At 41.3% G+C, this 144,179-nt stretch overlaps 1 protein-coding gene across 2 annotated transcripts; it reads left to right on the forward strand.

The window, feature by feature from the left end:
* Positions 1-2,032: 2,032 nt before the first annotated feature.
* On the forward strand, positions 2,033-71,587 carry PCSK1 (proprotein convertase subtilisin/kexin type 1). Of its 2 annotated transcripts, none has more exons than XM_075932104.2 (14): positions 2,033-2,166; positions 38,176-38,280; positions 41,055-41,165; positions 43,648-43,794; positions 44,897-44,973; positions 47,097-47,185; positions 50,214-50,386; positions 53,204-53,416; positions 58,598-58,698; positions 61,138-61,371; positions 62,952-63,109; positions 65,181-65,314; positions 67,108-67,269; positions 68,403-71,570. In XM_075932104.2, exons 3-14 carry the CDS (start codon positions 41,142-41,144, stop codon positions 68,766-68,768), a joined length of 1,878 nt encoding a protein of 625 aa, XP_075788219.2. In that variant the 5' UTR covers positions 2,033-2,166; positions 38,176-38,280; positions 41,055-41,141; the 3' UTR covers positions 68,769-71,570. The 2 variants fall into 2 exon arrangements, with proteins under 2 accessions (XP_075788219.2, XP_075788218.2); XM_075932103.2 differs by lacking the exon at positions 2,033-2,166 and adding an exon at positions 36,370-36,758 and having other exon boundaries at positions 68,403-71,587.
* The last annotated feature ends 72,592 nt before the right edge of the window (positions 71,588-144,179 follow it).

Genomic DNA, 144,179 nt, shown 5'->3' on the forward strand with positions numbered 1-144,179 from the left:
TACGGAAAAGGGTGCCAGTGTAGACAAAGCCATTGTGTTTGGTGTTGTGCAGACCATATGGTAAGAGACAGCCTCTATGCTGCAGAGCTTAAAATCAAGACAGACTAAGGCTAGGAAAAAAGAAGTATTACTATCGCCATTTGATAAATGGGGGACTGAGGCACAGAAAGATGAAGTTCATTGCTAAAGGTCACATATACTATGTCTACACAGCAACAGTATTTAGAAATAACAAGCTTTATTTTGAAATAATAGTCCACATCTATACAGCTGGCAGTTATTTCAACATAATGTCGAAATACTGTCAAGCTGGAGGACGACTTGCTCTGACTCCTGTAATCCTCATTTTGTGAGAAGTAAGTGAAGTCAGAGGAAGAGTGTTCTATTTTGAAATAAGTGCTGTGTAGACAGCACCAAAACTCGAAAGAAGCTATTTCTAGAGAGGCTACGCAATTGACGTAGCTCAGTTTGTGTAACTTATTTCAAGTTAAGCCCTGCTGTATAGATGCGCCGATATATATATAGTAAGCATGTGATAGAGTGGGACTCAAAAAGTTCCTGAATCCTCTCTGGTGTCTGAACCCCAAGATCATCCTTCCTCTCTGAGAAGAATAAACTCTATTTTCAAACAGCTTGCAAAGCCCAGTGGAGATAGAACATTTGTATTCTGGAAATATCCTGAAGATGTTTTAGTAGTTTCCATGGTGGTCTCTCTCAATAACTCCTATAGTCAGGCAGTGTGTGTGTCCTTTGGCACATTCAATTTATTCAATGTATTCAGACACTATATTCTGAATACTAAGTGTCATCCTCTCTTCAGTGAAAGTAATTTATTTTGAATATATTGTTTAACAATTAGGGTTATATGTAAATCTTACACTTTCATGTACATTTCTAGTAAACTATTCTGTTTTTTAATAACCTTGTACGAGACAATGAGCAATGAGCCATCTGGCCTGACTAGTGCTACTCTGAAGACAGACAATGAGGGTGAAAAATGCAGTGCTGTCCTCAACTAGATATTTAATTTCTTGCCCTAATGCATGGAGATGTGCCACGTACTCCCTGCCTCCCCAGCTGCCCTCAAATCTTGAATATTCATTTGTGTAAGAAACAGACTTTTCTCCAAGTGAAAGTCAATTTCAAATCTCCACATACTAGATCAAACTATTTCAGCCATCAACAAAAGGAACAAATATTACCAGATTATCCTCTCACACTGATATAAATCAAAACTGAATCCATTAAAGTCAGCAGAGTTGCAGTGGTATAAAAAACATAAGAATCAGGCCAATAATTTTTAGTAAGTACCTTGGTCTCTCTTGCCTTGATCTTTATATTATTCCACACCTAATGCAATCCTAAAATCATTCACTTCAGCTTGATCTGATATATAATTCTCAACCCACCACATTCACTTAGCCTTTCTCCAAATCCCACTCTGATCTTGTCATCCTTGCACTGGCAAAATGCCCACTGATTTCATAGGGAGTTCTATTTGAGTGAAGATAATGGGTGAAATCCTGGCCCCATGAAAGACCAAACTCCAATTGACTTCAATAGGGCTAGGATTCCATCCTCAATGTGGCCACAGTTCCTCTCCTCCATTTTTTATGAAGATTCAGAAATAGTTGGACATTGGTGCTAACAAATATTAAGTATTTAATATGAAGACTCTCTTTTTTAATCAGAAAACCAGAGTAACTGCAACAGTCAGAATCTGTTATGCTAGGAACAGTCATCTATCATGTTAGCATAAAGGATTTTATGAGATGTCTCTAGTTTACTGATGGGAATCTTGCAAAATGAGCATCTTCTGTGCACAGAATTAATTAGACAATCCAAGTCAGCCTGCTGGATCAAGCGAAAGGTTACAAATACCAAACCTTGATTGCAGGGAGGGAGAGGTACAGGGAATCAACTTCAGGGCTGACTTTTATTAGGGAAAGGAGTGAGCCAGCTTTAATTAGTAGAAAAGAGATGAAAAAAATTACTTCTTGATCAAAATGAGTTGATGCTGCTCCCCCAGGAACAATGTAGGGAAAAAACATGTTACATGGAACAGCTGAAAGTCATAAATCAGATATTTAGGGTAAAACCCTAGTCCCACTGAAGTCAGTAGCTATTTTCCATTGATTCCAGTAGATCCAGGATTTCACTCAAAAGGTAAAATACTCTTTTAATAGTAAAGATAACAGTTGTTAGTTTCTAAAAAAAAAAAATTCAGGTTGGGATGGCACTTTATTAGAACAAAATATAAGACTATTTTTATATATAAGCTACAAATAAGAAACAGAGGGCTACTGCAGACTATGAAGGAGTCATAATAATATTTAAAATCATAATACTCGATTTTCTGTCTTAAAGCTGATCCATGGCATGAAATGCTATGGAGTCACTGAGATACGAAGTGTAAACCTGGAGAATTTGTGGTTGTGTAGCATGGCTATCAGAAAGAATACATTTCAGGTTAGAGGGTTGTCTGTAAGCAAGAATAGGTTTTTCTCGGAAGGCCGCTGAGAGTGAGGGATCATTTTCCAAGATGGGTTGTAGATTGTGTATAATGCGTTGGAGGGGTCTGAGTTGTGGACCATAGGTAACAACAAGAGGAGTTCTGTTATTTTCTCTTTTGGGTCTGTCTTGAAGTAGTTCATGTCTGGGTATTTTTTTGGCTTCGTCAATTTGTTTTTTCACTTCCTCAGGTAGGTATTTCAGTTTTAGGAATGCTCTGTAAAGATCCTGTAGGTGATTGTCTCTGTCTGTGGGGTCGGAGCACATCCGGTTGTATTGTAGGGCGTGGCTGTATACAATTGATTGAAAAATGTCTGGGGTGGAAGCTGGATCATCCCAAAGAGATACTTGAAGTCACCTGGAAACAAAAGCACTGTGACTGAAGAGAGGGGAAGAAGAACTGCTGGACCCAAGCTAAAAAGGTATTTGGCCTGTGAAGGCCCCTACCAAAATAATATGTAGGGTGATAATATTATTATTTGCAAGCATTTGTTTTAGTGAATCTAGCTTAACCTGTGTCCTTTCTATTTTTTTTCTTAGCAACCTGCTTTGTTCTGTGTGCTGCCTCTTTAATCACTCAAAATACACCTCTTCGTAGTTAATAAACATAATTCTGGTTAATCATATTTTATGTAATTTCTAATGGGGGAGCTGTGTGTATCTTATTGTACATAGCGGAAGGAAGGAATTTTTCTATAACTTTGGGTTTGTGCCCCAAGGGGGGGGGGGCAGGTGAAAGTCTGGGTGCTATAGTAAATCCCTCAAGCTGAATCATCCCAGAGATGATCTCAGTGTCTGTATCAACAGCTGGCTGTGGCTTGCCTGTGTACTTTGCTGGTGGAGGCTTGAGAGGGCCCAAGCTTACTGAGGCTACATCTAGACTACAGGCTCCTTGCACAAGAAGCTTTTATGGGAAGAGATCTTCTTCAAAAACATCTTGCACAAGAGCACGTCCACACTGCAAAAGCACATTGAAAAAGCAATGCACTTCTGAGAGAGTGTCCAGACTGCATGGACATGCTCTCGAAAGTAAGCTTTGACTGCTATGCACAGAATGGCCACCAGGGCACCTGTGCTTTTCCTCTTTCCTCTTTTTGCAGAAAAAAACCCCTCTTCCCTGTCCTTACATGCCCCTTTCACAAAAAGGCATTCTTCCTCATACAATGAGGCATACCTACACTGGAAAAATCCCTCTGTTCTTCTGATTTTTTTAAAACATTTATTTTGCACAAAAACATGGAGGTGTGGATGCTCTGTGAGGTTTTTCTGGAAAAAAAACCCTGCCATTTTTCTGACAAAAACTCTGCACTATAGACAGCCTGAGAAGACAGACTCAGTGGTATCTTAAGCACCTCCATTAGCATCCCAGGGCTCCCAAACAGTCACATTGACACCTGTGGCTTAGCCCATAAGGCTGCAGGACATGGCCAGTTTCTCCTATGACAAATAGTGTTATCCCAGACAGTGTAAGCGCAGTCCGTTATTTTAAACAGTTTATGAATTATTTTGTTCTACCACATGTGTGAGGACTATCAAAGCTACTCTAAAACCTAAAAGAATAGGTGGTGGGGGTGATTGCCCTTAATCAGCCACTTGTAACCAAACCATAAGGGCATCCCCTCCTGGAGAGGTATGGAAGTACTAGTTCAGACTAGATACTCCGTAGACCAACAGACAAAGAGGACTTTTGGATAAGATTTTAACCTGGCTCAGAGCCAAAATGTTTGAAGGACTTACCTATTGGCTGCGTCTAGACTGGTAAGTTTTTCCGCAAAAGCAATTGCTTTTGTGGAAAAACTTGCCAGCTGTCTACACTGGCTGCTTGAATTTGCACAAGAACACTGACTATCTAATGTAAGATTGTCAGTGTTCTTGCGCAAATACTATGCTGCTCCCATTCGGGGAAAAGCCCTCTTGTGCAAATGTATTTGCGCAAGAGGGCCAGTGTAGACAGCTAAAAACTGTTTTGTGCAAAAAGCCCCGATGGCAAAAATGGCGATCGGGGCTTTCTTGTGCAAAACCGTGTCTAGATTGGCATGGACGCTTTTCCACAAAAAGTGCTTTGGTACAGATGCTTTTGCACAAATCTAGACTCTCTTTTCCGCAAATGCTTTTAACAGAAAAACTTTTCCATTTAAAGCATTTGCGGAAAATCATGCCAGTCTAGACGCAGCCATTAAGTGCTATTAAGACTGATGTGTTATCTCTGAGTATGTGTATAGGAATTAGTATTGGTTTGATATTTTTGTGTAATTCTTAAGAATGAATCTTTGCTTAAGAGCTCCGTGGTGACTTTTGTAATTGTAGGCTGCCAACAGTGTATTTGCCAACAAAGAGAAAGCAAAGCCCAGGTGCTTTATTCAATCTAGCTTGTTGAGGACATTGGGCAGTTCCCTGTATACACTGCAACCTGGAAAAACCCTGATCAGAAGGGAGTAAGCTTCAAGTCTCTGCCCAAGAGAATTGATAGCTAAAAGCCTTGAAGTAGGTGCCTTTGGTGGACAATGGCAGTGTTATCCTGAAAATGTGACCCTTCCTAACACATGAGTGTTCTGAGGTGAAATGTTAAGTATTGTGCATTGGGTTGTACATATAGCTCTTGTTGTTATAGTAACTGAGTAGGCCACTGGGGTCAGCCCAGCTAGTCTGGGCTTCTGCTAGTGAGTTCTGTGCTATGCAATAAAATGGACACTTGCAACTACTCAAGCATTTCCACTGATTTCTTCCTATACTGTGAAACTCCCCACAACATAACATTAAGTGTTGGATAAATATTGGATGAAGTACTCTGAACTCTGAGCAGCTGACAGTTTTCTAGAAGTTACTAACACATAGCACTAACTGTTGTATTTTTCTCAAACTTTACGAGCGTCATCACTAGTTACAAAAGCTAGTAGACTGTCTGGAGCGGAAGCCTTTATTGAAAATGCCAAGGGGAGCTCAGAGCTCTGTATGTTCTGTCTTAAGGTCACAGGAGAATGTAAGTTGAATTTTTCATGACAGTCTGGTGTCACAGGAAAAATGAGACCAAAAAAAAAAGGAAGAGAGAGCTTTCCTTCTCTAAAAGAAAGTTCAAATAGCAAAGTGTCATCAGAAAGTCCTGCCTGGCATACTGCAGAAGCAAATACAGTGTTCCCCTTGCTTTCCCAAAAAGTGCAAGCAAAAAAGAAGGTAAAGTTTTCAGTAGAACTTAAGACTAACAATCTTGTTTAAATGGAAGGTCTGAAAATAAACAATCCTAAATGTTTTGGCATAAGAAACTGGGCTAGTGGGTTTTTTTTGGTGGGTTTTTTGTTGTTGTTGTTGTTCTTTCTCTCCAACAAATTAACATCAGTGTTATGTTCTTTCACAGATAAAGTGTAAGAATTTAATCTTGATTATCGTTTCAATCAAAGGCAACCAAGAAGGCACAGATAAAAAATCTTCAGAAGAGAGCACAGTGTGTCTGACACATTCTGTAATATTAGCCATTTTGAAATAATCCACAAGGAATGCCTGTTTAGGAATGACCTTTATTGTTAGTGGTGCATTACACAGAAAATAACCTCAGGGTAATGCAGCTACAAAGAGGCTGCAGGAGCCTGCAAACTCAGTAGAACCAGTATGATTCCTTAACATCAATGGAAACCACATGTGTTTGTGGAGCATAATTCCATGATAATTTCTGCAGGGCCAACAAAAGAGGCATGTGTGATGCTGATCAATGGCTCTATTTGCCCAGACACCTGGTACTGTAACTATGAAGCTATGGTAGTTGCCACGGGAAGTGGGTGGTGTGTGAGCTTTAGCAGCCTGCCCATGGGCTATGAAGGAAGACTTTGGCACCTCTGCTACTTCCTGCATAGTTCTATTACTTGGAGAGAGACCAATAATTTGGTATTTGCGTAAGTGCCAGAATTTAGCCCTAAGAATAACACCGTAAAGAAAGCTACCATTAAGAAGGCTTGCCTTATCTAGAAATGTACAAGCTTTGGTGATCACATACAGCTCTTTAAATAACATGCCATATATTTAAAGGTAATGAGCCAAATTCCCTTTTCAGTGGCACAGGTGCAATTCTTAGGGGTTTTTTTTGTCCTTGTTCTTCAACATATTTTTCCCTAATAAGTTTTAAGTGGTAGATTTACTCCATTTTCATTTTTCCTGCTGGGATGATGTGAATATGCTTTGCTTAAGGAGACTGATGAGAGTTGAGTCACCCTACCTCTTACACACATGCTGGACAATAGGTGTTGGCTCTTTTTTGCACTCTTTAAAGAAGTTTTCCCGGGATCACAAAAATTAGAGATGGGAAAAGTCTATAACTTAAATAAAAATAAACATGGATTTTGCATTTAATAAAATTTAACATTAATATTTGCAAGGTGTTTTGGAGCAAAAGGGAGCTAGCAGAGTGCTAACTATTGATGACTGTTATGTATTGTTAAATCATTTACTCCAGGTTCACCTTTCCAATTTGCATTGCCTTATAATGTATTTTAAGCAAAGGGAAAAATTAACAACAGGAAATTATTTGAAACCAAATCTCGGGGATACAATGCACTCTTCAGAAACAACTTATACCAACATCTGAAGAGAGCATGAGTCTGGGTCTCGAGTTCTGCTTTGTATTCCCCACTCTGCCACAGGGTGACTTGGGGACACCGATCCTTGTGTCTGTTTCCCCATATAGCAAAATGGGGTTAATGATATTGACCTCCTTTGTAGAGAGCTTAAAGAAATGCTGGGGGAAAATGCTATATAAGAGCAAGGTATTAGGAATAAATAATAATCATATCTCAGAACATATCGAAACACTAGAATGTTCTTCAAAATATTATATTTTTCTTTTCATTATTTTATTTATCCTAGTAAATCCAAATCATTTCCCTTACTTTCTTTATCCAAAACTTAGGCCCTGTTTTCACAAAACACTTGAGTAGGCACTTAGACCCTAATTCTGTAAAGGCACATAAGTGCCACCATTTTCTTATTTTGTGGAATATTCAGGTAAGTGGATATTATTTCTCAGGGAAATAAAGAATAAATACATGGTGCCTTGTAATAGCCAAATAACATACCTCCCCCTCCCTACCCACATACAGACAGGTTCTGTATCCTTCAGATACGCAGAAGTCTCCTTCAAAAGAGAAGGAATGTGGAGAAGGCCCTGAAGTCTGAAAGTTATGAATAGTTTTACTTAAAAAAAAAAAGTTAGTTCAACTTTGCTCCCTTTAATTCTTCTTCTGAAGAAGAAATTAGACTCTATCATACATTCTTTATCCAGGAAAAGCTCCCAGTGACTTTGGTAGGAATTTTGCATTGGTAAAGGCTGCAAGACTAAACCTAGTCTTACAGAAATATAGAATACAGTTATCCATACAATTTTAGATGCATTGCACAGGAGATCTGAAGTAAGTTATTCAGAGCAGGAGGAAAATGTTCCATAGAATAAGTTTGTGTCTAATAATGAATTAGGACTGTCTATACACCTCTATATTCTTCACAACTTTTGAAGTGTTGTACTTTATTGATGAATAACAGGTTCATGGCATAATAGCATTGTTTTTTCTAATGCAAACCCTGAAGATTGTCCAACTAGCTTCAAAAGTTTGAAGGGAAGTCTTTTGTTTTATTTATGCAATGCTGTGAGATTTCTTCTAATTATTATACTTGGGGTTGGGGGATTTTTTTTTGCGGGGGGGAGGTAATAACGTTGGTATTTTGGGGGGGTGGGGTGGGGTGTTTTTTTTTTTGTTTTTGTTTTTTTGCACAAGTCAGAGGATAGACAGAAACCTAGGGCCAGGGCTGGACATTGACAACCTGCTGTATGCAAAGTCAATCTAACTCTAATCTCAAAATCAGCTTGGAAAAATAATCATTTTAATGATAAAGCTTTTCTCTTCACATCCTCCCAGAAGCGCTCTGGAAGCCACAGAGCATTACAACATAATTAAAATTCAATGAAAACATGAACATCCTCCCGTCATCTCTCGCCATCCTCATTAACATTTCAAATGAATGAAACCAATTGAAGAGATTCACTATAAAAAAGGGAGAAAAACATAAAAGAAAAGAGGATAATTAATGCATGGCTGATAGTGGGGAAAAATCCCCTGAAAATAAAAAGTCTGAAGGTGTTCTTTGTTACTGGAAGGGGATAGACTGAAGTAAATATCAAAGGGGAGTGCATCTCACTCATTATGCAAAGAAGTTGACTTAAAATGTAACAGATTCCTAAAATGGAATGATCTTGAGTGTACATACTAATGGGCAAAATGTATGGTGAAAGTCTCAAATAGACCATAAGCTTACATTAAAAAATAACAGCACTAACCTTCTGTCAGGAACTTATTAGGGTATGTCTACATTGCATTGTTTTTGGAAAAACGTCACTTACATCCGCACTGCAATCATGTTCTATTGAAAGAACAGAGGGGGTTTTCGGACATTGGTAAACCACTTTCTATGAGGAAGAAGTCTTTTTCTGAAAGAGCTCTTTTGGAAAAAGGCATGTGTGGATGGGGAAGAGGGAGTTATTTCAAAAGAAGAGGGGAAAAGCACAGGTGCCCTAGTGGCCACTCTGTCCATAGTAATCACAGCTTAAATGCAAGAGAGAGTCCATTCAGTATAGATGCTATTTTTCAAGAAAGCAGATTGCTTTTTCGATGCGCTTTGGTAGTGTGGATGCTCTCTTCTGGAAGAAGTTTTTCCAGAAGATATCTTCTGGAAAAGCTTCTTCCAAAAGAAGCCTGCAGTCTAGACATAGCCTTAGAAGCCAATGCAAGGAATACAGAGACTGAAGTATTATCATTCCAATCAATGAACAAATATTCTACTGCATTTGATATTATGAGCATATCACAGATAAAGAAGATCTCACTGCACAACTACAAAACTTTACATATTAAGCATGGCTTTCCCTGAAAGGTAATTAATTGTCTGTCTGTTATGATATCAGGATCATGAACCTCACTCATTGCCTCTTAATACATCTCTTCATTTTGGGGGGAAATGAAATAAAAGGCTAGCTTCATGTCAAGATAACCTCTATTCCAGAGGAAGAATCTCTGCACATCTCCAAAATTTGTAGTGTAAGGAATTTGGGCTGAATAGATAACACTGTGACTAGTTATACTATACACCTTATGATAGCCCCTTTCTGCTCCAAACTCTTGAGTGAAAAGAGAATCCCTGCTAGCTGCAGTAATTGTAAGATTTATATCTAGCACTTAATGACCCTTAGAGGTTCCAGTTCAGAAGATTACAGGTACTGAATGCTATAGGATCTGTTCATTGGAATTTTGGACCCTAAATGTGCAAGGAAAGTCTACATTTTTGTCACTCATGCAACCATATGGACTTTGAGGAGCAGTGTCCAGACAGATTTGCCTGTAGGAAAAAAATAAGCTGGAGGAGTAGCCATTCAGTGCCCTTGGAGATCTGCAAGGAGGTGGAATTGGACCTACCTAGAAGCAGAGGAAGGAAGGCCACTGCCTGAATGGACAGCAACAGTAAGGCTGGGGGGGGGGGGGTGGTTACAACAATCATATTGTGAGACTATCACCAACATGCTCCTTCAGCTGCACAGAGAAGCTCATACAGTTCTCCTCTCTCCCTTCCTTTTTTTAAAATGAGTAGAGCAAGCAATGGAGACCATGGAACTGAATTCTTGCATGATCATTTGAATTATCTCTGACACTTTGCCCTGTTGATGGGGTAGTTCAAAGCCTTCTCCTTCTCCTACCTTCTGTTGCAGAGAAAAATCTCAAAGAAATGTGTGGCCTTTGAATGTTATTTCTCTCCTCACGAAGCTGTTTTCAGCTATTTCTCATTTCTCTGTTCTTAGATCTCTCCTTTGTTGTGAAACATTCTCTAGGAACTGTTTATTCCAATAATAAAATTAATTGCTTGGTGGTTCTGGGTTCAGCTGTTTATTTTTACCCTCTCGCTTCACTCTTGGTTAAGTAGGTGCCATATGCACTGTGATAGTGCAAACAAATATGTGTTCCTGTGGGTGTGCACTTACTCACTCTGTTATGCACTGGTGTCTATTTGGGAATTTCCATTCACTCAGTGCTCATGCTGCCTCTAAAATAACTTTTAGAAATAAAGCTTATGAATTAATCATTGTTTAATTCTAATGAAAGCTGAGCTGTGCTAGATCCACTCTATCACCTGCTACCTATTTCTGTCATGGGCATTAAGACTGCTATATATAAAAGGTTGTTTTTTTTTCACAAGTACAGGGAAGGAATTTTCACTTTGAAGAAATAAACCTGCTTTTTGCAAGGAGAGACTGGTATGGTAGCAGCAAGTATATCTGTCTGAGACAATCTGAATTTTGTTTGTGTGTGTGTGATGCTCTTACAGAGATGTACATCAAAACCAATATCTCATTACAAAGCGCATGAATATATGTAGTTCCAGTTCTGTTGCTAAATGTCAGCTATCAAAAGCCTTCGTAACAGCCCTCTTATGCTCTTCCCACCAGAAGAAGAATGGTCCTGCGATTACTATGCTAGACAGAGATCTGGGCTAAAGACCTACTTCTACTACAGACTTTCCTGTAAGATCCGAGCCCTGTGAATGGATCTTCAAAGGTGCATATGTGGTGCAGCATAGGGGAGATGCTTGAAGAATTGGAAGGGACCTAAGGAAATACTGAAGGGACAGAGGAAAGAGGGGTATCAATAACTGTGGGCATGTCTATTCTAGAAAATTATTTCAAAATAACTAAATTTGAAATGACTCCTGAAATAACTATTTTGAAATAAGCTTATTCCCTGAAGGAAGTAGGAGTGCAGATTTTGAAATAACCAGCTCATTCTTCTTCAAGTGATTGCTCATGTGCATTCCAATTTGGGTGTGTATGTGCAGCATGCACGTGCCATCAGAAGTTTTTCCCTCTGCAGTACCCTTAGGGCCAGCAGGGGAGCCCCCTGGAGTGGCGCTGGTATATCAGCCCATATATACCCCTGCTGGCCCCCTCACCCACTCAGTTCCTTCTTACCGCCGTGACGGTCATTGGAACAACCCTCAGCTCCTCATAGTGATCGTTGTCTTCTGCATTGTTCTTCTCGTTCTTTCAATTAGTCTCCAGCTAAGTAGCTGCTAATTAAGTTAAAGATGCGTTCTTGTTTTCTGTTTAGTTACTCCCGCTGTAGAGCGCCATGCACCCACAGCACGGCATGCCTGAGCAACAGTGTCGGAGGCCTACACCCTGTGGCAATCCCCATTCATCGTGTCTAATGTGTCTGGGGGAGGCTCATCTTACAGAAGCCTGCAAGATCTGTAAGGCCTTCAAACCCCGTACTAAGTGTGAGAGGGAATTGCGCCTCAAAATCCTGCTAATGGAGGCAGCTCTCAGGCTAGCATCGGCATCGGACCCAGCACTAGCATCGGTGCGGGACAGTTTTGCACACCGCACATCTCTGGCACCACAAAGGTCCTGGCACCGGTCCCAGTCTCCGGCACCTCAGAAAAAGAGGAGACCTAACAGGGGCCGGTCCCTGTCCAGATATGCGCTCTCCAGCAGGGCACACGGTGCCGACGAGTCTGGAGCCCAGGCCTTCCAGATTGGGTGGACCTTCCTCCCAGAGCAGGGAGATCAGTCCCATGGAGGACTTCCCTAAGCCCTCCATGCCAGAGGCCTTAGAGGCAGCAAGGGTCCTCATTGACTCCTCTTCCTCTCCTCCTCCCACTCTGGCACCCCCTAAGCGGCACGGGTAGAATCGGCACTGGCTCCCTTCTAGGGCATCTGAAAGTCCAGTGCAGGAGGTTGAAGGCCACCGGCCACCCCTACCAACCCCAGCAGCACCGCTCTCGGCAGCTGCCACGGGGACATCCTTACTCTCACTGCCACTCCAGGACATGGCACTGGACTTGTCGAGATACCACCGTGAGGCACCACTACCAGTCTAGGGGACCCTGGCACCTACCTCTGCGTGGGATGCCCGTGCCGCCATGCCACCACCTCCTCCTCGGCACCACGAGAATCCGGAATCCATGACCAGATAGGCGATAGCTTCATTGTCTTCACCTCGGTCTGCCTCGAAATATTTGTCCAACTCCGAGGCAGAATCCACCTGGCCCTCAAGGGGTTCCCGGTCCCATTCACGGCGCCGCGCCTGCTCTCGGCACCATTCCCGGCACCTCAGCCGTCCTCACCTAGTTCCAGTGCCAATGTTGCAGCAAATGTCGCCCCCACAACCTCCGGGCCAGTGGCCGTTCTGGACACCTTGGGCATACCACCAAAGCCAGGGCATAGATCCACCCAGGCCAGGTTCCGTCTCCTCAGGCCCACGAGCTCCTCCTTTGGCGACACTTCTAGCTAAGTCCTCTACTTCAGGCCAGTAGCTACCTCCTGGTCAGTTATCTCCAGGTCCCGGGGGGAGCGCGGCTCCATTGAGCCAACCTCCCCGTTCCTCGTTCCTAGGTTCCTCGCACTTGTACGCCCCTGTGGGAGAGGTCCAGAAGGGATCGTCGTCCTCTTCTCCAGATGAGGCCTTAAGTGATTCCATACCACCCCTACCCTCCATGGATGCTAAGGCCCACCAGGACCTTTTCCGTGCTTGGCCCAAAGTCTGGGGGTCCAGGCGGAGAAGGTGTTTGAAGACTCGGACCCTACAGTAGACATCCTACACTCCAATGCTGCCTCGAGACTGGCTCTTCTGGTTAATAAAACTGTAGCCAAAATTTCTAAGGCCCTGTGGCAAACCCTTGCATCGATCCCCCCGACTGATAAGTGAGCCGAAAGGAGATACTTTGTTCTCTAAGGGTATGTCTACACTACCACCCTAGTTCGAACTAGGGTGGTAATGTAGGCAACCGGAGTTGCAAATGAAGCCCGGGATTTGAATTTCCCGGGCTTCATTTGCATAAAGCCGGGCGACGCCATTTTTAAATGTCCGCTAGTGCGGACTCCATGCCGCGCGGCTACACGCGGCACGGACTAGGTAGTTCGGACTAGGCTTCCTAGTCCGAACTACCGTTACTCCTTGTTACACTAGCGGACATTTAAAAATGGAGGCGCCTGGCTTTATGCAAATGAAGCCCGGGAAATTCAAATCCCGGGCTTCATTTGCAACTCCGGTTGCCTACATTACCACCCTAGTTCGAACTAGGGTGGTAGTGTAGACATACCCTAAGAGGGCAACGACCACCTGTTTTTCTCACCCTCCCCTGGGCTCCCTGATGGTACAAGCCATCAACCACAGAGAAAGACAAGGCCAACCCGTTGCCACCCCTAAGAACACAGAGACCAAGAAGACTGACCTGTTAGGCAGGAAAGTCTATGCAGCCGGGGGTATCCAGTACCGCACCACCAATCGGCAGGTCCTCTTGTCACGTTACACCTATAATACCTGGGCATCCATGGACAAGTTCATGGACCTGTTCCCCAGGGACTCCCACTCAGAGTTTAAGGCTCTCCACGAGGAGGGGAGAGTGATCTCCAGAGCAGCGCTTCAGGCTGCTCTCAACGTAGCAGATGGTGCTGCCCGGGTGATAGCCACAGGTATGGTCCTACACCATGGTGCCGGGTTCTGGGGTTCCCCCAGAGCTCTGAAACGCCCTCCAAAACCTCCTGTTTGAGGGCCCTTCCCTCTTCTCTGAATAGACTGATCAGAGGCTCCATGGCCTCAAAGATACACACACTACCTTAAAATCCTTGGTCATGTACACTCCTGCTACTCAGAGGCGCACTTTCACAAATAGGAATGTTCCTAGAGTGCCCCCTCAGGCCCCACATTCTGACTTTTCCCATTGTAGGAGCAGGAGTGGTAATGGCAGGAACAACAAGCACCAACCGCGCCTGGCTCCTGGCTCCTGGCAACAACCTGGGGCCCCCCAACAAACCTATGCGCCCCCATCAGGGTTTTGACGGAACCCCCGAGGGCTTCTTACCAGTCTCTCCACTAACTTTCCAGGACCATTTATCCCACTTCCTCCAAGCCTGGTGATCTGTTACGTCGGACTGATGGGTGCAGGAAATAGTGGAAAGGGGTTACGTAATCCCTTTCCACTCATCCCCTCCTTCCCAACCCTCTACCCTGTCCCTTTTCAGGGACCCCTCTCATGAGCCTCTGCTTCAAGAGGAGGTCCAACATCCCCTTACGATAGGGATGGTAGGACATGTTCCCCCCGAGTTTTGGGGGAGGGGGTTCTATTCCTGTTACTTTCTGGTCCCAAAGGGGGCCTCCATCCCAGCCTGGACCTCAGAGCCCTCAACTCCTTCATTGTCAAAGCAAAATTCAAAATGGTAACATTGACGTCCATAATCCCCTCATTAGCCCCTGGAGACCAGTACGCTGCCCTTGACTTAAAAGATGCTTGCTTCCACATTTCAATTGTCTCCCACCACCACAGGTTCCTCCAGTTTACTGTGGGCCCGGATCACTACCAATTCACGGCCCTCCCCTTCGGTATTTCCATGTCCCCTTGGGTCTTCACCAAATACATGGCGGTGGTGGCTGCTGTGATCAGGAAAAGGGGCGTCCAGGTTTTCCCCTACCTAGACAACTGGCTCCTGAGGTGGAACTCGGAGGCGCAGGTGAGAACCCACATCACCATAGTCCACACGCTCTTCAATGACTTAGGCCTCCTGCTAACCCTGGATAAATCAACTCGAACTCCCACCCCAATAATAGAGTTTGTGGGCACCAACCTGGACTCTGTCACCAAGATCCTCTCTACCCACCTCCTGGTTTTGCACAATAGAGACGGCAGTCAGACTGCTCCAGAATTTCCCAGTGACCACTGGCCGGGCTTGCATGCGCGTCCTGAGCCTCATGGCCACCTGCACTTATGTAGTGCAGCACACCAGACTGCGCATGTGCCCGCTACAGATGTGGCTATCAAGAGTCCACAACCCAGCCATCTGCTGTTCGGACAGAGTGGTGATGGTTCCTGCTCCCGTCCTCCATGCATTGGACTGGTGGACACATCAAGCAGAGGTTTGCGTGGAGGTCCCATTCTCCAGTCCAGTGCCGTCCACTTGCCTTGTCATGGACGCGTCGGACACCGGCTAGGGAGCCCATTTAGGAGACCTACTGACACAAGGTATGTTGTCTGCAGATGAGATCTCCCTGCATATCAACATCAGGGAGCTCTGGGCAGTCCGACTGGCTTGTGTGGTTTTCTTTCCCCCATCTCAGGGGCAGGTCTGTCCTCATCCTGTCAGACAACACGACAGTGGTTGCGAATATAAACAAGCAGGGTGGGGCCCGTTCTCCTCGCCTGTGCTTGGAAGAAATTTGCCTGTGGGACCTCTGCATCGGGGTGTATATCCACCCAATGGCCTCATACCTCCGGTGTTCCCAAAATGTCCTGGTGGACAGGCTGAGCAGATCCTTTGCGGGACATGAATGGTCCTTGAAGTGGGAGGTAGCTCAATCTATCTTCCGTGAGTGGGGGGGGGGGAGGTTTCCCCATCTAGACCTATTCGCCACTGGGCAGAACAAGAAGTGCCCTCGGTTTTGCTCTCTCATGGGGCAGGGATAGGGTTCTGTAACCCGTTGCCCTTGTGGCCACCTCGAGTTCGGGTGGCCCACATCCTGAACAGAGGACCGGCCTCCTGGCCTTCCGCCCGATCGCGGTTTCCGGCCGACCGTGTGGGGGTGTCGGAGCCTGTGCTGGCCCGCGGGCGCCGGGAAGGGGGCTCGGGCCCTCCCTCACTCCGAGCCTCGACCCAGGGCCCTAAGACGGGGACGCTAGTCCCTAGTCAGTGGAGGGGGCTAAGTTCCCCCAAACCCTCCACTCGCGGGGTACACGGCCCCGCCCTGGGTCGCTTCTTCCCGGCCAGATCCCCGTCACGTTCCCCAGCGAGGAGACAGACTCACCCGGAGTCCCTTCCCCCGGTGGGGCATCTGCCGCCGAGGTTCACGCGTCTCCCGTGGGCCTCCCGGTGAGCCAGGGTGCTTCCCCCTTTCTGCCCACGGCTGGTCTCCTTTTGAATGGCCCGCTCCCCTACTGACGCCGGGGCCGGCGTGGTCCCGTGACTCCAGGCCCTGCCCCTCCCAGCGTCCTCCCCGTCGCCTCCCGTGACGTCATCGGCAGGCGCCGGGTGAACCAGCGGGCCGACGGCTGTCCCGGCCGTGGATGCTGCTCCTGGGTTCCCCGTCTCAGTGCGGGGCGGCGCGGACAACGTGCCTGCCCCGTCACAGGTTCCCTGGGAGAAGCTCTCCTCCTCCCTTGGCCGCAGGACCTGCTGTATGCCTTCCCGCCATTCCCACTAATTCACAGGGTCCTTCTCAGAGTGCGGGAATTCAGGGTGTCCCTGATTCTAATCGCCCCCAGATGGCCCAGGCAACACTGGTTCACAACCCTCCTCAACCTATCATGCAAGAGAACCATGACCCTCCTGCTGCTTCCAGACCTGATATCTCAGGACTCGGCCAGGCTCTGCCACCGGAACCTGCACTCGCTGCACTTGACAGCATGGAAGCTCCATGGTTGATGGCTGAGGAGCTTCAGTGCTGAGAACAGGTTCAGGAAGTCCTGCTGGGTAGCAGAAAGCCCTCCACTAGGACCACGTACCTCGCTAAGTGGAGGCGGTTCTGCATCTGGGCTTCCCAGAAGGGGATGCACCCAAGGCGGGCTATAATCCCCCTGGTCCTGGATTACCTGTTGGATCTCAGGCTCCAAGACCTCACTTCCTCCTCCATCAAGGTTCACTTGGTAGCTATCGCGGCCTTCCACCCGAGGGAAGTGAGGAAAACCCTGTTTGCTAACCCAATGGTCAACAGGTTTCTGAAAGGGTTGGACAGGCTCTACCCACATGTCCGCCAGCCCATCCCCCAGTGGGACCTAAAGCTCGTCCTTTCGAAACTTATAGGACCCCCATTTGAACCGTTAGCGACATGTTCCCTCCTATACCTATCTTATAAGGTGTCTCTCCTGGTAGCACTCACCTCTCCCAGGTGAGTATCCAAACTCAGAGCGCTTACCTTGGATCCCCCCTACACAGTGTTTTTCAAGGACAAGGTTAGGCTCCACCCCCATCCTGCTTTTCTGCCCAAGGTGGTGTCTTCTTTCTACACCTCCCAGGATGTTTTCCTGCCAGTCTTTTACCCCAAGCTGCACGCATCTGGGAAAGAACAGGCTTTACACACTTTGGGTGTGCATAGGGCATTAGTGTTTTATTTAGACAGGACAAAACCATTCAGGAAGTCACCAACTCTTTATGGTCATCGCTGAACGGGCGAGGGGCCAACCTATGTCCTCTTAGCGCATCGCCTCCTGGATAACTGCTTGCATGAAGGAGTGCTATGCCCTGGTGGGGGGTACAAGCCCCACCCCTTCGAGCGCACTCCACAAGAGCCATGGCAGTCTTCACCACTTTCATGGCACAGGCTCCCATCTTGGACATATGCAGAGCTGCTACATGGTCCTCTGTCCATACCTTTTCCAATCACTATGCGCTAACACATCAAGCCAGGGAAGACGCTGCCCTAGTCAGGGCAGTCCTCCACTCCTCTGTAGCTTCAACATCCGGCCCTCCTCCACAGGTTCTGCTTTGGAGTTACCTAAATTGGAATTCACATGAGCAGGGCTCGACAAATACATTTATCTACTTGCCTATGGCAAGTAGATTTCAGCCGATCGCCCTGTTCACCGGTGGTCCGCGCATGCGCAGTGCGGGTCTCACGCATGCACGGTGCGGGGCTGGTGAGTGGTTTTCACCATGATCATCGAGCCCTGCACACGAGCAATCACTCGAAGAAGAAAGAAAAGTTACTTACCTCATAACTGTGATTCTTTGAGATGTGTTGCTCATGTCCATCCCAAACCCCACCTGCCGCCCTCAGTAAGAAGGAACTGAGTGGGTGAGAGGGCCAGCAGGGATATATATGGGCCAGTATACCAGTGTCACTCTAGGGGGCTCCTCTGCTGGCCCTAAGGGTACTGCTGAGGGAAAAACTTCTGACGGTGCATGCACGCTGTGCGTACACACCTAAATTGGAATGGACATGAGCAACACATCTCAAAGAATCACAATTACGAAGTAAGTAACCATTCTTTATTTCAAAATAATGGGCTTGGTAGCGTGGATGCGCCGCTTATTATTTTGATTTGAAGGGGGTTATTTCAAAATAATTCCCAGCGTACTGGGAGGGAAGAAGGAGCTGAACAGCAAGAGAGGAACAGAGCTCCACATGCCAATTTAAATCAAAATATCAGGTTTCAGCAAGATCCGACCAAAATTCCTAGTTTGACTGAGAAGTGGGGAGATTAAGTTACTACTCGGAAGTCATAATCTGCTCAGCTCAAAATCCCATAAAGGACCTTCTCATTTTGTTGCCCAATCTCTTAGTTTTGTGAGATCTTTTGGAAGTTCTTCATAGTCTGTTTTGGTCTTAACTATCTTGAGCAATTTAGTATCGTCTGCAAACTTTCTGGAAATGTAAGTACACCATGTCCACTGGATCTCCCTTGTCCACATGTTTGTTGACCCCTTCAAAAAACTCTAATTAGTAAAACATGATTTCCCTTTACAGAAACCACGTTGACTTTTGCCCAACAAATTATGTTCTTCTATGTGTCTGACAATTTTATTCTTTACTATTGTTTCAATTAATTTGCCTAGTACTGACCTTAGACTTACCGATCTGTAATTGCTGGGATTGCCTCTAGAGATCTTTTTAAACATTGGCATTACATTAGCTATCTTCCAGTCATTAGGTACAGAAGCTGATTTAAAGGACAGGTTATAAACCATAGTTAATAGTTCTGCAATTTTACATTTGAGTTCTTTCAGAACTCTTGGGTGAATGTCATTTGGTCCTGGTGACTTGTTACTGTTAAGTTTATCAATTTGCTCTAAAACCTCCTCTAATGATACTTCAATCTGTGGCAATTCCTCAGATTTGTCACCTACAAAGGACGGGTCAGGTTTGGGAATCTTCCTAACATCCTCAGCCGTGAAGACTGAAGCAAAGAATTCATTTAGTTTCTCTGCAATGACTTTATCGTCTTTAAGTGCTCCTTTTGTATCTCGATCATCCAGGGGCCCCACTGTTTGTTTAGCAGACTTCCTACTTTTGATGTACTTAAACATTTTACTACCTTTTGAGTTTTTGGTGAGCTGTTCTTCAAACTCCTTTCTGGCTTTTCTTATTATATTTTTACACTTAATTTGGCAGTGTTTATGCTCCTTTCTATTTACCTCACTAGGATTTGACTTCCACTTTTTAAAAGATGCCTCTCTCACTGCTTCTTTTACATGGTTACTGAGCCACAGTGGCTCTTTTTTAGTTCTTTTACTGTGTCTTTTAATTTGGGGTATACATTTAAGTTGGGCCTCTATTATAGTGTCTTTGGAAAGTATCCATGCAGCTTGCAAGGATTTCACTCTAGTCACTGAACCTTTTAATTTCTGTTTTTAACTAACCCCCTCGTTTTTGCATAGTTCCCCTTTCTGAAATTAAATGCCACGGTGTTGGGTTGCTGAGGTGTTCTTCCCACCACAGGGATGTTAAATGTTGTTATATTATGGTCACTATTTCCAAGCGGTCCTGTTATAGTTACCTCTTTGACCAGATCCTGCACTCCACTCAGAACTAAATCGAGAATTGCCTCTCTCCCTGTGGGTTCCTGTACCAGCTCCAAGAAGCAGTCATTTAAGGTATCAAGAAATTTTGTCTCAGGCACCAGACGTGGCTCTAGAAATTGTACCACAATTTGGCAAGGATTTTGAGTGTACATATAAGTGTAGCTCTTTCAGCGTCTACATATCTAATTTTATCTCTTCTATTGCCCATACTTTACATTCAGATTTTGTGGAGTTGCTTTATATACAGATGGCATTATAAAACAATGGAATCTGTTCTAAAGGCGCACCGATTACTTAAAGGTTCTGAGACTGTCCAAATGCCAACATCTGAGATTTTTAAATATCAAGACTTTAATCTTCTTTTTCTAATGATGTCGACAAAGGTTTTTTGGGTGAGTGCCAAGTACTATTAATATCACAAAAAATAATCACCTTTTCCTCTTGGTGCACATCTACCTGCTGCCTCTCTAACTTCAGATTTACTGCTGCTGTTCCTGCTAAATGCAGGGCCTAGAGATGAGAATACACAGGAGCTCTTAATACCTGAACAAGAAAATGTCATCCCCGCTTTAAAGCATAAGACATAAATGTGACTTCATCAACAGGGAAACTTACTAGTCACAAAATGCTGTCAAAAGTACTTGGTAAACAAAATGAAAAACAGAAAAAAAATTGCTATAACCTCTTGCTTGTATTGTGGTTCTTGAAAAAGTAATTGGCACATTTTTAGATGGCAATGTGATTTTGAAGATAATTTCCTTTTAGGTGACCACTAAGGAGCTTTACAAAAGATGATTCCTAAGTGGAAGTAGTTTTCCATTAAAGATACAGTAAAATTGTATTGATTATGACTGAAGATAGTTTGAGATACTCTGTTAAGACTGGAGGTTGCCTGTACAGTTTTCATACAAACGACACTGCCATTTATGAGAGACAAGCTTTCAAGCTTGCTCAGAGCTCTGTGCAAGCTTGAAAGCTTGTCTCTCACTAACAGAAGTTGGTCCACTAAAAGGCATTACATCACTTACCTCATCCTTTTAATATCACAGGACCAATGTGGCTCCAACACTGCATATTCCTACTCATATTATATATGCAGGATATAAGTGCAGGGAAATAGAGGAATGAATGTGGAATGCAATATATTGGAAATAATGGAAATGGTAGTGAGCTAGATTTCTATATTCACATTTTAGCAGGGAAAAATCTTGGGAAAAAAAAGAGGGAAGGGGGGGAAGCAAAATGTCCACAGTGATTCAGAGATGAGCTGATATGGCCTGACTTATATATTGATTTTTGTTTCTGCTTAGCAACATGACTTCATAGTGATTATATAAAAATACAAAGGAAACTGAAAGCTGAGGTGTTGCTTTTCTGTCAAAAACATCAAAAATTATTCATGGAAATGTAATTGAATTGGTCTTTGGACGTTCTGATATTAAAATGCAAAACTATTTGATCAGTGGAAGCTAAATGTGAGGGCTTCCTTGTTTCTGAATTAGGCTTCAGTCTTTAATTTAACTAAATAAATCTGTGTATGGAGTCCTGTTCAAACATATCACAGACAGCAAACATTCTCTTTTTGTTGAACAAAATGCAAAAGAGATAGTGGGTGGAAATCAGCCTAGAAAAAACACACTGTCCATAATAGCCTATTGCAGATAGGAGAGAGTTAATTAAAGAGCTGTAATATTTTCAAGGAAAGGGGGATATTTTCATTGGTGTATTTCCAGATACTGCAGCAACATTATTAGAAATGTATCCTCTGAAAGGGGCTCTAGGGATAGTTTAATAAATGTGGCTATTGTGGGAAGAATACCGAAAAGATTATTCACAAACATTGATTTCAAACTTCAGACAAATGTGCCTTTGTTTTATTTATCCTTTTGTATTTGCTTTCCATGCATACTGTAGTTGAATAATTTCCCTGGAAGGCTTGATTTTGCTAGTAGCTGAATATTAGCATCCAGGAAGGGGTAAAGTGCCTTCAACTTCCATTAGAACAAGAGACTGATCCTGTAGAAAACTGTGTTCCATTTTGTTCGCTTCTTAGGGTCAGGCCCCAGAGAACTGTGCTCTGCTTTTGATGGTTTACCTCAATCTTAGCTATATAGCATCTTTCTTGTCTTCTCTGGATCTTTGCCATGCTGATAGCTAGAGACACTGCAGCATTTCATATGATGGGAGAGAATAAAATCGAGGCTTATTTAGCATGAAAAAGATGAGTTATAAGGGTGCTGAGATACTGTATTTAATATGAAAAGGAAACTGATCATTCCCTTTTCATGCTACCCCATAATGCAGTTTCAGAATGAGTCATGCAGTGACATTTAAAGCAGGCATGTTTAAAAGTAATAAAGGGCTATATTTTTTTTCACACATCCTGTAATCACCTTGTGGGATTTATTACCAAAGACAGTCATGGAGACAAATGCTAGGAGCCACACTGTGGCCTATTACACTTGCTCCTTTTAGTCTGCCCATCCTCCACCATTTTGACCCACTCACCAAAGTCCCTTCAAAAGCGAATAAGAGGTGAAATAGCCATTCCTCATTATTTTGTCCAGTTATGCCAAACTTTGAACATACCAATTAATTTCTAATTCCATTCTCCTTTGTTTTCAAGTATTGATCTTATAATGGTGTTTGAATGGCATCAGCAGAAATTCTTGTTTAGACCACTTCTGGTTTTTTGTCTTTAACTGTTGCTGACTTAAACCAGAATTGCTCAGGTCCTTAATTCAATTTATTTTTGTTTTTTTGAAAATGAAATTAAAATGTACATGCTTCATTTAAATCATTGCTCTGGGGGTGTGGCTGGGAATGAGGGGGTCGGTATGCAGGCTTCCCCAGGGAGAGAGAACTTCCCCAGTTCCCTCACACAACAGCAACTTTAGGCCAACTGAGAAGTGCCTCTCTATGGATGCTGCAACTCAAGTGAGCACAGCCAGGGGAGGGGTACATGGTCCTGGCTGGGGCAAGGCCAGCAGGTTCGTCTGTCCACTGTACTCCCCAGTCAGTGAGAACTGCAGCAAACTATGCGCTTTCCCCTTGCTTTTTGACAAAGGGGGAATAGCCAGAAATGTCCCCATATGAATTATAGGGAAAGAGATTCAGCCTCACCTACCCTCCTTAAAGGACATGTGGGAAGCTCTAGGTTGGGGCAGTCCCAGTGGGGACATGCCCCTAGCCAGTCCCTTTCACCTGCCTGGTGATTCTCTCTCTCTCTCTCTTTTTTTTTTTCTTTTCTGTATGCGTTTTATGAGAAGCATTTCCCTAAGACAGCCAAATCCTTACCTTGCTTTAAATTATGACAAGAGGAAGCTGTATACTGAATTTCGTCATCCTTGCTCTTATCTTTTAGGAGGAGTTCTTGAACAAAAAGATTTTATGTAACTTTTTTTTTTTTGTCACATGGGACAATTTAGAGCATAGGTCTCTGTATAGCATTTGTCTAGTGTAGTGGGCACCTGTTCCCTGACTGGACACTGCTTCAATAAAAATGTTAAGTTATAATTAAATAGTGGAGACACAAACTACTTACCACAGGATTCTGGAAATTTCTGGCTTCCCCATTTTACAGTACTGAGCGATTGAATGGTTGCATTATGTTTTTTTCCTATTGAAGTATCAGTTATAGGACAGCCTGGGAGCCAAGTGCCAGACTGCATGGACTGCTATGGAAAAATTCTGTAGTGTTATTACTGTATATTGGGAACAAAAAAAGTTTAGTTTGAAAAAGTAATTTTCTTTGATTATCACACAACAAACCAGCCACAGTAAAAATACTTCCTATTTAAATGCATCACCAGCAGTGCTCATTGAAGTGTCATCTATTGTGTGTATCTGGCAAATATCTAATCAGTAAATCTGGTTGTCATGAATAGCTTTCTTAGAACTATAATTGGTTTACCAATGCTGACACCTCATCTCAAGAAGTGTTTAAAATCTGTGTTCTAAAACTCAATTATGTTTTAGTAGCTCAAACAGCTGGATCTTAATTTTCAAGCTGGATCTTAATCATTAATTATAAATCAGCATTTGACTCTTTAGATTAAAGTATACACATACTCATTGAAGGTATCAGAACCTAGGCTATATGTTGCTAAGTATTATTTTACAATACAATTTGGATAATACTGTATATGGAGATGGAAATACCAATCTGTGGAGGAGTGAAATTCACAGGCTGGCCTTGGCTAACCTTGCACAGGTTTAGCTATACCAGTGTAAACTCCTGAGTGAAGTAAACTCTTCTTTCAGTTTACTGTGGCTTATTTCAGTTTGTTGATCAGAACCAGGTTTCTAATAAACAACACCAAAATAAGCTCAGTTTAAAAATCACCATTTGACTCTCTACATAGGCTGTTAATCTGGTTCAAATAAATCTGTTTAAATTCACATCTTTTAAATAATGTATCCACAATTAAGCTAATGCAAACCGACACATGAGCAAATTCTCAGACACACTGAAATGGAACCACCGAAATGGTTCATGATAAAAGCTTAGCTAGATGGAAAACACAGCAACTTCCTAGAAAATAGAAGTGAAAGATATTTAACCTTTTCTCCATCCTCTGAATGAGGAAAACTATATGTCATAACCTGAAGGGTGTCTGGATAAGTTAACAATGGTTGCTGTAGGTGACTGGGTATTACTGTGTAGGGACTGGAGTACAGCAAAACTACCATGTGGCAGTGCTGTAGTAAAAAACAATCTGCATAAGAGAACTCATGCATCATCACCTGTATCTGTCCAGATCTAATAGATTTGCATTAGAGCCAGTGGAAATATATTTACACATTTTTTTTCATGGAACATTTTTCAAATTGAAAACTATGGCAAAAAAATTTCATTTTATGCAAAACTGTCATTGATTATTTAAATTGAAGCCATCCTTGAAATGATTAATGACTTTTGTTCACTTAAAGCCAGGCAACTTTGTTAATTTTTTTCATTTTCTTTCACTTTTCTCTCAAAGTGAAATGGCTTTCCAGTTGTTTCTTCTTCCTTCCTTTTCTCTCTTCCATGACACATCCTTTAAGTGGAGGTTAAGAAGATCTTACTACTAATTTTTATGGCTGGAAAGCAATATATAAGAAGTGTTTGTACAAAAATTGTCCTTTTTTTAAAAGAGAACTTTTTCATGAAGCTTTTTAAAGAAGCTTTTTGCTAGATTTTAATTGGTATTTAATCTATGTTTAAATGTTTATAAAATAATTTTCCATCTATAATTGTATTAAAACTTTAATAATTTCATAAATTGTCATACAAACAGTATGACTTGTTAATTAAAAATATTATTTATCACAAAATAGTAAAATAAAATGGGTTAATTTCAAATCCTGTGAAACGGAAACAATTCACAGTAGATTTTTCACATTTTCCTATTTTTTTAACAGGCTCTGTTGTTAATATTAATCACAAGAACAGCAAGTGAACCTTCTGCATGCCACCTTTTGGCTTTGTTCTTTCCTCATTAAAAAAAGCCACTGTTCGTCAATTCCCTCTGTGTTTTACATAGTCCTGCCTGTGCATTTTCCATGCCTTTTGGTTGAATTAACTTCAAATGCTAAGTAAACAAAAGTCTACAGGTTGCTAAGAATGGAAAGATTAAGGTTGTTCACCAACTGCTTCCTGCTTGTATACATTGTAGGCCGTGGGTAATGTGTGGTGTCATTAGGCCTGTATTCAATTGCATGTGTGGCTGGGAGGGCATGTTTGTGTTTCATTTATTCAGATACTGTAAGACATCCTCAGTGTTCGTTTGCAGGAGAACTGAAAATGTGTCATGCGCTATTACACAAGCAAATGTAATGCCTCAAAATAAACATGCACTATTAGTTTTCAGGCAGTAATTGAAGTAAAAACAGGTGTTTCCTATATTCTGTGTGATTGCCTACACATATGGCTTCTTTTATATTATTCTTCAATTGCTTTGTAGTGTTAGTTCTAGCCAAAAAGAAATAGTACTGATTACAAAGAGTGGGGTTTAACAGTGTACTTTGGTATACAGCCAAATTAAATCTAAGCAGGATAGTCCTTTTAATATTTAAATAATTAAACTAACTGAGCCACTGCACAAAACTCTTGAGCCACCAAATTGTTTTTTTGTCACTGTAGTTGTTTGATTTCTTGATGTTTTGACTTGGCAAATTTAGACTAAATGTAACAGCTGTTATGAAGTATCCTCTATTCATGCTCCAGAATCAATAAAAAATACTATGGACACCAATGGCCATTTTAAATATTCCAGTGGAAAATTTAGTTTTTCTTTTAAGTCATTTAGCTCTTCTAAGATATCATACTTGCTTTGTAGCATCAGTGACATGAATCTCAGTGCTTATAGTGAGATGGTGGTAGTATTAATAACATACGCTTGTTAGAACACTTATTTTACAATAAATCTCATAGAATTGGAAGGAACCTTGAGAGATCATCAGATCCAGTCCCCTGCACTCATGGCAGAACCAAACAACATCTAGGCCATCCCCAAAAAATATTTGTCTAACCTGCTCTTAAAAATCTCCAATGATGGAGATTCCGTAACCTTCCTCAGCAATTTATTCCTATGATTAACCACCCTGACACTTGTTAGGAAGTATTTCCTAATGTCCAACCTAAACCTTCCCTTCTGCAATTTAAGCCCATTGCTTCTTGTCCTATCATCAGAGGTTAAGGAGAATAACTTTTCTCTCCTCCTACTTGTCATAACCAATGAAACAGTTATTATGTCCCCTCTGGGTCTCCTCTCTTCCAGACTAAATAACCCCACTTCTTTCAATCTTCCCTCAAAGGTCATGTTTTCTAGACCTTTAATATTTTTGTTGCTCTTCTTCAGACTTTCCCCAGTTTTTTTCACATCTTTCCAGCACTGACACCCAGAACTGGACACAATACTCCAGTTGAGGCCTAATCAGCACAGAGTAGAGCAGAAGAACTAAGTCTCATGTCTTGATTATCACACTCCTGTGAATGCATCCCAGAATGATGTTTGATGTATTTTTCTTTTTTCAGCAGTGTCACATTGTTGGCTTGTATTTAGCTTGTGGTTCATTATGTCCCCTAGATTCCTTTCTGTAGTATTCCTTCCTAGATAGTCACTTTCTATTTTTTTATATGTGAAACTGATTGATTGCTCTTTCCTAAAGGGAGTACTTTGCATTTGTCCTTTATTGAATTTAATCTTATTTATCTCTGACCATTTCTCCAGTTTGTCCAGATCATTTTGAATTATGGTCCTATCCTCCAAAGCACTTGCAACCTCTCCCATCTGCAAACTTTTTATAAATGCATTCTCTGTGCTATTATCTAAATTATTGAGGAAGACATTGAACAGTACTGGTCCCAAAACTGATCCATGTGGAGCCTTCAACTCATTATGCCCTTCCACCATGATTGTGGACCATTGCTAACTACTCTCTGGGAATGGTTATCCAACCAGTTATGCACTCATTTTAGAGTAGATCCCTCTCGATTGTATTTCTCTAACTTTATTAATTTGTCCTCTGGTTTAAGACATTCAGACATGATAATGTAGAAAAGAAGAACTAGAGATTCAGGGAGGAGCATGCACAGGGCACCGATCAGTTGATTCACAGTGAACTAGAAATGCTGTGAGGGAGAGGGAGGAGTAGGTAAATGCAAGACCTCCAGCTCATGAGAAGCACGGGGAGAAGGGGAAGAACGGGGTGCATGTATAACCGTGATGGGCTGCATGTGGCTCATGAGCCACAGTTCACTCACCACTGGTTTAGTATCCTGTAATCGTTACCTTTGGTGGCAGATAGGCTGATACTGATAGGTGTTTGTAGGGTTTTGAATGTCCCAGACACATCATTTGTGGCAGGTTTCTGATCGGTGTTTTTGAACGAGATTTTGAATAGAAACATTTATGGATCAAATTTGCTGCTAGCACAAATAGATAAAATTCCATGAATATCAATGGAGTTGAGCCCCATGACACTAGCAATGAATTTGTCCCTCTGTCTATAGTGGGCGTAACCAATTGAAGTGAGCATATTAAGAGAGAATAAAGCGCATCAATATATCAAATACATTACTGTGCTCAGTGTTGTTCCAGTGTTGAGATCCCACAGAAGCCCCATGCAGCACATAAGAAAGTGATTTAAATGGTTCACAGGAGGCTTTACTCAGGCTTCTTTTGCAAAGGGACAAATTTCAGCCTTAATAATGGATGTACTTTTCTGAGATTTTGCACTTGAAGTTAAACTCAAGCCAGTAGTGTGTATTAATTAGTTTATTTTATTTTCCATACTTTTATGGATCATCTGGTTTTAAACTATGCCTTCTTTGTAATTTGGCAACCTTCATTTCTTTTTTTCAGTGGCAGACCTACAACCGATGACACTTTTTTCATTCACTGATTTTTTTTTTTTTAAATTTTCTGCCTCTTCAGAAAATAAAAACAGGAGTACATATATGTGATATCAAGTCACAGATGTATACACCAGTGCTATGGGAGCAATTTGAAAATCTGGTCGTTTGAAAGACTGGAAATTGAGCTTGCAGAGAAGGGGGGAGGAGGAATGTGGTTCTTCCAGATTTGGGAATGGAGTGCTGTGTCATCTGTAAGATATACATAAAAGGTGTATTTTCTCACTCTTAAGATTTTATACGAAAAATTCAATATAAAAAAAAGATAGCTGGCTGATCTATGTTCACACAATCTGGAATTAGTATTTCACCTTGGCAGCTTAAAATATTTCTGTTTTCTCAAGTAGTCATGGTGATGACATGCTCTCCATTATAACATTCTTCAAGTGCAAAACATAAATCAATTCTTATATGTGAGACCGTTTAACAAATAAACAGGGCCTGCTTCTGAGTGGTGCTAAGCACCTGTGAATCCCAGTGAAATCAATGAAGATTGTAGGTGTTTAGGTCCTGTCATAATCAGAACTATTATATAATTATTGACACTAGCCAGTTCAAAATATTCAACACTCAGTGCTTCTGTTAGAATACAATGTCTTCATTTTCCTGGCCTGCTACCTAAAGGGGCTTTTTGTTGCATTGCTAGCTTTGCACTGGACAGACCTTAAGAACATAAGAACGGCCATACTGGGTCAGACCAAAGGTCCATCTAGCCCAGTATCCTGTCTCCCGACAGTGGCCAGCACCAGGTGCCCCAGAGAGGGTGGACCGAAGACAATGATCAAGCGATTTGTCTCCTACCATCCCTCTCCAGCCTCTGACAAACAGAGGCCAAGGACACCATTTTATCCCCTGGCTAATAGCCTTTTATGGACCTAACCTCCATGAATTTATCCAGCTTCTCTTTAAACTCTATTTTAGTCCTAGCCTTCACAGCCTCCTCTGGCAAGGAGTTCCACAGGTTGACAACACGCTGTGTGAAGAAGAACTTCCTTTTATTAGTTTTAAACCTGCTACCCATTAATTTCATTTGGTGTCCTCTAGTTCTTCTATTATGGGAACTAATAAATAACTTTTCTTTATCAGCCCTCTCCACACCACTCATGATTTTATAGACCTCTATCATATCCCCCCCCCCCCAGTCTCCTCTTTTCTAAACTGAAAAGTCCCAGTCTCTTTAGCCTCTCCTCATATGGGACCCGTTCCAAACCCGTAATCATTTTAGTTGCCCTTTTCTGAACCCTTTCCAAGGCCAAAATACCTTTCTTAATTGTAGTAATCACACAAAGCAGTGCATTAGACTACTTGATAAATATTTGTCCTTTCCTTTTTATCAACACGACAGCCTTTTACTCATATTGCTTTTTGGCTCCTACTCCCCCTCCTTCCTGAATGCAATTTAGGATGTGTTTGTCACTACACATTTGAACAGTTCAACAGAGACAGCTTCTGCGTGTGAGTGGTTAAGTCAAAGCTGCATAAAGGTGCTCCTGATTCGTATTACAGCATCTCAATTGCAGGCTGGTTTCAAAATGTAGACTCCAGTGAAGATTGGAAGATAAAGCTGCTGTTTCATATTGTTTCCTTAATTCTGTTGTATCTCAAGCATTCATAATGTATATGGGAGACTTGTTGCATTTTTTGACCTGAGTGCTGGTCCAATTTTGGGGCCCAGGCATGTTCCAGGCAGCAGCAGAAACTGAGTGAGTTTGATATTCTCTTTGATGCAGTCTTTATTCATTTTTAATAAATAAAATGTCCTGCTTCTCTAAATGCAGGAAGAACTAAGAACAAAAGGAGCAATTTCTTCGTTTACAGCCTCTTAACCCCCGACCCAAAAACGCTCTCACTAGCTCTTAGCAGGATCTCATGGTGCTCACAAACCACTGCTTGGCATTCTTGCTTTTTGCCTTTCTTTGTCTCTCTTTCTTGTCCATTCTCAATTTGTGTGTTCTCTTACAGTCACTCAAAGGTGCTTGGTCACAATACCCAGTGAAACTCCCTGCTCACATGATGCTAATTTCTGGACAGACTCTATCAGGCCTTGTTTTAGGTGTAGTCCCTTAATTGCCTTGCTTAACTATTTTAAAAGAGTGCTGCATTTACACACAAGTTTGAACAAAGTTTTAATTCATTCCATAAAAGAGTGCCAGTATGTGCCGACACCAGGATTTTCCCAGGTGGTCTGTTTTTATGGACATCTTTTCTATAAATGCAGAAATATACATTCAAATATGTGGTCAGTGCTGAAACTCTGACCTACAGTCTTTAAAGGGTTATTTGCATGGACAAGGGGGGGGAGGGAGGGTTAAACTCTGGTCCCACTTAAGTCAGTGAGTTTTCTCATGAGTAACACCGGGAAAGGATGTCACACACTGGATGAAATGACTATTGTAGTATTATATTTACCTGAGTATCTTGGAGTAATTTACCAAACATTAATGAAATATTTCTCAAAACGTCTGTACAAGATAAGCATTTACACATAGGAAAATGAAATCACAAAGAAATGAAGTGATTTACTCAGGAGGTTCGAATCAGAACTCGGACAAAAGTCTAGGGTCTCCTGACCAGGGGCTTGACTTTATTATTTTTATACTGGTGTTATGATGCTATACTTTTGACTTGCAGTGTTGCTCCTGATTTATACCACTTTGAGGATAAAATCAGGGCCTGAGGATTGAAATCCTAGCCTCTCTGAAGTCATCAAAGGCAAAATTACCATGGATTTGGGGTTGGGATTTGGGCCAAAATGTTTAGATACTTCAGTAAGGAGCATACTACAAATGTCCTGATAAACCAATTCCTCATTCTGCATTTTTTTCTAAAACTGTCCTTTGTCTCAAGAATTTTAATGATTTCTTTTTAATTATAGACTGAAAAATGAGCCTCTTGATAAATCTTTATTTGCAAACTTCAGTCTTATGTCTGCCCACCTCATAGGTCTTTCAAGAAACAAGTCTCTGCTGTAAACTGAAAAATAATATAGGTTTATAAAAGCAGTTTGCATTGATGTTAAATTAAGGTTTTCATTTAGAAATTTCTTTTATTAATTGGCTCTGCTAATATACAATGAGTCATATTTAGCCACAGTACCACTGGGGCCATCACAGAACAAACACATCTGTCACTGATAACCAACAGTGTGAAATCATGATGTTTATGGAGCATGAAACAACTATTCTTGGATTCCCCAAGAGCACTGTTGATGGTGCTGTACAGGCCATTGCTTTTACAATGTATTATTATTGGACAAGAATATAAAGGACTGGTCTACATCCTTAATTTTTATTATATAAGTACATAAGAACAGTCATACTGGGTCAGACCAAAGTATTTTGAAATACTGTTGAAATATGCTGTCTTTCAACAGTGGTCAATGCTAGGTGTCCCAGTGAGAATGAGCAGAAAAGGTAATCATAAATGATTCAACCCCTGTCACCAATTCCCAGATTCTGGTAAAAAGAGGCTGGAGATACCATCACTGTCCATCCTGGATAATAGCCATTGATATACCTATCCTCAATAAAAGTCAGGTTCAAACGTTTCAAAATAATCTAAGATTTAAACATACAATCCCTTTAATTTTGACTGAGATTCTTGTAATATGAATTAGAATCACCCTTTTGCAGCTTTGACATAATGTTTTAGACACCAATATTACTTATATCAAATTGTTTTAATGTCGAACGAAAACATCACAAAAACCAATATGAATGTGAACATGCTGCCTATAATGCAAACAAAACACCCAGAAAGCACACGCACCTATATTGATGAAAAATGAAATAAATATCTAGGTAAGCCAGGAAGCTGCACCGAGCGATTACTATAGTAAAGAAGCCCTTTAAAATGCAAGGAAGAGATCTATCATGTAACTTTCTGGAAAACAAAAAAAAAATCATTCTTGGAACTGAATCCTGATTAAAATCAAGGAATGATTAAAAATAATGGAAGAGTCATCCAATTCCCATAGTTGGCTTTGAAAAATATCAACCTAGATTACTATACTATAATTCAAAAATAGCAGCACTAAATTCCAACGTTATTTTATTTCTGTTTTTTCTTTAGCCTGGAAAGGTTGAGAGAAAATGAACTAGACAGATAACTGTAACCCTTTCAAAAGTCTGATTTGGCTTTGTGTATCCCCAAATTACACCTGACTAGAAAACTCTGTGCTTAAATACTAGACCTACAAATACAAAAGTGTCACAGCACAGTCACTGAAAAATTGCTTACTTCCCCATTTTTACCATATAGCTTTATAAAATCAATAAGAAAATAAATATTGTATTTACACTTTTGGGTATAGTATATAGCATAATATAAATAAGTCATTTGTATGCAATTTTAATTTTTACTGACTTTGCTGGTGATTTTTATGTAGCCTGTTTTAAAACAAGGAAGGTCTCTGCACACCTCCAGGGTACACATACCCCTGGTTGGGAACCAATGATCTAGTTTATTACTTATATCATCCTTCTTCCTCCTTTGGTTCTATTATCATACTATTTCTCTCTCCTGTAAATATGGTGTCTCTGCCAGGCTAGACTCTTTTATCCTTTTGCACCACTACCCTTTTCTGAGCCTTTCAACTTCCTGCCTTATCTGTTCAAAACTTGATCTTGTGAGTATCCGTGCATCCATGAGGCACTGGCTCCCTGCAGGCTAGGGATCTATACAGGTTCACTGAGTTGCAGGATTGAGGCCTTTGATACCAATATGACATGTCCTTTACATATATTTGCTGTTTTCAGCTCCTTCCTTCTTTCGCATTCACTTGCTGAGGAGCCCAGCTCTGCCAAATGATTGACTACAGGTACCACATGGCTTTCAGATGCCATCGGCATGGTTTAAGTCTGAATAAAGCAGAACACAAAGCTACTTTTTCCATTACACTTCTCTGAAGTTTAAATGCAGGTTTTGTTTTTGTTTTGTATTCTGGTGATTGTAGATTTGACCAGTGTTACTTTCTCTTCTGCCAGACCTTTTCCCACTACTGGTGCTTCAACTACCTGTGCCAGATTTATTTTGTATTAAGAAACTAATAATACAAATCCACTCTTGGTGCTGCATGACAGATCTCCACTTGACTCTAGAATGTCTTTCTATTATTTTTTTTATCTAGATCTGTAGTCTGAACTCATTACCATAGAATATGAGCACTTGGTATCTGATTTTATTATATATTGGAAGAACAGTGTATCAGACTAATATGGACTGGCTCTGGATGTGAAAGGAGGGTTTTGCCCAAAGGAAGAACCTGTTTACTGCTCTCACATTTAGGTTGTCCCTAATAAATAGAACAGACATGCTGGTCAGGCTGTGAAACAGTGCCTGGAAAACAGCATCTGTGCCATGAGTTTGACATTTAGAAACAACTTTTTGATTTTTGTGTGCTGTACACCAGTCACGTGTCTACACTAGAAAAGTATTTCAAAATTGCTAAATTCAACTTAACTCCTGATTTAACAAATTCAAGTTAGCATGTCCACACTACAGGGTAGCCTCAAAATTAACGTGAACCAGGCTTTGTTTATGTGGATGCACTACCTCGGACTTAGAACCGCAAGAAGCACTAGGGTGTAATTATGTTGAAAGAGTGGTATCAGAACACTATTTCAGAATTAGCGTTACTCCTGATGAAAAGCAGGAGTACAGAGTTTGAATTCCATGGCTCATTTCAAAATAACAGGCTTGGTATTGTGGACGCTCCACTTATAAATTTGACCGGAGGCTGAGGGGGGATTATTGTGAAATAAAGTCCTAGTGTAGACCAGGGCTGAGAGGGGTAAGTAGGCCATCTAAGCTACAATGTTAACATTTCTTATAGTACGACTGCACACTTTTTTTTTCTAAACTTTGTATATGTATGTACTACATGTAATGGCAAGCCACATTTGGAATATCATGGAATATTGGGGGTGGTGGGCAGCAGGTTGGCAAATGTATGTACAAAGGTCATGTTCAGCTACATCCCTGGAAGGAGTATTCAGGAGAATTGTCTGTTTGTAAAAACAAACTGGGAGCCTTAAGCGGCCTCAAACACAGTTGTTCAGCTACAAAACCAAACTGGTAAACTGTTTAGAATAGGTGGGTAATATCAGGCAAAGAAAGGGTAGTGACTAGTCTTAAGGAGGTTTTCTGAGCTGTGGAGAGAGGGAAGAGAATGAAATGCCAGCAGAAGAGCTAAATAAAACATAAGGCGAGAGGGAAATTGTGAGCAGAAAATAAAATGACTATTTTCTCTTCATAACTTACTTCAGCATTACTGAAGGAAGAACTATGCTATGATATGGCAAGATATTTCAATTATTTAAAAAATTAGCAATTGTTCTTTATTTAAAGATACCTATTACCTAATCAGACTGGGTAGCTGTGCAGATTAATGCATACCTGTGGTGCCATGGTGGTATCAAGGGACAGTGTGCATTAATCAAGCATTACTGCACAGTATGCTCTGTCTTATTAGCTTAATTGAAAAATGTTTTGTTCCCCTAGCGTTTCTCTTTTATTGCTTCTCTGTCTTTAGTAGGAGCTGTGCTAAAGATGGCTAGGAGCTTTAAAAAACACCCAGCAAAGGTTTTTTGTTTTTAATTAAATGACAAAATCTTTACTCATTTCCAGTTTTTAGTACAGGATGAATCTTAGGGTTTGTAGGAGAAAACAGCAGCCATATGCTCATCTTGAGGTACTGCCAGGAGTCTGCCAACACACAGTTCAATTACTGCCTTATTAAAAAAAGAACAAGTTTGATCTAAAGCCAGTGTCAAGTGGCTCGGAGATTCACGGCCGAGAGGCCTCGAAGCAATCGAGATGCCTGGCTCCACCAGATGCTGCCCGCTGGTCGCTGTCCATCCCAGCCATGCTGAAATGTGACCTATTTCGACTGCATGGGAGCCAACCGGCACTAGGCACAGAATCTATAGTACTGTACTCTGAGCGCCTTCCCAGGCTCAAGCTGTTTTAACTGCATGTTTACTTCCAAGGTCTGTGGAGGCTCTTTCTTCCTCCCGCCGAGGTGGAAAAAGCGTGTGCTAATGGGGGTAGGGGATAAAAAAAACCATTCGGTTCTGAACGCTGTGTCCTGTGCTAAATATCATTCGTAGCAAGGCATAATTAAGTATGTGCTGCTTTCCATGTGTTTCCGGAAATTAACGTTTGACTTTGAAAAATTATTATTCCAAGCGCTAACATCAAATAGGTAGGTAGTGTTCCTAACTTATTGTCATCTCAACCCTGCAACGAGCTCTTCTCGGTTAAACAGGGAACTAAAGCGAACCGGTTTCGCGTGTATCGTCTTCGCCGCAAGCTGCGAGCCCAGGCTAGGCAATGTTCCTTTGCACATCACACGCACCGTCATTTATGCGCTCACGCCTGCTCCGACTGCCGTGGTGTTTCAAACCTTTAATTTTAAAATCCCCGGGAGCCAGGAGGTGAGCTCAAGTTGGCGCAGTAAAGAACGGCCGCGGCTTCACTACGGTAGCGGCTTCAGCCGAGGTCAGTGCTGGCCGGCTAGTTTGGACGGGGTCTGTTTACAAGCGCTCTGCTGTGGCAGTGCGTTTCACCGGGGCGGCAAGAGGCGGGCGGGCTGCAGCAGGGGCGGATTAGGGCCGGCTGCAGGGTGAGCCCCCATCTCCAGAAAGGGGCGCGCGAAGCCCTTGGCACTAAAGGGCACGAGCCTGTTCTGGCGCCGGGCGGGCCGCTAGCGCCCTGCGCTTCATGGAGCCCTGGTCGCTGGCAGCGCGCAGGGAAGCTACTCCTGGCGAGAGTGGGCGGGGGGGACTCGGCTCGGAGCCGAGGCTGGGTTGGGATTTTTTTTCCTCCTCTGGTTTGAATGTGCGTCTGTCCCTCCGGTTTATTTTAGCAACCCCCGCCCCTCCCCCGCTTGGGAATAACCCGCGCGCTCGGGGGCCAGCTGCACTTGACGTCAGGCCGGCTTTCGTAGTTTTGACGTGTAAACACTCGGTGCCAGCCCGGCGCGGGAGGCTTTGGGCTCCGTTCAGCCCTGAGCCAGAGCCGCGGCGCGCTGGCTGGGAGACGCTGCGCCCTGCCCGCCTAGCAACCAAAGGGCTCCGCCGCTGCCTTGCCCCTGCCCGCCGCTTGTTTGCCTGCTCCCGCCTCCCTCGCCGGGCCATGGCCGGGACCCGCCGGGCTGGGCGCCCTGTAGCCCTGGCGCTGCTCTGCGCCTGCTGCGCCGCCAGCCTGGCCGGCGCGGAGAAGCAGTTCGTCAATGAATGGGCGGCGGAGATCCCGGGCGGGCCGGCCGCGGCCAAGGCCATCGCGGAGGAGCTGGAGTACGAGCTGCTGGGGCAGGTAACTTCGGGCGCCGGTCCGCTAGCGGGTTTGCCGGGGCCCGATCCCGCCTCCCCGCGTGCCCAGGCGGGAAGTACCTGGCTCCCCCTCCCCAGCCCGGGCTGCCTTGAAACTCGCGCCCCGCGGGGAGTTGTAGCCCCGCCTGCGCCAGGGAGGCTGGTTCAATATGGCAGCAGCAGCTTCCCTGAGCGGCCGCGGCCAGCGGCTTCCAGCCCTGGGCCATCTCCGCGCCAGGCACGGCCGGCGGGTGCCTGCAATGGCAGCGGCGAGCCCCGACGCCTGGTTAACTTCGCTTTACCCGGGAGTGGGAGCCCGAGCCCCGCCCACCCTGGGATGTGCTGGGCTCTCTGTCCCTGGCTCAGGTTTTGGCAAACTCCTCGCAGTCTCGGAGCTGGCGCGGGGTGGCAGCGCTCCCCTCGCCGGGCAGGGCTTGCTGGGGATCGGTGGGCTCTTCCCAGCAGCGGGCTGGCTCCTCGTGCTGCCGGGATGTCAGCGTTGTCAGGGATGAGTAACTACCTTGACGTAACAGCATCCTTGCTGCTCCTCTTCTGGCGCTCCAGCCCCTCGGGTCGTGCTGCTCCAGCCCGTGAGATTGGCAGCGTTAGGAACCAAACCACACTGGGAGGATTAAAACAACAACAACCAGCCAAATCTGTATCTGAATAACACAAGTAGGAGAGATGATTCCGAAAATAGAGAGTCCAGGGATCCAAGACTAAAATCCATCTCTCCTGTTCAAGTCTCCCATTTGCTAGCACCACGCTGCTTTAGTGTCTCCTCCTCTGGTTGTTTAGTCAAAGACCTTTTCCACCAAAGAGATTTATCCTTTTCTAAAACAAACTGTAGTATGTGAAATTATTATTTTGGCCTGGACCTGGTTGCTTTGAGGGCAATTACATAACTGCCATTGACTTTAGGAGATGGATGGATGGATATGGTTATTACTCCCAATAAGATATGTCTTCTGAAAACATAGATTTCATAGCTGTAAACAATATTAAAATAGGGTGGAGAATCACATCGACCCACTTTGCATGCACAGGGAGCTCACATTCACATACTTGCCCCACATTTGTGTATTCCAAGAAAATATACATTCCCTGATTCAGTCCCCTCAACACTACATGTGCCATGGTCAGAAATAAACTAGTGTAAATCAAAGACTAACTGCTTTACCTTGAACTTTAGCTTAGATTGTGCCCCTTCTTTTCCCAATATTACACCAAACAGCATACAATTTTAGGAGTAAAACTACTTTATCTTGGGCAGTATTTTATTTTAAAATAAAAATATTATAAGGTATAAATTTATTCTAGTTTCACTTATTTGAAGATGGACTCTAATTCTGACAGGCTATGATTGTTGATACTTGTTTTCAATGAGGAAGTATCTGGTAAAATATTCCTTTGTCTTATAGATTGGATCACTTGAAAATCACTATCTATTCAGACACAGAAGCCATCCAAGAAGGTCTCGAAGAAGTGCCATTCATATCACTAAGCGACTTTCTGATGATCATCGAGTAAGTGTAGTATTTACCCTTTCTGATGTACAGTATCTATGTTGTCAGCTTATTCCTTGATTTGTAATGTGGTCACAGACACATTTTACAACTCTTAAATCTTCCTGCCATAGTCATGTTGATTAATAACATTATTCTATGAACAGACCCATTGACTTTAAGGAGTAAGGCACTAGTCTGTAATCTGGCTGTAAACTGCTATGTATTTTTCTGCTAATTGCTCTTTTATAATTTCAAACCTGCAATGGGTCTGGATTGAATGCATAGTTGTGGGTGGTGAAAATACAGAGAATTCAGGGTTTGATTGAAAGTCTGTTGAAGTAAATGGTAGTTTCTTTCCATAGACTAATATCTAAAGAGGGCCCACTACAGGGTCCACTCTCGCAGTCTTTGGGCACTGAAAACTCTTACCAAAATCAGACAGCAGAAACAGTCAAGAGGATTTTTGACCCTGTAGGGTCCTAGTTATACTGGTGAATCAGACACTCCATTCATCTAATTTTGTTTACTAGGTGGTAGCTGATTTTTAAACATATTAGGTAACTGATTAGTTTTTCAGTAACTGAAAGCCCAGTGTTAAAGCTAGAAAATTTCATAAAAGTTAAAACTACTATATAGTGGAACAGCAACAATCTAAATCTAATCTTATTATAATATTTAGAAATCCAGTTATGAAAAAATATTTAATCCCTCAAGAACAAAAATATTTGAGTGATCAGTTACTAAAAAAAAATTAGACTGAGCTTCTGTTAGGAGGCAACATTGAACATGAAAAGGTAGTTAGAGATGAGAAAAACAAGGTTAGGATATACTTTGTTCTGCTTGCTCTGTTTCTAAGCCACACTTTCCCATTGTCTTATAGATTGGATCACTTGAAAATCTCTCTCTCTCTCTCTCTCTCTCTAATCAAAAGAAACACTAACAATAATGGAGATGGGTTCAAGATTTGTGAACATTTTAAATCTGAAGACAATTTACATCAAGCATTTGGGTTTGACTTATTGCAAATAAGGATTGCATTTCCAAATTCACATTCAGATCTCGTTTCACATTTTCAACACCTCCATAGTACCAAGTTGATCAAATCCAGAGTTTAGGTTCAGTATTCTCCATTTCATCCAGTTACATTTCATTTATCCATTACTGGGATGGGAGAAGAAATATCACCTTTTTTATAGTATATTTCTTTCCTATAACACAAAGACTGGGGGCAATTATGTGACTGACTTTGATAATCATTATTGCATATTTATTTATTAAAGTGCAGAATAGAGTGCTTTGAAATGCCGCAGGTGACTTTTGCAAAATCATCTCCAATTTGCCTTTTATTTATCATCTAATATTCAAATAAGCTATATGAGTGAGTGAGATGTAATTATGTAAGTATGCAAACACATGTCAATGCTGCAATTCTATAGAGTTCTACATAGACATCTTTTCTAAAAATCTATACCTGTTCAAGAGCAGCTTTCTTTAAAATAATTAAATACATTTGTAAAAGTATAGTGGCCAGAATCCTGCCTTTAGTTATGCTTGTGGCATTCCATTATCTCTAACAGAGCAGTGTAGATGTAGATTAGAGCAACTTTTGGCCTATAGCATTGGGAATATTTGTTTATCTAAATGTAATAAGCAAGGTCCTGAAACTATGCTATAAACTACCTAGTGTTAAAGTAAAATATGTAATGCTTTTAACTGTATTTAAAATGTGTAATTATCTTCTTCCAATAGTCAGACTAGTTTTAAAATCCATTTTCTATCAACAACATTACAGAAAATCAAGGGATAATTTTAATTATTCTATATAGTTAACTTCCAGGAGCAAAAAACAAGTCTGTATCAGACACCAGCTATTGGCCAGATTCTGATACCCTTAGTCATGTTGAGGAGCATCTTACTTCCATGAATAGTTCCCTAAATGAAATAAATGCCAATATTTGCAAAATATGTTTCCACTCATCCTTAATGAGTGGACACTGACATGCTATTTATCAGAAGAATCTGTCTTTGTTAAAACAGAACTGAATTTTCCTGAAGGAATAATTCATTCCAAGAGACAAAATGAGAAATCTTTTGAAAATACCATCAAATAAACTAGGCATAGTGAGGTGTATCTATAATTGGTATGCAATTACATACATAGATACATCCGCAAACATACTTGAACATATCCATTTTAATATAACTCCACTAACTTTAATAGTCACACTAGTGTTGATTTGGTGTACTATTCACTGCTTACTAATAATTCATGCAATGAAGTGGAATGTTATCATAAGTGGCATTTGGAAAGAAGCTTTGAGGGACAGACGGACTATGAGTAGCAAACATTGTTGAGACTGAGACAAGAATGGCTCTTTTTCCCACTCTAAAAAGTAATGGTTCCTGTTCTTTCTAGTTCATACAGAGAGATATTAAACTGGAGGCTGGAGAATGAAACAAATATTTATATTTGTTTGAATTTGGTTTGAATCACTACTGCAGATTAGACAATCTTCTAATAGTTACATTCTTTCAACAAAAATGTGCATTATAGGGCATTTGCGGATAAAATATTTTCACTCTAGCTGTACTTGAAATTATTTTATATTCTCATGGTTTCACTGAATTGCCCTTCTTCTTAAGATACACTTTAATGCAGATAACACATTTTGCAGCAATGAACCCTCTACTTTTCCCTCTGGATACCAAGCTTATGTTTTACAATGAATACTCTCAAAACCAATGAATCTCTGTGGGTTTATATGCTATTATTGTTGATAAAATACTTGTAGGTGTCATGGGCAGAGCAACAGTATGAGAAAAAACGAACTAAGCGTTTAGCCTTCAGAGACTCAGCAGAAAACTTTTTCAACGATCCTATGTGGAATCAGCAGTGGTACCTGGTAAGAGTTTATTTTTATATGGTATTAGCGATGATAAACTTTATTTATACTAGTCATTTGTGCTATTTTGATGTCAAAGAGAGTGCACAGAAAGGAGCCAACTGTAGCTACTTCCATATCTGTAGCCCATGACAATGATGGGTCTCAGCATTAGATATCATCAAGCAACATTCTTAAAAAGAAATACACCCACAGTTCTCTCACACAAAGACTATGTCATCCTAATCAAGTTTCTGATCACTGGAATTATGTGATACATTAATAAGCCGTTAAACTGTTCGCAATGCTTATGATAACATGAATTTTAGCCTTGCCAGATAACACCAATATCTCCAGTCCTACCTCTTTGGTTGGCAGCGAATTTCTGTGTTGGAGTCAAGAATGCATACTGCATATGTCAACAGAGAATAAAGCTTCCAGTGTGCCAGGTAATGAGCAGCCAGCCCAAACATCCATTGACTTTGACTGGAGCTGAAGGTGTTCCGCATCTCGTAGGATTGAGTCATTAATGAAGAGGAGGTGGAGGATGAAGATTCCTATCCTACATATGTTTTTTGGCCTCTTGTGACAATCCAGCCACATCCAGAAGAACCACTGAGTTTTACGTTGCTCTGCTGCAGATCTGTTGGACAGTCACCATCATAGCTAGATTTAATTCTGTTGCCACATATAATGACACTCTGTATCTACTCATCCCTATACCTTCAGACCTCAATGGCTCCAAAAGAGGGAATGAGGCTAAGGTACTATCTAAAGCCTCAGGCAGGACTAATTCTAGAGGTAGGCAAGTGCCCTTTGCACCACCAGCTTTAAGGGGATGCTGCTTTGCTATGCTGCTGGACTTTTAAAATGTTTGCTCTGCTTTGACTAGACTGTTCCTCCCCACCCCAACTCAATACTGGTTGATCAGCTATAAGGATTTTTTAATTTGGGGTTTTTGTAGTGGAGGATAGTCAGAATCTTATACTTTCAGGAGCCCTTTCCCCTGAATTCTCTTTCCAGCTCATTTTCAATGGGGAGAATACAAATACAAGGCTGTGTAGCCTTATAGAAAAGGCAATGGACTGGAAATTAGAAGACATACTTTCTCTTCTTAGCACAGCCAGTAATTCACACTACAAGTCAAGGAATCTTTGCATCTCAGTTTGCCCACACAGGGATCATGATATTTACCCTTCCATACAAAGCACTTTGAAATCTGCAAATAAAATGCTGATTAAGGGTTAAATATTTTTTCCAAAGTACCTCCTTGTTCATGTAATGAATGGAAACCCCTCCTTCCCATACTCCAGGTTAGCCTCAGTTTCAACATAACAGTAATTATTTGATAGATACTACAATAAACCTTGTGACCTAGAATATCTCCTTGAACTGCAGCTGCTAAAAATAGGGCATTGTAATGCAAGAAATGTTGTTTCCACAATACATTTCATTATCTGGATCTCACTCTTCATTCAGCATTCTTCTGGAAACAAAGATCTAGAAAAAAATTAGAATTCCTATTTAATAATGTATTTATGTCCTGAGAGACACTAAAACACACCGTGATTGAATCCATGCTTGTGTTTTCACAAGGTATTAAGTAAAGTTGTTATATACTAAAATATATATAATTTATAGTTAACATTAAAGATTAATTCTTAAATGGATTATTTTTCTTTTGTAAAGACACTTCTTTCAAAGGAAAGAGGGTTAGATAAGGGGTGGGGAACCTTTTTTGGGTTGGGAGTCACTGACCCACAGAGCCTTGAGGGGCCCAGACTAGTATTGTGTGTGCTCCAGCCCCATGAGAGGTGGGGGTGACTGGAGTGCTAGCACAGGCTCCCCAGTGCTGGGAGGGAGCCCTGGTCTTGGGGGCTGGATCCAGGCAAGCTGGCTTAGATTAATCAAGTTTCCAAGTGATTTTCCATTGAAGGTAGTAAATAGCAGATTGTTACTCAGCACAATCCTTCATAATCAGCCCATCATTTTAATTCCTCCCATTTCCTGATTGTTTTCCACTCCCTACCCTGGATATCACAGGAGGGATATAATTTAGAAAAAATACAACTCTTCATGTCCTGGGAGGCTGCGGTTTGGTTTTCAGTGGGTGAGAGAACAAACCTTTGCAGATTTGACCATTAACTCAAATATCCAAGGATCAGTCAGCATATTTTGCTCTTCAACCTCCCTAATACTCTTATAAGACACAGTATGTCCCTTTCATACCTAAGATATCTTTCCAGAGAATCCTGTGTTTTATGGCGAAAGGAATGAGGGAGGTTGGGTAGGCACAGGTAGGTTTGTCAGTATTCTAGCTATTTGAACAGGACAATCTTTGTGGATTTTTTATGAAACTTGAGTGGAATTTACAAATTTTGGTCATACTCAAACCAAGATTGATTTAAAGGACATTTGTAATATGGCGTTCACACAGCTTTGGACAGGTTAAAGTTAATGTATAAGTGTTAAAACATGTATTGTTGTTTTTCCCTCCCCCCAGCAAGATACAAGGGTGACTCCATCTCTACCAAAACTGGATCTCCATGTTATTCCTGTTTGGCAAAAAGGGATTACAGGCAAAGGTGTGGTTATAACAGTGCTTGATGATGGCTTGGAGTGGAATCACACTGACATATATACTAACTATGTAAGTTTGTGCTTTATAATGCTGCAGAATAAATAAATCAGTTGTAGGTGTTTATATACAAAATTCTTCTTTGGCTCAAGACCAGCTCCCACATGACAGAGAAACTATAATACTCACCCCAAGTATAATTTGGACCCCAGCTAGTACCACTAGGTGTTGAATAGTAAACCCACCAAGAGATTGGGTTCTTCAGGGTGTTTTAGTCTGTGGGCATGTTTAGACACAATTGTTTAATGCTGAATTATTAAAACTCTTTTAGCCCTTTGTGGATTTTATATTCACAATATCATCAAAATGTGGAGCTGGAAGGGATCTTGAGAGGTCACCAAATTCAGCCCCTGGGCTGAAGCAGGACCATGTAAACCTAGACCGTCCCTTACTCATGTTTCTCCAATCTGTTCTTAAAACCCTCCCATGATGGGGATTCTATAACCTCCTTTGGAAGCCAGTTTCAGAATTTAACTACACAAAAGGTTGAATGTTCAAAATTGTTGTTTCAGAGATTTCTTAAAATACCAATTTTTCATATTGCTAATAATATGTTGAATTTAAAAAAGGTATTTGTGAAGATGTTATCAAAATAATTATCTTTTTTTTACTGAAAACATTTTAAACAAAAACTTTCACCAATTTTTCTTGAAAAAATTGGTTTTGAAAAAAGCCACTTTTCATTTAACAAAAACTTGTCAGTCAAACCAGCTGTAGCTGTGAAGATTCCTTAATTAATGTTTGTAAAGTGACTTGATAAATAAACTATCCAATGCTCTTCTTCTAGACATTCCAATACCTTTCTTTGCAGGGTTCCCCATACCAGACTTCCAAAAGCTAAATCTTTAATAGTAAAACTTTTCACTTGTGCGTGCTAATCAATGCCTACTCTAGAAGATAAATTTAAATGTTATGTACTTTTATTTTATGAAGGTGAACTGTTCACCTAGACATTATGATGCTTAATGCTGAGGAGAAAGTATACATTAAAGCTGATGTCACATATACCTATGTATCTAATTATTCCATCACCTAGAATAGAATTCAGAAACTTTAGCACTTGTTTTAGAGGATATTATCGCATTGTAACTATAAAGTCTATTTTTTAATTTAGGATCCAGAGGCAAGTTATGATTTCAATGACAATGATCACGATCCCTTTCCCAGATATGATCCAACAAATGAAAACAAGTGAGTAGCCTCTCATTTTGTGAAGAAACAAAGTAATGAAGTATTATGCTGCACCTTAGAACAGGCAAATGCATAGATCTTCACTATTAACCTGAGAAATATTTGTACTCAAAAAGACTATTGAGTGTAAAAGGGGGGAAAAAACCATTATGGTATTTTTGTGCACATTATGTATAGACATTGAATAAGTTTCCATATCTAGATGAGGATTTTTTTTTCCAATTTAATTTCCCTGTTATGTCTTGAAGCTCTCTTTTTCATATGGTTCTATGTTTAAGGCACTAATAACGTATGTGTAATCTCCAGGGAACGATCTTTTGGTGTTAGTGCTAAAGAATTATAGGGCATACAATCTGACTAAACAGACTTTGCCCTCAGTTATGCCTTTAATTCATGGCCTTGCACTGGGGGATGATGAGGAATTACATCTGCCCCATCAGAGGGCCTCTGGGAGAGACTGTGATTTGTTTGTTAGACACTAGGGAATATACACTTTGCACCATCCCTTGTGGAGGTGCCGCAGGTTCCCTCCTACATGCATGACCAATTATATTAGGGACATTTTGGAGCATTTTGTGGTAGGGAAGGAGAGACGAATCGTTCTGCATGACCTCACTACAATCCACCTCTCCTCTGCACAGTGGAACATCAAGTCCTTCCATGATAGTTGAGGGAGAGACCTGGTCCACAGAAAAGAGAACAGACCTCTTTACGAGCTGTAGCACAGACCAGGTCAAGGATGTCACTATTTTATAATGATACAATGAGGAACTGACATTTTGGTTCCCCACTGTCTATCAGGCACAATGGTAGCATCCACATCATGAATCCATTGGTATTACAAAAATAGAGTAATCGGAATGGGAAGTTATCAGAGGATAAATGTTCTAAATGATATTGAAAATATCTCTGCTTTGCTATAGCATTCATATAGCAGTTGGAGGCCATTATCCTCTTATTCCAATGACATTATCTTTTACATCTACCTCCATTACCTCTAATCTTTATTAATATGTAAATGGATTCCACCCAGAAGCACTGAAGAATTTTGCTGCATATCAAAATGTAGTACTAGATAAAGTAACTCTGGGTAGTTAAGCTGTCTTGTTATGCTTTGAGGGATAGGAATCCTTCATGGCAAAAGATTTTTCATGGCAAAAGATCCTCCATGGCAAAAGATAAAAAATATCTTGTTAGAGGAATCATTTCACAAAGATGAAAATGTTTGTTTGTTTTAAATGTTACCAGTTGTATCCCAAAATAAATAAAATATCATAATTTTTGTTCAAAAGTGGCTTTTTTCATGATTATTTTAAGGGATTTAGCATCTTTTCGTTATTCCAAATTTGCCTCACTATTGCACTCCGTTATAGCAGACATGATACAACAGCTTGTGGTGTAGACTGTAACAAGATGATCTTTCTAGTGACTTTAAGTGAGATTTGGATCAGGCACTTAGTGCCTCATCGGCTGCATCTAGACTACTTTCCTTTTCTGAAAGAGGAAATTCGAATGAGGAAAAAGGATAGGCAAATTAAGCGCTGATTAGCATGTTCACATGCTTCATTTGCAAATCGTCTTCTGATAGTCTTTTCAAAAGTTTTTTTTTTCGGAGGAAAAAACCCTCCCAGTCTAGATGCGGTTCTTTAAAAAAACCCCTTTTTCAAAAGAACGCTGTAAACCTCACTTTTTGAAGAAGGGTTCTTTTTTTTTCCTGAAAGAACCACGTCTAGATTGCTTTTTTTTTTTTTCGAAAAAAAACCTTTCGAAAAAGCAATCAGAAGAGAATATGCAAATGATGTGCGCAAACATGCTAATCAGAGCCTCATTTGCACTTCCTTTTTCTTCATTTACATTTCCTCTTTTGGAAGAAGAAAGCAGTCTAGACGCACCCGATATCCTGATCATCCATTGATTTTGAAATTATGATTACCAAAGTGTAAGTACAAAAAGGGTCTTATTTTTAAAACAGATGTATTTCCAAACTTATTTAATATTTAAAGGTTCATATCTCAGTGATGAAAGAACACACCCATTCTAGCAGAGCAGTGACAAGTCTCTATGTAGGTTAAATAAATGCACTGAGTGATAGTATGATATAAGTGATCATTTACTTTATCCAGACACGGAACACGATGTGCAGGAGAAATTGCCATGCAGGCTAACAACAAGAAATGTGGTGTTGGTGTGGCATACAACTCCAGAGTTGGAGGTAAGAAACCAAACAATATTTTTCTTTAAAATGTCCTTTTTTCTGATCTGAATGGAAACAAAGTTGAGAGATTACTGAGTACGCTGAGTTGCAATCACCTTGAGCTGAGTGTGCTCAGCACATTTTAAGAGGCACTCTGCATCTTGCTATATTACATTTTTTACCAGAAATAGTGTAAGTTGCTAATATTATCCCAAATCCAAAGTAGTTATCATTTTCTCAGGATTTGATACATAATATGATTGTTGGTAGCAACTAAATAAAAGGCTATATTCTTAAACAAAGGAATGGTGGGTTGGTATCTCATTTTGAACAAAACAAAACAAAACAAAAAAGACCCTGCAGAGTGAAAGAAGGAAAATCCAATTTCCTACTTACTCTTATTTAGAGTGTTTTGTTCCTGCATATACAGTTATATAGAAAGGTTGTGTCAGTCAAAGTATTCAAATTGCTCTGGTTTCCATTTCAATTGCTTGTTTCTCCATTTCAATTACATGTTAATTTTGAAAACAGATAAAGGCTTGTTTATCTGTCAGTCAATACTACCCTTTTTTAGAAAACCATCTGAAAGTCTAGTTTATTACAGATCTATGAAATAGACTTGATCAAAATATCAGTTGCACGTGGTTATTTAGCCAAAAATTTGTACTTTTACAATTTAACTTTTTTTCCTTGAATCAAATGGGACAGCTGATCAGGGACTGACAACTTGTAACTGCTCTTCTCACCATTTAAGTCCTGTTTTCTCAGAGGGATTTAGAGTTGTCAGATGTCATTTTACTGTCCGCCTTTGCCATTTTGTTTTAGGCTTTCTCACACAGTTTAATTAAAATGTCTCACTCAAAAGATGACGGCACCAAGGATCAAATATTCAAAGCAGGGTGAAGTGGATAAACCTTCACAAATGTTGAACACTCACTGTACTGACATTTCCAAACACTTGCATTTACAAATAAGGTTACCTGTTTACATGCATTATTATGTAACTTGCAAATGTAGATAAATATCTTTACTGATAAGCTTCTCCAGAAACAAGTGCTCTTTTTATTTTTCAAATAATTAACATAATACATCTGGATGTTCTTATTATCCATATACATGTCCAATCCTGTTTTGAATCCCATTGCGTTCTTGCAGTCATTGAAATCATGTGGTGATGAGTTCCACAGCGTTATTGTGCATTGTTTGAGACATATTTTCTTGTATCAGTTTTTAATTTGTTATATTTCAATTTAATTTAGTATATACATACACTTCCCCTCCATTACTTTGTGTAGAAAAAGGAAATAAGGGTTATCCCATTTACATTTACACATAAATCACCACAGCACTGTTTCTCTGATACTGCATGGAAATCAAATGATTAAGAAGTTGTATTTTATGAAGGACTCAGCTGAGAGTTTCAATACTGAGAATGTGATGCTAAAATAACTGTCTGTTAGGCAGATATATGTATCTGTCTGAAATTCATTTTGCTTTTGCCTGTTTTTGAATTCACAATGCTGATGATGGGAAACAAGCATGTGGGAGAAAAGGGAAAGACAGGTGTTTGGACAAAAATGACTCTATTTACTGGTGAAAACTAATATAGAGAAAAACAATTGCAATAATCATATCCATGATTTTATTTAGAAAACAAACAGAATTTCCATAGAGAATAAAATTGGAAGTGCAGTCTTGCTTGAATTGTTTTTCACTAGTGTGCTGAGGATACAATTGTTTGTTCTCGTATTATATTACAGATCAGTACAGCTGGCTTTACTTCTATTGAAGCTGTCACAATGTCAACACTATCTCCAGTGTTCTAAGTATTTCATTGCACATTACAATTTCTGTTCCTAATCCTGCAGTCAGTTCCCCCTTTTCTTCTTAATAATGCAAAAGAAGGAATCAAAGCCTGAGGTTTTGTGGTTTGTGGATTGTTTTTTCCTTGTATTTGAAATTCAGATCTTGTCTGTCCTCCTTTGGAAAGATGTATGAGAAATTCTTCACTGGAAGAATTGTAATTCATAGTTCAGCAACTGCCAGTAATGGTGTGGCTTCTCTGGTACTAAATTACTAGCACAGATAGAGCTCAAGCATTTTTATTATCGTACCATGGAAACCTCTTCTGAATCCTCATTAATTTAGCAGATATACTGTTGCTGCCATTGGGGCAGCTACACCACTGATGGGATTTCACAAGAGTTCCTATCGTTCTAACATAGTGAACAGTGTTGGGAGTTCTACTGCAGACAAGCCATTGGCTACCATTGGAATTTGGGCACCAGGGAGATAAGCCATGCTCTGAGCAAGATCAGATGACACAGCTCTAATGAAAATGTTAATGGCTGACTATCACTGGGGCTTCCCACATTGCTTACAATGGTAGAAATGAATTAGTATTAACAATGCTGGAAAATTTCTGCAGTATTCCTTAGTAGTGTATTCAAGATTGGGTAACTAGTGAAACAATAACATCATAAAATACAAGTTTAGTAATTGAGAGGAGAGGAGAGGAGAAGTTTTTTAGTCAGTGTTTAAAATTGTTCATTTTACACACAACTTTTAAATTCAAAATTTTTAAAGACAAAAGACTTAAAAATTCTGGTTTCGATAATACCTAATGAACTTTGGGAGAAAGGAAATCTTTGTTGAAGTTGAAAGAGATGGGGAGAGAGAGACTTAAAATAAGAGCATACAATATATCTGCTATGAGCTATGTAGGAGGTACTCTAGGAAAAAAACCCAGACCACCCAGACTTGTTCTTTTTGATATCTCAGGGGTAAAAAACAAACTTGAGATGGGGGACCTTCACAACCTTCATTATAAAGAGAAAATAAATGAAAAACAGTGGGGGCACAGTCCAATTTTTGTAAGGTCACTTTTAATATTTGTAAAATGCACTGGATTCTTCAAAGGAAGGATGAGTCATACATGAAAGGTTTTACAATATTATAATCTCGGACCAGGACCTATTTTTGTTACATTCTGTACAAATGGTTAACAATAACAATAGATTCATTCTACTTGTTTTTTTAATTGAAGGTATAAGAATGCTGGATGGAATAGTCACTGATGCCATTGAAGCCAGTTCAATTGGTTTCAATCCAGACCATGTGGATATTTACAGTGCAAGCTGGGGCCCTAATGATGATGGTAAAACTGTAGAGGGACCTGGCAGGCTAGCACAGAAGGCTTTTGAATATGGGATCAAACAGGTGAGCCTTCTAACCGATAGTTAAGTTGAAATATAGCCCAGCTTGCAGGCAAAGACTGTATTTTAAAATATTTCTTGGGGGTGAGAAAATGGACCATTCTTTGTCTACTTCTTGCAGATTTGGGAAACGGAATAATTCTTTAGAGGGATGTTGATACAAAGGTTTAGCAAAATCTCCCAGCTGGACCTGACATATGAAAGCATTCTGACTGTGTTCTGCTTTCAAGGGGTTATTCTCGGCATACTAGCTTTCCTCCTTCTGCCTTCCTTTTGCTGCTTCTGTGCCTCCCTTCCCCCACCTCCTCTCTGTCTGCTTGTTTTGCTCTGAATAGTAATTGGATTTCTGCACAGAGGATCCTATAAAAATTTAATACAAAGTGTCCGTTTCACGAATATTTCATTTTGTAAAATGGTGATATATTTTAGCACTCCGTGGATGGGTTGTGTTACTATATTACTTGCACTATGTTAATTGCATTATGCATACCATGTTCCAATTAAAATAAAGATGGTAGGAATGTCTGCTGGAGAATGATGAAAGCAGCAGCTTTTAAACGCTCTTTTATGATATCCCTATAGACCTAGTTAGAAGGCAAGTGGTATTATGCTGAATGAGAACTGTTGGGTACACACACACACGGAGAAACAGAAACACACAGACACATAAACACTGTCCCTACGGAGATATCAAGCTATCTAAAGGTTATCTAGAGATAGTGTTGACAGGGGGGATGCAGCAGAGAGATAAATGGAGAGGAGAAAGCAAGCCTGAAGCAAATCTGGTGGAGCCACAGAAGAGGAGTCTGGAGAAAAGGGAAAGGTCAACAGCAGCAGAAAAAGGAACAGAAGAAGGGGGAGACTGACAATGGAGGGAAAGGCTAACCAATGTGAGAGGGGTTTCTAAGGGAGAGGTGAAAATAGGGAGGGAGAGGAATGGAGGTAGATGGAGATCTGAAAAGGGAGAAAGGAAAATTGAGTCCCACAGGGATGGGAAGGAAAGATGAACAGAAAGGGCCTTGGAAAGCATAAGGAACCAGTGTCTGAAATAAAGGGTTGGCCTAGGAAATCAGGAAATTTGCTTGGTGAAGAGGGCAGCATTTTTTCAAGGTTTATTTTATACCAAACTAACTCATTAAGGACCCATCCTGCCAACGTACTGAGTGCCTTGAACCACCTTTGAAATCAGTGACGGTGCATCTACATTGCAGGGCTTAACTTGAAATAACGTATGCAAATTGAGCTATGTCAATTGCTTATCTCATTTCAAAATAGCTTATTTTGAAATAGGGAGTGTATACACAGCACTTATTTCAAAATAGAGCACTCTTCCTCTGACTTCCCTTACCCCTCGTACAATGAGGGTTACAGGAGTCAGAGTAAGAAGTCGTCCAGCTTGACAGTATTTTGACACTATTTCAAAATAACTGCCTGCTGTGTAGACATGGACTAAGTTATTTCGGAATAGCACTAGTTATTTCGAAATAGTGTTGCAGTGTAGACATGCCCTTAGTGATGACAGTGTTCCGCTACCTTCAGAACCAGCCCCCTTGATCTGATCCAGCAAAGCAATTAAATATTTGTTTAATTATAAACCCCACAAGTATTCCTGCTGAAGTCAAAGGGAATTAGTGTGTTGCTGGATTGGGGCCATAGTTGTAAAAACAAGTTATTTCATTTATTGGGATTTTCAGTGGCGTACCCCAGACAATTCTAATAGGATAAACTTTAAAAACAACAAAAGGTCTGGTAGCACTTTATAAACCTCAAAACATGTAGATGGTATCATGAGCTTTCGTGGGCACAATCCACTTTTTCAGATGACCGGAGTTATGAATTTAGGATGTTCAGATCCAAAACAAATAGGGGAGAAGGGAGAGGCCTAAGAGGAAGAGTGTAACTTGTTGTTCTATTTTTTAAAATGTTTATTATTTTGAGATTGCTGCAATCGTCACTTGTCCCCTGAACCAACAATGTTAATGTTGAGTAGAGGGGATTAATTGATTATATGCTTTCTAGTTACTTTCTATAATGAATGTGCATAATACTGAATTAAAATGTAAGCTTCTGCTCTGCACATTAAGAGAAGTCTACAAGATTTTAAGATGTATCTGCAAATATTTGTTTCAATTAGGAAAAGCATGACATTTTTCATGCTTCTCCAGCTCTCTACATTCCTTGCTGTCGGCATCTTTTGAGCTGCCACTAATTCATTATACATTGGAAAGTGGAATAGGAAGTGGAGGCAGTAGTTCCCTGAGACTGATGGCTGTAAGCCCACAGATTTGGAAGTGATGAGTAGACTTTCCAATAAAATGAGCTTATGGCTTTGGCATTTACTTGATGAAAAACTGCAAACTGCAAAGGGCATAATAAAGGAGTTGTGCAGAAATGTCATCTCACGCATCAGACAGACCGCTTACTGATATTACTATGATCACAACTGCAGATGAAATTAATTAAAATTCAGTTTATTGAAAAAATGTGTCTATTTTTCCTAAACACACACAGTACCAAATGTGTTTACAGGAATAACTGCCTTTATTGATCACTGTCTGCTGATTTGCATCCAAAATGTAATTCCAGTGGACATGGTAGATGCCCCGTTAATTGTGACATTTAAAGGTAGACTGGACCAATCACAAGCTGATGTACTATAGCGAACGATCCTTCACTGGCTTTTATCTCTCTAACTTCTATGATTTATATGAACAATTATTCTCTATTATTTGCAGATTATTTAATTATGTGGAGTTTTGCTGGGATTGTATTAAACAGACTGTAGACTTTCTTAAGATAAACATATTTTTCTTTTCCTTAGGGCCGAAATGGAAAGGGTTCCATTTTTGTATGGGCTTCTGGGAATGGTGGTCGTCAGGGTGATAATTGTGATTGCGATGGTTACACGGATAGTATCTACACTATCTCCATCAGCAGTGCCTCTCAACAAGGTCTTTCTCCCTGGTATGCAGAGAAGTGCTCCTCAACACTGGCCACAGCATACAGCAGTGGAGACTATACTGACCAGAGAATTGTAGGTTGTTTTTACCAGATTTAAGTAACATGCTTTAGAGGAACACACACAGAATTGTTTTGTGTATGAAAACCACAAAATGGAAACTGCTTTTAGATATGCCTGATTTTTAAGTGCTTCATTTACGTATGCGTTATATGTCTAATAGGTGTCATGCTGGAACCCTAGAGAATTAGCATGTTGCAAAAATGGTTGCTACCCTCTAACATAGAGTACATGCAGTCCTCGGGTTACGTACAAGATAGGGACTATAGGTTTGTTCTTAAGTTGAATTTGTATGTAAGTCGGAACTGGTACATATTGTAGGGGAAACTCCAGCCAAACATTTCTCCAGAACTCAGTTTTATTCTCCCACACCTCACTTCCCTGAGTCCTTTATTCTCAAGCTGAGGCGTCTGCTGAGAAAAGCTGCTCAGCGTCTCCCTGGTCTGCTGGGGGGGGGGGGGGGGGAGGAGCGCTAGCTTCGCGTCTCCCTGGTCTGCTGCGGGGAAGCAGCTAGTGCGGGGTTGCCTCACCCCGTTTGTAAGTAGGGATCCGATGTAAGTCGGATCCATGTAACCCGGGGACTGCCTGTATTTTTAAAGCAATTACATAGGTCATCATTTCATTATACTCAATATCAGAAATGTTATGCTAATTAATTGTGATTGAGTTTTGCTATGATACCATCCTGCAAAAGAGAAGATATTTAGGACTACATCTCAGCCATCCTTGTGGTGGGAGAGTCTCAAAAAGTGAGTGATGTGAATCATAAAAATACAAAACTATGTAGGGTTCATACCATCAGAAAAAGGAAAAAAAATTCCCAAGTGTAAATTCTTGCTGACGTTAGCTGGAAAAATGTACGCTTAGAATTCAAACAGCTGACTTCATGGTCTGATTTCCTGTAGGAATAGAAACAGCTGCAAACCCCTGTAACTAGACCCGAAGTCCTGAAAATCTGGAGAAGTGCAGGTTCAGATCTGCTTCCAGGCCTGAACATCATAACTCTAGTCCTTTTTTAGTTGGCGCCTGGACCTTTAAACACAAACATAAATGTGTCTCAGAATATTGCATTCCTTGCCAGAAGGAGGATGATTATTTTGTAGGTATTTGTCCTTTGAGACCAGAACAGGAATTTAAATCTAGCCGTACATCAGAGGTCTCCAACCTTTTTAACCATGAGATCACTTTTTAAATTTAAGTGCAATCCAAGATCTACCTCAAACCCCAACACCTTTGTCCCCCCGCCTCCTTTGTGCCCCTGCTCACTCCATCCTCCTTCCCTTTCATCAGGCATGAGCAGCAGGTTGGGATGCAGGCTCGGGTCTTGGATTAAGGGATTTGGGGCTCTGAGCTGAGCTTGGGGCAGGCAGTTAGAGTGCTTGAGGGGGTTCTAGGTGCAAACTCTGGGAGGATGTTTGGATGCAGGGGTGCTCAGGGCTAGGGCAGGGGTTTGGGGTGCAGGAGGGGGTTTGTGACTGGGGTAGGGTTTCAGGATGTGGGCTCCGACTGGCTCTGCTTACCTTGACATAAGTGCCCCACCTCTCCCTCCCTTATCCTGCCCAGTAAGCAAGAAACTCCGGGGGATGGGGAGAGGCAGCTCCAAGGCAAATGGCAGGAGATGAGCTGCAGTAGGGGGAGGAGGAGCTGAAGTGCCAGCACTTGATAGCCTCGTGGCCAAACCAGTCAAGATCACCTGCCAGAGGCTCCAAGATCTACCAGTAGATCCCTACCAGTGACCACTGCCCTAGATTCAACATTTAAAAAAAAAATTATTTTATTTTGCATCTTCCTGTTATGAGTTGAAATCTCCAGGTGTTAGTGTAAGCGGGGGAATGGTCCCACTATTGTGGGGAACTTTCCTGGCTTCTATATCGCCCCGGTGAAATGGGCCAGCGAAAAGATCTGAGTCCCCGCTCCCACTTCCTTTACCCCACTGCTTCCCTGATCCTGAGGGCTCCCCGTTCACTCTCCTGAGTAGCAGAGTCCTCGAAACCCCAACAAGGCTGGGCCCAGGTTTCCTGGGGCTTAATCCCCGACCTTGTAGTCACTAGGGGCAGGAGTTAGGGTGCCCCCACTCCGAGTGCTCTCTTTACACTGCAGGCCTTCTTGGCCCAGTGATCATTTCATAAGGTTCAAAGCAAATACAATTTATTAAACATCAACAGGTTAAAGAGAAAAGAATAAGAAAAAATGAGAATGGTTAAATGAGAACACACAGCCCTGCTCTGTAGCATGGGGACATCAAAACAGCAGCCTGCAGAGTGTAAGGACAGTCCACAGTCTCCCTTAGAGGCCCTGGATGTGCTGCAGGGGGCTGCAGGCTGGACACACTTGCTCTGGCAGTGACCACACAGCCTCAAGCTCTAAGTGGCCAGACCCCTCTCCCAGTCTGGCCTGCTGGGCCTCTTGGCTGGTGATATTTCCCTGCCCAGAGCCTCTCCCCACGCTTTGCTGGTTGCAGCTGCTCACCACACCCAGCTGTAGGCTGTGCTGCCGTAGGGTACGTCTAGACTACCGCGTTTTGTCGACGGAAGTTTTGTCGACAGATACTGTCGACAAAACTTCCGTCGACAAAGAGCGTCTAGACACATTGAGTTCTGTCAATAAAGCAAGCTGCTTTGTCGACAGAACTCCGTAGTCTGGACGCAATGTTACAGGCAATAACACCTTCTGTCGACAGAGTTCTGTCGACAGAAGGTGTTATGGCTCGTAAAATGAGGTTTACCAGCGTCGACAAAACTGCTGAGTTCTGTCGACATTATGTCGACAGAACTCAGCGGTAGTGTAGACGCTGGTATAGTTTTGTCGACAAAAGTTCACTTTTGTCGACAAAACTAGGTAGTCTAGACACACCCTTAGTCTCCAGCTCCTTGTGTTGCTTCTCTATCCCTTTTGGCTTCTCTGAGCACTGCCAGTCTGCTGCTCAACACAGAGTCTGTGCTCCTTGAGCTGTGTGTGTCTGGCTCTGTTGCTGCAGGACTTCTTCTGCACACAGCCTGCACTGCTCTTAGCTGTCTCTCAGCTCTCTCCTTGCTCAGAGAGACCCAGAACAATCCCAGCTCACAGGGAGGACGGGGCCTGGCCTCTCACTCTCCTCACTGGCCTGTCCAACCTGTCAATCAGGCTGAGCTGGAGTGTTGGCTGCTTTCCATTGTCTCTGGGGTCTGTCAGTCTCATGGACCCTTCCCCCTTTTGATACTGAGAGCTGGCAAACCAAAAACTCCCACAGAGTTTTAGTAAGGGGATAACAGTCCCCTTACATTAGGAAATCTCTAAGAATTTCCACTACCTATCATGAACAGTCAGCTGGCCTAAGTGCCCATCATGAACACTAGTAGAGTTGACTTTTTTGGTGGAAAATTGTTGTATTCCAAAATATAGCTGAGTCAAAATCAAAATGTCCAGTGGTAAAATGTCAATTTGGATAGGTAATTTTTGGTTTTCCTGGGAGCAATGCCGAAATGAAAAATTGTACTTGTAATTGATGCTTAAAAATGAAATGAAAATGTCAATTTCGCTCCAACTTAAAATGTCATTTCATGGCACATAGCAGTGCCTCTGCCTCCCTAATCATTATCCAAGAGAGTAGGCAGTTGGCTGTGCATTTTTTTTTGAAGATACCAGGTTTCTTCACCCCATCTTTGTTTGAAATAGCCTAAATTTGGTGACCTTCAGGAAATAGTGAAAAAGACTTCTTCTGTTTCTGAGGATTTTCTAAAAAGCCTGAGAGTTTGTTTCCAAGCACACTGAAGAGAATGGAAAGGAGTGTGATAGGTGTGTGGCTAAACTGAAATTATCATAATCCTGTTGATATTTAATGAGGCGTGAGAACACCTAAAGCAGTGTTTCTCAAAGTGGACCATGGGCCTGCTTTGGAAAAGCTTCTAGCGGTCCATACCACTTTAGGTATGCAAAGCGTCCATAGCCCCAGAGCCTCATTGGCTATGGACCCTTTAGGTAAACAAGCAGTGTGGGCCTGCTAGCAGCTTTCCCAAAGGGGGCCCAGAGCCCACTTTGAGAAACACTGATCTAAAACATTGAGTAGGTCTTTTTAAAATTATTATTGAAATCTTAATAAACAAGTTTCAGATTTTTGCTTTAAAGTCAGAATGTCTATTTGGAACAAAAATTATAACTTTGAAGCAGTTTGAAACTTTGTTCAGGAATAAAATGACTTTTTCAAAATTTCTTGTGGTGAAAAAAATTTGGTTTTCAAAGCAACTCTGAATTTCACAAAATCTGAGCTTGATTGTACTAGATGTTCAACACTTTCTGCATGGTTCTGTGCATTCTCAGAAGCTTGCAAATGTCCCTCATCAGGAGGCAGAATTAGATTTTTCGTCTCCTTTTTTTTAATTGCGGTAACACCTAGAAGCCTCCAATCATGATACATGTTTAGGTCCATCTTTACAGCATGGAATATTTTTTTGTGCGTATCTAGATATCTATAGATAGATAGATAGATACTGGTGTGAGTATATAGATCACACATAATTTCTTTTTTATGGCAGGGACCATCAAGTAGCATTTAAGTAACCTAATAACAACAGCTCTGATCTGGAAGATGATAATCTCACAGTATACCGCATGGATGGAGGTTAAAATAACTTTTCATTTCAGTAGGTCAAAAGAATGCCCTTCCAAAGTGGCTTCTCTGTAGCTGAGATGCAAAGCACTCAGCATATCCAATTTCATATATTGCAAGCACACGGGCAGAGGAATTAGGTACTTCATTTTCAAATAAAATGCATGTTTCATTTGCAAATTATAGTGCTTCTGCTGAAGAGAAAGCAGAACGCTACTACTAATCCTGTGAGTAATTTTTAAGCAAGCAGTAATTTTAAATGTCCTAGACCAAACACAATGATGGGTTTTTATGATTCACAGATGAGTCTGATTCACTTATTTTTACATCTCTCAGATCTCAGAATAAGGCAAGATATTCAATGTGGGAGTACTTTTTCCAATACAAGGCATTTTGATACAAAAATTATAGCTGAAATGGATATAGTAGGAGGAATAGATTGAATTTATCCTCAGATTTTAAACGTCCATTATTTAGTACACAGGAGAAAGTTTTCTACAGTGAATTAAGATGCACTGGATAAAGGATGCATAACTTTGTTTTTATGTGTGGATACAATAATGCTCATTCATCTTTTTCATGCTAATTTTAGTCATGTTGTTTTCTTTCAGACAAGTGCTGACCTTCATAATGAATGTACTGAGACTCACACTGGGACCTCTGCATCTGCTCCATTGGCAGCAGGGATTTTTGCTCTAGCTCTTGAAGCAAAGTAAGACTCCTAAATTCTCCACTTATGTGTTCCTTTCATATTGTGACTTTATAAAAATGGAATCATTTCACTCAACGGAGTCAGATCTCCTAACTTTAGAGAATAAAAAAAATAAGTTACTAGACCTTTTAATCCCTGCTAGCTGGTAGATCAACACAGAGAAGACAACAAATAGTCTAACAGCACCTTAAAGACTTACAAAACATGTAGATGGTATCATGAGCTTTCGTGGGTACAACCCACTTCTTCAGATGAATGGAGTATTAAAAGTCCAGTTCCAAAATAAAAGTGAGCCTGGGAATTCTGTTTCATTCTGGGCATCAGTAACAGTCTGTTTACTGAGGGTTTGTCTACACTATGCTGCAATTTGAACTGTAGAGGTGTGAATAGCCATGTGCACTAAAGTGCTGTGTGATCACTCCATGTGGAAGCTATGGGTGCAACTAAAAGGTTTCTGGTTTGTGTTACCACCATCTTCTTCAAACATCAATGAGAACTAAGAATCTTTCAGTTCATGACCGTAGCATCACACCAGGGGAGTTACAGCACAGCACTTTGGTACACCCTGTCCTTCACAACCCATTAGTCCAAACTTCAGGGCAGTATAGATATTGCTTACATCCCAGTAAGTTACCCAAGAAGGCAATGGGATGGCACGTCAGTGAACATCTAATGATGTTGCCCAGGTTTAAATGAGGTGCTAAGTCGGGCTACAGAACCCTTAGTAATAGTGATGATACATGAAATGGAAAGTACCCAAGCTCTAGGTAGGTTTACACAAGAAATTTACATTGACACATCTGCACTGATTCAGCTGTAGCGCTTCCAATGAAGTTGCTCTTGGCCGAAGGGGGAGAGCTCTCCCGTCAGCTTAATAAGTCCACTTCCACACGAGGTAGTAGCTATGTTGGTGAGAAAAGCTCTCCCGCTGACAAAGCAATATCTACACCAATGCTTAGGGTGTTATAATTATGTTGCTCAGGGCTATGGATTATTCACACCCCAAGTGATCATCTGACGAAATGAGTTTTACCCATGAAAGCTCATAATTCTATATATTTTTATTAATCTCTAAGATGTCACAGCACTACTTGTTTTTAAAGTTACAGACTAACACAGCTACTCTCTCCCTCTCCCCCCAGTGATACAGTCATAGTGAAATAATTTTGTAGTATAGACTGGGGCTCAGAGCCAGCGCTACATTTGCAGAGAGGTAGCTAGAAAAAAACATGTTAGAAAAATAACCTCACAGCAGCATTTTCACTTAAGAGAAGAAATGAACTGTGAAGGAGGAAGGATGGTCCAATATTTAGGGCATTTGGGAGCCTCTGTTCAATTCTCTGCTTCACAAAAGACTTCTCTGTTACTTTGGGCAAGTCATGTAGGGCCAGATTTTTCAAAGTACAGTAAAACTCCATTAGTCCGGCATCCAATGCTCCGGGACTCCTGATGGTCCGGCACCATCAGGAACCCGGAAGTGCTGGGGCAGCCGGACAGGCTTCCCCCATTCAGCTGCTGCTGAAACTGACCAGCAGCTGAAACGGCGAAGCCGGGAGCAGAGCAGCTGGGGTGCTGCCGGGTTGATCGTGTAGCGCTGCCCCGGGCTTCCTGGAATCAGCCGCTGATCTGTTTCAGCAGCGGCTGAATCGGGGACCCCTGGGGCAGAGCAGCTGGGGTCCTGCTGGGTTGGTCCCGCAGCGCCATCGTTTGGCGCTGCAGGACCAACCCGGCAGCACTCCAGCTGCTCTGCCCCAGGTGTCCCCAAGAGCAGCTGGGGTGTTGCCGGGTTGGTCCCGCAGCCCTGAGGGGCAGCGCTATGGGACCAACCGGGCAGTACCCCAGCTGCTCTTTCCCAGGCGTCCCCAAGAGCAGCTGGAGAGCTGTTGGGTTGGTGCCGTAGTGCTGCCCCTCGGCGCTGCGGGACCAACCCGGCAGCACCCCAGCTGCTCTATTGCAGGCATCCCCAATTCAGCTGCTGCTGAAACTGACCAGCAGCAGCTGAATCAGGGACACCTGGGGCAGAGCCAGACTATCGTAAGGGGGGGCTATGTGGGGTCTGGGGTGGCATCCCCTCCCACCCCACTCCAGACCCCTCATAGCCCCCCCTTCTGATAGTCCGGCATATCTGATAATCCGGCACCCCCTGGTCCTAAAGGTGCTGGATTATCGGAAGTTTACTGTACTCTGTCACTTAAATTCCCCACTCAGTTCCCCATCTATATAATGGCTATAATAGTACTTCCAGATCTCAAAAGAGTTGTGTATGGGTAAATACATAGTATGTGAGGCCCTCAAATGCTTACAGTAGTGCAGCTGGGGTACAGATAAGCAAAAAGGGATTTCATTTATTCAACAGCTTTGTGTATATATCGTAAAATTGCACCATTAGAGAAAGCTAACTGACAATTTGGTAGAAATTAACTATACTTTCTTAAACAGCCCTAATCTAACATGGAGAGATATGCAGCATTTGGTAGTTTGGACTTCAGAATATGATCCACTGGCCAATAATCCTGGATGGAAGAAGAATGGAGCAGGGTTAATGGTGAATAGCAGATTTGGATTTGGATTACTTAATGCCAAGGCACTGGTGGATTTAGCTGATCCTAAAACTTGGAAAGGAGCACCTGAAAAGAAAGAGTGTATAGTGAAAGACAATAGCTTTGAACCTAGGTAAGAATTTGCATTGGCAATTAATTCTTCATATTTTCTTTCTGTCTAATCCACAGCAAGAAGGTAATATCTTAAATAAATTTGTCTAATAGGTTAAGCTATTTAATTTTGGTTTCTTTGGTTTTGCCTTGTTCTGTTTCTCAGGAATCCAAAAAGTGGGTAAGTAATGCACCCATCTCTTTGTTTCATGTTGTTGAGTGTAAGACTGCTGCAAATACTAAGATTTATGATTTAATATAGAATAAAGATTCTGTCTGTGTGCATAACCAGCATGTGAATAGATGACACTGCAGGACTACTAGCACTGTTATACTAAATCTAACCAATTAAGATGAAGAAATATGAGAAATTCAAATGTTTAATTTGTTTTTTTGAAATTATTCCTAAAATATTTTCCTATAACATGTTAAATCTTTACTATACATGACAATGTGATATAAAGGTTGCTTCAGAAGCACTGGTAGGTGATCTGTGTAACTCACACTTATCCTCCATTCCTATGTACACAACCATCTCAAATGCACTGTGATAAAAGTTCATATCATACTTGCAAATATTTCCTATATATTGCACATAGACTCAGTATTAATACATGCACGGCACACTGAATAATTAACTTGTTTAATCAATAAAGAACTTTAGACCCTCTTCCTCCCCCCTCTCCCCGACTTGTTAATGTATGACTCTGCTGTCTGGAATAAAGATAATTATAACAGATCTATAAATGATATCATCTAAGTTTACCAAGTACAAATATATTACAGATATGTAGCATTTCACTTCTTGGTAACCTGTTTATTTATATTATTTTTACTATAGCCTTTTTTAACTGTCACATTCCCTGCTCTCTCCCCCCTCCCCCCCCCCCGGGTCTGGTCTGTTTTTCTTCATGTTTTGAATTTAATACAGAACTGACGTCTATGAAACTTATTAGCTAGGTATCATCACTGAAATCCTTTTGTGTTACATTACAAAAACAAAGCTCGCTAGCTCCTGCATTTTTAATGTATTGTGTTGGGATTCAAGCACCAGATTCTCATTAAAGTTAATGAGAACTGAACAGAAAAAGCCATGCACAATGCTTTGAAAATGTCGGGAAGGAATAAGCTCTGTTCTAGGAAGTGGAATTTACCACAAATGATTCAGAGGGCTACAGCCGCTGCAGCTTTTTCCAGCCATTTTAGTTATACAGTAATATTCTGGCTGGTGATTTTACTGAGGCAAACACATACATCTGATACACTAATGCTGTTGTATGAAGAGACTCTCTTTTAGGAGTCTTTTGGAGTGCAGTGTAGGCATTAAGTCTTGAAATAACATTGATCATTAAGCTTTCTTGCTTCCATAGTGTGTGGAAGAAATCAGGCATAGTCAGTTTAAATATTTTAGCTGATTTCTGTATTTCCTGTGCAGTAAACTCCCAGGGATTTTACTGGCAATTTTGGATGAGCAAGGAGTGCAGAACTGTCCTTATATCTTCCCAGACTGTTCATTCAAGTAACAGGTGTAAAATGCATCCATGTACTGGACTTTGTGTAATAACCTAGTAAGTAACCAAGAAATCTCTGTAACTTTGCTAGATTATTGAGAGCAAATGGAGAAGTAACCATTGAAATTCCAACAAAAGCGTGTGAAGGTCAAGAGAATTCTGTTACATCTCTGGAGCATGTGCAGTTTGAAGCAACAATTGAATATTCCCGCAGAGGTGATCTTCATGTCACTCTCACTTCCCCATCAGGTATAAGAGGCAAACAAACGTGATCAAAAAAGTGATTAGTTTCTGCTGTTGCAGTGTAAGAATCTAAGAATCACTTTAGCTCCCTACTGTAGAAATGGCTGAATTACATTCTAGGAAAAATAATTACTTCCAAAAAAGTACATGCTTGATGTAGTGCTCAGTGATCTCTCAGTACTTCAGGACCTTGCAAAAACTTTATTCTATGTCCAGTTCTAACTGACTGTGCACAACAGCAGAGCTTAAGAACCCCCTTCCCAGACTTTCTGACTGGGAAACTCAGGCCTTAAAAGCCCAGATCCTCAATGCCACTCCTGGAGGAATCATATGCAGAAGGCAGGGATTTGGCTGCCTATGCGCCACTATCTATTTCCATGTCTTTTAAGGTATTATTGAAAACAAAAACTTCAAAATGGTGAGTGAAAATTATACTGAAAGTAGGGTTGCCACTTATCCAAGTTTTCCAATGATTATCTCTTTTGTGAAGTAACTCTCCTGAGAAGCTCTCCACTTTTTCCAGCTCAGACTCACTCCAGATGTTTCATTTTTTTTGTACCTCAGAGGTGGCAAACCTCAATGAAAATCCTACTGTGGAGTTGGAAACAGTGACTGAGGCATCATTTTCTGATATCCCATATTCCAGAGACAAGACTTCTGGATGTAATGCCCCACATGCTTAAGGGGGTGGAAAAACTACCCTCTGCACATCAAGCTACACCAGTCTAACCCCTGGTAAAGATTCAGCAAGGTTGATGAAAGAGTGCTTCTGTTCTACCTAGCTACCACTGATCAGGGAACCAGTGTTCCTACAACAGTGGGAAAACCCTTTCCATCACTGTAGGCTGTGCCTGCACTATGGGTTATGCCACTGCCAGCATAGTTATAGCACCACAGCTGTGCCACCGACATTCATGTACTGTAGACTTGGCCTGAGTACGAGACTGTTCTACACTTAAAATTTAGAAGCTTCAGGAGGTAGCCGTGTTAGTCTGTACAGGATAAACTTAAAAAACAACCAGTAGTCTGGTAGCACTTTATAGACTAACAGAACATGTAGATGGTATCATGAGCTTTTGTGGGCACAACCCACTTAAAAGTTAGGTTGACATAGATACAGTGCTCAGAAGTGTAGAAAAATTCATATCCCCGAGACATATAGCTGTGCCAGCCTTACTTCTGGGCAACAGAATTCTTCTGTCAAGCTAGCTACCACTATTTGGATTAACAACCCTTCTATCATTGTATGAGGTGCCTACACTTCAGCACTACAGGAGCATGGATGTAATACCACACCAGTGCTGCTCAAGTGCCTATAGTGTAGGCATTACTTAAGATGCACCCCACACTCATTGAAAACACAGTGATAATTTAATAGGGTTGCCAATTTTAGTTGGATGTATTCCTAGAGAGTTAATCACATGACATAATCTTTAATTAAAGATTAATCTTTAATACCAGGAAACTGCATGCCAGTCTTGGAGGGCCGGCAACCCTAGTGATAAATTTTGTTCTTGTTTACACCCATGCAAACATTGTGAGCAGAATTTGACCCGCAGAAGTTAAAATGCTGAAAGCTTTCCCCAGATCTGTTTTTTTTTTTTAATTTTACTCAACAGCATCAAACTCTTCCTTTGTGGATGTATCTCACTGTCTAGTAGGGTGTGAGAGCCTTGCTGATGTGATTTTGATATTCCATGACAACTCCTGGATTAACTGCAAACCTTCTGCAGCAAAGCCTGCTTTGAAAATGATTTAATAGCTAATTCCAGAAGCAACATGGTCCCACCCTGTAATCAAACCAAAAGCAAATATAAAATAACACCTGCTCCGGGTGATAGTTTGATAGTATGAAAGATAAAGAGAGCCTTGTATCAACAGGCCAATGATCTATTCAGTCTTGAAGAAAGCCCAGGTATTGTCTAGTAAAGTGGGCAGTTCTTGATGATAGGCAAAAATCTCTAAAAGGTGATGAATGGAGGGTAGATACAAGGGGAAGATTTATGGAAGTTGTAGTTCAACTATGTCCATGTATGCTCACTAACTCCATGAATGTTTGTTTGTTGCACTTAAAAAGGTACCAACACTGTCTTACTGGCTGAAAGAGAGAGAGATAAGTCTCCCAATGGCTTTAAAAACTGGGACTTCATGTCTGTCCACACATGGGGAGAAAATCCAAAAGGCACTTGGACTTTGAGAATTACTGATGTGGTAAGTACATATATGTGTGCTAATTAGCCAGGTACATGAGTAGAACACATAGACCAGAGATCACTAACATTATCCAGTAAGGAGACCAGCTGAAGTTTGTTTACTGAGAAACTAACAAAATAGTTTATTTAAAAACACAAACCAAACATGCACTTGGATAAAAGTGGAAAGGGGCATGCTAATGAGAGAAACTTAAGATATAGGCACATTCATTTGTCTATTATGTAAGTGTAAAAGCAGGGTAACTTCATAGAGGTGCAACTGTCAGCAGAATTTAGCTTTTAATATATTTATTACAATGTACATATTTACATGGATGAAGAATAACCATTTAATTCCGTCTTTATGCTATTTTGGAGTGGAATTTGTAATGAATTACTTGCAAATTTGGGGAAGTAAAGCACAAGGAAAGGTCTAGTCTCTTCTTGGTATAATTTTCATTGACTTAAAAGCTTGAGAATGTATTAATTCCTGGTCACCTCAGAGAGTAATTCTTATGTATATCTTCCCCTATATTCTCTCTCAAAGTAATGAATGACCCACAAGGATTATAGCCAAGAAATCTGGAGATATATAATACATGTTTACTAAACCTTATGAGAATATGGATTAAAGCAGTGAGAGGTCTGTGGAGAAAGCCGCTTCTTACATGACTGAGATATCATTCTCTTTAATTGGAGGATCAGCATATAGAGAAGTAGATGGTGCAATGTGGAATGAGAGGAGTTTGCAAACAGCAGGGTAATCCAAAGCACATAGCAAGTGGAGAAGGCAATAACAATAATATTCTTCATGCTACCTGCAGGACTTCTGGCTTGTCAGATAATCCTGTTATTAGAGGTGCCTTAATAATTATCTCATTGTAACAAGGCATAACATTTCTTGCAATGTATATAAGAAGAGTATTTTGTTTTTAATTAAATGGATAGTCATGTTCCATTTTCAAATACAAGATCCCCAAACAATCTCACAAACCCAGCCTCCCACTTCCTGAAAAACAATGCACCTTTTCTTCAGCTTCTGTCACCCGGGCCTTTTTTTTATTCCAGAAACAATTTCTCATAATACTGACTCCTACCATAGCTACTCCGTGAGAGCCTCATTTAGATTTACTACTAATTTTAAAGTGTTAGTTGCCTTTAAATCTCAAGGCCAGTAATAGTGGCTTTTCTTAGACTAGGTGGATTGTCAGCAGCTGCCTTAGTTCAGGCAGACAGTTGAGCAAGAATTCCAAAGATGATGTTGTTTAAAACATGTTTCAGAAAACACACTTGCCTTTTCCCTTATCAGATTTTAAAATCACTCTTATTATACAGTGATGTTCCCAAAATCTAGTGTGCACAGTAGTGAGCAGTGTTTCAAGGGTACTATTATATGTTGTTAAAAATCTGTTGCTAACAGGGCAGAAATCTCTGTGCAGTGTCTCAGAGAGCAAATTCTGACAATATGAAATATCTGGTTTAGTAATTTTTGACATTGTGCTGTATTGCCACTTGTAATGACCACACTTATTAATGAGCTAGTGAAAATTATTTAAAACATATGTATTTTCAACACATTTGGCGTAGCTTAGAATCACTAGACTAATTTTCACTTACTGCTATGTATCATATATTATATTATCATACCAGAAATATCTTTCTGTGCTTGCAATTCAGCATCTAAATTTACATTTTAAAAGTATTCTAAACCATTCCTGTGACTCTTGTTTTTGTTGACTGGAACTATCCTCTTTCTTTGTCTCTCTTGTCCCCTGACTCTACACTAATACAATATTCATGCTTGCTCTTTAGTCTAGGAGAATGCAGAATGAAGGGAGAATTGTGAACTGGAAATTGATTTTGCATGGCACATCTACCCAACCTGAACACATGAAGCAGCCACGTGTATACACATCCTACAATGCTGTGCAAAACGACAGAAGAGGAGTAGAGAAGATGGCAGACTTTGTAGAGGTATCAGTCACTTTGTCGTGTTACTAATGACATATGAGGCACAAATGATCAGTTTATCAGTTCTAAAAATGAACTATCCACTCAGTCTGTACAGAAGCTGAATAGGGTGGGGGGAATCTCTCCAACAATCAAGCTGAGCTTTAGGATCTTGTCGCTTACAGTGATTAAAATGGAAATAGCATCTGGCCCCAAAAGAGCATGCCAGCTCTGGTGCCTGCTGTGAGTTTTGGCATGAAGCATCCCACAAATGGTTCTATGTTGATTTAGGGACCTTCTTGTGATCTTAAATGTTGTTCTGATAACTAGTGTTGTTGTCTCCAGTTCCTTTTTATCCTCTTCCTTTGCTTGGAGGTGAACTGCTAATGATTTATGAAAAATATAAATGTTTCAAGCCTCTGACTGGCTGTCAGTGCCAGATTCGAATGATTGTAATACTTCACACTTTTACAGTACCACTTATCTGAAAGTCTTCAGAGCACTGTATAGGCATCAACTATACAGTCTCACACCACCCTTAGTAGGTAGGTTGGCCTATCCATAGGATATATAGATATCAATCACAAGTGGCAATGTGTACATACCAACAGTGCACAATAGCGTATAATTTGAAAAGAAGTAAAACTTTATTCAACCAACACTGCAGGGGGAAGTTGGTGGGCAGAATGTCTCTGAACCTCATTTTTGTCTCTCATCTGAAACAGCACCTCCAGCAAAACTTTATTGGCTATTTTGGGGTATTAGTTTATTCCTGCTTGAAAGGGGAAAATGCCAACTATTGAGTCACCACTTCATGCACTGCCTCCTTAGCGGTTCTTTTTCCAAGTTTGTACCTAATCCAATTGTGCTTACGTTTAAAAATCTGCAGGTATTACTATAAAATGTAGGATGGTAGGTAGGTACATAGAATACATAAACAGCTAGTAGAATCCAAATTTAAACTTTTATGATCTTTTAGTTATTTGAGATATTAAATATTTTGCACAAGAGATTTGCAATCCTTTTCCTGGTTCCAGTGGTTCCTAAATGATCAAAGCAGCATTTATTCATATGCACAAATCCCTGTTCATAACAAGACCTACTTCAGATGTCAGCAAAATGCTTACTAATACTTTTGGGCCTGTTCTGTATTTTAGGATCATACCACACAAGAGAACCTGAGTGAAAAAGCCAAAGTCCCAGAAGATAGCAGCAGCAGCAGCACTGATAAAATGGGAAACAAAATCCCATCAGAGGCAATGCTTCGTCTGTTGCAAAGTGCTTTTATAGGACACATGACCCAGGATCGAGTACCAAAGAAGACTCCCAATGAAAAGATAAATATTCCATATGAACATTTCTATCAAGCCCTTGAAAAATTAAACAAACCCTCCCAGTTAAAAGACTCTGAGGACAATCTGTATAGTGACTACGTTGACCTTTTTTACAATGCCAAACCATACAAACATAGAGATGATAGACTGCTGCAAGCCTTGGTTGATATTCTGAATGAAGACAACTAAATGTAGAGTATGGCACTGAGTTGGAAATATTCATGCTCCCCATCCCCACTTGCCCTTTTCTAAAGTATATTCTACACTTTACTCATGTGATTACTACTTTGATTGCTTCGTACTTAATCAGGATGTCCAAGTAGGGTGAGAAAAAGATAGGAAGTGTAATTTGTTAGTGGTGAGGCACTAAGCTGAAGGGTATCAGTGATTGCTCTATTCAAAGCATGTCTTCATTATCACCAAAAGAGGCAATTTCTGACATGAAATTCAACTATGTTCCTCTGAAAACACTAAAACTCCACTTCAAACGCTTTTTCCTTTCCCTGTTGTTTCCCACTTATCAGGCAGCTCCTGTAGCACTGGCAGTTCTGTTCAAATCCACTGCCTGCTAAAGGAGTAAAAGAGGAAGGAATAGGTAAGGGCGGGGGAGGATGAAAATAAAATGTGAGTAAGAGGAGGCAGCAGTCAAATACAAGGAAGAGGAAAGTGAAAGGTCAGAAGTCAGAAAAGAGAGGAGGGAGAGAAGTATGGAGAGAACTCCCTCAGAATGGTAGCAGCAACTCTTGTCAAGTAAAGTGCTGATTCATTTGTGGAGAGTGGCTAAGTGGAAGGACGCAGATCACCTTATCCTATGGTAGGAAGACAATATCTGGAACAAAATGGCTGAGTGATAGTGGATTTCAGAGTAGGAATATTACCTTTATTTTAATTGAAATCAAGACTGGATACGGGGTGCTGGAACAAGGAGTGGTGGGGCTGTGGCAGCACCCCTTGGCTTGAAGTGGTTTCCATAATATACAGGATTTAAAGTTCTGTTCAATGATTTTCAGCACTCCCTGTATAAAAATTGTTCCAGCACCACTGGATGGGTGTACTTCTTGTTGCTCTCAGAGTCCAAAAAATAGCACACAGCCAAATATCCAGTTACAAATTTGATGGAACCCTGGACAGGGGAATACAAAGACTCTAAGTGAAATGGAAAATGCAATGTTTCTCTACCATGCCAAAGATATTTGGATATTAACTAAATGTTACATCTCTCTATCTTTCTATTTATGTTTTCCAAATAGATTTGAGAAATACTTGTCACTCTTCAGTATCCCCATTTCTTAAGTGATGCTGGTACCTCTCAAACTAAGAGCTTAATGTTTTGTTAATATTTCATCAGATTGAACACAGGCTTTCAAAGCTGTTGTGAAATACTATTGTTTAAAACAAAACCTGGTTACTTTCAGAATAGCTACTGTTAAATTAATCAGTAAAAAGTAGCATGACTTCTTTTATAGCAACTTTGAAATTCTCTGATTTCTCATTCATTGCCATAGTAGCATACACTTTTAGAGCCTAATTCTGCATGAAGCCAGCTTTACACTGATGTAATTCAATTGATGTAAGGAATTTCTCCTGATTTACACCAGCATGAGTGAGAGGAGAATCATATTATACCTACTTCTCCAGGTGGTGACTTCCTGTTTGATCTGTTCTTTGTTTCTGAGCCTCCTCTTATCTCTGTGCTAATTTGCAACATTTTCTTTAGCATGGGAAGTGGTAAAAATGTTGAAATGGTCCAAACCAAAAAGCATTCTCATGATGATCCTTCATTGTACTAGCATTTAGAGAGACAGGCTGTCACAGATGAGATGACTGATCTTGATTAATTTGAGAAGCAGGCCTAGGTGGGGGAAATGCAGGGTAATTTCCAGTCATATTTTAATTTTTGGAACTGGAAGCTACCTTGTAAAGAATACAACATTGCTAGGATGTGTATCAAACTGCATGAATAATTGATTGTCTGGTTCACTGGCAATTCCAAATTTTTTTTCTCCTATTTGGCCCCAAAAATAATTTCTCATTTAATCAAAAACAGAAAAAACTGTTTGGGTCAAACATTTTGTTTGACTCCACAGGAAATGCTTGAAATTGAAACAAATATATATTTTAAAAAACAACAAAAGCAAATGAACTTTCAAGTAAAAAGGCACATGAAATCGAAAATCAAAACGTTTCACTTTCAATGTTTTCTTTGGACTTTTTTTATTTAGAGTTTTTTTTTATATGAACTATTAAGATAAAATCAAATCTGCTAAATATTTTTGGTGTCACCAAATCAGCATTTTTTGCCAGACACAATTTCAAGGCAAAATTTCACCTAGCTCTTGTGTCAGTCAAGTACTATTAGTGTGTCAAGATTCTTAGAGGCTGCTTTCTGCAATGAACAGCAGTAACAGCTAGTCCTTGTTACAGGTGAAAATGATTACTGCACACCTTTGATTGCAGCAACCACAACAATGGCAAGTCCATTAATGCAGTGCTCATGTTAACTATGTGAAATATATATGACCCTTCATTTGCTTTAAGATCAGTCATCATGCTTTAGCCAAAGTTTAATCAGAGAGCAGCTTTAAAATTAACCTGCTGAAAATCTCTCTAGAATCTTTCCAACCCAGAGTATATTGCACAGACGTAAATTATTTTTATTGTTATTCTTGGTGCCTGTGTGGGTTTTGTGAAAATGTAAAAGGGAAAAAAGAGAAATGTTTTCTCTCAGAATTTTAAATTATATTTTCTTTACAGCTATTTATAATATATCAAAGGTTTTATCAGACAGAATTTTAAAAGGCATAATAAAATATATTAAAGCACCAGATTTTTCTTGAAACTGAGACAATTTCATCCAATAAAGTATTTTTAAAAGGCATATTCCAACTACAGCTGCAACATGTATGTGATGTAATGTTAAAATTACATTTGTCTAATAATAGCATAATACAGTATGTTAGCAGAGCCCAGAGTGTGTGGTCTTAACATTTTTAAAGAAAACAAGACAGAGACAAGTTATAGATTCATTTAGCTGGGAAATAATGAAATTTAATTAGATTTACAAAGGATGAGTGGCCCCATCTCAGAGAGGGATGGTGGGAGAAAGAATATAAATATATATTTTGTTGTATGCAGAGAATTTACAAAGGATTCTTCTGGCAATGCCGAAGATGATTTTGTGGGAATCTTTCATCATTCACGTCAACAGATGTTTTGCCATTGACTGCAGTGACAAGAAGATCAGTCCATGTGGAGCTGAAATATTAAAACATTCTGTTTGCCTGCATCACTAACAGAAGCACATGTCTTGCATGTACCAACTCACTCATCAAGTCACATGCATATAGATCTTAATTTTTTCACTGCCTTGCTTTAGAACAGCAACATTTAACATCTGTTTTGCAAAGATGGTAAATTACAGCCAAAGATGCAAGGCAGTAGACCATCAGGTCCTTTTACAGTCTAACAGTAAATTGTCTGTGTAGAATTTTCTTTGAAGAGGGGAACTCCTGGCTGATAGAAGCATAGAGTCATGGCAAAGAAGGGCAAGGCGAGCTTTAAGGTAGTCAGGCTGGACAGGGTCAGGGTGGAAGGCAATTTCACTATATTCTCTGATGACATATGGCTCATTAGGGACCATATAGAGCAGACTCTAGGCTGTTCTGATGTTAACACCAAACCAGCTCAGTCAGGAAGATGTAACTGACTCCATAATGTTCCCCTCACCCAGTCACTACTGTAACAGTAGTTCTTATGCATAGGGGGGAAAACTGACTTTAAATCTTAGCTTTCTAGATTTAAGCTAGGTGGAAGATTTAAACACCTACTATCTGACACCTTATATGCCGATATATGACCTTACAGAAGTGACAATTGAGTGTTCATTTCTGTGTAACTAGGAATAGGAGGAGGCAGCAGGTGAACCATTACAACTCACAGATTTCTGTTGAAACAGCAAATTAAATTCTCCCAGTACCATTTTGCAAATATTACAGGTTTGGGGAGGCAATAGCCTCCTAATGTTTGCAGTATTCTGTTTTGAAAATAAATGAAAAAATTCTAGGGAAAGCTTTTCCAATAATTTCAGAAGTGTTATTGTGATTAGGGGAGTCTAAATCAACTAAGTCATTACCTACAGCAAAAAACATTGCTAGACAATCAGATGTGTCCTTTTATAATGCCCTTTTTTTCCTGAGAGCTGTGGATACACCCAGCCCCAGGAAATGAGAACTCAACAACTACTCATTCAAATAAATGGCATTCTAGAGAGCTCCTACAGTGGGAAATGTATATTTTCCCTTCAATCAGTCCCTTAAACATTGACAGGTAAGTCACAGATTGAAAAGACTCATGCTTCCATCCCATTAGGCATAAATATAAATAATTTAAGCGAACGCTTTGCACGCTAATGACAGACTCTTATTAAAAATATCATTTTGTTCTATTGTCACAATTTATGGGAAAATGGAAGTGTTGTTTCAAACTCAACAAATACCTAATGTAAAAAATGTAAACCAAGTACTGTCAAGTTACATTAATATACTGGAGAAAATAGAAAGATGGGGTATAAAGAAATAGATAGTTATCAGGAAAATAGCTCTTAATGGTTATATTATTTCAGCTATTTAGATCTATATGACCACATGTAGCTGAGAGTAAATCTCTTTTTCCTGTTGTGACATTCTTCACCAAGAATAAATGGATTTGCTGTTATTTTATGTTGTAACATTTTGTTTAACTATGCATGTATGTTATCAGTCAGTGCTCCAAATCATTATTATGCAATATAACACCATGCCTCATGTTCTGATAAGGAGATGCATTTAGAACTAAAGGCCTGCAATTTTACTTACCATGATTTGCAAAGCGCCTCTGTGAAATAAAACAATAAAGGTTAGACTAAAAATCAAACCATATGTCAGCTCCATTAAATGTGGTGAATTAGTGCAGTTGTCTTACATTTTAAGACCAAGAAGGCTATAGTGCATGACACTGCAAACATCCAAGAAGAAAAAGGCATGGCCAGTCAATAGCTCAGTCAACTACCCTGGGGCTCAGTTATTTAAAAAAAAGATATTTAAAACAATTTTAAAAGCTGTAGCTATTAGTTTATCCTTATTATTCAGTAGTATTTCAATGGTTTGGCTTTTGGACTGATACAGCATGCCTGAAAGATGTTTTTAAAAATACTTAAAGATGTAAAAAGCAGCCTTTCCATGACAAAAAATGTGTTTGTCCTGGGCAGAGTGGGGCCTGACTCCTATTAAGGGAGCCAGTTACCCCATGACAATATTTAACCACCAGCTTCCATCAGTTTCTCTTCACTGTTGGAGAACACTTTAACCTGCTGGGGCACTCATTAATGGATCTCAAAGTCACCATGTTGTTTCAGGCCAATTCCACAAGCCAAACACACAGGGAATAGTTGGAACTTAACTTCATTTACAAGTTTGATTCCTATCAGAGAGGAATGAATAGAGATATAGACTGGCTGGCCCACTACCTTCCACATCCTAATGACTTAGCCAAACAAACAAACAATGAGTACTTAAAGAGGTTCAAATTGTTCTTCTCAGCCTCTTGAACAATCTAATTCACTACTTTTTAAATCTTTTTTCTCCCTCCCCGCCCCCTTCGATTTCTCCCCCTCCTCTGCCTTCCCTTATTTATTCGTGGATCTGGATTTTTACTACTCCATTCAGCTGAAGAAGTGGGTTGTGCCCATGAAAGCTCATGATACCATCTACATGGTTTTTTAGTCTTTAAGGTGCTGCCAGACTATTCATAGTTTAAGTGCTTCCTATAGTGAATTATTATGCACGAGATCCCATTGCTTGTCTATATTATCACTGTATCTGTGAAAACTGATGTCACATGTCATACTGCTTTGAAGAATATCACATTACTACAGCAGTCTTTTTCTTTACTATAATATGCAGGGGAGGGGAAACTCAGGAACCACGTCCACATTATAGCAAACAGCACTTTATGTAGCGCAATAGATTTCTAGCCTTTTTTTAGATTCCAGGCCACACCCTGCTCCTGCTGGCCCAACTAGTGAGTATTGCTCAGTATGATTTCATAATCTGCTCATTAAAGACTTCCCAAAAATGGACATCACACAGCAATAGGCCAGTCTTTAGTACGTGTAAAGTGTGCCAGAAAAAGAATCCTGTCAATACCAGCTAGAATTAGAAACTGACTAATGGACTTTGGAGCTCTGGATACTAATGGTGACTCAATGCTATAAGCTATCCTGAATCCAGGTCAATAATGCTCAGTCAGTTAATGGCCTGATTGTTTGCCTTATTTTTCTTAACAAATCCCATTTCATAATAGTAAAGACATTCTGTCAGAGTATCTGAGGGCAGTTAGTGCACTTCTTAGATGATTAAAGTTACTTGACCATTGGCCTTTATAGTGCCACGCCACCCATAATTACTTAGGCATGAACTATTATATTTTATTGCTGTCCTCCTGTGTCTATCTCCTGTATAAGGCTCGAGATTTATCAAGCCAAACTGATACTTCAATTAGAGTAGTTCAGAGAAAATTATACTGCATTTTCTTAGCTTAGCAGGATAGATTGTGTCTTATGCATTTTGAGCTCCATTATTATCTGTCAGAGATAGTAAAGATCTAGTAGATGATTCAATCTATTTCCTTTCATCTAAGGCAGCACTATACCCAACTGCACATTTTATAGTTTTCTATCCCGTTTAATTTCAAAAGTGTCAAGTAGCTGAGCTTCTAGCACTTCACCTGGAAACCTCATTCCACGAGGAGTAACAGTTAATTCGAACTAAGGGGTTTATCTCAGAATCCCACTTCTCTGCCGCGTGTAGATGCAGGCAGTTACTTCAGGCTAGTCAGTTTCCAAAATGGCGACCGGCCAGGTCTATGCTAATCAAATGTGGGATATTTAAATCCTGCACTTCATTAGCAATTTTGGTCACCCTCATTAGCCTCCCTAGTTCAAACTAGGGGCTAGTGTAGATATACCCTTTGGTTGTTGCTTTTCCAAGGCAAGCCCTAATAACTAAGCTGTTAAATGCTTTTAATCTTTTTTCATAGATAAATCTATCCTAACTACTCACAATCACTTTTATTGTTGCTTTCTGAACTTCCAATTTGTTTAATATATTTTTGGCAGTGAATGTCCCACAACTGAAGACAATATCCTGGGATGAACTGCATAAAAGTGAGGTAGGAAGAGACTTAACCTCTCTGCCTTATGGTGCAGACCCAAATTGCTTTGAGCTTTGTTGCAACCATTGAATACCTTGCTGTCCATTATCATCTCTCTCTCTCTTTGGGTATGTCTACACAGCAACGTTATTTCAGAATAACTGAAATAACATAGTGTGCATTTACATTACAAGCCTTTATTTTGAAAAAATGTCGAGCTGAAGGACTTCTTACTCTGATTCATAGTAACCGAGGAGTAAGGAAAATCGAAGGAAAAGTGGTTCTTCCTTTGATTTCCTGCTGTGTAGACAGTGCCTAAAGCTGAGTTAAGTTGAAATAGCTTAAGCTATGCAATTATTGTAGCTCAAGTTGTGTAGCTTAATTTGACTTTAGCCCTGCTGAATAGATGTACCTGTTCAGTGCTACTGCTTCTGTGTTTCTTTTGCACTGTGTGTATTTGTTTGTTTTTCTAAGGTGAGGCTCTATTTGTTTTCTGCCCATGTTTTTCATCTCTCTATTGTCCATTATATTATTTTTTAGTTCTTAGTGATGTTTGTTACTCTTCCCTACTATCAGGTTTCATTGCCCTGTTTACTTCCTTTGCCAGATAATTAATGAAGATATTGAATAAAATGAGTCCTAACACCTGTCCCTGCACTATTCTATTAGACAAGTCTCCCTAGTCTGGTGTATTGCCATTTCATTTATTTTTGGTGTTTTAGTCAGTTTCTATATGAATATCTTACAGAGGCCAACTTGCATGAACTTATTAGTGATTTAATTAGTGCATCAAATGCTTTCCGATAACTGAAATATATTATACTTGTTCATCTAATGTAATCCCCTACTCTTTCGTTTTTTGTTTGTTTGTTTTTTTAAGAATCAAATTTGTCTGAGATTGGTTGTTTGTTACTCATGGGTCACTTACCTTTCAGATCTTCAGTCATTTTTCTCTTGATGAATTATTTGGTACTTCCATTTCATTTCTTATTTTTTTCACTGACAAATACAATCTAGTATGCAAGTCACCTGTCTGAAATGGCTGTGAGAATAGGTACAAAATGTTCCCAGAAAAAACTAGATGAGTGCAGGATGCTACTCCTTGATCAATTTGTACTTTATTCTTGTGCAGAACACTAAATGTGCCTTATAATCCCAAGTGAGGAGGCAAGACAAACATGAAACAGTTTGGCAAAGAAGAGTATAGAGTGATCACTAATAAGCAGATAAGTGTAGAAGAAGGATTCATGAGAAAATGGGTTTGGAGGAAGCAGTGCTAAATGGGAACCGGAAAAAGATGTCTCAAATCATTCCTACCTTTCAGTAGGGCAAGTGCAGGGTCTGCCTCCACTGATATCAGGTCTCTTCTTTGCTCTGACTCTGGAGTCAGCAAAGGATTTTTTAAAGAAAAGGATTAATAGAATGGAAGAGTCCCGTGAAAAGAAGGCATGAATGGGGGAAGAAGATGAAGGGAGCAACGGGGCAGTTCTGACAGGCTGGTGAGCTTGTGGTCTCAGGGACATGTTCTGGGAGGTAAAGAGTTCAGTTCTGTATGCACCAGCATCTGTAAGGAGGATGGGAGCAACAGGAGGACAAATGAGTGAACTCAGGCTAAAGAAGAGCCTCACAGCTCTGAAAGGGACATGAAAGAATCTTTAAGGGACAACAACAAAAAATCATGGCTGCCTTAAAACAGAACATGGAAGCCCTTTCAAGAGCAGTCACTACTCAGCTGCCTTTTACTTGAGTGTGGTCCATTACGAGAAGGGAATGCTGAGAAATGTACTTTCCCAACAGGGACTGATGGCAGGAGTAATCTGGTGAAGCATGTGACTGTCAGGACTAGGTAAACAGTAGAGATGGTGGTGGAGGAATCTCTGGAGCTCTATACTGCTACAAGCAATAGGTGCTGAGAGGGAGTGCTCAAGGAGCAGGAGGTCAGCCTGGGGAAAATAAACATGCAGAGTGTGGAAGGAGATGTATGAAAAGCCCTGCAAGAAGACTGTAGAAGCACTAGAGCTGGGGGTATGATTAAATATAAAATGGCCTGAGGTGGAATTGCACTGGTGGATTGGAGTCCTGGTGTTGGTGCTTCCAGTGAAGAAGGGAAGCTGGTAACTTCACACTCCTTCAAATCTGCATTGTAGGGGTAAGAAACCATTTCACCGAGTAAGAATAGATGCAGTATAATTGAGTACAAGAGCCTCTTCAGTCTTGTCTTTTGCCAGTCTGCCTTTTGGGAAACTCCAGCCTTGGGAAAATCCTTTAACTGAGGATTTTTAGGGCATATCTACACTAGGAAATTATTTCAAAATAACTTCAAAAAAATAACTTATTTTGAAATAATAACTCCTGAAATCACTATTTAAAAATAGCGTGTCCACACTACAGGGATGTCCCTAAATTAGTCTGAGGCAGGCTCCCTTAATGTGGACTCACTATCTCTACTTAGAGCCCCAGGAAGCACTGGAGAGTAATTATTGAAAATTACTCTAGGGAGTATTTATTTCGAAATAGCAACAGTGGAGCATCCACATTACTACTATTTCAAAAAAACTATTTCAAAATAATAGGCTTGGAATGGTGGATGCTCCACTTTTTATTTCAAAATAGTGTAGACCAGGGCTTAGAGGGGCTGGGTCCAAATCTACATACACTGGAGGAATAGACACGTGAATCTCTTATTCTGCCCAAGGAATATCTACCAGCTTCTACATCATCCTCTTTGAGGGGGGGCTATCTTGCTTTTAAAAATATTCTGCAGCTTCACAAGATTCTGCAGACATCTTGAAGCTGCTGTCTTGCTTTCAGCATCATTAACATTCAACCAGCCAGCAAAACTGCTGATGCATCTCTAGATAAAAAAAAAATCCAAGTAGCCCAAGAACTTGTTTTGAAAGGCAAAAACCTGTCCTATTCAAAAAGACTGTAGACCTGTCCAAACTCCTACTGTTCTTTGAGACGCCTAGGATTGGAAACAATTTTTTTAAAATTATTACCTTTTAATAAAAACTAATAATTTTTAATTGATTTCTGTGCTCAGAGGATAAAATATTATCCAATTGATATGCATGATATCACTCTTCCAAAAAGAAACCAGACTGCTAAACATTAAAATACAGTTTGACTTTATTTAGTTACAGTGCTCACATTGGGAGGTCAAAGCAAGAAGATGAAATATTAAACATTTTGCACTTTAGAAGAATATTGTATCACCATAGGAAAAATATAACCTTAGTTTCATTTCAGTGTCTGAGCTATAAATAGCTTTTATTATTCAGAATACATGATTTTAATAATAGGCATGATACTACTGAAATCTTAAATACAAATTTCAAGAGAAAATATCAGTGCAAAAACATAATGTAAATCTTTTTGCTAAGAAATGGGAGTATAGTTGTAATGTGGGTTTTGATATGCCATATCTAAAAGGTCTATTGGTTAATCTTATTCTTGGCTTCTTCTATTTACTCCCCTATGTTTGAACCTGGACCTCCATTATACTATCGATAAGCCCAGCTCTACGATACTACATATAAAAGAAGCTGTAGCTAGTAAGATGAAAAGTGCACTTAAGCTCAATGTGTGGCACACCACCTAGTGGGATAATACAGGTGTATGCAAAGCTCACTGTCCTCAATGTTGCTTACTTAAACCTTATGCTGAAACAAGGTGCCAGAGTGAGTACCTCTCAGGTTATTATGCTGTTCTTGAAGAATTAGAGAAAGTAAAAATCCTAGACATTTATTGCAGTGTAAACCTACCCATAAACCTTCGTGGCTGGTCTGTGTCAGCTGAATCAGACTCACAGACTCAAAATATGGGGCTATAAAATTGCCATGCAGAGATCTGGGCTCAGACTGGATCCCACACCCTTCCCATGGGATTCCAGAGCCTAGGCTTCTGCCTGAGCCCAGATGTTTACAAGACAGTTTCATAGCCCTGCAGCTCAAGACCCACAAGCTCACGTTAGGTGACACAGGCCAGCCACAGGAGTTCGGTCCCACTTCAAACCTCAGTCTCTCTCCAGATGAGATCTGGCTGCTAATAATAACGTGGAACAGGCCCTGAGGTTAGGATCACTTTGTTAGATGAGGAAGTACTACTTCTGTATTTATTGCTGCTGAAATGGGCTTTCACACAGATCCATATCCAGCTATCTCTAAGGCGACTACCTGAGGTTGTTGAGAGCCCATATTACTATATTGGGATATCAAAAAAAAAAAAAAAAAAAAAAGAGGAAGAATTGTGCCACTGCAAATTCAAATGATAAATTGATACATCTCCAGAGCTCAGCACTAAAGCATAGCGTATGTGATCAGAAACAGTCAACATGGATTCACCAAGAGCAATTCATGCCTAACCAACCTGATTGCTTCTATGATGAGGTAACTGGCTCTGTAGATGTGGGGAAGGCAGAGGATGTGATATACCTTGACATGAGCAAAGCTTTTGATACAGTTTACCACAATATTCTTGTCAGCAAGTTAAAGCAGTATGGATTGGATGAATTAACTATAAGGCGTGGATAGAAAACTGGCTAGATCATAGTGGTCAATGGGTAGCGATCAATGGCTCGATGTCTATTTGGTAGCCAGTATCAAGCAGAGTACTGCAGGGGTCAGTCCTGGGACAGGTTTTGTTCAACATCTTCATTAATGCTCTCAATAGTTTGATTTGTACTCTATAAATTCATGGATGACACTAAACTGGGGTGGGGGTGGGGAGAGAGATAGAAACACTGGAGGATAGGGACAGTGTCCAGAGAGACTTAGACAAGTTGGAGGTTTGAACCCAAAAATCTGCTGAGGTTTACAAAGGACACATACAGAGTCCTGCAGTTAGGAGGGAAAAATCCCAAACACTGTTACAGGCTGGGGACTGACTGTCTAAGTGGCAGTTCTGCAGAAAAGGACCTGGGGATTACACGGGATTAGAAGCTGGATATGTGCATCCTTGTTGCCAAAAAGGCTAACAGCATATTGGGCTGAATTAGTAGGAGCATTTCCAGCAGATCGAGGGAAGTGATTATTCCCCTCTATTCAGCACTGGTAAGGCTGCATCTGGAATATTGCATCCAGTTTTGAGCATCACTACAGAAAGTATGTGAACAAATTGGAGAAAGTCCAGTGGAGGGAAATGAAAATGATTAGGGGGCTGAGGTCCATGATGTATGAGGAGAGGCTGAGGGATCTGGGCTTATTTAATCTACAGAAGAGTGAGGGGAGATTTGATAACAGCCTTTAACTACCTGAAGGGGAGGGGGTCTCCAAAGAGGAATGAATCAAGTTGCTTTCAGTAGTGACAGATGGCAAAACGAGGAGCAATGGTCTCAAGCTGCAGTGGGGGAAGAGGTGTAGGCAGGGCCAACTTATCCATTAGGCACAGTAGGCACAGTGCATAGGGCCCACAATACTTTTAGGAGCCCATGAAAATGTTTTGATTTCTTTTAAGATCAGAAGAAAAAAATGAACTTTTAGGGTCGAAGAAAATGTTTTAATTTTTTTCTCACATGAGAAAAAAAATGAAACTTTTAGGGCCCATGAAAATCTATTAAGTTTTGCCTAAAACAGAAAAAAAATAAAATGTTGAAGTATTTAAAGTTATATCAAAAATAATTTTTAATATTTTTTTTTATGGAGGAAGGGGCCCACAAAGGCAAAAGTGCCTCGGGCCCATGAAAGTCATAATGTGGCCATGGGTGTAGGTTTGATTAAGAAAAACCATTTCACTAGCCCTTGGTCTAGAGTAGGAGATAAATTCAAATTAAGATATGCAACTTCAGCTATGTTAATGTGTAGCTTAAGTTAAAGTATCTTAACTCAAATTTTGGCACCATCCACACTCCTTACTCCTCATAGAAGCAGGACTACCAGCCTCAATGGGAGTACCCTCTCAGTTTAAATTAGTGTGTCTTCACTAGACCTGCTAATTTGAATCCCGGAAGATGGACTGTGGTTGCTTTGATTTTATCTGTAATGTAAACATGGCCTAGGAGCAAAGTGAAGCACTGGAATGGATAACGTAGATGGGTGGTGGAATCTCCATCCTCAAAGGTTTTAAGCCAACCTTGACAAAGCTCTAGTTGGGATGATTTAGTTGAGGTTGCTTTGGGCAGGGGGTTGGACCTCCTTGGTCTTTTCCAACCCTAATCTTCTATGATTGTATGTGCTAAACTAAGAAGTTTGGAGAGCCCAAGATAGACCTTTTTCCTTCCTTGAAATATGGGCAGTGAGAAAATAGCTGCAGGGAAGAGTAAATGCTGGCCAATCAGAAAGGCAAACAAACAGATTATAGCTGTCCACACTAGCATTTTTCTTATTCTCCCAATTGCTAAGCTCTACCTGTAAAGGTGGCAATACAAGCATAGTATGTCAGCTGCCTCTGTCTTGAGGTCTGCTAGCTTGGTGTCACCCTGGGTATACTAGCAACCAATTTGCATTAGCAGTGCACCAGTAGACCTGCATTGGTCCTAATGTGATGGGAGGGGCTTATAAATAAAGTACTCATGTTGCTAAGACTTAGAGGCAGGGTGAAAAGAATAAAGAAAGCATTAAGTACAAAAGTAGACTCACATGCCACTGTTATGGTAGCAATGGCAAACTGTCAGCCATTGGAGGATTGTATAAAATAAGAGAAATCAGTGTTGCTCTTCCTTCAGCTTGGAAAACTAAGATGTCAAGGGCTAGGTTAATGCTGCATACTGTACAAACAGTATAAATAGTAAAAACCCCAGGAAAGTAATGGTAGATCATTCTGACCATAGGCACTGAGAAGCATCCTCATGAGGACATCTTGTGCTAGAAAAGCTGTTACTTGTTCAGCCATACAGCAAATATCTTGAGAATTGATTAGTCATGCTACATCTCGGCTTTTATATGAAGCTCTTAGGGCATAGCTATACTACAGAATTATTTCAAAATAACTCCTGTTATTTCAAAATAACAAAGTTAGCATCCACACAGCAAGTCTGTCATTTTGAAATTAGTTTGAAATAATGGGCTTGTTATTTCGAAATAACCCCTCATTCTATGAGGAATAACACCTATTTTGAAATTGGGTTAGTGTGAATGCTCAGCTGCTGTTATTTTAAAATAACTACATCCTAGAGTTATTCAAAATAATTACTTCCCAGTGCTTCCTGGGGCTGTAAGTCAGATAGCGTGTCCTCATTAAGGGAGCCTGCCTCGGACTAATTTCGAGCCTTCCCTGTAGTGGGGAAGTGCTATTTCGAAAGAGTTATTTTGGGAGTTATTTCGAAATAACTTATTTAGAAATAGACTACATATATACTACCAGGTTAAGACACCAGGCACTATGAATTGTACATAGGATAAAATAGACATTAATCTTATTATTAGAGACCTGGTAGAGACTGAGTGCCACAGTGTTGGTGAATTCATCTACCTAGGCTAGAAACAGAATTCAGCAAACTGGACGTTCTCTGACAAATAGGTCTTGCTGCCTCCTGTGAAGTCCACATCTCACTTATGGACACACACACATTTGACAGATCCTGACTGTTACTTGCATTGTTTCACAGCTCAAAAAACCTGGACACTCTTACAGGAAAACTTGAAGCAGCTAGAGACATTCCATATGTACTGTCTTCACCAAATCTTGAACATAGAGTGGTTTGATTTTGTACAAAATGTCACAATCTTACAAAAATAAGCCCACCCTCCAATCATTCCCTATATTCGAAAGAGGTGTTGTGTGCTCTTCCAGCATGTCTCCAAATGGAGAAAAACATCCCAGCACACAGTGCTCTCAAAACTCTTCATTGACTCACATCCTAACCCTATCTAGTCCTGCTCACAGGGCTGCCCCAGATATTAACAGATTTAAAGAATTGGGCCAGATTGCTTCACTTTATTACATGATGCCTGCTGTGACACCATCAACTGTGGTCATTCTTGCTAGCAGAATAGGCCTCCACTGACTACACATGTTTGATCTATAGTAAAAATGATGCAGAAGCCCCAAATTGTGCATGAGAAAATGAGTGTCATAACAAATGTAGAAGAAACACTTTATAGTGACATGGGTGGAAAGGTGTCTGATCTGATAAGGGGTGGGGGGCTCACTGATTGGACTTGAGTCTCTGCTAGGTGAGTAGCATTAGAAGTTGGGTACTCAAGTCACTACATAATAACACATGTTATTAAAATAAAGCTCAGGACAGCTATATGCAACCTCTGGGAATAAAGTGTTCGAAAAACATCTGAGCCAACTGTCTCGGATATGCAGGGCCAGATTAAGAGGGGGGCTAGCCGGGCAGCTGCCTGGGGTGCCAACCTATGGGGGGCACCTGATGGCAGCTGTAAGGGGTGCTGCGTGCCCGGCCACACAGCGCCCCTTAGAGCTGCCATCAGGCACCGCGTGCTGTGGCGCACATGTGCCATGCACTCAGGAGCCGAGCCGCACATGCATCGCATGCCCACTGCCTCTGGCGCCGGAATGGCTCGAGCCGGCCCTGGGGATATGTATGGCGATAGAAATTCAGTTCCTTTCCAACTAAGTATTCATTCAGTGGTTCAGACCTCAGCTGAGCACTAAACAGCTCACATTCCTTGAAAACTATTTTGGGTGGAGGTAGGAGGGAAGATATTGCTTTCATGCAAGTCTCTTCCATCCCACATACAGAAGATCCTTTTAAAAAAAAAAAAAAAACCCCACACGTAACACTGGCTTGGAATACCATTCTCTTGAACTTGCTGTAATTATGTTTAGCAGAAGTGACTTCATGAAGCTGTGGGTGGACTGTGACTTGGAATTTACTATAGATGACACTGGTGACAGGCTGTAAAGATACACTGAAAAAACTACAGATGACCAAGACTGCAGGCAGCTAGCAAGAACACCACAAAAACAGCTTCAACCTGAACAAAAGCTAGATTGACTGGCCCAGAAGTCGGCAACCTTTCAGAAATGGTGTGCCGAGATTTAACTCTCCCCATCTCCCTCAGTGCAAGCTCTGCCCCCTCCCATCCTGCCCCCGCATCCTCCTTCACTCCCTTCCTGCCCCACATTCCTGTGCCCCCAGCGCACAGGCCAGCAGGGCAGCAGTGCTGGGACTCGCAGCCCCCTGGAAGCATTGCTGGGGTGAGAACGGGTCAGGGGGGCGGGCAGAGTTACTTCCCTGCCTGGCCAAGCCCTTTGCCCAGGGCTCGCTCCTCACCTGCAGTGTGCAGCTCCAGGGCTAGAGCAGGCAGACCCTGTGGCTGCCCGGGGCTGTCTCCATACCTCAGCTAGGTGCAGCGAGACAATGGGAATGGTCTCCCCACCTGGGGGGAGCACCCATTGATTAGCCCAGACTCCAGCACCCCATGGAGATGGCAGCAGCATGTGACTGGCTGCGCCACCCCTATTGCAACCTCAGCCCCACCCCTTCCCAGAGCAGGAGGCAGAGCTCTGGAAGGAGGGGAGTGTTAACTCCTTAGCTCCTAGGAGCTGCACGCTCAAAATAACTATTTCAAAATAGCATGTCCACACTACAGGGAAGCCTCGAAATTATTCCGAGGTAGCCTCCCTGAATGTGGACGTGCTACCTCGACTTTAAGCCCCAGGAAGCACTGGGGAGTAGTCTGGGGAGTCGTTTTTTCAAAATAACAGCAGTGGAGCATCCACACCACCACTACTTCAAAATAACTGTTTTGAAAATAAACATTATTCCTCATGGAAAGCAGGAATTATTATTTCAAAATAACAAGCCCATTATTTCAAAATATCAGGCGTGGTAGTGTGATTGTTTTGCTTGTTATTTAAAATCAGGGGAGTTATTTCAAAATATCTCCTTAGTATAGAAGTAACATGCATGCACTGAAAAGGATTTACTCAGTCTGCACCCCAGGAATAATCTATATTGATTCAGGAATAAGCATCAAGAGAACTTATATGCATGAAATCCTTGGTCTACCCCCTAAACATTTCAATATATGCTGCTGCAGTTATAGAAAAAATATGAATGTACAGTAAAACTCCAATTGTCCAGCATCCAGTGGTCCAACACTCCTGATAGTCCGGCACGAACTGGAACCCGAAAGTGCTCTGGCCAGCCAGACAATTGGAGCTGCTCTGCGCCGTTTCCCCAAGTCCGCTGCTGCCGCTGCTGAAACTGACCAGCGGCAGACTTGGGGAAGCTGTGGGGCAGAGCAGCTGGGGCACTGCCTGGTTGGTCCCGCAGCGCTGCCCCTCACCCCCCTGCTTGGCGCCCAGCAGCACCCCAACTGCTCTGCTCTGCAGCTTCCCCAAGTCCGCCGCTGCTGAAACTGATGAGCGGCGGACTTGGGGAAGCGTCGGGCAGAGCAGCTGGGGTGCTGCTGGGTTAGTCCCGCAGTGCTGCTCAGGTGAGGGGCGGCTCTGTGGGACCAACCCAGCAGCACCCCAGCTGCTCTGTCCTGCCACTTCCCCAAATCACCGCTGCCGCTTGCAGCCCCAGCTGGCCTGTCGCCGGTGGCTGCACAGGGTTTTCCCCACTTCCTTGCAAAATGGCAGGTTTGCCCCATGCCGCACTGTTCCCCACCGAACCCCCCCCCCCCACCCGTCACAGCCCCTCTGCCAGAGTACCTCCTGATACTCCGGCATATCCTATAATCCGGCACCCCCTGGGTCCTAAAGGTGCCAGATTATCGGAAGTCTACTGTACCTGACTAAAAGGTATTAAACATATATCGGTGCAATTCTAGACAGGAAGTCTCTCTCAAAGGTCAAATGTGAAGCACCTGAGACTTTCAATACAGAGACAGCCAAAGGTCAAGACTACTAAATTTAGCCTCCCATAAACCCATAGTGCTATTTGTGGAGTGACACAAGAGACATTAAAGTTGCTATGACTTCCCTGGTATAGTGGCAAATTATGGTTCACAATTAGCAAGCAATTTGTTTGCTCAGTTTGTTAAAGGGTGGGCGTTCAAATACACAATCAGATGTCCTATGGCAATCATTCAACTGGGAGTCTGAGTCAAAACAGCCAAAGAACTAATAAAAGAAAAGAAGGTAGTACAGAACTGAGAAGTTCCATTCAGCTGATGGGCTAACCCAGCTGAAGTGGGGTGGCCAGATGCCCCAATTTATAGGGACAGTCCTGATATTTGGAGTTTTGTCCTATATAAGTGACGATTACCCCCCAATCCTTGTCCTGACTTTTCACACTTGCTATCTGATCACCCTAAACTGAAGGCACAAATAGCAGCACAGTGTATTGGCTAATGCTCAGGTGCATACTTTCCCCTCAAATGATCATGAAAGGAATAACAGAGGAAAAAGAAATCAGTACAATTATGAAACAAAGGCCTTGTGAGATTGATGATCCAAAGAACTACAGGAGTTGCAAACAGGGCTGGGGTAAGAATAAAGCCACTTCTAATGGAGAGACGGTGGAGATGGTACACTTGCATGCAGCGTGCAGCTCTAAGTTCATGTACAACAGAGGAGAATGGTTTGTTATACTTGCATATGCAAGTACAGGGCTAGATACAGAATTCGTTTCATAATTACATAGTCTCTGGCACATGCTCCTGGACTTTCATTTTCTAGAAAATGCCCTTAAAAATCTGATATTAATGCTCAAAACAAAGCAACCAGAGATACTGCATTAACACTTGATTTTCCATATAAGAAATGTCTTGCTTGTAATTTTTCTTGCTATGAAATATGATTATTTCTAAATATGGGTAAACAAAGCTGCATGAGATGGTGCCACCTTGTGGTCTTTTCAGTCTATGTTAGTACTTTGTTTGTTATAGGGAGCAGGGAAGAACCCTGCTTCTGGAAATATACAGTACATAACATGTAGGTAGTTTCCAGTAGCATTGCAGATTGTTGTAACATGTCCTATACTAGTTTTTACCTTGATTTTTATTGCTCTAGAAGCTAGTCAAGACTTCCCCCTAAGTGTGCCTGTATTTCTTAATTTGAAATTGACATTAACATAAGAACTTGCCATACTTGGTCAGACAAGTCTAGTAGCCTGTATGCTGAGAGTGGTCAGTGACAAATGCTTCAGAGGGAATGAATAAAATAATTATCAAGTGTTCTAGCTCCACTGTCTAGTAGTCAGAGGTTTAGGAACACGTAGAGCATAGGGTTACACCCCTAGTCATCTTAGTTAATAGCCATTGCTGGATCTATCTTCCACAAATTTACCGAATTCTCTTTTGCATCCAGTTATACTTTTTTTTGCCTTCACAATATACATAGTCAACTCATTGCCAGGGGATTATATGAAGTACTTCCTTATTTTTGTTTTAAAACTGCAGGCTATTGAATTTCATTGGGTGTCCCCTGGTTCTTACGTCTTTCTCCACACCATTTCTGATTTTATAGCCTTCTATTATATCTCCACCTAGTTGTCTCTTTTCTATACTGAATAGTCTCAGTCTTTTTAGTCTTATCTCAGATGGACACTGTTCCTTCCATACCTCTAATAATTTTATTATTCTCCATAGCTTTTCTAATTCTAATTCTCTGTAGCTTTTTTAATTGTAATACTTTTGAGATGTGTGACCAGAACTGTATGCAATATTCAAGGTGGAACTGAATGGATTGAAATAGTGACATTATGATATTTTGTCTCATATTATCTATGTTACCATGGGTTTTGAATGTGTATGGTGATGTGGTGGTAAACACAAAATGGAGTCACAAATGGGTTCCATTTTAGGTGAGATAAAGGTTAGGGTTTCCCACCTAATCTACGCCTTGCACTCGTCACTAATCTGTGCACCCCATCCTAACAGTGTGCACACAACATTCTAAGGCTATGCACACCACCCATTATGCACTTGGCACCTAAGATCTGCACACTACCTAGGTAACCTATGTGCACATGTCACCAAAGAAGTGCACTCAGCCCTTCTCAGGCTTTCCCACCTTAGAGGCAATAAAACCCCTTGGTTCTGAGAGGTTTGGGTTGGTTCTTCCCTTGTGGACGTACTTACCGGATTGTGTGGAGTTAGCTTGTTGTCTTGTCTGTCTACCCAAGTCTCTCTTGTTTGATAAGAGTGTGTGAGAGGTTGATTAATTTGTGTCACCATCGGGATTATGGCAGTAAGTGTTTAGTTAGCTTGATATTTCTGTGGGCCACCTGCGCATGGTATATTCCCGCATTGAGGTAATTAGGCCAGGAATAGTGGCAGCTACACTATCCTCGCTATCGTTTTTGGGATTACGTGAGTGTGCTGAATAATCAGTTCCCGTGACTCCTGAGCGTGACTGCTACCCGAGGAGCTGAGGATCCTAAGACGAACCGGTGTCTCAAGGCCTGGTGACCGAGCTCGAGGGATCTCCTCACCGTTCCTCCATTGCGGCTTTCCATTAGCCAAAGTGTAGAGGTCGTGAGCAACGGCTACATTATCAACTGACTGATTGTAAATTATATTCCTATTGCTTAAGGGACTTTTCTATCTTTATTTTTGGGGTTAGGGTGGTTCACCAGTTGTTTGTCACTTTCTGTGTATGCTTTCTAAATTGTTTAATATATGGTTTGGCCCCAAATTGAGAGTCTGTCTATTCTTTCAAAAACTCCACCGGTGATTAGATATGGCTTTCTCGGGCATATCTCGCTTCTGAAACAGGGACGATATAGTAACTAGATAGCCAGAGCGAGCTTAGGTCCTCTCAATTAGATCAAATTAATCGTTGCAGTGTTCCCCGTGCAACACCCATCCCTTTCCTAACTGTTCCTAACAATCGCTTGGATTTCTTTTACTGCAGCTGCAAACTGTGTGGTTTTCAGTGAATCATCCACAATGAATCCAAGATCTCTTTCTTAACAGCTTATTTAAATCACATTATGATCAGATTTGGACTTAACTATTCTGAGTAATTTTGAATCATCTGCAATCTTTGCCACCTCACTGGTTTCCCTTTTTTCCCAGATCATTAATGAATACATTGAACAGCACTGGTTCTGGTACCAATCGTATTCATTGTTTTCCGCTATGAAAGCTGACCAGTTATTCCTACCTTGTGTTTCCTATCTTTCAACCAGTTATTAATCCATCCGTTTTATCCCATGACTGTTGACTTTTCTTAAGAGCCTTTGGTATAGGGCCTTGTTAAAGGCTTTCTGAAAGTCTAAGTAGTCTATCAATTGGATCACCCTAGTTCACCTTTGTGGTGATAGCCTCAAAGAATTCTAATGAACTGATATATATGGCATCCTTGTACCTCTCTAAACAGGGACTCTCGTTTGGCAACATCCATGGTCCAGCAACAGTGTTCCATAGCCAGAGAGCCCTGGTGGCCGGGAGTCAGGAAGCAGGAGGGCTGGCAGCTGGGAGCCTGGTGGGATTAGCACCAGCCCTGCAAGGAAGCCAGGCTGCACAAGCAGGGAGGCTGGCAGTTGAGCCAGGGTTGGGGTTGTGCAGCAGTCCAGCAGGGGAAATGGAGCTATGTGGGAGCCCAGCAAGGAGGCTATGTGAACTGGGGAGCCAGGACCACACAGCAGCCTGGCACGGGGTCGGAGTCACATGAGCTGGTGAGCTGGAGTCGAAGCTGGGGCCGCGCAGTAGCCCGACACTATTTAAAACAGCCTGGCTTCCTGGTTCCACCCTCTGACTTCTTCTTGGTGCAGTGGTTTGCAGCATGTGGCCAAAGAGAGCTGCATCCCCCACAGGTGAGTTGGATGCAGGGCTGTAACAGAGAAACTGGATTGGGGCTGTACAGCAGCCCACTGAGCTGGGACGGTTGACAGGCAGCCTGGCTGAGGCAGTCAGCAGGATGACCAGCTGGGGCCAGAAATGGAGCCACCAGCAGACTAGAAAGTCAGCAGCAGGGGAACCTCCCCTAATCTGATAAATTTCCTCATTTGAGACTGGTGCTGGACCACCGGGGTCTAAGCTGTTTATGCATCAGCATAAAAGGTGAATATAGAAGTTTGAGACAGTGAAACATACAGCTAGTCTCTCACCAGAAGTTGCTCCAATAAATATTATCTCACCTGTTTTGTCTTTCTACACCTAGAAATTTGATTGACCTACTCCCCAGTGTAGATACAGTATAAGCGGAAGAATTCTTACTTCTCCTTAGCCATCACCTCTGGGAGAGCTGAATTAACTACACTGACAGAAAAAAACCTGTTGAGGCAGAAAGTATCTACACTATGATGTTACAAAATGGGCTAAAATTCTCAGTAACAATGCTTCTGCAGGCCGGGTGATGACACAAATAACAACTACTCTGGAAAAAAAGAGGCAAGCCAGAGATTACATTAAGTCCTATAGGAACTTTATGACTGCTACTTATTTTGTGTATAAGATGTTCAGATGCTGTGGAGTATAAAACTTTTACACAGCCTCCCATCACCAATCTTCATCTATTCTGAACAACTTGGAGGTAAGTGCCAGTAAAACAGAATGTATACCTTTCTATTTCTAACTTAGATCAACTCTAAAGCACAAGGTGGCATCAGAGTATTTCTACACCTGCTTCTATTCTGCATATGTAAATGTGTGGCTTTTAATCTCTGTGCAATTTACAACACTCAGTAGCACTTGTTCTCAGGTCAGCTCTAATATAGCAGGCCAGTTTTACCTCTTCTTGCACAGACCAGTTCTTCCAGTTGGAATATTTCAAACAACTAGTCTGAGTGGGCCTGATTCTAATTTACACTGGCATAAATTCAGGAATATTTTCAGGGAAATTCATGGAATTTCTACTAATTTAAGAGAAGGGAAAAATCTGGTAGTGAATCTTCTTGAAAGTACAATACATTCAGAATTTTTAACATTTCAGAATCATCTGTATAAAATGTCAGTGGCTTCTGAAGGATCACAGCTTTGTACAGCCGTGAAATTGCTTTGTGAGACCTTAAGCGGTCACAGCACTTGTATCATACCATTTACCCAAAAATCTGAGATCAGATGGGTAAGCTTAACATACCTGTCATTCTCGTCCCTCTACCTTTTTGCCTTATCATAATTTTCCACCAGAAATATGTTTAGATTTCACTTGAACTGTCAGACCTGAAGAGGAGCTCCATATATTCAAAAGTATGTCTCTCTCACCAACAGAATTTGGTCCAGTTAAAGATGTTACCTAAACCACCTTGTCTTTCTACTCTCCGCTTCAATTACTTTCTCCTTATGACTCATCCTACATGTTACAGGGTTGTTGTGTAACAAGTAATAAATACGTTTGAGTCCTCGCTATTGTGTGATAGAGTTTACCCTAATTCCTGGGCTTGTTAGGTCACTGGAACTTAGGCTATAATTATGAGGTGGGCAAGGAAGATTCTAAACTGCCTTCACCTTGAATTCTAGAAAAAACAAGTCTGGTAACAGGCATCTTGCTTCTCCCCTCACATGCACACTCAGCTCCACAGATGTCTTGTTCAACTTGAATGCAGGTCCTGTTTGTCTGAATGTTACTATATAGAAACAGCCTGAGGTCTGACCAGCTGCAGCAAGCACCACTGCCTATACTGACCACTGGAGATGCTGATGGCAGGGCGGGAGATTTAGTTAGGCAGATGTTGCTCTTCTCTGATCTTTGCATTACTGTCTCTGTCTGACCTTTCATTTTTTTAAGCAATTTCCACTCCTGAGCCCGGATGTGGTAATAATGGATGTGTGGGATGGTAGCAGGAGAGACTTGACAGAGCAGGGCTTGCCTAGGGAATGGGCAAGCTGGGAAATGCATTTACCAGAGAAGTCAAAACAAAAGTTTGTGACTAAAGCAAAAATCTATGTATGACTGAGGCCTCAGTAGACCAAAGCAAATAAAACGCTGGCAGGAGCATTTAAACCACAGAAATGAAAGCATAAGGAAACCAAGTCAGAGTGAGGAAAAAGGGCGCATGCCAATTTGAAACTTATACCCTAATGACATAAAAACCAAGCACTGGACACTCAGAGCCCACTCTATTAACCTCATTTAGCACAGACACTCTAATCGACAATATTTCCCCCCTCTCCTTCCCCCACACACACATTTTTTCCTTCTTTCCATACTCATCCGCTCTCTTTCTCTGCTATTTATTTGTACTCTACTCCTTAATTCCATTCATCTGAAGAAGTGCATTGTGCCCATGAAAGCTCATGATACCATCTACATTTTTGTTAGTCTCTGAGGTGATGCAGGACCATTTGTTGTTTTTTATTTTTTTTCCAGTTACAGACTAACACAGCTACCCCTCTGAAACTTTTGAATCCAGAGTGTTATCAAAAATAAAGAGGTGCATATGTACCTCAAGGTTCCAGTCTACATCATTTTAGTTCAGAATCAAGTTATGTCAGTAGCAGAAAACTGGGATCTTGCAATGGTGGGCTAGGATAGCAGAGCAATCTGCAGATATAATGATGGGTATAGGTTTATAATGAAAGCATAGGATTAGGTGCTCTCCTGTGTGTAAGTGTCAAAGAGTTATGAAAGTTTCACAGATTTAACTGTAAATTGGTTTAAATAATCATTTTCAGAATGCTGCTAAATCAATATATGACAGGCTTCAATCTGAATATCCATACCGGGTTTTCCACTAGCTTAACCAGCTCAGTTTAAGTACATCTTTAAAACCGTTCAGCTCTTGCATATACAGAAGAATTGGAATTTGCCTCATCTGCAAAATAAGTTTGATGCCCTTGTCTGTCCTAGATGTAAGTTCAGGCCCCTATATTTTGTTGCCAGTCCCTATCAGGTCGAGTAACTAAGAGAATTGATAACCTTGTATTAAGACATTAGGTTTGATTCAGGGAGGAAGAGGAAGATCAGTGTGGAGACTGGTACTGGTTAGACAAGAGAGAAGCAAATACAAAATGATGGGTGAGCCTGAAAAGATTCATTTCAGACAAACATTCAGAAATCTGGATGTGTTTCTGACTTATGCAAGCTTCTTGAGGCAACAAAATTACTAGCTCAAAAATCCCACTTCTGAAAGTTATTCTGCTAAGGTGGATTCCTTTGTGCAGTCCCTGGAGATCTGTGTGCACAAGAGTCTACCCTCATGGAAAAGTTCGCAGGGTCAGGGCCTTAGTTTGCTAGAAAACTCTCGTGAATAGAGTTCATCAAAAATCTCTGTGGAAAACAGAGAAACTTTGACAACTTCTTTGCTTTAAAACATTTTAACTAGCTATACATCTATGGCTTTTTACTTGCTTCCTCTTTCCAGCTGGCAAGAAAGATAAGAATGGGTTTTCACTGTATTTTGGCACCACTATTCCCATTTCTAATCTATCCACAAACTGGAGTCGTGAGGAATGGGGGGAGGAAGGGAAAAAGTTAACATTTTCAGACTTTCAAAAATGTTTTGCCTAATTAGTCTGACACTTCTTTTTATCTAATACAGCGTGATCATCTTGAGTTAACCGAAAATGGTGGAGTATTAGCAAAATTGTGAGGATGGGAGAAAAAGGGTGTGATGGAGCTCAACCCTGTATTCACACCCTATGCAACACTGTAATAATCTTTGTACAAAATATGCCTCGTGAGGTATCATTTGAAATAAATAACTTGCTGGTCAATAATATATTGGTGAAATGTATGTGGCAACAGTATATGTAAAATTATGAACAGAAGGTAAAATCATGACTGAAGTGTCTTTACCAGATAACTCTGGGGAGTGGGTAAACCTGTTTACCAAAGATAAAGGATAAGCTCATGCCTCTAGCCAGGTGTTATCAAAGCTAATGGGCCATCACCACTCAAGTGACCATTCTAGGGCTAGGAAGGGATCAGAAAAAACAGGCCTTCATTTTAGCACACAATAGCATGGAACCTCTTTTATCACCAGCCCGCAGTCTTTGGCACACAATGGGAATGAACTTTATCTAAGGATAACTCTCAGAAAAATGCACTGAACCACAAAAGTGAGGGGCGAAGTTTCCTCCCTGTCCATCTCTTTCCCCTCCCGCCCCCCCAAAATCAAAAGAACTAGTAGTTTGACTTTGAAACCAGATCGTAAGAATTTGGTTTAAAATGTTACTGGAAATGTAGTAAGGGATTTCATCTTGAATCGCAAGTTTTAGTATTAGGATGCATTTTATCTTTATTTCTCTTGTAATCATTTCTAACTTTAAAGCCTTGTATTTGCGCACCCTTAAAATCTCTCTCATTGTAGTGAAATAAACTTGTTTTATTCTTTAATCAAAACCAATCTAGTGTTATGAATTGTTTGGGTAACTATTTAAGGTAGCAGACTATGGTATATAGATCCCCTTAAAGGGGCAATGACCCTAATATATCTTGACTGTCCCAGGAGAGGTCTGGACAGTGAAGAACATGTGTTTTGGGAGCAAATGGGTATTGGGATTATACTGGGGTCACCCTTCAAGTAGTAACAAAGGGCGGTGAAAGTCAGAGCTTGGCCAGTGTTTGCTGACAGGCTAGTGGGATTAGAGTTGTTGAACCAGGGCTGTGGCTATCAATGTGCACTTGGGATGTAACTTGTGTGCTGTTTGACTGTTTGTGAGCAGCCCAGATTGGGAGCTATAGTCATAAAGCATTATGGGATGATCTAGGTTGCAGGCAAAGGTTACATAACCCCTCACTGATCTGGACTGCACTCCAAAATGTCAGAAAGTGATTATATGTCATTTGAAAATCTAGCAAATCTAACCACTCGTCAGTGACTGGAACAGGCTTCAGCTACAGTCAAATCTATTTGGGCAAGTGTTTCAATTGAGTGTTGTGCTTTTAAAGCTTGCTTGAGAGAAGAATTAGTCAATAAGCCATCCTGAGAGGGTAGTAACAATGTGGAAAATCCTTTTCAAACAAGTATTTGCAAAAATAATATTTCTACATAATTTTGCCAAATATTAATAATTATTCAATGATGTTTGCTAGTGATGGCAATGCCTGGACTTGGCTAAAGATTCTGGCTGTTTTTGAACTTGTACTTTACTGTGTTAGGATGGTCACCTCTTAAGTAGATTTTCCTTTTTTGCTCTCGCTGAATTTTCCTTTTGAAGGCCTTTCTCTTCCTCTGGTAAATGTTGTTTAAAGCAGTCCTAGCAGGAGGCTGATTCTAATTGAAAGATTTGCTACCATGCTAACTCCAATGACTCAGTTGGAATTTACAAGCACTGAACTTCCCCAGGTAAACTAAGGAGCTCTTGGCTTGGTATAAAAGCAGGGTCAGCCCAAGGCGGGCTGCTGGCAGCTGGCGCCCCCGGTGGAATGCACAATTGGCGCCCCCACCTCCACAGCCCTCAATGGCATGACATCATCATTGGGTTCCCTGTTTAATGCAGCACCCTAGGCGACGGCCTAGTTGGCCTATATGCACGGGCTACCCCTATATAAAAGGACTGCACAGTAGGCTGATGTTGTGAGTCTAACGTAAATACAGGGAAGTCTTTCAAGTTTTGTAGTCAAAATGTACAAATTGAAAAATAATCTTTTTGCCTGTCTCTGATACTTTCCCGATGGACATCAAGAGCGGAGCTAGGATACTATTGCAGGCCTGGAAGTGGATAGGATGACCAATTAGGGGCTTTGCCTGACTGGCAAATATGCTTCTCTCCCACTCCTCCTCTCCCAAAAATGTGACCTGATTTTTCACTCTTGCTATTTGGTCACCCTAGTAGTAGGGGAGACATTGTAGGAAAATGGCAAGAGGAAAGATGCAATGCTAAATGTGCAATGCAAGGACTAATATGATTGTGCTGATTGTGTGGTGTAGTTTGGATTCTTTTAAACAACATGTAGGATAGGCAATGGAACAAGCATCACACAAGGAAAATGTTCAGAAAATAAATTTTTTTAAACTGTAAATATCTTGTAAAAACTCACTCAGTCCTGATGCAGCCATACAGAGAATAGTTGGTTCCAGAAGCATCCCTGATGTGAGTGTACAATATTAGGCCCTAAAACATGAGGGGTGAACTTATGGTTAAAACAAAAATGCTACATCTCCACCAGATGGCACTAGCAATTCTTGCAATCAGGATGATACCAAGTAGAGAAAAGCCTGGAGAATGGATAGCTTTTTTATTTTAAAATGGGGAAATTAACATGCAGATAATTCCTGATTAAGAATTAGGAATGTGTTATCCTAGTGTACGTTGGTGTTTCTGTGGCTTTTAGCAGACTACAGTAATGTCACTACAGTTAATAAATTAAGTCTCAACATGCACCATGGAAGCAGTTTTACCTTAATTTTCCAATTGGGAAACTAAGGCACAGAGGTAAATGACTTCCCAAGCTCGAGGAAACCTGCCACAGAACTAGGAAAAGAACTCAGACCTCCTGGCTCCCTGTCCTATGCCTACTCACAAGACTATGCTTCCTCTCTGTATAATGTTTACTAATTGTCCCATTCAGCAAAGACTATGTTTGGCTTCTGTGCTGTGACAGTATGTATAAGGCAAAGGAAGCTGATCTGGGAGACCCTCAGTGAGTTTCATAGCAGACAGTCTGGCACATTTTGTTGTGTTATTGAAGCTGGTCCTTGTGTTATCAGGTACAATTTTTATGAAACAGTTTTATTACTTGTAATTAAGCAATAATGACCAATTGGATGGACATTTCTTGGAACTTACTGATAGGCTAAAAGAAAATGATTTCTTAGAGGCCAAGCCTGGTTAAATTTAAACTGCTTTTATAAATATAATGCAGCAATAGTCTATAATCCTGATGGCTGTGTCTACACTGGGCCACTTATTCCGGAAAATCAGCCGCTTTTCCGGAATAAGCTGCGAGCTGTCTACACTGGCCCTTGAATTTCCGGAAAAGCAACGACGCTCTAATGTACAAAATCAGCTGCTATTCCAGAAAAACTATTCTCCTCCCGCTCGGGCATAAGTCCTTATTCCGGAACACTGTTCCAGAAAAGGGCCAGTGTAGACAGCCCAGTAGTCTTTTCCAGAAAAAAGCCCCGATCGCGAAAATGGCGATCGGGGCTCTTTTCCGGAAAAGCGCGTCTACATTGGCCACGGACGCTTTTCCGGAAAAAGGGCTTTTCCGGAAAAGCAGCCTGCCAATGTAGACGCTCCTGTTCCGGAAAAATTGAAAACGGAATAGTATTCCGTTTTAAGAAGTTCCGTAAATTCATGCCAGTGTAGACACAGCCGATATGTCTGAAACCAATTTGCCAGAATGAATCTATTAATCAGCTGAACAAGATGCAGACTTATCCATATTTTAAAAAAATGGGAGGTAGGGGATGGGGTAGGGGCATGAAATAGAAGCAATCAACTGCCTGGTGTGTCTAGACTTTCTAGTGACTTTATTTGAAGGCCCACAGAATCAGCTGTACTCAAATAGGTAAAAAGCCTCAAACCTAGCCACAGGGACGCAGTAGATGATGAAGGCAATGCTAACCTCTGCATATAAAGAATAACTACAAAATGGATTTGGGGGTCACAGCAGATAAACAACCCAGTAAGGTCTCCCAGTCCAATGCTGTGGCAAAAAGAGCTGAAGTGATCCGTGGATGCATGAACTTGGAAATAAGGAGGTAAGGAAGTGATTTTGACTTCTGTGGTTTGGCATTGGTGAGATACTAGAATGCTGTGCTCAGTTCTCATGTCAACATTGTTAAAATGATGCTGAAAAATTGGAGAAGGCGCAGTCCAGTTTATCAAAAAAGAAGAGCGAGGTCTGATTTGGTTACACAGTAAAAGGCTCTCTACTGTCAAAGAACGGCCTAAGAAGAAAGTGATTGGAAGCTGAAGTCAAACAAATTCAAATTAGAAATAAGGCACTAATGTTTAAGAAGATTAACCACTGGAATAAGCTAACAGGGGAAGCTGTGGATCCTCCATCTCTTCATGTTTTCAAATCAATTCTGGAGGCCTTTCAGAAGATATACTTTGGTCAGGCAAATGTTATTTGTCTCGATACCAAGGTAACTGGGTGAAATGTAATGGCCTGTAATATACTGGAGATCAGATTAAAGGATGTGGTTGTGTCTTTTGAGCTTAAACTCTATGAATAAAATATTAGCACCAAAAACTCAGGAATACTGGAAATGGAGAACTTAACCCTGGCCAGAAGGCAGAGCTCAAGAAGTTACCTTGAAGCTTGGTTTCAAATCATATAGCTCTCTGACAAATAAGACTCAAAAGTACTAAGACCTGTTAAACAAGAACATCTCCTTGTAAACTAGATAATTTGTAGTTCTATGAAAATCCTCTTTGAAGCTATGTGTCAGGTGGTATAAATGTATGTCACAGGAAACCAGGGAAAACTAACACCAGTGTTATAGTAGCCAAATTGTGCTATTTGTATCCAGGTCTAGCTGAAATAAATACATTTTTCCTTTTAAATTGAACCAAATACTCCCATGGAAAATTTGCAGTTGTACTGTGCTGAACTATTAGGACTAGATTCACAAAGGGTGTTTAATCCAACTACTGAGATCATCAAAATGCCTGTTCGGCTGCCACCTAACCCTGTGGCCACCTAAATTCCCCAAGCATCTGTTTCCAGTGGGCAAGTACAAAACTGCCGAAGTCCTGCCATGGTCAAACTGCTGAGATCCTGGCTCCTATCTAAAACTCAGAGAGATTTTCAAAGTAGCAATCACCCTTCCCCCCACTTACGTCACCTGCACTGAGCCACTCACAAAAGGTGAGCAGTAGGCTTTGTGTGGGCTAGCTGACTGGCTATGTCCCAGAGCCACGGTGATTAGAGCACTCATCTGAGATGTGGGAGAGTGATGAATTTATTATTTACTCTCCCACACTCTAGATAAGTGATCTAAACCCTGAGCTATTAGCTGTCTTGGGGTGGGTCTCTATGCTTTTTCATGAGAAAGAAGTGACTGGGTTTCCACCAGTGCAACTCTCATACCCTGCTGCAAAAACTACAGCATACCAGCCCTAGTCATCCAAAGCCAAAGGAACAAGTTTAGGGGCTCTTCCTAGTTTTTAAAATCAACATTAGCAAAGGCCTCAGTTCAGCAAGCACATGACTGCCCAATTCTAAGCACAAGTTTTTTTCATTGAAGTTATATGGGTCATATCTTTCATGAGTAGGCAGCACTCCATTGAGTTCAGTGGAGCTATGCCAAGTGTGACTAGTTGAAGATCTGCTCCAACAGGACTACTCATGTACTTAAGGTAAACATGGGGATTATGTCTGGATGATGCTGTAGGTAACAGATGCTTTGAGTGGATGAGGGTAAAAATGTAAAAAACAACTTAATAATCTAGGAGCCCAAGTCCCATTTTCAAAAGTGACTTAAAAACACAAGGTCATCTTGCCTTTCAGAGGTAGCTCCTGCTACCAAACACTCCCAATAATGTCCTTGTAGACTGTCCTAGTGTGAGGTTTTTTGTCTTTGAAGTAGCCCAACTGTAGCTCACTGAGAGCACTAAAGACAACTAGGCACATAAAGCAGATCAGGAATGGGATGGAGAGCTCTTGTTTTGTTTTTCCTATAAGGAGATGAGCTAAAGGGTTCTGAAGCAGCTGAAGACTCTGTGTGGCCTCCAGTCTACCCCAAATTAAGGAGGGAAAGGATTATTATGGGTTGGTAGAAAGGAGTGTGACCAAGGGCAACATTTTTGTGCCATACTTTTTATTTGCTTGGAGTGCTTTATCAAATAGGAATCCAAGGCTGTGAACTTCATTAGCAGTGGAAGGTAAATAAAAAGGGCAGTTACAGTTCCTGACCACACTCTCTCAACCAGAATCACTTGTGTCTTTTGCTTAGCTGAATTAACTTGTGCCACATTCAGAGGTGCTGGGGGAAGAAGGATATTTTGAACTCTTTACTTCTCCTTGTGATGGAGGGAGCTGGGATGTAGCGAGAGGACAAACTCTTGAGAGAAGAGGAATAAAGGCATTGCCACTCCAGGGATGGGGTGGCGAGTCCTGTTGCTGCCCTGGATTAGCACTTCACAGGTAGAGCCCAGGCCCCACTCTGGAGAAGCCCCAGAAAGAAGTGAGAGTTGCTTGGCAGAGAACAACGAAAGTTTTCTGAGGCTCAACCACTTCTCCTCAGGTGATGGGCTAGACAGAGAGACAGGAAAAAGGATCTGGTACCAGGAGAGCTGTAAGGAGGCTCGATGGAGAGTTTAGGATCAGGGGGGAAAGGGCAGAAAATGGAAGCCGTCGGATGGGGGACCAAAGGATGGGTGTGTGGGAAGCCCCAAACGTAGCCCTTCAAAGAGTTCTGCACGAGGGAGAGCGGTCCATGGGGTGGGTATAGGTCCTCAGTGACCAGATCACCTAGTCTGACCTCCTGATATTACAGACTATCAGCAATACCCAGTACCTGCACATGAAACCCAAGTACACATGCTGAAAAGGAAGGTTACAACCTCCAAAGGCATTGCCAGTCTGACCCATAGGAAAATTCCCATTCACCCCCACTTTTGGTGATCAATTAGACTTTGTTTGGCTCTTGCTCATGTGTGCAACCAGTCAAGTATGTGAAGGAGTAGGAGAACCTTCAGTGCCACCAAAGACCTCTGCCCCACCCCTTCTAAAGCCATCGTCATCTCTGAATACATGGGGGTGGGAGGAGAATTTCTTTCCTCGCCCCTGCCTGCAGGTGACTGTCTGAAACCCTGAAACATGAGCTTTAGAGGCATAGGTCATAACCAGAAGTGATCTCCAGGACTACCAGTCACCTGCACCATCACAAGCAACCTTGTCCATATAACCATGCTCCTTTAAAACTAATTACATTGAGCCACCCCCCAATAATTTAGGAGGTTTTTCAGAACCTTATTGCTCTACTGGTTAGAAACCTAATTTCCAGCATAAATTTGTTCATGGCCAGTTTATACCATTGTTCTTGTGCTAACAGTGTATTTTTGCTTACATAGCATTTCATCCTCTCTGGTATTTGCCTCCTAAGTGTATCTAGAGAGCAATCATAACCCAACTCCACTTTCTTTTTTTGCTGGGTTAACCAAGTTAAACTCTTCAGCTACGTGTTCACTGCGAGTTCTTCCAACAGAAAATATGCTAATGTGGGGCTCAGTAGCATAAGTCATGACATCATTAACATATTTTCTGCCATTTCTTTTTGCACAAGAGGTTTTTGTGCAAAAAGAAGCAGTGTGGACTTTTTTTTTAATGCAAAAATGCCGTTTTGTGCAAGGTTCTTTATGCTTCTCTGGGATAGGTATAAGGACCTTGCACAAAACAGGATTTTTGTGCAACCCTACCCCCCGTACACTCTGCTTCTTTTTGCACAAAAACCCCTTGCGCAAAAAGAAATGGCAGAAAATATGCTAATGATGTTGTAACTTATGCTAACGAGTCCCTCGTTAGGATATTTTCTGCCAAAAAAACTGGCAGTGTAGACAGAGCCTTCCAGTCTACTCTCATCATTCAGAGCTCTCCATTTCCCCAGTCATCCTAGTAGCTCTTCTCTCTACCTGTTCCAGCTTGACTTCATTGTTCTTGAATGTGGGTGACTGGAATATACACAGGATTCCAGATGAGTTTGTGACTCAGGATGCCAGACGGTAGATGGCAAAGTTTTCACAGGAGTTTACAAGCTTGTATAAGCGTAATATTTCACCAAAGGGTAGCATGTAAGATCTTGGCTAAAAAACAGTACTTTATGGGCCATAATACTCATTGTGAATGTATATATGGATAATATTTGAGAAGTTAGACCTTTATATTGTAAATTCTGTTCTTAAAGATTTGAAATTAAAAGCAAATCACCAGGAGGTTACAGGCCAAGGATGGATTCAGGCAGAGGGGAGGAGATGCTTATCCCTCGATGTCTGGTCAGGTATGTATTGTATCTTTCAGTGAGGAAGAGCGACCAGCTAATAAAGCTTGCAAAATAGACAAGAGGTCACAAAATCTACAGAAAGATAGATACAGCAGGTGTGGGTGGCGTTCTGATTTAAGAAGAGCAAAAGACTATGTTGAGGTATCTTGGGTTGCAAAAAGGGTGACATGAAGCTGACAACATGGCTTATTTCATGACAAAAGAATCACAGCCTACCTGACTGAAGAATGTTAGGAAGCAATACTGCAAAAGATACACAACAGGAAGTACTTAAAGAAGCCTGGGTTTAGAATACATGATATGATTTTTATTTTATGTGTAATAATTTGTTTCCAATATTCCTACTTGCTATCATGGAATTCTCTACTCCTTGTTAAATGCTTCTCTTCACTATAAATAGAACATTGATCTGAAGGGAACCTTGCAAACTGGGGTGTACTGCTTCTTTGGGAACAGAGTATCTGTTACTAGCATGGAAGTACAGTGTAACAGGAGCTGGTCACTTCAGATGGACTCTAAGAAAGCTTGGGAGGTGGAGTGTGCCTATTAATCTATAGACAGACAGCATTGCCAGTGTTGGCCTAGAGGGGAGTGCTTATGTTGTCAATGGCAAGTGTGGTTGGGGAGCTGATCCCCAGAAGGTAAAGGCATGGCTGCATCATGACAAAGGCAGGTGCTAGTGAGATGCCTCACAATCCCCTAGGAAGTATCACAAGCTATTGAGCAATGGCAGTCATACTTTTCCTCTCTCTACTGGAAACACCTTTCAGTTCTTAACACTAGAAGGTCTCTCCCCAGTAATAGCATTTGTCTTTTTCACAACCACATTACAATGGTGGTTCATAATCATCCTGTGATCATAGAATCATAGAACTGTAAGGGATCTCAAGAGGTCATCTAGTCCAGTCCCCTGCCCTCATGGCAGGACCAAGCGCGGTCTAGATCATCCTTGATAAGTGTCTGTAGGCCTTGTATCCCGTTTAGAAGCTCATTGTTTGTGTAGTGAGGTAGCGATGGTGGTATTTAATATTGCAGCCTTTATTTGATTTGACTTTTTATTGATGATGCACTAGTCTCAAACTTAAAGCTCTAATCTGCCAGAGTAGTGCAAGGGTTCTTTTTCCATGTATGTATGTGTACACTCATAGGTAATGCTTTCCCCCATTTTATTTTATCCTCACAGTAAAATGAAATGGATGTGACTCCCGTTATATCGACAAATCCTATATTTCTACATGTCCTTGAAATTAAGTGTTTGCTAGTGGCAGATAAACTCCATCAGACTATCGCACCTAACCCATTATGCAATACTGTATGTATGTGGGGAGTGTCTTTCTGCTTCTCAGCTGGGGGCCACATCAGGGATGGGGGGGAAGTTGTTTTGTTTTTTTGCTTTTCTCTTGTGTGCAGCCCCTGACTGATATTTCTGTGGGTCAGCAGCCCCCAGCCCAACTTAAAGTATGATTTATATATTACTTTATATGAGTAGAATTGCCATTTTTTGCTTGCAGAGCCACAGATGTTAGTAATGATGATGAAGTTAGCCAATTCTTTTAAAATTCAAGCAGCATAATACAGTAATATTCCCATACTGAAAAAAAGCATCCCCACCATGTATTTTAAATTTAACACTACTGCCCTATTATGTCCTGTAAGTTTTTTAAAATTAAACTGATCTGAGAAGTAAATTAGCACAATTTGAAGTGCCTGTTTCACTCCAGCTTGTTGATCTCTGGTATGGTTTCCTCATTTTTTTACTTATGAAGATTATAGCTTTTTTATGGTTCTAAAAATTCAGGTCTGTCCCAGACTGCAAATATGAGAGGTTCAAAAACAATAAGGGAGAGACTCATATCTCAGAATAATTGCTTCAGCCTGGCAAACAATAGCCTTTGAATTTTCTTTAAAGAAACAGTGTAAACTAGGTACTTGCAGATTCCCTTTTTGCCTTGGAATTTAAATATGACATCTGTGTTGGCTGCCTTATTCTGCGACCGCAAAGACTTTGAGTTTAAGGTGCTTCAGCCCCCACTGCTCTAACCCAATGCCCTCCCCCTCCCGGAGAGCCAGGTACCCCCAGGCTCCTGCTTTAACCCAATCCCTTTCCTCTCCCCCAGAGCCAGGCATTCCCAGCCCCTCCCCCCTGCTCTAACCCAATTCCTCCCTCCTACACAGCCAGGAACTCCCAGCCCCCCTGCTCTAACCCAATCCCCCTCCAGGCGCTGGGTGCATGCGCAGAGTGGCCGGCCGTGAGCCGTCCAGGCACGCAGCTCAGAAGAGGCAGGAGCCGCATTTCCTTAATCAAAGAGCCACATGCGGCTCAAGAGCCGTGGGTTGGTTACCCCTGTTGTAGACCTTTAAACATTTTTGTTGCTCTTCTCTGGACCTTCTTCAATTTTTCCACATCTCTCTTAAGAAATGTGGTGCCTGGAAGTGGACACAATACTCCAACGAAGGCCTATCAGCGCAGAGTAGAGCAGAAGAATGACTTCCTGTGCTTGCTCACAACACCTGTTAATGCATCTCAGAATCATGTTTGCTTTTTTTGCAACAGTGTCACACTGTTGACTCATGTTTAACTTGTCGTCTACTATGATCCCTAAATCCCTTTCAGCAGTCTCCTTCCTAGACAATCACTTCTAGGATCTTTATCTTCCCCTTTTCCCAACTGTCAGATTTAACAAATCAGCCTCTTCCCTACAAGTTCATTTTTTCAATTAAACAATGAATCGAAAAGGTACCCAGCCCTCCATCCCAGCTCCTTCTGTCACCCTAGTACCTGCTACAGCAGGCTCTTAATCCCACTCCATGCTGTGGGCTGGAGGAGAGGAGCAGCACAAAGGAGGGAGCCTGCAGAAGCAGCCACTGCCAGCAAGGCAGATAGCTAGCTATTCTATAGCTATTACTGGGGAGAGACCTTCTAGTGTTAAGAACTGAAAGCAATCCTTGAGTTTCTCTGCCTACGCATATAGTGGGCCAGATCCTTCCCTGATATATACACATAGCTCCTGCTGATGTCAGCAAGCCTGGCACATGTATCTGTATCATTGCCATTACGAGCATTCCAGGCTACAGTGGCTCTCAGCACGTCCTGTTTTGTATTTCACAGAGGGAATTATGTAAGCGTCGCTTGTGTTTGATTCTAACTTCAGATGCTTGACTCATACATGTGCTCTGGAGAATCTGGAATTGGATGCAGGGTGACTGAATACTAACAAAATGAAATTGTTCAGACATAAGCTCAACGCTTCTTGCTGTATCTTTATTTCAGGTTTTATGCTCCCTAAGTTCATTTAGGCTTGTCTGGCAGCAAAGTACTCAAGCTATGTACTGGCAGCATTTCTGGGACTAGCTATGAAAAATGAAAAGAAAATGTTTCTTACCAGCTTCAAGGCCTCCCTCCCATCTTTAGAGTATGCCATGTTCCCTTTGGCTCTAATCCAGACAGTGATGGAACACAAGCTCCTACCTATATATAGAATTCCAAATATATAGTGAGTAAGTTGGGGTCCAGCATTTGTTCACATCATCACCAACTAAACCAGTGAAGAGAAACTGAATCAGCAAGGAAGCTATCACAGGAAAAATAAACAGGCATTTAAAGGTTATAGATGTTGTTTGCACTCTTATGGCTAAGAAACAGCTTTAATAAAAAAAACTGACTTCATTTCTGCTGCAACCGGCCCTCCCACTCAGAACCTACTGTACCAGAGTGGAGATTTATTATAGTACCTGCATGCTCAAAGGCAATTTTCCTGAGGATTTTTGCTTTGCAAACAGCCTTATGGATTTATAGTGCAGTCTTGCATGATTGTTAATCTGCTTTCACAGCAGTTTATTGGCTTGAGCACAGACATTATAGTGCACGTTGTAAAGGTGCATGAAAAATAAATTATGCAACTAATGAACAAATAAATCTTCATATGTATAGGGGAACCTCCTTAGTGTGAATCTTAATTTTTATATGAAGGAGAATTCAACAAGTTCAAACTTCCCATATGACAATAGTAGTTCTGGTTACAGCTAAGTCTCTCTGGGCATGGGAGAAATGACTTCACTCTGGCTACTGTCACTAAAACTAGTTCAGGTCTACTAATGTTAACAGTAGGAGGACTTAGCGGCAATCACTATCCTTTCTACTCAGTCATTGGAAACATGATGTTGATTGAATCCTGCTGAAAACAAGCCTTAGGGGTTTCAGTGGTATAACAGATCTGTGTTAACAAATTCCAGTTGTAAACTGAAAGTTGAAAATTGGTCTAGTTAAATGCCTAGTGTTGATGCATTCACACAACTGTAAACTCTGCTCAATTTAAAATCATTTTAGTTAAAGAAGTCCAAAATACAGCAACATAGGTTATCATGACTACCTCAAAGCTGTATTTTGCTATCTACACTAGCTTCCCATAGATTATCAAGTCAAATTCAAGGTCTCAGGCCTTATTTTCAAGACCCCTGGAAGCTTGCTTATCCACAGTCTCCCTGGTGATGCTTTAACAACCTCTCTTCTGTAACACAATATAACTAGCTACCTCCACAGTAAAGGAGGAGACAGTGCAAGAGACAGGGATTTCTTGGGGGGGGGGGAGGGGAAAGGGGAGATCAGTCCTTGCTGAATAAACTCCCACAAGAACTAAGTCACCACAGACATTGCTCCTTTCTCTTCTCAATACCAGGCGTGCTTCTTTGACCTGCTTTCTTCAAGATAAATCCATGTCAGTGTGTTCATTTTGAACAAAACCAAAACCCTAGACACTTCACCCCCAAATATCCCCCAAAGGATGAGATGAGATGCTAATCACATTGCTTAATGCAACACCAGAATGTGCTCTAATACTATAATGAGGATGGTATAAATAGCCCTATAGAATAGAAAAGAATGTCTTGCATGCGGAAAATGCCATTGAAAGGCAGGTATGCTCACATAATCAGGATTTAGGAAGTGTGAGTTCTAACCCTTTCTCCAATTGCTACAGTATACACACAAGATTGTGTTTTTTTTAATTCACCATGGAAGGATCAGAGCATGAATAGCCTGTACCTACTATGGTTATTTATATATCTAACTGCTGTAGGCACTTTCTAGATTTGGAACTCAACATAAAATTGCCCTAATAGCAAGTAAATTAGGCCTCCTGGGCTCAACCTGCCCGTGCAAAACTAATGGCTACGCAAATGGAGAAAGATGCTGATCTAACTCAGCCCAGCCAAAGCCATTTAGTTAAACCAGTACAGCTTGTGCATCTAGATAAGGACCCTCTATGCCATTTTGGCAGGGTCAAAAGGCCTTCATTATAAATTAGCAGCATGCTCTTTGGTCTCTAGTGAGTTTCACTGACCCTAAAACAATTGAAAGAAAATTAAATTGAATTAGAATATTACTATGTTTCCACTCCTACCTGAGGCTTGTCTACTTTAGTTGAGCTTGTTGCTTGTCTTTCAGGGATTTAAAATTCAGAAGCCTATTCTGAAGAGGAGAAGCAGTGTTCCCATTTCTAAGACTTCAATAAAGCCCTGCTCCCAGGAGAAGCAGGAATCAATAGGTCGTAAAGGAAACAAAGCAAAGAAGTGACCCTGAAACAATTTTTTTGTAGTGACATATGAAGCCTTTTAAGAGACATCTGGCAGCAAGTCTGCAGCAAAGGCATTTTGACAAGTAGAATAAAATGCAGCTAAAAATCCGGTAAGCTTTTATTATCAAACAGAATCAAACCATTAATTCCTTCAAGTAGCAGCATTAAACTCTACTTTGACCAGGACCCTAGACTTCTTGTTTCAGATCTGACAAAATTAACATCCACATCTCTACTGTTGGTGACTTGCACAAAGCACCCACAACCTCTCCTCCCCCCACCACCCTTCTGAGGCACAAATAGGGGCTGGGCAAGGCAATTAAGTCTCCTTTTCAAAAAAGGAAGAGAACTAGTGTCAGCATGAAGCATCATTGATGGACAAATTAAAGACAAAATTCATTAAAGTCATTAGAAAAAGCAGTGGGATGAACTTGTGTCCCCAGGCAGAGGACTGAAAACAACCTTTTTAATTAGCTCATTTGAAAGCAATCCCTAATCACCTGAAAGTTACAAAGTCACAATTACTTCCCATTCTCCACAAATAAGGTCTATGGAACCTTGCTGTGCAGTGGTTAGTGGGACTCAGTGCATGTTGCTAACACAATTACAATTCTGTACATAAACATGCTTATTATATAGTCCTGCAAGCCAAAAAACAGCTGATCTGTTCTTGGGTGTACAAAGCAGAGCACACAATGCCAGGGTCCTCCTCTTGCACAGGGATCAGCCACAACTGCAACATGTGACCTCATTTGAGCATAACACCTTCATGATGCTCCACATGAAAGCCACCATAATGGTTATAGCGTAATTGCCCTGAATCCATCTGTGCTGACCAACAGGAGTGGCCATGTTGGTGAATGGTATTGCACTCCTACACAAGAATAGTAGCAGGTACAAGTATCTTTGTTTTGGGTTCAAGAAGCTTCAGGATTTTTTCTTCATTGTCTATGGCCTGTCTTTGGCTTTTACAAAAAAATATCCCTGACAAAATCTTAGCTTTAATTATAACATTAGTTCAAAATGTTGGACATAATACCGCTTTCTGATCAGCTGTTAAGTACTGCTGTCAATTAAGGAATTCCTGGGTCTGCCTTCAATCTTTCTTTGTCTTGTTTTTCTTTAACTCCATTTCTCATTATAGTAATCAGGCTCGTCAAGCCTTAATCCCAGCAGATTAAAGCACTTTTTACTTGCTTATAGTCCCTTGCTTTTTTATATATGCCTCATGGTGTCATTCAGGCCTGTTGACAAAAAGCCCCAATACATTATATTTCCTGGGCCCCACTCCCTTCCATTTCACTTTATTTACACAGATGTTTTTTTGAAAGGGCTCCAAGTCTGAGTCTGTGGTTCAATTGACTCTTTCTATCCCCGCCTCTCATCAGCCCTCACTGGATTCATCTAACAATCATCTCCAATTTATTGCATTTTGTTGTTTAGCTGCCACTTCATCAATAGGGTATTCCAAAATACTGCATGGAGAAAATATAGAGACTAAGCTTCTGTACTTGTCATCTAAAGTGTAGCATCTACACTTTACAGTGAAACTCATAAATTTCACTGCAAACAGAAATCCACCTCTATAAAAGGCATGCAGCTCTTATTGAGGATACTTTTGCAGTGATGTGTAAGTGAAGACACATTCTGGAAGCTAAAAGCTGTGTAAACAAGAATGTATCCCACAATGCCTAGTGGACCACTCTAGCCTGCAGCGCTGATGCCTGGTAAACAGATAACCATCTCTCCCCATCACCCCCACAAAGTCCAGAGAAACTTTGAAACTTCTCTGCCTCTTTCATTGGCACGAGCTCACTTATCTGACCAAGTGACAATGGCTGCTCCAAAGAGCAAACAATCCTCTGCTTAGAGCAATGCTGAACTGCTGGAACTGATCAAAATTTAGGGAGAGGAGGCCGTGCAGGGACCCAGGATGCTCCATGACTGCCCTCCTGCTCTTCCTACAAGACAGCAGAGCTATTTCAGGATACCAGAGGTTTCCCAAAAGAGCTATTCTGCATCTTTTACATATGCCTGTTATTTTACAATAGATTTCAAATTAACAGACGCGCTATTTTGACATCCCTGTAACCCTCGTTCCACAAGGGTTATGGGGATGTCTTGAAATAGCACGCTATTTTATAATTTCATGCTGTGTAGACAATGCCAAATTTCATAATAAGCTATTTCAAAATGCATTCGAAATAAGCTATGCAATTTGCATAGCGCAAATTGCACAGCTTATTCCAAGATATGAGTGCTGTCTAGATGCACACTCTGTGCTGCTCTCATCGGCCATGGAAGTGCTGCAAATGTTAACATGATTTGACACAAAGAACAAACAAACCAGTGCTTTTCTTTTACCAGTTCCCTAGCACTGGTGAAACTGTGCAAAAACTCTACGGCTGTGTCTACACGGGGCCACTTATTCCAGAAAATCAGCCGCTTTTCCAGAATAAGCTGCGAGCTGTCTACACTGGCCCCTTGAATTTCCGGTAAAGCAACAACGCTGTACTGTACAAAATCAGCCGCTATTCCGGAAACCCTACGCTGTTCCCGCTCGGGCATAAGTCCTTATTCCGGAAAAGCTTTTCCGGAAAAGGGCCAGTGTAGACAGCTTTTCCGGAAAAGCAGAAGAAATGGAAAAAAGCGGTTTGGACGCCGGGAGACCCCATAGGAGCCCTGGACTTCCTGCTAACCCGAGCTCTTAAAGAGCTCGGATGCTGCTGGGCACCCGTGGCAGGAGCCTGCCAGAGAGCGTGCAGCTTGAGCTCTTCCACGTGCTGCTGTGCTGCCCAACAGCCACCTCTAAGCCCAGCATGGCAGCTCCGGGTGGTGAGCCACCTGCACCCGCAGGGGAGGAAGCCCCCAGGGGCCGTAAACGCCGGGCCCCATCCTGGACCCCCAGGGAGCTGGAGACCCTCCTGGACCTGTGGCAGGAGGAGGAGGGTCTCCACGACCTGCAGTCCCGCCGCCGCAATGCAGACCTGTACACGCGGCTGGCGCAGAACCTGGCGCAGCAGGGACACCCCGGCCGCAACTGCGAGCAGGTGCGGTCCAAAGTAAAAGAGCTGCGGCTGGGATATGTGCAGGCCACTGACGGAAGGGGGGCAGGACCCAATGCCTGTCCGTATTACGACCGGCTCCATGCTTTTCTGGGCCAGCCAGCCCCGGAAGCCCCAGCTGTCCCTGTGGACACCTGCCAGCGCCCCCCCATCAACCGTCCCACCGAGCCAGGGGAGGGAGAAGACAGCGCCAGCGCATCTGGTGGTGAGGAGGCCAGCGTTGCCACTGCTCAGCAGGCCCCCTCCAGCAGCTCCTCCGAGGCCGAGGCCGGGGAGGCACCCACTGGTGAGTTTGTGCAGTTTGCACTCCCAACAGGCAGGGGGCGGAGGGCGGGGGGGGGGCAGGTGCCTGGAGGGAGGAGGGGGAGAGCATGTCACTCAGGCCATGTGAGCTGCACACAGCGTAGCATGAGGCAGTTAGCAGCACGTGCAACCACGTGCAGCCTGGTGACCGAGCGGCACGTGTCCGCGGCAGGCAGCTGCAGGGCACGCCTGGGACCGTGCTGCTCACATACATTTGGCGGGAACAGGGGAAAGGGTGGATGCTGGCTGGAACCAGCCAGGGCCCCAGGGACTCAGCCCAGAGCCCGCAGCTCCGCCAAGGGTGCAGCACGGAGAACGGCACACTGTCCCATGCCTCGCTGTGAGGCACAGCCAGCTGCTGTTAGGTACACCGCAGCATCACGGTCCTGTGACCGTGGACCCCCACCGAGCCCCTCGCTTGCTCCTGGTGCCTTGGCTGCCTCCCCGAGGGAAGTCCCCACTGTGGCCACACATGTCCCTGGGCTACCGGGCTTGTGGGAGGGATAGTGGGAGGGGGAAGGGCCCCTGAGTGTTGCTGCAAGGATGGAACATCCCCCCACCAGTCACTCTTCTGGTTCCATCCAGGAGATATCCCATGCGAGGGGATCTGAGAGCCCAGACCGCCTCTGCCAGATGTGCTCCCAGGCACTGCGTGGGGATGCATCTCGCTCCCTGTCTAACACCAGTGATTAGCCCAAAGCTTTTCACAGTCTCCACCGGCAGGGAGTTCCACAAGTGAACGCAGCACAAGCACCCTCCCGCCCTCCACGGGGCTAGGATACAGACCGGTGCTTACAGTACTGGAGGGGGGCCCCTACTCCAGGGGCGGTCCTCCTTGCAAACATACAACACGGGGGCAGGAGGGGAACCGAGTGGGCCCAAGCCACACAACTGTGGGGTCACCTGGGCTCAGGGGTGGAGGGCATGCGGTGTGGGGACAGTGGACGGCCTGCCTGACTGACCCGTCCTTTCTTCTCTTCCCTGCAGTGGGACCCAGCACCAGACCCTCCACTGCGGCAGCAGCGGCACCCCCAGCAGACCAACCCTGGAGGCACAGGCTCCGGCAGAGGGACCAGCTGCTTCACCGGCACGTCAATGCCGTGGAGGCAATCCAGGCCTCCATCGCGGAGCGGGTGCAGGGGGACCTGCAGTGGCGGCAGGACGGCTGGGCTGCCTTCCTGGACGAATGCCGAGGGATGTGCACCACAATGGACACGCTGACGGCACATATTGTGCATGCGATTCACTATGGCATGGGCGGAGCCCAGGCCCCCGCCATCCCTCCCGTAGCACAGCTCATGCCCCCTCCCATTCCAGCTCCTGCCCCTGTTCCTGCCCTGCAAAACGATGGAGCAGTACCCCTTTCGGGGTCTGACCAGGCACATGGCCACCCGTGGCTCCATAGCAGACAGTGCAGGGCAGAAAAAAAAAACAGCACACAAAAGCAGTTGGGGGCCAAAGGGTGGTGTCCCCAAAAGTCAGAGGGCAACCACAGACCCTGCGAAGGGTGTCAGTCCCTGGCAGAGGCCCCAAGGCACGGGAGCAGGAGACCAACGGCTGCCCGGCGAGACCCCTTTAACCACGTGTCTGAACAGCGCTCTGGCCCCGCCCCCGGAAAGGTCTGGTGGCCTTTGCCCTCTTCAAAATGGCTCCGGGCTTCTGCTTTTCTGGAAAAGCGCGCTGCCAATGTAGTCACGCTTTTCCGGAAAAGTGCTTCATTACGACGATAACTCCGGGGGCCAATGTAGACGCTCCTTTTCCGGAAAAACTGAAAACGGAATAGTATTCCATTTTAAGCATTTCCGGAAAAAGGTGCCAGTGTAGACATAGCCTACAAATATAGATATAGCTCAACAGAGATTATTATACTTTATATAAAGCCTTATCAATGATTACAATGATCAGGACAGGGACCCTGCCTTTATTATGTATAAAGTATCACACATATAATGCCAATTTCTCCATTTTCAAACACTATATTAAATGCACCATTTATAACAGATATGTAGCAGTAATACCATACAAGCTGAAACTGGCCCTGTGCTGATCATAAAATAACCTGATCATCTCTCTGTGTCCAACTCAAGTGAGAGAAACAAGGAGCTATCTACATCTAAGAAAAAAATAAATATTGTAATACTACAGTCCATAACTTTTTAGTCCTGTGCAGAGTAACAGTAAACAACTTCCTGCTGCTGCTGCAGGTAACAGTTAACTGACTAGGGTTTTTTCCAACACAAATCATTGAGCCTTTAAAGGGATGCGGGCAGCGTTCCTCTTTCCTGAACAATTTTACAGACTCTGTATTGGCTCAGGATTATCATAATACACCGTTGTCACAAGGAAAAAATATTAAGCCATGATCATGAATATCATTGCTTATCCAGATCTCTATGGTCTAGAAATCTGATCTCATGAGATTTAAGATTTTTGGTGCTTCTTGCTATGCTTCAACTACAGAAAGAGGCTTTTATTTTTGTGATAGTGCTGATTCTGTTGTTCGTCTTTGCAAAATAAGATGAAAGTGCAGAAAAGGGGGAAGTACATAAAAGTTAAACTTTCAAACCTCAAAGCTTTGTGTTTACACATCAAGCTTTAGATTAAGTTTAGTATGGGGAATTTTATCCAAACCATAGTAGTTTATTTATGTCTAGATTTAAAATAGTTAAAAAAAAAAAACTTATAGCCAGGAATGCTATTCTTACAAGCGGTGTCATTTGCAATTTAGTGTCTCTAAACATGGAACATTCACCAACTCCCTTTCCTGTTATATCATATTTATCATATTAATGTCTCTGAATTATTGCACCATAAAATGGAACTTGTAAGAAACATCCAGTTCTAAGCTTCCTCTGATGGTTCCTAGAAGGCCCTGGAAAATCTTTCTTGAAAGAGTATTAGCCAGTCCTTGTTTCAGAGTTTGGGCTAATGGGTAAAGCACAATATAGTCAATAGAAGGGTTCTATTTCCTACTCTTCCAGTGACTTTGAGCTAATTTTGACTCAATGCTAAACTCATCTGTGGTATAACTGCAGTCAGTTAAATAGATGAATTTAGAGCTTGGTGTCTATTTCCTCACTGGATAAAATAATTGTGTACCTTGCATAGGGGGTCCCAAGGCTTAATTACCATAATTAATGTTTATTAATACACACACACACACACACACACACACACACACACGAAGATTTAACCAACATTGTTCAGGTCTGTAATTCAATTAATTTTTAAGGGTTTTTTGGAAAATAAAATTAAAACATACATGCTTCCTGGTTCTGGGGTGGGACTGGGAATGAGGGATTCAGCATGCAGGCTGCCCCAAGTACAGAGGGCAATCCCAGGCCTCTCTCACTGCAGCAGCTTGGGGCCAGGTGAGAAACACCTCTTCTTGGCTGTTACACTTCAAGCAGGCACAGCTGGAGGAGAGGTGCATGCTCCCATCTGGGGCAGGCCCAGGTTTGTCTGCCCCCTGTACTTCCAACCAGAGTGAGGAATGCAGAAAACTGTGCACTTTCCTCTTGCTTCCTGGTGACCATGGGTGTGTCTACACAGATACATTTTGAAAAAACTAGTGTTATTTCAAAATAATTTAGTCTGCATCTACACAGCAGGCAGTTATTTTGAAATAATGTAAAAATACCGTCACGCTGGAGGACTTCTTACTCCGACTCCTGTAACTCTCATTGTAAGAGGAGTAAGGGAAGTCAGAGGAAGAGTGCTCAATTTCAAAATAAGTGCTATGTAGACACTCCCAATTTCGAAATAAGCTACTTCGAAATAAGCTACGCAATGGATGTAGCTCAATTTGCATAGCTTTTTTTGAGTTAAGCCCTGCTGTGTAGATGCATCACATATCTGCACACAATATTTAAGATGTAGGCATACCATGGATTTATATAGAGGCAATGATATTTTCTGTCTTATATTCATTTTCTACTATTTTCCAATATTCTCTTAGTTTTTGAGTGCTTCTGCACGTTGAATGATATTGAATCTGGCCCACAATTTGCATCTTTCTTTGTAACTATGATTTTTTACCCTGCAGATTTCAATACAACTCTCACAAATCATTACTGTTCCCTTTAGAATGACAGGCTTTTTCATTATTTGTCATGAAGAGAGCATACAGCTAATCTATGGATTCTTGGCAAAACTGTCACAATTAGAGCTGGTTGAAAACTTACCATAAAATCTTTTTGATAAAAAACTACTCTTTTCAAAATAAAACACAGAAAATGTGTCTTGATTGAAACATTCCCATTTTCAGCAAAAAACCAAAACCCATTTTGTTTTTTGTTAGAAAAACTGAAGATTTCCATGAACATTTTTTGGAAAAAATATTAATTTTTGTTTCTTTGCCAATGTTTTGCAGAAATGCCTTACAATGCTGTAATCTGCTATAGCAGTAGCAACAGCAAAGAAAGGAGAAGATAGTCTCCCAATTACTCTGTCATTCTATCCACCTTTCTTACTTTTTTCTCAAGCCTACTCAGGAAAACTCTGATTAAAACTGGTGAGGTGCGAGATACTTCTTACAGGTGTTGTGCTCTCAGCACACAACCATATCCTTACCATGTGAAAGCAGAGCACTCTAGATGGGCAGTGGGATAAAGAAAAGGAAATGCCTCTGTATAGCAGCAGCACTCTCCCTACAGTCTGCACCAGTAGCCATCCCCATCCTGTCCCTTCACAAACTCTGTATTCTAGCACCCGACCACAAACCAACCACAGTTTCTTGTCATGATCCCAAATGACTGTGGGATAGGAACACAATTTATTGTGGGTTTGGGAGAAGAAGAAACTGTGGCTGGCATAGACGTCCCAGATGGAGAAAGTCTGAGAGCCCCTGATCCAATCTGCATTACTGGATCTGGTGTAGTTGTTAAAGAAATCAGCAAGTAAGAGACAGGATCTGCATTATCTGGTAGCTATTACAAGGCATTCAAGAGCTATTTTACTGTGTATCACATAGTCAAATGAAATTATTATTTCTGTGCCTCAGGCACTCATCTCTGTACCATCTGGCTGGCAATTTGATTTTGTCATTCTCTTTCCAAGGTTATTGCTGAGCTGAAGTAAACAATGCCAACATTCCTTTAGACTGAGGGATTCTCTGTAAGGGACTTCATTGTTCCAAAGCTGGTCAACTTCTGCCCTTGAAAAATTCTGTCTCCTGACACTGGTAAAAGTTAGCTATGCTATGGACCAAATTCAGTCCTAATTAATTGAATACTAGTTCATAGAGTTAAATAAAGGATGGCATGGGATGGAATATGATCCTCTAGCATGTTTTTGTTGAGTAAAGTGAAACGTTTGCTGTTGTTCTATCCATTTGGACCAGGCAGATGGCAGAGTCAGACTTAGTATCTAAGTTTCCAGTTCAAAAAAGAAAGGAGAAGGGGGGCTGCTCTACTGATACAGGAAAAATTGTAGAATTGGGCAGTCAACAATTACAGGGCATTAACTGATGCTCTCCCAAGCACCTTAAGTAGTGCTACTTCTGTCCAGTAATTCCACCACCCAAGACCTCTGAAGAAAATGGAGGTCCAAACACAATTCTGCTTTTGGTGGTCAGATAGCCTCCTTAGAGAGTCCATGGCAGAGAACAATACTCTATAAGTTCAACTCCAACTGCTTTGAATTGTTTAAATAGCTTTGTCCATTGTTTGCACAGCTTTCCAAAAGCATTCATAGAGTTTTCAATGCACAATACTGTCCTTTAAAAATGGTGGTCAGTTTCTCAGCTACAGACCTGGTTCTTAGGAATGTAATGGATATAGCACCTATTGCCAGGTTTCTAGATACACCTGAAGAAAGACCCACTTAAATGAGACAGGTCACTGTTAGATGATCACACTCAGACTACCAGCAGATTGTTTATCCCTCTATGCTGCCAAACAAAGCAATTGGCCCGTGACGAATGCAACACATCTATTTCTCTAGGCTTTTCTTATGACGCTCAGCATTAAAGTATCTGTTCATTACAGAAACACCAATGAATTTAATCACACAGCATATTAGTGAAATTAGTATTGTTACTTTTTTAATAGATGAGGAAATGGTCAACGAGAGGTGAAGTGTTTCGCCTAATATCATATAAACTTCATACAAATCTGGCAATAGAACTGAGATTAAATTCATGCGCAATCACAAGACTATTCTTCCGCTCAAGCTCTGGTTCCTTCAGGAAGAAATCAGTGACTCTATGATGGATTGCAGATCTGTTTTACAGGATTATGGAAAGAGGTTGTTTCCTTCCATTGACTGTGTTTACTAAGTTTATATAATTGAACACATTATCTCACTGATACAATAGTTTCTTATTCCAGTGTGGAAAATGGAAGTCTTTGCTGAAAAATTACTAAACATTTGACTTCCCAAATACAGATGCTTCCCCTCAATATTGTTTCCTTCGCCATTTCTCAGTGCAGCAACTACAGAAATCTACTTATGAAATAAGTTGGGCCATCCCCAAATTGTAGAGTCTCAAGCTGGTTTCCTACATCAAAAAGATTATAATGTGGTTCTATAACACAATAAACTAATTTCAGAACATTCTTCTTCTGAAAAGAGTTTGTCCACAGGAATTCTGTGGGAATGTGGACAGTTCAAAAGGATGGTCAGAAAAGCAGCATCCCTGAAGCTCAAACATGTAAAGTATGGCTAGTCAAGATAATGGCAAATCATTTTTTCCTTTTGTCTGTTAAATTCCATCATCACTGAGTCACTTACTGAGGATTGCTATCTATAGTACTCAACCATTTGCTTAAATAATCACTATAGTAACGTGCTTATTTTAGTGGCAATTAAAGTTTGTGCATCAAAATTTGGAAACCATTTTTGAGTGAATTGGATGTTTTGCTTTTTAGCAATCTTGAAATTTTTTTACAAAAGATGTTTGAAGACCAGAACAATCAATCCAGTATACTCTCATGCCCTTCTTTCTTGTCATCTATCTAAAATACAAAGAAATTAGGGAAGTTTTAGTGGGAGGGACTTTGAGGCTAAAGAAAGCCTACACTATAAAAAGGGTGCTAGCCCAACTGTCTTTATGGGGGGCAAGAGGAAGAGTGTGGGTTTGTGCTTTTGTCTGCTTTCTAAATTGTTTGTATGAAAAATGGGGATGGAGGGATTTGGGCAAGGTAATAGAAATTCTGCTGGTTTTCATATTAAAAATAATTTCTGATCTACATTGGAATGCTCTCAAGTGACTGAAAAATTAGTGAATTTAATAGTATAGTAAAAAAAGCTGAAAATTTCAGAAGGGGAAAGAATTTTTAAGTCAGACTATGGTGTATGTTAACACATTTAACTTCAGTGACCAATGAACATTGGAGGGAAATGACATATTTACAAAGTTTTCTGTTAAGGCCTAAAAGCGCAAAATGTGGCCTCCAAGAGATTCTTCAACAAAACATTTTCGATATTTCTAATATTTAAAAACTTGGAAGATTTTTTTAAAATAACATTTCTTTCAGGCATACTTTTGCCACTATACAGAAGCAAAAACATTGCTTTAACCATCTTTTGTGAGTCTCATTTAAGCAGCTCATGATCATTCTTCCAAATTGGAGTCTGGTCCTCTTTCCACTGCAGCTAAAGGAAGTTTTGATAAATGCTGTGAGAAAAATCAGAAATCTCACCTCATGGGAAATTCCTGCATGTCAATATTTGTTTTCATCTTGAATCAGGCTGAAAAGTTGAAATGTCAAAACATTTCAAGGAGCAAAAGCATTCTGAAAACTTCAGTTCAGAAATGTTCTACTGGCTGGGTATGTTGAATTGAATAGTAGTGGTTTGTTTGACTCAGTTTAATAATGAATTGCATCTGTCAATGGCACCAAGATGATTCATGGGAACTGTGCTTTATCACCAGGCTCTCTGGCCAGATAATATTTCCCGTGATGTACCATGTAACTTGGTCAGTAGAGAGCCCAGGGTATATTAGAAGATATAGTCCTGCCCTGGAGCCCAGTGAACAGGAAAGAATGGGGGAGGGGGAGAGGGGAGAGCATACTCACATTTATCTCCCCAGAGGCATTGTGGTACCATCAGCACAGATAGTTTAATAAGAACATAAGAACCACCATACTGGATCAGACCAAAGGTCCATTTAGCCAGTATCCTGTCTGCTGACAGTGACCAATATCAGATGCCCCAGAGGGAGGGAACACAACAGGTAACCCTCTCATGATCCCTCTCTTGCCACCCATTTCTAGACAAACAGAGGCTAGGGATACCATTTCTACCTGTCATGGCTAGTAGCTATTGATGGACCTAACCTCCATGAATTTATCTAGTTCTTTTTTGAACCCTGTTATAGTCCTGGTCTTCACAATATCCTCTAGCAAGGAATTCCACAGGTTGACTGTGCACTGTGTGAAGAAACACTTCCTTTTGTTTGTTTTAAACCTGCTACCTATTAATTTCATTTGGTGACCTCTAGTTCTTATATTATGGGAACAAGTAAATAATTTGTCTTTATTCATATTTTCCACAACAGTTATGATTTTGTAGACCTGTATCTTATCCCCTTAGTCTCCTCTTTTCTAAGCTGAAAAGTCCCAATCTTTTTAATCTCGCTTCATATGGGACACATTTCAAACCCTTAATCATTTTTGTTGCCCTTTTCTGAACCTTTTCCAATGCCAATATATCCTTTTTAAGATGAAGCAACCACATCTGTACGCAATATTCAAGATGTGGGCGTACCATGGTTTTATAGAGGCAATAAGATATTCTCTGTCTTATTCTCTATCCCGTTTTTAACATTCCTATTCTTAACAGTCTGTTTGCTTTATTGATTGCCACTGCACACTGAGTGGATCTTTTCAGAGAACTAACTATCCACAATGACTCCAAGATCTCTCTCTTGAGTAGTTATAGCTAAATTAGTCCCCATCATATTTTATGTATAGTTAGGATTATTTTTTTCCAATGTGCATTACTTTACATTTATCAATATTCAATTTTATTTGCCATTTTGTTGCCCAATAACTTAGTTTGGTGAGATCTTTTTGAAGCTCTTTACAGTCTGTTTTGGTCTTAACTGTCTTTTGCAGTTTAGTATCATCTACAAATTTTGCCACCTCATTGTTGACCCCTTTTTCTCCAGATCAGTTAGAAATAAGTTGAATAGGACTGGTCCCAGTACAGAGCTTTGGGGGACCTCACTACTTACCTCTTTCCATTCTGAAAACTTTCATTTATTCCTATCCTTTATTTCCTGTCTTTTAACCAGGTATCAACCCATAAAAGGACCTTCCCTCTTATCCCATGATAACTTACTTTACTTAAGAGCCTTAGAGAGGGACCTTGTCAAAGGCTTTCTGGAAATGTAAGTATACTATAGCCACTGGATTCCCCCTTGTCCACATGTTTCTTGATCCCCTCAAAGAACTCTAGTAGATTAGTAAGGCATGATTTTCCTTTACAGAAACCCTGCTGACTTTTCCCCAACAAATTATGTTCATCTATGTATCTTAAAATTTTATTCCTTACTATAGTTTCAACTAATCCTGAACTGACTAGAAACTAAATGTTTGGTTCTGTTCCACAAACTGAAATGTATTGTTTTGGGTCAATCCTACCCGAAATAAAATAGTTCATTTATATTTTCCAAGTTGAAAATGGAAATAAATTGGGCAAAATCTACATGGTCTTACAGAAAACGTAATTTTGTAGCAAGTACATTTTCTGTCAAAAAAATCACGGTGATAAAAAATTCCCCACCAACTCTTTGACATTAACTTCAATGGGAATGCCCATAATGAAAAGCTGACTTTCTTTAGTCCTAAACCTGCTTGCCCTGAACTTCTCTTGTAGTTAAAGCACAAATAGAGTTGTAGTCACCAGCCCATACAAGCATACTACATTGAAATAACTCCCTAGTGTAGACCAGGGCGCTCAGAGTAATACTCTAATATTCATTCTGCAGCAATTATATTGCATATTTCTGTAGTATAATATGCTGTTATGTATGTGTAAATGGTTTATCTGAGAATGTGAATAGAAGGTATATTGCATCTCCAGTTAGAAATCAAAGTGGAACATCCACGCTACCAAGTCCATTATTTTTAAATAAGGGGCTGATTTCTTTCACAAGGAATAATGCTTATTTTGAAATAATAACTCCCAAAATAACTATTTCAAAATAATTTCCTAGTGTAGACATGCCCTGACAGAGTGCAATGAAGGCTGACTTCTTCAGAACAGCAATATGTTTTCTCTTTTACAGAATGATTGCTATTTGCGCAAACAGTTTCCTTGAATCAATAGAGAGGGTCAGCTCAGCTGGAATAAACCACTCCAAATTAAAACAATATATACATTGCAGCTCATGTTTTTGACACCAAGAATATACAAACTATGTGTTCTGTACTCTGAAGTCTGAGCACATAACACACAACAGGCAGAAGCGGGAGCCATAGCCAAATGTTTCCTCTTGTGATTTATCCCCTCTCACTGTTTATCAGTTATGAATATGAGACGCCGCCAAGATGCAAAGCAGAGACCAAGAAGAAATCCCACAAGGAATGAAAATGTGAAGCACTGAAATCACTCCAGGACTCGTATCACCTCAGAGGATGATCTGAAAGACACACAGCCTCCCTAGTACATAGAGACAACACCTATAGAGATTCCCCTCCTTTCCTTCCTTGGCATACCCAGTTAGCTCCTCCATGGCTCTACTGCTTTTAGTCTCCTTTTATTATGACTTGCAACCCCAGTTTGACCAACAACCACTACCTGACCATAGGGAAGTCATTTAATCCCTAAGTTCCTCCATTTACCCATCTACAAAATGGTTGCAATTCTTGCCTATACTGTGATCTTAATTCCCTACACCCTAGCAGCCAGCAAAGTTTTCCATGAACTGCAGCTGTGGAGAAAGAGGCAGACCCCATGCTGTCAGTTTAGCACAGTGGCTCTGATCGGCACATACTCCTGGAAGTGATGTGGTTTACTGCAGGTTTGCCATTGTAAAAGTTGTAGGTTTTGAGTACAGGTTAAATCAGGGGTACTCAACATTCAGCCCATGGGGCGCATGCGGCCTGTGGCCCATTTGTTTGCAGCCTGCGGTGAGGTTTACATGGGGCTCAACATGCGGCCTACGGATAGGATCCTTTTAATATGGCCTCCACTGTGAACACACTCCACAACAGCGAGGCGAGCATTGAAAGATGCAAGTAGATGGGTTGGCTGGAACAGATGGGTACAGGGTGTCAGAGTTTCTAGCCCCCAGGGAGGAGTGCTGGGAGCACTGGAACATTGTGGGAAGTGCTTTGTATTCATGCCCATCAGTATGAAAGAAGCTATTTGCATATATATTTGAATGTATACGCAACCAACTTAAGTTGTGACCCTCAACATGTGCTGTGAGTATCATTGTGGCCCTCAGGGCTTCCAAAGTTGAGTATCATAGAATCATAGAATCATAGAATAATAGGACTGGAAGGGACCTCGAGAGGTCATCGAGTCCAGCCCCCCGCCCTCAAGGCAGGATCAAGCTCCGTCTACACCATCCCTGACAGATGTCTATCTAACCTGTTCTTAAATATCTCCAGAGAGGGAGATTCCACCACCTCCCTTGGCAATTTATTCCAATATTTGACCACCCTGACAGTTAGGAATTTTTTCCTAATGTCCAATCTAAACCTCCCCTGCTGCACTTTAAGCCCATTACTCCTTGTCCTGTCCTCAGAAACCAAGAGGAACAAATTTTCGCCTTCCTCCTTGTGACACCCTTTTAGATATTTGAAAACTGCTATCATGTCCCCCCTTAATCTTCTTTTTTCCAAACTAAACAAGCCCAGTTCATGAAGCCTGGCTTCATAGGTCATGTTCTCTAAACCTTTAATCATTCTTGTCGCTCTTCTCTGTACCCTTTCCAATTTCTCCACATCTTTCTTGAAATGTGGCGCCCAGAACTGGACACAGTACTCCAGCTGAGGCCTAACTAGTGCAGAATAGAGCGGCAGAATGACTTCACGAGTTTTGCTTACAACACACCTGTTGATACAACCTAGAATCATATTTGCTTTTTTGGCAACAGCATCACACTGTTGACTCATATTCAACTTGTGGTCCACTATGACCCCTAGATCCCTTTCCGCCATGCTCCTTCCTAGACAGTCGCTTCCCATCTTGTATGTATGGAGCTGATTGTTCCTTCCTAAGTGGAGCACTTTGCATTTCTCTTTATTAAACCTCATCCTGTTTACCTCTGACCATTTCTCTAACTTGCTAAGGTCATTTTGAATTATGTCCCTATCCTCCAAAGAAGTCGCAACCCCACCCAGTTTGGTATCATCTGCAAACTTAATAAGAGTACTCTCTATCCCAATATCTACATCATTGATGAAGATATTGAATAGTACGGGTCCCAAAACAGACCCTTGAGGAACTCCACTTGTTATCCCTTTCCAGCAGGATTTAGAACCGTTAACAACAACTCTCTGACTACGGTTATCCAGCCAATTATGCACCCACCTTATCGTGGCCCTATCTAAGTTATATTTTCCTAGTTTATCAATAAGAATATCATGCGAGACCGTATCAAATGCCTTACTAAAGTCTAGGTATATGACATCCACCGCTTCTCCCTTATCCACAAGGCTCGTTATCTTTTCAAAGAAAGCTATCAGATTAGTTTGGCATGACTTGTTCTTCACAAACCCATGCTGGCTATTCCCTATCACTTTATTACTTTCCAAGTGTTTGCATACGATTTCCTTAATTACCTGCTCCATTATCTTCCCTGGGACAGACGTTAAACTGACCGGTCTATAATTTCCTGGGTTGTTCTTATTCCCCTTTTTATAGATGGGCACAATATTTGCCTTTTTCCAGTCTTCTGGAATCTCCCCTGTCTGCCATGATTTTTCAAAGATCATAGCTAAAGGCTCAGATACCTCCTCTATCAGCTCCTTGAGTATCCTGGGATGCATTTCATCAGGACCTGGTGACTTGCTGACATCTAACTTTCCTAAGTGATTTTTAACTTGTTCTTTGTGTATCCTATCTTCTAAACTTACCCTCTCTCTGCTTGTATTCACTACGTTAGGCACACCTCCAGACTTCTCGGTGAAGACCGAAACAAAGAAGTCATTGAGCATCTCCGCCATTTCCAAGTTCCCTGTTACTGCTTCTCCCTCCTCGCTAAGCAGTGGGCCTACCCTGTCCTTGGTCTTCCTCTTGCTTTTAATGTATTTATAAAAGGTCTTCTTGTTTCCCTTTATGCCTGTAGCTAGTTTGATCTCATTTTGTGCCTTTGCCTTTCTAATCTTGCCCCTGCATTCCCGTGTTGCTTGCCTATATTCATCCTTTGTTAGTTGTCCTAGTTTCCATTTTTTATATGACTCCTTTTTTATTTTGAGATCATGCAAGATCTCCTTGTTAAGCCAAGCTGGTCTTTTGCCATAAGTAGTCCTGGGTTAAATGAAGGAAGGATTGGTGCGTAGTATGCTGAGATTTGGAGAGAAGTTCTGGGTGTAGGGAATAGCATGGGCTAAGGCTGGGATGAGACCAAAGGAGAAAAGTGAAAATCCCATTGTAAGGGCCTGACGAAAGCCCAGTAAGCTAATGAGCTCATTCCAATTACTCCAGTGGACTTTGCACAAAAGCTTTAAAATACCAGAAGTTTTAGGATAAGGTCTTGTTCTTAAAACTGTCAGCCCAGCTTGGAGTTCAAAAAAAACTGGGTATAGAAATCTCAGTGCTGAAGGCGTATTCAAACCTCTGTTTGCATTGTTGCTGTAACTGTGTTGGTTCCCGGACTTTACAGAGACAAGGTGGTAAAATAATATCTTTTACTGGACCAACTCCTGTTTGGGAAGCTCTTAAGCTGATGTCAGAGCTCTTCTCCAAGACCTGAAGAAGAGCTCTACATAAGCTCAGAACCTCACCACCTTGACTCTTCAAATCTTGGTCAATGCACCCATTTATATATTGACCATGTAACACTTCCAGCAGAAGAGTACATAAACTACTAAGCAACACTTCAGCCTTTCAATGAGTTTATCAAACTGTTTGCAACACTTTCCATTTCAAGGCAAAAAGAAACAGCTAATCAAATAGAATCAACTCAAAGCCTCCCACTGGCATCCATTGGAGTAATGGCCACAGGAATGTGCCTTCCCAAATGAAAGTGTTGTTTAGAATAAGTCACTATAAACCTGCCACCTTTTGCTAATAATTGTTTCATAATTTGATTAATTTCCTTGGAGTTTGCATCATCACAAATAGATATCCACAGGTCAATTGACCATAGCATTTTCTCTTCGCAAAAGAAGCAGGAAGAGATATTCACCTTGTTGAAGTTGCAATGGAAGTGACTTTTTTAAACTGTAAAGCCTTATTTCAAAACAGAATAGGATGGTATAATATTTTCTTTTTTTCTTGCAATCTGCAAAGAGATTAAAAAGAGGAATCTATGAACTGCACGAGACTAGCAGATAAAGTGTGAATGCGAGAATCCCACTCTCCATATTGGCATTGTGTTCAGCCCTTTCTTGTGCATTGATTCAACAAGCTCAGTTTCTCCATACACAAAGGTGCAGAAACACGGCATGAATAGGGAATAAGAAAGGTAATGAGGACCATATTGACAGCTGCCATCTGAATAAAGTGGTTAATTTTATTTTCCATAATTCTAGTCTAAGGGAGAAAATCAAACACTAATTTTTCCAAGATGAAGTAATTGTTTTTTGTTTGTTTTTTTATCCTGGACTCTATTAATATACCAAGTAACACTTCCTTAAATATTTATACAACAAACTAAATCAAACAATTAAGCTTTTGTAAAAAGTTAAACTGTTCCTGAAAACAAAAGTTTGTAATGTCTTGCAAAATATCTTCAGGTTCAGTAGTAGGAATACTAACAAATTCTTTTGATAAAACTGCTCTATCCGCACTCATGAAATAATTGACAACGTGTTAAGAGGCCTACAGCTAGTATAAGGAGTTTTTTCTTTTATCCAAAAAAAAGTTTGGCTTTAACATTTTCACTGGCATCTTCCCTCTCATTGCCTTGGGGACAAGGAGGAAAAGCCTTGAGCCAGGCCCAGGAATGTGCAAACCATGAAATGGATCCATGTGTGCGACTCAGCTATAGCACTGAGGCTAGGACAAATAAAATAATTATTTTATTTGTATATGTGGAGATAGGTGACCAACAGGGAACTGATGGGATACTGGACCCTTCATTGCTCGAAAAGTGGGTGGAGAAGGGTTAAGAAGTTACCCATTGGAAATTTGTATACACTCTAGAAAGCCATCTAAGTCAATGTCCCTGCTGGGGGAGGGTTGTCTTTCTAGAGACCATCTAATAATAGGAAGGTTGTCCTTTCTCTAAAAATGTGAGCTCAGTACAAGAAACAGTATTTGGGAAGTGTTCTTCTTCTACAAGCATTAGGCCTCGGATTCATAGCAAAACATATTTTCCTTCTGAAACTACATTCGCACTCACCTGCAGAATATTGAAAGGCCATACTATTTTGCAATGCACATTTTTAATATATTTTGTTTGGTTGGGCAGATCAAAGAGAGTAAGATTTGGGTTCTCAGCAGATATTAGTGATGCTGCAGCTCAAGCTGGCTCCCCATACACTGCCAGTGACCTCCATCAGGCCTCCTGGAGAATGAACTACTTATTTACCATGTTATTTTAGAAGAGACGTTCACATGAACAAGGTAGAAAAAGAGCTTTCCACAGACTCTCTCTCCCTCAGGCTGTGTCCATGCAAAAGACGGGATTTAAGCCTGTTTATGCTACTCTGGTATTATAAATGAGCCATGCTAATCCTTAGGGAAGACTGCCCCAAACGCAGGGGCTGCATAGGATTGGTATGTGTGCTCCCATAGTGTATCTTTCCCTGTTCAGTAGCTTTCATCCAGTAAGTCTCACTTATGGCTATTCTGGGCTTTAGGTCCATAGGATGCTGCTTTGGACCCCAAAGCAACTGAAAACGCACAATGTTGCCACCTTTTATGATTTCATTAGTCCTGTAATACTTTGTGTTTATCTTAAACCCCAGATTCCTTGCCCATTTTGCAGATGGGGAGCTGAGGCCCAGAGTACTAAGTAACTTGCCTAAAGTCACAGAGGCAGAGTAAGAAATTAAACTGAGGTCTTCCCCAAGCACTATCGTATCGATCATCCCTTCTCCAAGGATTTTCTCTTTAGCATTCCCTACTCGGTGCCACAACCAGGTTAACTCCACTAGTGGTAGCACTAAAATACACAGAACTTAGATAAGTGTTTCTTAAACTATGTTTTGCAGCCCGACCTTTCCTCCCCCCCTCAATAACTCCCCCCTGACCCTTTCCCCCTCCCGATCTCTTTTTTTTTTTTTTTTTGCTCCTTGGTGTTTCTCTCAAAAAAATTGTTTGGTGTTCCTCGGGCTTAAAAAAGTTTAAGAAATACTGCTCTCGATGGTTGCTAGCACTTTAAGCACCTTCCCAGAGCAAGACTGGACAAAACTAATCTACACTTGACTACCACCACTGCTGTCAGTAGTGAGCTGGACCAGTGTTAGCAACAACTTTAGAAAGAAAAATCTTAGCATAGACAAGGTCTTGGGCCCAGATTCTTCCTTAATCCCCATGCAAATAAGGAGTAACTCAATCAAAACAACTCATTAAAGTAGAATACATTAATATAAAACTAGTCGAAGTGATAAGGAAATTAAGCCCTTGGTTTTTTATTTTTTAAAACCATCCTAGAAAACCTGTGTTCAATGGAAGGTATTGAACTTCCGGGAGCACGTTGCTTGAAGTCCTTAATCACACAGAATGAACTAGCTAAAGCAAAATGCATCACAACTCAATTTAATTATTTCATATTTCCCAATCCAGTAACCAGTTTATCTGTAGACTTTAAAAAAAATATCTGGCAAGTTTTAATGAGTTAGTGCACCAAAACATTCTTAGTTCGAGAGACCAGTTCTGCCTTAACATGTTCAGTGGGGAAGGAAGAAAACAAGACCTATAGAGAGGATTCATGTTCAGACATAGACCTTGCCTTATCATAATATTTCTTTTTCTCACCCTTACTATTCTACTTACCAGACAACATAATACATTTCCAGCAGGCACTTTATGTTTATCAATATTAATTGTAACTATACAGTGGAGAATACAACTCTGGCATTAGCAACTATTTTCTACATCGTTAGATACGTTATCGGTTCATGCTCAGAATGTTGAGCTGCACCTTGATTAGACTGTGACTAATACTTGCTCTTTAGTGTTGCATCTGTTTTTAATGAAACTTTAAAGGCAATTAGTGACTCAGTGTGTCAATGAATAGGCTTTACACATCTGAAGAGGAGTTAAAATCTTGCCTATAGTGTAGTAAATGAAAGGGGCTTAATGGTCCCAGTACAGTCATCAATTATCTCCATTATCTTGTGAATTATCTTGCACAAATTTTTCTGCAACTTTAGTGATCCGGTTCTTTAAAAATCCAATATCAGAACATTTTCCAGGCAGCAACAACATCTGCTCCAGCAATGAGGCATTTGTTGACAGTCTTCAGTATGCCTCATCTCAGCACATTGTGCATTATTATTGCTGCCAAAGGGTGTAAAAGTAGTAACTCAATTAAAATAGGAGTACAGTATATGAAGGAAAATGATAAAAACGCATAATCTGGCCTTAACTATCAAACTTTTCCAAACTGAAGTCATCTCTGCCCAGATCACTTTTCATTATTATTTTGTGTACACAAAGAGTTATCTAATGGAGAAATATGCTCTGAACCGTTCCAAATACAGCAGACACATTGGAACATAGAACTATTTCAAGGCCTGTGCTTAGGCAGATAACTTGCAATGCAAATACTGGAAGGTGAAATAGTTTGGAAGACAATCCCATAGAAAAGGTATAATTTTTAGGGTACCAAAACCATTTTTATTCACTGACAATGCACCCCTAATGAATTAAGACCTTATCCTGCAATTGTATCCATACAAACAGCTCCTTTTGTATATGCTAAGGTGCACTGAAATCAAAGGGGATGTGTACAAGCTAACTCCTATGCCTTTGCAGAGTCTTACTGATTTTGAACAGGCTGTTCCAATGTAGTTTTAGGATCAAGACTAATTATGTTATCTTTGATTATTTTTCCTATTAAAAAGGCAGCTTTTTTTAATTCCTTTTTGAATGGCTAAGAAAGTCCTGGGAAGTAGGTTGGGAGTGATATTTTGTTGTTTTTACTACTTTTTTAATCTTTAGGAACACCAGGAATGGAAAATCTGATCTTCCCTGGTTAAAGGATATTGGCCCTTTAACAAAGACTTCCTTCACTGAAAATGTAAATAAGTCCCTGAAGGTAAATTTATATTAAGAAAAGCAAACAAAATACAAAGTTTTAAATAGTAATAATGTAAATAATATTAACATTCTGTATTTCCAATATTTACAGGTCAAACATTTTATTGTGAAATCTGGATACAAGACAGCTCTACTTAGACCTTTAATCACATCTGAGGAGTTGACACAGGAGCAAGCTGGAAAAAAAGGTTTAATTTCTAAGACATGTACAATTTTGAGTGAAAAAGATGTTGATAAGGAAACAGACAGAGGAAGAGGGAGAGATGAATTTGTCCAAAGAAATTCATCTGGATTAATGTATCCCTATATGGAGAAAGGGCAATACACCTTCATTTTGTGGCACTCAAAGAAAATGTTTATAAATTAGCATATGCATAACATTTGACTCTAGTCAAGATCCGTCATATTTTTTGCTACTAGGGAGGTGCTCTATTGAAGGGGTTTCTGGGAAAGGGGAACGCTTGCATACATGGTGGTTATGTCCAGGAATTAGATGGTTTATTAGGAAGTTACTGAAGAGATTCATCTTATAACAAAGTGCCAGCTTACCAGAGATCCTCTGACCTGCTTACATAATGCTCCAGTAAACTATCTACATTTTAAACAGAATGAGAATGTTTTATTTTTAGTTGTGAGCCTACATGTTGCACATAGTTGGAAAAATTGACTTTTTATGGAACTGTGGTATAATAAAATATGGACATGCTTTGCAATGGAAAAACTCCCACACCAAATATATACACAAAAGGTGCACCAAAAGAGGACAGGTATTTAAGAAAATTTGCTCATCCATTTTAGAGCAGTCAGAGGAAGAGATCTCCCCAGCCATGAAGCCAGATTCCTTAGTCAGGGCTCTTTAAATATTAACCTGAGCCCAATTAAGTACTGTAATGTACATGTAGTATGTTAACCATTTATTGTAAATGTGCTTTAATAATTTAAAATCAAAATTAAAAAATTGAGTACCCAAAAATCCTTTGCCTGCTAAATTGTTCAGCTTTCATTCTTAATGTTGATGTGTCACCATTACACCTCTTCTCCCATTTCTGGAGTCTTCCAACATAGACAGGCCAGAATTTCTCATGTAAACAACAAAAACACACAAGTGGAAACTTTTTCTAATATAAAGAAGCAAAAACTAAAGAGGAACCCAATTATTCTTCCTTTGCAGGTCATATTTAAGATGTTTTTAAGTGAAGGTTTAAACTGATGCCAGCAAGAGATTGACATGGATGAGAATCCTGTACTCAGTCATCCATTTTAATCTCTGCCTGGCTTTCCAGAACAGAACGTGCAGGGAAGAGGGATGATGAAATATTGTGTGCGTTCACATGCATACGCCTGCACACAGACTTCTTCTACGTGCAACTGCAATCAGAGCCAGCTCAGCATCCTGGTTTAATTTTGACTTATCCCATGGCTTATTAAGACAGTTGCAGACCTCTTTGCCTTGGAGGATGGTAGGAATTCTTGTGTGTCAGGATTTTTTTATATTCTATCATTTTGAAACTGTCCATCCTTACAGCATACCCCCCCAAAAGCACATCTATTGATATTGGAATTTACAGTGTACCTAAAATAAATTTTAAAAGTTAAAATAACACAGTGGCTACGTCTACACTGGCATGATTTTCCGAAAATGCTTTTAACGGAAAAGTTTTCCGTTAAAAGCATTTTCGGAAAAGAGCATCTAGATTGGCAGGACACTTTTCCACAAAAGCACTTTTTGCGGAAAAGCGTCCGTGGCCAATCTAGATGTGCTTTTCTGCAAAAAAGCCCCAATCGCCATTTTCGCGATCGGGGCTTTTTTACGGAAAAGAAATCTCTGCTGTCTATACTGGCCCTTTTGCGCAAAAGTCTTTTGGAAAAAGACTTTTGCCTGAATGGGAGCAGCATAGTTTTTCCGCAGAAGCACTGACAATCTTACATGAGATTGTCAGTGCTTTTGCGGAAATTCAAGCGGCCAGTGTAGACAGCTGGCAAGTTTTTCCGCAAAAGCAGATGATTTTGCAGAAAAACTTGCCAGTCTAGACACAGCCAGTGGGTAAATATTGGACAAAGGAAAAATGGTACACTGTGAAGGAAGAAATCACAAAAACGAGAGAAGACACAGAAAATCAAAGAAAGAATACAGCCTGAACAATAAGCAAGTTAGAATTTTTTAAATTTTCTAATGCACTCCAAATCTTGGACTTAAGAAGCAGAGAGTGGCTTGGGGTGCCAACATCACTCCAGTTTCCCTAGAGTCAGAGTTTATAGAATATATTATGAATTATAAACATTTGGGCAATGATTCAGGCTGTCTTGAATGGGCTAGATCTCAGTATGTGCTCTGATGCTTTCCTGAATGAGGGCCTTACCTACTATTCTAAATATATGGCGTGCAGGTCAGTCTGTACCAAACACTAAAATAACAGGTTCCTGTCCTCCAGGGTTAACAAAACTGAATTTCTCAGTGCTGCAATTGTATGCATATCCCCAAAATCACCTCTGCAAATAGAGCAGCTGCATAATTGAGGAGATTGGATCAATTTTAAGATCGATGCTGCATTATTAGAATGTCTTGCAGCATCTCCCAGGATTGGAAGAACTGGTCATGGTTGTTTCTCCTGGAAAGTAAGGTTTGGAACTTTTTTATGTATGCAGATGTTAGTTCCATTTTGCAAGAGGCTGCAACTTTGGATCTTTTTAGTTGTTGGCATCTTTCTCTTGTATAACATGAAGACTGCGAGAGCGTGCTTTCTGAGATTGGACTGTAGTGATTTGTCCTCATCTAGCCCAAGCAAGAACATTTTTGCTGAAATTATAATTAAGTAGATGGGTTTTTACAGTGAAATCTGAAAAGCAAGGCTGTAGCACAAACCACAGCCTAAGGTAAGCCACAAATGTTTGAGTGTTTAACTCAAATAAACTGACTCCGATGTAAACACTTGTCTAAACTGAGTGCACAAACACTAGACCTAGAGAAGTTATCTGCTGCTCCTTGGAACCACGCAGTACTGCTTTCACTGCAATTTTACATCTAGGTTTTGTCTACACTACAGGGTTTTTGCGCAAGAAGCTTTTTGCAGAAGAGATCTTCCGCAAAAGCTTCTGGCACAAAAGCGCATCCACACTTCAAAAGTGCATCGCAAAAGCGATGTGCTTTTGCATAAGAGAGCAGCTACACTGCATGGATGCTCTTACATCAGCCGCTTTTCCGGAATAAGCTGCGAGCTGTCTACACTGGCCCTTGAATTTCCAGAAAAGCAACGATGTTGAACTGTACAAAATCAGCCGCTATTCCGGAAAAACTATTCTGCTCCCGCTCGCATATAAGTCCTTATTCCGGAACGCTGTTCCGGAAAAGGGCCAGTGTAGACAGCCCAGTAGTCTTTTCTTGAAAAGTGCGTCTACATTGGCCACGGACGCTTTTCCGGGAAAAGGGCTTTTCTGGAAAAGCAGACTGCCAGTGTAGACGCTCTTTTTCCGGAAATACTTATAACGAAAGCTATTCTGTTTTAAGCATTTCCAGAAATTCATGCCAGTGTAGACACAGCCTCTTATTTTAAGTTTAAACATTGAAAAGAAAAAAAACCCTCTCCTTGTGCTGGGAGACCCTCCTGTCACTTTGCCCTTTTGAAGAAGTTTATCCAAGTATTGCAGCTGGGTGTGGTACAGCCTGACTGCTGAGTTGAGGCCACTTGATGCAGTCAGTTACATTTGGGACAGGCGAATCAAGTCAGATAAATAAGACATCTCCACACCCAGACTTTTGCTGCAAGCTCAGATGAGAAGTAAAGGTTTTTGTATGTTTAAAAAAAAATTAACTTTTTCTTTGTGTTTATTTTAGTATGTCTTTGGGCTCCTCAGTTTCAGCCCAGACAAAAAAAATAAAGGCTGAAATTAAACAGGTAAGTGACTAGTCGCTCTCTCCTCCCCACTCCCGCTGCCTTTATGAGCAAGGGGAGCAGGAGCCAGTTAAAAGCCGGTTCCCCGCAGCACTGTCTCCATGGAGGTGGGGGGGGGGGGGCAAAGGAAGCAGAAGGGTAGCAGGGACTGGGCACAAGCTGGGAATCAGCTGATCCCTGGCTTGTGCCCAGTCCCAGACACTGCAGCTCTGCTTTTTAAATGTAGTAAGAGCCTGCCAGCCCTGAGAGCTAACCCCACTGTGACTCTGTCTTTTAAATGTATGAAGAGCTGGCAGGCTCTTAATAGATTTAAAAAGCAGAAGCGCAACTGCGGTGACCTGGTGCGAGCCAGGACAGCTGATTCCCGGCTCACTCCGGGTCCCCCTGCTGTGCTTCAGCCTTTTAAAGGTATTAAGAGCCTGCCAGCTTTTCATACATTTAAAAGACAGAGTCACAGTGGGGTTAGCTCCTAGGGCCAGGAGCTAACCTCGATGCAGCTCCCCTGCTTATCGACTAAATTGAGTAGTTGATGGAAAATACATTGATTAGTTCATTAAATTTAACATCCCTAGCTGAAATATATCATGAAAAATAGTTTTCTTGGTATTTGGACCTAGTTAGTTTTAGGACCGTACCAGCAATCTCACAAGCCTGTTTTTGGGAGGTTTCTCTGACTCAATTCAGTCCCAAAGGGTTTGACTAGTGGTGATGATTGGTAATTTGCTTTGCAGTACTGTCTAAAAGGCCATAATTGAGCTGGAGACCTTGTTATGCTAGGGCCTGTACAGAAAAAAAATATTGCCATCTCCACGCATTTAAAAATGAGTGAGGTTCTCAAAAAATCAGGACAGTTCCCTGAAAATTAGGAGATTTTAAAAAAAGAAACTTCCCCTTTGGTTTTTGAGTATGAAAGGGGTAGCTATGTTAGACTGAATCTGCATAAACAATTAGAAGTCCTGTGGCACCTTATAGACTAACAGATTTATTGGAGCATAAGCTTTCATGGGCCAAGACCCACTTCATAAGCTGCATGTCACAGTTTGAGTAATTAAAGTACACTGGGGTCACATTTTCAATCTTTTCTCTGCAACTAGGAGTGCCACTAACTTATTTTTATTGTGTAAGAAAAGCTGAATTTCTCACCTAATCCCCTGCCTCCAGGAGCAGTAACTTTAAGAAAAATACTAGTTATCACATAGGTCACCCTCTCAATACCACAGCTGGTTCATAGAGCTGTTACCAGATGATGGCAATTTGATGCCAAATATGATACAAGTTTGATCTTAGCCATGCCAAAGAGGTATAGCGCAGCTGAGAACATGAAGCACTACCTCTTACTTGTGCTCCTAATTGCTTTACTTGAAAAAGGTAACAGCCACAATATTTCACTTCATTTTTCCTTATCTATTGAAATGGAAAGAGATTCAATCACAGCTCCTTATACACTAGCAGGAGGCGGCTCACTCGGTGATTCCCTGTTCTGTTCGTTCCCTGTAAGGCTATGTCTACACTGGCAGCATTTTGCACAAGGGTTCTCGTGCAAGGAGTCTTGCGCAAGAAAATGTCCACGCTGCTATGTGCAAGCTGTGCTTTTGCGCAAGAGCGCCCATGGCAGTGTGGACGCTCTCTTGCGCAAGAAAGCTCTGATGGCCATTTTAGCCATAGGGCTTTCTTGCGCAAGAAATCCCTGCTGAGCGTCCATACTGCCCTCTTGCGCAAGAGGGCTTACACCTGTTAAAAAAGAGCATAGCTCTTGTGCAAGAAGCCCTCTCTTACCACACTGTACTGTAAATTTCTTTGCACAAGAGCTGGCGGGCAGCGTGGATGCTCTGTGGATTCTTGCTCAAAAACGGCCATACTTGCACAAGAAGCTGCGAGTATAGACATAGCCTAGGGTACCTGGCATTGGCCACTGTCAGAAGGCAAGATACTGGCCTATATGGACCTTTGGTCTGACTCAGTATGGCTGTTATATACATACTCAGGGCTAGATTAACTCTTCTGGAGACCAAAGCTATTAGATTCTGTGCCCCTCCTCCCCTCAATACATTCCGGCATGGGGCCAAAAATGAGGGGTTCAGTGTGCAGGACTGGGCTGTGAGTTGAACAGGAGCGTGTATGTGGGAGTGGGTGAAGGCTTGGACTGGGAGCATGAGCTCTGGGGTGAGGGTGGGGGTGAGGCATTTGGGGTGCAAAAAGAGGTCTCCAGACTGGGGCCAAAGGATTCGAAGTGCAGGACAGCAGTTGGGATGGAGGTGTGTGGTCTGGGAAGGAGTTAGAGTGCAGGAGAGGACTCAAGGTGGGGGGTAGAGTCTAGGAGGGGGTTCGGCTTATGATGCAGGAGGGGGACACAGGACAGGGGCATAGGAGTAGGGTTCAGAACACTTGTTCCATTTGGTGATTAGAGAGATTAAAAAAGACTTGGACTTTTCAGCTTTGAAAAGAGGAGACTAAGAGGGGATATGACAGATATAAAATCATGACTGGCATGGAAAAAGTGAACAAAGAAAATTTATTTACTTGTTCCACAATATAAGACTTAAAGGTCATCAAACGAAATTAATAGGCAGCAGGTTTAAAAAAACCAAATAAGTTTTTCTTCACTCAACATATAGTCAATCTGTGGAACTCCTTGCCAGAGAATGTGATGAAGGCTAGGACTTTAACAGGGTTAAAAAACGAGCTGGATAGATTCATGGAGATTAGGTCCATCAATGGCTATTAGCCAGGATGGGTAGGAATGGTATCCCTAGCCTCTGTTTGTCTGGAAATGGGTGACAGGAGAGGGATCACGTGAGGATTACCTGTTGCATTTCCTCCCTCTGCAGCATCTGGTATTGGCCATTGTTGGCAGACAGGATACTGGGCTAGATGGACTTTAGTCTGACCCAGTATGGCCGTTCCTATGTTCTTATGGCATTGGGGGTGGGGCGGGGGAAGCGGGAGGGAAACAGGTCCACATGGCCCTAAGCTCATCTGCAGACATTGCACCCTGCAACTCCCATTGGCTGCACTTTCTGGCCATTGGAAGCTGCAGGAGCAGAGCCTCAAAGGCAAGGGCAGCATGGGAACAGAGCTTCTTGTCTCTCATAGTGACACAGCTCCAACTTGGCGGGGGGAGGAACAGCAGCATGCCAAGTTGCCTCTCCCCTCACCAGGAAATGCTAGCCAGGGACATAGGAGCTTTCAGAGCTGTAGCCCAGGACCCCAGTCCAAGGAGGCCCCCCCTTAGCCTAGGGCCCTGAGCTACAATCCCTAAAGCCCCTTTCTTAATTTGGCCCTGCACTCTCTTTATAAGGGAAATTCCCCATGAAAATTAAAATTCACTTCTTCAGATGTGTTATATGCTTTGCTACAACATGGGATTTACCAAAGTGAATCATAACATGGATCCACTATTGAGTCTTGCATTGTGCTGCAAGCAGTGACCAACACGTCATGGGGGAGCAGGCAAGGTGGTTTCCCTGCCTTCCCTAACTGGTTACTATCAATCATGGGAGACGGCAGGAAGAAATCTTTCCTGTATGTGATCATCTGATGCTATAGGATAATTGTGTTTAACATGCTGAGGACGATCTATATATTTTCATGATGTGCTGACTAGAACTTATTTTTAAAATAAGTTTTATCTTCAGTTTTTAAAATCGCCCTCAGTAGATGATGTAACTGTCCCTGTATTTGTTGACTGCATTTTCACTGAGGAGTGCACACCAAGTGCTGAACACTGCAGACACTCAGCATGACAGGACACCTAATCTTTTCTGTTGGGCAGATTTCTACAGCCCTTGAACAAGTAAACAGCTGACATGAAAAGACAACAGTATGATATAGGTACAATATAGGTTTTTCTCCTACGGTATGCTGCTTGACCTGGGGATGGATGCGGGAGAGGGAAAGGAAAAGAAACTCTGAGTTGATTTAACTTGCAAAACGTTGCTATGCTATAACTGAAGTAAGAGCCATGCAAAACATGACCCAGCAAAATTTCTTGAACTGGATAAATGACTCAGCAATCCACACCCAAGCAAAATTCAGAAGAGACCCACTGCTTGGTTTGTTCAGCAGATAATTTTCACTTTCAAACCCACAATTTTAGCAGCTGCTGAAAGTCCCAGTTGTGGCCACTGGCATTTACAGCTAACATAATTGTCTGCCAAGAAAGCAGGGTAATTTTCCCATGTCCGCACCTTCAGGTTTGTTTAAAGATTTTTTCACACTGATGTCATACACAACAAGCAGATTGTTTTCTGGCAATGTGTTTTCCCATCTTCACTTGATGAAGAAAGAATGGAGACAAGCATTCTCAAAGGTTGGCTGATCACAATCAAAGGCTACGTCTAGACTGGCATGATTTTCCGGAAATGCTTTTAACGGAAAAGTTTTCCGTTAAAAGCATTTTCGGAAAAGAGCATCTAGATTGGCAGGACACTTTTCCGCAAAAGCACTTTTTGCGGAAAAGCGTCTCTGGCCAATCTAGACGCGCTTTTGCACAAAAAAGCCCTGATCACCATTTTCGCGATCGGGGCTTTTTTGCAGAAAACAAATCTCAGCTGTCTACACTGGCCCTTTTGCGCAAAAGTTTTGCGCAAAAGGGACTTTTGCCCGAACGGGAGCAACGTAGTATTTCCGCAAAAAGCACTGATTTCTTACAGTAGGAAGTCAGTGCTTTTGCGGAAATTCAAGCAGCCAGTGTAGACAGCTGGCAAGTTTTCCCGGAAAAGCGGCTGATTTTGCGGAAAAACTTGCCAGTCTAGACACAGGCTTAGAGTTTGGGCTTTTGTCAGTCTTGGCCAAGCAGAAATATTCTGCATAAAAAGGAGAGTCCATGTGAAAGGGGATCTTTCAACACCTGTCCTTGGAATTAGAAGACTAGGAATGGAGAGCAAGATTATCACTAACTTATTACCCTGCGGTTCTTGGGGGAAGGGGGAGAAACAGACAGAACCTCCTCTCTCTTCTAAATTAAAACAAAAATAGCTATAAATGATAATGTGCAGATGTGCCTTGGCGCTAATGAGTAGGGCTGTGGACTAGAAGTCTGGAGACCTATTCATATCTTTATTACTGACCTGATGTATGTGCAACATACCTCACGTGTCACATGACCAGGGTTCCTCTCTGAAGTTGACCCACTGATTAGATCTTTACCTTCCCTGGCTTGTGACAGGTATTGATGGAGAATGTGATGTGAATGTTGATCCATGAGGACCTTAGCCAAGTCCCATCCCACTATTGGTCTTCAGACTGTAAACTCTTTTGGCGAGGAACTGCCTGTTAGTATGTTTACAAGTCTCTCAGTGTTAGTCTACAACTTAAAAAAAACCCTTAAAAAACAATGGTCCTGTAGCAGGGCCTCTAGGTGCAACTATAAAAGTGTTGCCAATTTCACAATTAAACCCCATTCTCAATCTCTTAAGTAGTCCTGTACTATCTAGGTATCTATATTGCACTAATCTTTCTGGTATCCAAAAACCTCCCCCTCTCTTAAGAGAATTTATTTATAAGCTGCTGAATGCTGATGCTGATGCTCACCTCCCCCCGCCCCATTTAAAAAAAAAATAAGAAAAAAAGCTAATTGAATAACAGCATCTGGAAATTCTTCAGTTGTGGTTTAACAAATAACCAGTCAGCAGCAGGGAACAATTTCTGCATCAATGTTTGGAATGTAATGGGCACGGATGGTTAAATGAAAGAATTTTACAATTGGAACAGCTGAGAGAACACCCTTTCCACACGTGTCAATGTTATTTATCTTGACTAAACACTCCAGTCATCTGAAGTGGGCTATGCCCACAAAAGCTCATGATACCATGCACGTGTTTTGTTAGTCTTTAATGTGCTACCAGACTATTTGTTTTTTTTTAAGTTTATCTTGTACAGAATAACCCAGCTACCCCTCTGAAAAATTATATAATCCGGGATAGACACTTCAGGGTCTTCTATCTCATGGGGGCTACAGTTACACTTACCTTAATGCAGCTTTCCATTGCTCCCCAGTAAAGCACTTCTAACACACCCTGCTTTTACTCCCTCCCCTCTTAAGAACCCAGATCCTTAATTATACCTTCCAACTGAGAATGAGAGTCAATCATTAGCTGCTGCTTAGCTGGACCAGCTGGTTCCCAACACTTGCCTGTTGTGCTTCTCCTTAGGCTAGGGAGCTTGCTGCTCCCTGGCTTTGCAGGCTCTTAAAGGAGCAGATCTTTCTGCTACACTGTGGGGCCTAAACCAAAATAACTTATCTGAAGTTAGTTGAATCCTGTGGGATCTTGGCCAAGTCATTTAGTATGAGAGCTGCGCAATGGAATACGAGAACAATTCTCAGCTCTTTCTACTTAGTGTATTATTTTCATCCTGATCTTAACTAGGGCTCGGCTGCAGCTTATATAGGATACTTAAAAATGTACAAGCCCTCCTAGTATTTCTAGTATATAGTAGATCAGCCTTAGATTGGCTGTACTTTGTGATGGCTGCTGATGCCTCCTAAGTGATGTTCTGGCAGTTGAGGAACACTGTGGTATAGGAATACTCTGACTGGGCCTGCTTACAACTCACCATGCCTCTGACATGGGGGATGGGTCAACCCTGCATTGTTGGAAGATTCTCCTACCCAGAAAAATCTTCTAGCCTGTAGGGCTGCCAAGTCTGCGTAACTAATTTCCATGAAGACACTAGCAGGAAACTGTCCCTGTGTTCCCCAGTAAGACTGTGTCCATCCCCTGCTTACTAGCATGAGCTGGGAAAAGCAACATGAATCCTCTTCTGCCTTGTACATCCTTTGTGGTTGAACACAAGTGAGCCCACGAAAGACTTTGGTGTTGCAAAACCTTGATCCATCAGGTTTTTGTTTTGTTCAGCTTTCTGTGAATGCCAAAGTTTGTTAGGGATGAAGTGGATAAACAATTCCAGTTTTGGACATGCATAAGAATGGCCCTAATGGGTCAGAACAAAGGTTCATCTAGCCCACTATCCTGTCTTCCAACAGTGGCCAATGCCAGGTGCTCCAAAGGGAATGAACAGAACAGATAGTCATCAAGTGATCCATCCCCTGTTGCCCATTTCCAGCCCTGACAGAGGCTAGGGTCACCACACTTACCATCCTGGCTAATAGCCATTGATGGACCTGTCCTCCATGAACTTATCTAATTATTTTTGAACTCATGATTGTATATCTCCCCTTAGTCATCTTTTTTCCAAGAAAAAAAGTCCCAGCCTCATTTATCTCTCCTCAGATGGTAGCTGTTCCATACCCTAATTTTTTTTGCTCTTTCTGAATGTTTTCCAATTGCAATATTTTTTTTTTGAGATGAGATGACCACACCTGCACTCAGTATTCAAAATGCGGGCCTGCTTTATAAAGAGGCTGTAAGATATTTTTGTCTTATTAGTTATTCCTTTCTTAATGACTACCAAAATTCTGTTTGCTTTTTTTGACTGCTGCTGTACATTGAGTGGATGTTTTCCGAGAATTAACCACAATGACTTCAAGATCTCTCTCTTGAACAGTAACAGCTAATTTAGACCCCATTATTTTATATATATAGCCGGGATTATGCTTTCCAATGTTCTTACTTTGCATTATCAACACTGAATTTCATCTCCTATTTTGTTGCCCACTCACCCAGTTTTGTGAGATCTTTTTGAAGCTATTCTCAGTCTGCTATGAACGTAACTATATTGAGCAGTTTTGTATCATCCACAAATTTTGCCACCTCACTATTTACCTCTTTCTCCAGATCATTTATCAACATGTTGAATAGGAGTTGTCCCAGGACAGGCTCTTTGGGGACACCAGTTACCTCTCTCCATTTTGAAAACTGGCCATTTATGCCCACCCTTTGTTTCCTATCTTTTAACCAGTTAACAAAAGGACCTTCCTTCTTATCCCATGACAGCTTACTTCACTTAAGAACCTTTAGTGAGGGATCTTGTCAAAGACTTTCTATACATTTAAGTTCATTGTATCCACTAGATCCCCCTTGTCCATATGCTTGTTGACTCCCTCTCAAAAAATGTAGTAGATTGGTGAGACATGATTTCCCCTCATAAAAACCATGTTTACTCTTCCCCAACAAATTATGTTCATCTATATGTCTCACCTTCTGTTCTGAAAGACTGTAGTATTGGTCTGTAAATGACCTAACTGGTTTTCAGGCTTGGGATGCAGAATAATTTCATCTCAGATCTAAAATACTGCAAAAATGTTGAAGTCCCTATGTTCCAGGCACTGGACAGACAAGATACTGCCTCTCAGGAGTTAGTTGCAGATGGCTATCTTGAAACGGTAATATGTGTTATATAGCTCAGAAAGTTTTCAAGTACAAACTCTCAGACACATTAATCAATCTGAGTCTACCTGCCATGACTGGCTTATAAAGCCAGAAAGCAATGCATCAAAACCAAATGACATGAGTGGTGTTCTTCAGCCTCCAGCCTGAGGCAAATACATTTTTTTCTAGGATGGGAAAACATATTCAAACAGAAAGATCTTTAGCAAATAAAGGATAATATTTAATCTTTAGCTGTTCTAAATTTAAGAATATTTATTTTTGTAATTAAGCAATTATTTTAATCTAACAATGATCCATTGTCAATATTAAAGGACAAATGATAATAGTAATTAATAGTGAGATCAAGGTACATAAAGCCTCAGTAACAGCAGCTTTATTTATCTTAGGAACACGGGAAAGAGGGGAATGGTACAGAAATGTGATACCGATTGTGTGTAGGAAAATCCTGCAATACTGATTGAAGATAAGAAAAGTTTTGCTGTTTTGTTATTATAAAAAAGCCACAGAATGGATATGAATAAGATGCTAAATTTTAAAGTGTAAATATAACCCTGCCACTGTGCAGAACTTAAGTCCTGATCTGGAGAGGAGCAATATACTTCATTCTGAATGCATGCCCCAGGTTTGCAGCAGTTTATCAGGATCAGCCACCCCGCCCCAAAAAGGAGTATCTTCATGACTACCCCAACTGAGGAGATAGAAATGTATTTTACCTCAATAGACATGTCTGGAAAACAATCCTGCCCTAACACGGTATTTCTTTCTTTCTGGGAGATATCTCTAGAAATCATTGGAATACAATAACTCCACTCTCAGGATCAGCTTGCTTTAAGCTTTACTCACCTATGAAGTTAAGGTGCCACCTTTTGTGTATTTCATCACCTGTAAGACACATATTATAATAAGCTAATTGTTCAAATACAGGTGTATGGCATGATGTTTGCTGATGCAGCAACGTTTGATAAACCCTCATTGTCTCAAACAGATGAGGAAAACATGGCATATTAGCCAGCAGAAAGCTATTGATAAGCTGGGAAGTTTTTAAAAAATGAATTTGTAGATTAATAGAGCTACTGTGCAAATAGTGACAGGAAAGCTATAGTTTGAAAGCTAAGGACTGGCGCTTATCTTATACCAGCTGCTACACATTTGATAAAGACATATGGGCTAGGGAGGGGCCTGTATTCACACTTCCAAGTCCGTTATTTCAAAATAATGGACTGGTTATTTCAAAATAATAACTCCTGCTTTCAACAAAGAATAATGCTTATTTCAAAACAGTTATTTGAAATAGCAGTAGTGTGGATGCTCCATTGCTAATTTCAAGACTTCTCTGTAGTGTGGACATGCTATTCAGAAATAGTTATTTTGGGAATTATTATTTCAAAATAATTTCCTAGTGTAAACATGCCCTACGGGACTTAGTAAGCCTACCCAGTCCCAAGTTTAGACAACAGTTCGTCTATTATCATAGCTACCACTTCTCAGAGATAGATTTACTACAGTGACAAAAAATTCACTTCCGTTGCAATAGTGCCTATGCCACAGTGCTGCAGCAGCATTGCTATCGCATTTCCAGTGTAAACATGCCCTTAGAAGCAATGGGCAATTTTGCTTATAAAATGTAGGACACAATATGGCCCTAAATTAGTATTTCGGAAATAAGCCCATTGGGAAAATGTCATATGTACAACATATAATACAACTGGAAATTAAAAACAAAACAAAACCCAACAACCTGTAAAACACTTAAAAAAAATCAAATCCAACCAAATGAATTTCAAGAATGTTTATATGGGATTCAGCTAACTTTAATTTGGCATTTCTGATTTACTATTTAAAGTACCATAAAGCTGTGATCAACTACTTCATTTCAATTAACATCTAGTTGCATCCATTTGTTACTCGTAGTTGTGTTTCTACACATAACTCAACTTGTACTGAAATACAAAGGAAGATATTATACCAATGGAGCCTGTGAACCAGAATTTAACAAGCTGCATATGTCAGATATGATTGCAGAGTGACAGGAAGCAAGGGTGTCATCAATCTGATGGCTAGCGACAGCCTGACAACCAAAATACAGCTAATTTGGAATTCATTCATGAATTCTTTGCACAAAACTACGTATGCTAAGAAGATGCTGTGTGGGAATATTTTGATGTTTATTTGTCACCATTGTCATTTTGGCTTCCAAAACTGTCACGTGTACCAGATCATTTTGAGCAACAGTAGGATGCCTGTTCTGTTTCATAAAACACATTTCTAACTAAGGCTGACAAAGATAGAATAAATTTTTTCCAGTCATCA

Source organism: Pelodiscus sinensis, chromosome 6 (genome assembly GCF_052426305.1).
Source record: "Pelodiscus sinensis isolate ZL-2025 chromosome 6, ASM5242630v1, whole genome shotgun sequence".
NCBI lineage: Eukaryota > Metazoa > Chordata > Testudines > Trionychidae > Pelodiscus > Pelodiscus sinensis.

Bases quoted from the DNA above. Each gene is read 5' to 3' on its own strand.
- PCSK1 (XM_075932103.2), top strand. From the start codon at position 36,579: ATGGCCGGGACCCGCCGGGCTGGGCGCCCTGTAGCCCTGGCGCTGCTC. The intron at 36,759-38,175 runs GTAACTTCGGGC...TTTGTCTTATAG, and splicing joins AGTACGAGCTGCTGGGGCAG to ATTGGATCACTTGAAAATCA. The intron at 43,795-44,896 runs GTAAGTTTGTGC...TTTTTAATTTAG, and splicing joins CTGACATATATACTAACTAT to GATCCAGAGGCAAGTTATGA.